Source organism: Podarcis pityusensis (genome assembly GCF_964106645.2).
Source record: "Podarcis pityusensis genome assembly, chromosome: 5".
Classification (NCBI taxonomy): Eukaryota; Metazoa; Chordata; class Lepidosauria; order Squamata; family Lacertidae; genus Podarcis; species Podarcis pityusensis.
The window spans coordinates 44,349,613-44,471,508 of record NC_138032.1 but is presented as its reverse complement, the minus strand read 5'-3'; the positions used below and the strand labels follow the sequence as shown (position 1 = coordinate 44,471,508).

Below are 121,896 nucleotides of genomic sequence, written 5' to 3'. Positions count from 1 at the left end.
AGTGTCAAAAGTGTTTCTCTCTGTGTGTCTAGGGCTAACAGGTGGGGCTGGGCAGGTGGTTTAGGTCAGATTCACAGCATACATTCAAAGCACATCTAACACATATATAAAGCACATTATTTCCCCCAAAGAATCCTGGGAACTATAGCTTTCCCCTCACAGAGCTATTCCCCAGCATTCTTAACTACAGTTCCCAGGATTCACTGGCGAAATTAATGTGTTTTAATTCATGGTGCTGACCTAGACTGGGAAAATTATTGGAGGAGTGGGAAGAGTTAAATGCCTCACTACAGAGTTGCACATAATTGGTTGCTATTGAAATAGCATGCAATAATAGCAACAGGCACTTCAGATTTCTTTCAGTTAATCCCTAAAATGATACTGAAGTATATTCATGTTATTAAAGCATATTCATATTCATGTTAGTAACCACTGATTGTTGCAGTGTGTTGTTAACTAACCTTTCAGCTAGTTATTACTCTGGTATCTTGGATTGCAGATGCAGGACACATTGATTTCAGTCAATTATCTGCTTTGCATGTGGTTGTACAATCACAGCTGTGCAGTGCCTGTAAAACAGGAGCAGGCAGCCAGGACACCAGGCGTGGAGAACCCTTTTCAGCCCGAGGGCCACATTCCCACATAGGCAACCTTCCAGGGCTTGCACTCCAATGGTGCTTGGGGCCAGAGACAAAAGCGGGTGGAGCAAAAGATGTGAGCCTCGCCTTTATATAATAGGCTTGCAATCCTGCCCCCCTTTTGTCTTCTTGTGTAATCTCCATTAAAGCTGGTATTGCGCCTTGGGATTTGGAACCATTAAAGCAATATAATTAGTAAAAAAAAGTTCAAGTAAATCTGGTCAGCTACTTTAATACCCTTTAAAGACAGGCACGCATTTGCTACTGGCTCCATCACTAGGGCAAATAATATTGGGGACAGGAGACACCTTTGTTTTGCACCCATTTATTGAAAACATTCCCAAATCCAAACTGTTGATTCTTAAGCAAGACTTCCACTCTATAAATAGGTTAATAAACAACTTTACAAGTTGGAAGCCCATTCTCATTTCTTTTTCTAAAACACCCAAGTTTACAATATTCAGTGTACAGGGGTCGCTCGTTAAAGATTTCCTGACCCACTTCCGGTTATCGTAGGAGGATGAAATTGCACATATATAATTATACATCTCTCCATAGGTAATGTGGTAATTTGTAGCTCTGAACAGGATAGAGAATTGGCATCTTTCTCCTTTGATGTACAGATGAAGTTCGGATAAGCCTACCTGGTTGGGCACACACAGTTCTAATTTATCAGTTCACACCTCTACAATGGTACCTCGGGTTAAGTACTTAATTCGTTCCGAAGGTCTGTTCTTAACCTGAAACTGTTCTTAACCTGAAGCACCACTTTAGCTAATGGGGCCTCCTGCTGTCGCCGCGCCACCGGAGCACGATTTCTGTTCTCATCCTGAAGCAAAGTTCTTAACCTGAAGCACTATTTCTGGGTTAGCGGAGTATGTAACCTGAAGCGTATGTAACCTGAAGCGTATGTAACCCGAGGTACCACTGTATATGGTTTTCTATTTCATTCTTAGTATAAGTGATTTTCTTTTTTTAAATCATGCTTTTACAAGTTGCACTGTGTTTAAAATCACCAGGTTTTCAATAATGAGCATATGCAAGCTTACTCATCTGGGAAGGGAAATTTACCTCTAGACCATAATTCCCTGCTCCCCACAGATGAATTAGTTAATTTGACTGATCCTAGAATTTGACCCCCATTGCAGGGCTATTAGGTGAAGGCTTGTCTGAGCAGAATCAAGGTTTCTTTGGTATTTTCCAAAGAACTGGAATCATCCTGTTCACTCATTGTCTTCACTATTTGGTTTCAGGCCCAGAAACAGCATTCGTTTGTTTGCTTCTTTGTGCGTAGAGAGACTAGGTAATCAAAGCTGACTATAAGTTTAAAGGGGAATTTCCAGTGGTGTCCTAGTCCTGCTTTTCTGTTGCTCAGTGTAGGGTTTACAGCTTTCTCTGCATTGTAGCACGTTTTGAATCCAATCCTGATAAAGACTTGTGTGCCTCCCAGTGGTTCCAAGCTTCTGGCTGCTGTTTTTTAAAGACTTATTTCTTCATCACATATTGTATAAAAAGCAACTATCAGATCCCCGGGCATCTTTCCTCCTCTTAGCTTGGGGTTAAGTATTCTACAGACTTGCTCTATATCTTGCAGTAATAAATGTAACCCAGGAAACAGTTCATTAAGCCATGCTATTAAGCTTTTTATGGTCTCCACAGTAACCTTCTTCCCAGGACCCAATGTCACCCTAAGAATATTGTGGAGATTACTGACCTCGAGGTCCACCAGTTTGCCACCTGGCTTCTTGCTTCTCCTTTGACAGGGCCCAAATAACAACTTTTGCTTCAAGCGTAGGGTCTTCACTTTGCAATCTTTTAATATGTCATTTCCTTTAAATTTATTCCAGTTTTGATGCTTTTGACCAGTCTTCCACTATATCGGTCCTGAATTTAACCAGTATATCAGCCGTAAATCCAACATAAATTTTCCTTTCAACACCATTGAAAAACCCACATTATTACTTCAAGGGCCTATTACTGAGGCAGCGTCCCATTTTTATATGATCTGTAATCCTTGATGCATCTTAGGTCAGGCATGCCTGAAACTGAAGCAAAACAAATTCTAGATAAAGGTAAAGGGGACCCCTGACCATTAGGTCCAGTCGTGACCAACTCTGGGGTTGCAGTGCTCATCTCACTTTATTGGCCGAGGGAGCCGGCGTAGAGCTTCCGGGTCATGTGGCCAGCATGACTAAGCCACTTCTGGCGAACCAGAGCAGCGCACGGAAACGCCGTTTACCTTCCCGCCGGAGCGGTACCTATTTATCTACAGTGGTACCTCAGGTTAAGTAGTTAATTCGTTCCGGAGGTCCATTCTTAACCTGAAACTGTTCTTAACCTGAAGCAACACTTTAGCTAATGGGGCCTCCTGCTGCTGCCGCGCCGCCGGAGCCCGATTTCTGTTCTTATCCTGAAGCAAAGTTCTTAACCTGAAGCACTATTTCTGGGTTAGCGGAGTGTGTAACCTGAAGCATATGTAACCTGAAGCGTATGTAACCCGAGGTACCACTGTACTTGCACTTTGACGTGCTTTCGAACTGCTAGGTTGGCAGGAGCAGGGACCAAGCAACAGGCGCTCACCCCGTCGCGGGGATTCGAACCACTGACCTTCTGATCGGCAAGTCCTAGGCACTGTGGTTTAACCCACAGTGCCACCCGCATCCCATAAATCAAATTCTAGGATCTGTCAAATTAACTGATTCATCTGTGGGGAGCAGGGAATTATGGTCTAAGCCACCATCTTGGGGGATTAATGTCACCATCCCCACTTGCTTTGATTTAAAACACATTTATAGGGACATACATCTATATAGCTATGCAAGACTAGTAATTCCACTCCCTGGTTCTTTAGAAGGGCATTGGGATTGAGAGGATTGCAAAGGATAGAGACACCTCCTCAACATGACTCGGTAGTTACACATTTATTCCTGCAGTTGATGCACAATTGAATTTGTCCTGCTTTAGCTTCCAGTTCTTGAGGAAACGTTCCTGTCATCTACAACTACTGACAATGAAACTAGTATTTGCCAAGTTTCTGTAAACAAGCTATCTGATCAGCGTCATGTAGCCCAGAGATTGGCACATCAGCTTGAAATACAATTGGCACACACTGTGTATGTTTCAAGTACTATCTTGTTAATGATAGGCTGTGCAGCTCTTTTGGATACGAGTACAGATACGGCTTGTATGCACAATGCCAGACTTGGTTTGGTTTGGCCTGGGTGTTTTTCCTACGGGAATCAGCACTATTTAAGAAACAAAAAACCTCTTGTGTTTGACTTGCAGGAAGCCAGAAAATAAAGGAAATGCTTTGTCTGTCAACTGATCTCCCTGCCCCCCCCCCCCACAGCCCAAGTGAAATGGAACCTGCTTGGTTTGTAAATCTAAAATGTACTCCAGAAGCAAAACTAAGGCTACAATTCCTCACCTTGCCCCAGTCTAGTGAGTGGAAAGTTCACTGTCCCTCAGACCATGTGGTGGGCCGGACTATACCGGTAATTTGGAAAAAATTGAATGAAATCCTATGCTCCACAAATAACCCAGAGATGCGTTTTAAATAAAAGCACACATTCTACTCATGTAAAAACACCAGGCAGGCCCCACAAATGACCCAGAGATGCATTTTAAATAAAAGGACACGTTCTACTCATGTAAAAACACGCTGATTCCCGGCCCGTCCATGGGCAAGATTGAGAAGGTGATTGGGCCACATCCAGCCCACGGGCCTTAGGTTGCCTACCCCTGTGGGTAGCCAACCTATACCTTTAAAGTGCATTTAAAGCACATTCGGCACTATTTTGCTAAGGATTCCTGGGAATTTTAACTCTGGGGGGTAAACTAGAATTTTGAGAGGGAAATGATGTGTTTTGGATGTGCTTTAAAAGGTACAGTGCACACATACAGAGCCTTAAAACAAAAGGACCTGAAGCACTTTCCAGGAGGAGGGGACAATGGGGCTGCTTCCCATACCCAACTTTGTCTGCTCTGAAAATTCTGAGGCAAAAGGAGTCTAAATTACTTCCTTTATCATTCAATCAATGGGACTCTGCAAGCTGCTTAGAAGCCCCTTAGATGCCGCTCCTTCCCAGGTAACAAAGCTATGTGTTTTAGACCCTGTACCATGAAACCAAGCTGTACACAATGCTGATTGCATGTAAGCAACCAATACGCGTTTCAAATATTATGAGATAGCCACAGTGAGGGCCTCTGAGCAAGATCAAAGTCACAGTGTACATGGAGGAGCATTTTACTTCCTCCCTGTTGGCTTCTATTTGTGTTTTGCTTAGTATGGATTTAAATTGATCTACTTCCACTTATCTGAAAAGGATCAGGGATAGAATACGATGAGGGTTTCTGTGCAATACCATGTGGGCATGCAGTGGTACTTATTCTTGCAGGGAAAGTGGTTTGGGGTGTGTCTTTTTTATGCCTGCCTCAAAATATGTTTAAGGGAGCACTCAAATAAAGGATAACCCATTTGAAAGATGGGCAGCAGGAGTAAACTTAACTCTTGAGCTACATATCAAACTTGAGGCAGTGAGGTCAGGTGGAATTTGAAACCTATCCAGGAAACCTGAGAGGGCGAACCAGCTCATTACAAAAAGGGGACAGGAAGAGAAGTGAGAAGCAGATAAGCAATTCAGCCATCAGGCTGGAGAGAGGTGGAGGTTGTTTACCAGAGTTAGGGAACATCAGCTCTTGCAACATTCAGCCAGAGTGGACCAATGGTCAAGCCAATGCAAGGTAAATATTGAGACTTGAGGTACAAGCTCTGTCTTCTAAAAATTGCTGATCTACAGCATATTTGGCAGGTAGAGCAGAAATACAAGCAGCTCCTCAGAAAACAATTGCAATGCTGCAAATGATGACCTCTGCTGTCAAGTGGTATATATGGCCTTTACCATCTAGTACACTGCAGTGTTGCAGCCATCTTGTTTGTCCTTTTCTGAGGTCTACAGGCTGCAGATTGCAGACCCTCTCATAATTAACCTTCTTATCCAACTGTATAGCTCAGTGGAGGGTCAGATAGATGGGGAGTACTTTTGTTTGAGTAAGGAAATCAGTTTGCACTTGGTCTGAGATCGGCTGACCTTGGAGTTTAGAACAGATGACAAACCAGTCTATCATCCCAGGCCTCCCTCAAACAGCAACAGAGATATCTAACAGACATCTGCACAAAGCTGGAGCAACAGTGAGTCCATAAAGCATCTGGAAAATAAGGCTGCATGAGGTGTAGCTGAAAATAAGGAAACTAAGTAAAGTAAAAGGGACGCAGGTGGCACTGTGGTCTAAACCACAGAGCCTAAGGCTTGCTGATCAGAAGGTTGGCGATTCAAATCCCTGCGACGGGGTCAGCTCCCGTTGTTCGGTCCCAGCTCCTGCCCACCTAGCAGTTTGAAAGCATGTCAAGTGCAAGTAGATAAATAGGTGCTGCTCCAGCAGGAAGGTAAACGGTGTTTCCGTGTGCTGCTCTGGTTCGCCAGAAGCGGCTTAGTCATGCCGGCCAAATGACCTGGAAGCTGTCTGCAGAAAAATGCCGGCTCCCTTGACCAATAGAGCGAGATGAGCACGCAACCCCAGAGTTGTTGGCGACTGGACCTAACGGTCAGGGGTACCTTTATCTTTACCTTTAAGTAAAGTAAAAATAAAATAAGGTTGCAGGAGATGCAGCTGGGAAATGTTCTGGAGTAGAGGCAGAAACACTCATCACCTCACCATCCTTCTGGAAATGCCTGCCACAACCCACTCACCTGTTTTACACAACCAGTTCAATCTATTCCATTCCAATATCACAAGCAGCCCAAGATAATGACTCTAATAATAGCCCTAGTAAAATCAATGGGGATTTCCATGTTGTCACTCAGCAGATTTCACTACTTGGGAAAGTGGAAGATTTCTCATGCTTTACAGAAAGCCCCAGCTATGGATCTACACAGGGTTCCCCAACATTTTTAAATCCCAATGCAGTAGAGTATTAAGCATGACTCAGAATATTGCATTGAAGATTCTGTGAATGTCACCAGTTCAAATCATGGAATGCCTGGGCTGTGTGTATCAAGGAAAGCAACAGCAGTTTAAGAATATTTGTTCTTATCACCAATGCTTAGATCAGGCTTTTGCCAATCCTATGGAGGATGGGAATTGTAGTCCAAGACATCTGAGGGACTCACAGTGGGCTGAATGGGTTTGTAGGTTCTACAGAAGCCTAAGCCACACAGCTGAATAAATACCACAAGCAGAAAGGACTCATAGCTCCAAATGTTTACAAGAGAAGAGCCAGGGACAATTTCTAAGTTTTATTCTGTTGTCTTTCCCGTACATGTAACAAAGCCTTTCCCTGGCAGGTTTAGTGGCGTGAGCTTTTCTTGACCCAATAAGCAACACTGAATGTCAGTTCATCCTGAACAATTCCAAGAATGGCAAAAAGCAAAAAATATTCCAATACTTTGCCATCCAATATGGCAGACTTTGGCTAGCACCAGCATAAACAAATATACATACACAATTGGGCAACATTTAACATAAAAATAATAAAACACATATAAAAATCAGTAAGCTCCTGGATTCAAACAGTCATTTTCAATGCAAGGCAAATCAGATCCTTAAAATAAATTGCTGCTTAAAATATCTACCAACAAGGGACAGACTCTCATCATAATTTGGCACATGTACCTTAAATGAATACCTTGCATGAGAGTCTTCCCGCCCATCAAGCATTCTAATTTCTGCATGCAATAACTTGATTTGCATAATGAAAGTATTTACTATTTAAAAAGAGCACATTTCAAGTGTTCAGAATACTTCACACACATTATCTCAATAATCATTACAACAGTTAACTTCAAGATTGGTTAGTATTATCACCTATGGGTTGGAGATGGGGTCTAAGGCTGAGATGCAGGACTAAGGCTCACCCAAAGCCACCTGGTGAGTATGTTGCTGACAGAAGATTTCAGTAAAGGACCTGCTCAACTTACACCTGAGTGAGTGGGAGCATCAGATGTGTGTTGTCTCCAGAACAGTGCAACACCCTGGTTTGGGAGAGGTAGAAAATATGCGCTATTTGCATCCTTAACCAGCTGCACGGACAGCATGTGTCTACACGTAGGCCCCATAGCTGCTTTTCTGTTAACCCCGGGTGCTGCCAAAGAATCAGCATGGGAAATGTCAACTATTTTAGAGTCAGTCTTAATACTAGCCTAAGCAAACTGGGCAACTTGCACTTCTCAATAAAGTGGCAAACCTGTGTTTGGAAATTACTTCAGAGCACAGGTGGGGGAACACACATAATGAATGTTCTTCTGGGGACCTTTCTAGCCTTACACTACTCATGTTATTTTTCTGTGCTGTATGTGGGTGTATCTGTGTTTTTTGTACAGAGAAGCATTCAGTTATGTGAACACTCACCTACACTCTAAAGTGGTACAGGCCAGACAAAGGGATGGACAACCTGAAGCCTAAGAGCCAAATGCAGCCCTCTGGATCTCTATCTGGTCTTTGAGAATCTTCCCAGGTCACACACCATCCCCTGCCCTGCTCCCCACCTTCTCTGAGTGTTTTTGCCTGTCTGGAATGTGTTCTTGAACTCTTACACTGCCTCTTGCATGCCTGGTTGGAGGGGGGAGGTTTGTGTGTGTGTAGACCCTAGCCTATAGTGAAAAGGTGTGCTTTACATTTGTTGCTCTGCCCACTTTCATCTCTGGCTCCATCCACCACTGGCCTGTGGGCCCCAGCAGGTTGACCAGAAGGGAATGTGGACAGCTCAGTTGGTTAGAGGTTGGTCCTGATAACACCAAGGTTGTAGGATTAAATCCACATATGGGACAGCTGCATATTCCAGCATTGATCGTCAGGGTCCCTCTTCCAACTCTACAATTCTATGATTCTAAGTGCTTGGGCTGAAAATAATTCACCACCCCTAGAAAGTACTCAGGGAGAACTAGGTTGCTACTGCATGAGCTGGTGGAATATTATTTTTCTCTGGAAAGGAATACTGGGGAGGCAGAACATATAGGCTCATCTTTCCAAATGAAAAAAGAAAACAGATTTCACATTCACCTCTCTCCCCAGTAGCCCATCTGTGCATGCATAGAAAATATATGTCCCACTGTGGTTCTTGAAAAGCAGTGGTGGCAGAAACATTATTCTAGTCCCATTCTCTTGATTGACTTGAGTTTGGGCCTATAGCCTTCCAGATGCTGGTGGACTATGACTCCCATCATCTCTGACAGCTGGTCATGCTGGCTACAGCTGATGGGAGCTGGAATCTAACAACACATGGAGGTCACAAGTTGACCACCTTTTGCAGGGTGTGCTTAAACGATAATTTCCTACACTGACCCCAAGTCACCTACCTTTACATGATTTATCTTAATGATTAAGCAGAGGAAATTGGTCCATCTGAAGGCACATGAGCAAATCAACACCATAGTGATACAGACCTATATTTTGATTTTGAGTCATCCAGTGTGAAGCCCACAGTAACTTCCCCATTTCACATCTATTTGGAGGTTTTGTACCCTTTAGGAACCAAGAAAGATTTTGACAAAGATAAGTTTGGCAGAGATTGCCTTGGAAAGACAAAATGCAGCACCCAGTTGGAAATCCCAAAGTTGCATAGAACACAGATAACGTATCAGAACGTAGCAGGAACTATATGGCCAGGAAGGTGGAGGAAAAATCCATAGTGAGGTTACAACACCTATCCCTGTGAGGAGTGCTGTACAGCTAAGAGCTTCATAACAGCCAGACTGGATCAGGCCAAAGGTCCAATTAGCCCAGCACCCCATTTCTCACAATGGCTAACAAGACGCTTCTCGGAAGCTCAAAGGCAGAGCACGAATGCAGGTCCAGGCAGCTCCCGAGATAGAGGCTTCATTCACAATCCCTTGTTAAAATAGACATAAGGCACATTGTCTCCATGTCTGGCCACAATCGATTGCCTGAGATCAGGCTCCAAATGTGAAAGGGCAATGGAGCTGGAAAGGAAAAGAAGAAAAGACTTGGTCCTCTATGTAGCTCAAGGCTGCCTAATATAAAGTGACATGGGAATGGGAGCCAATTAGGTGCAAAAAAAGTCACGTAAAATTTTGTACCCTGCCACGCACTACTTTTCTATAATTCTGGGCAAGTCACTTAATTTTGCCAGGTCTCCCCTAAAGGAATGGAGAGAGAACTGTAGTCTAGCAGGTGGGACAAGGACTGGCTACGCACCTGTTATGGGTAAAGAAACCATTCACAATCGGCTTTCCTGGTGCTAGCTGTAAATTTTAACTGAACAGTTTGATGAAGCAGAGGCTTGCTTAGGAGAGCCAGTCTGCAGCTGCACTTGCCAGGCTCTTTGTGTCACGTTTCTAGAGCACTGAGGAGAGTCTAGGCAACGTGGATTTCAAGCTGGCAGCAAAACTGCCCTTGCCTTTGTTCTCCCGAAGAGTAAGAACAGAAAAATGGAGGCAGATATCGAAATCAGCATTAAGTGAATCACTTAATACACTCCCTTGCAAACTCGGCCACATGGTAGATTCCATATTTATGTGTGTGCATCACAAGGCTTGTCTGCAAAACCCATCCTGAGTGGAACTGACACATAAGTCCCAGTCAAAGACAAAATGTTGTGGGTGCGTTTCTTTAGAAAATGTCTGGGAACCAGTGCCATAGTAAATGTTATAGTAAATCGTAAATATAGTAAATAGTAAATAGTTATGTACAGAGTCCACAGTTTTGCTTGTGTATGGAAGCGCAGAGGGAACACCCTGAATTAAAGAGCCACACACTTAGTGCCCCCCACTCCAAGCTAAGAGGCCAGAGAAGCTCTTTAGTTAGTCCAGAATCCTTCTGCTGGCTTCTTTCTCAAGGAAATTCAGTGTCACCAATTAGGAAGCCAGTCCTATTGAACTTGTGGGATTTCATTTTAGAGTAAACATGGCACAGGAGTGAATTGCAATTTTGGCTGCACACCAGCATGAATCATTCCTGTGTGGGAAAGATGAAGTAATTATTAAATTATACTATGCCTGCTCACAAAATGATGAGCAAATATCAATCAGCTGAAGGCACATGTGGTTGAAGACATGTGGCAATGCTGCCCTCCCAAGCCAGGAAGATACCAGAATTGTATAGGGAAGTCAACAGAGAGAATGTATAAAAAGAGAGAGGGCTAAGACTTGTACCTTCGTTGTGGGAAGAGTGCACAGGCAACCGGGACCATGAACACAAGGCTACAAGGCAAAGGCAGACGGTTAGAAATAAGGTTCAATTTTTTTTCTAGACAGCAAACCCAGCATTGCTATTCCACCTTCAAAACTGCTAAGAGAGAGGCCATACACATGGAAGAATTTTTCACACAGAAACGCTAGTATTGCATCTTGACTACTCCCCATTGCTTTTCCTCATCTGAAATCACCTGGTCACTCAACAGCTGTTGTGCTACAGAAGTAACCTGTAAAGTCTCTTGTGGGTATCCAAAGAGCTGTTTTATACCATACCCATTACCCACCACATTTAGTTTTGCCGTCTGTGCCTTAGGTTAGTACTCATGAAGGCAATATGACACACATAATACTTACAACCCTCCAACAAGTATCGTTTGCAATGGAGCATGGAGAACCTGGATTTTCTGCCAAGAAAGCAACAGATAAGAAAGTAAGAAACCAAACTTTCATACCAAAGTACAACGGTGGGAACCCATGGCCTTCCAGCTGAAGTTGGGTGCCAACTCCTATCAGCCCCAGCAAGCATGGCCAATGGTCACAGATGATGGGGACAATAGTACATCAAACATCTAGAGAGCCACATGTTCCCCATCCATGCCCTCTTCTCTGTTGGGATCTGACAATGCTGAACACATACTATGGAAGTCAGAAAGTGGCTAGGTTTTGCTTCAGTGTTTTGGCGGTCAGTCTGCCCTAGTGCTAAATTTACAGAGCTGTTCCAAGAGATAAAACCATGTAAAATTCAAACAGACAAGCTATAGGATAGAGGCTTGTGGGAAATCAGACATTGTTTAGGTTGAATGCGATAACCATAGACCCAATCTAGCATCCTGCACTGATTAAAGGTTCTCTAGCATCAATCAATCTGACACAGGTTACCCTACTTCACGCTAAAAGTGGGTAGGCAACTCCACCACATTACAGTGGAAACTTGTTCCACTGTCTGGTTGATCTCATGGTGAACAAGCTTTTTCTGCTATTCAACCTAATTCTCTGCTGCTACAACTAGATCCATTTTCTCTTGGCCCTTCCAAGACTTTCATTGCTTCCATATGCCACATCCAAGAGAGGGTTTCACTAAAGACTATACCCTGGTATATAAATGAGCAAGTTTGTTCTACAGTTTGCTGATCTAAGCACCATTTATACCTACAACTGTGTTTGCCAAAAATCATAATCTTGATCTTAGAGGAATTTATAGATAGGCTTTCCTGTTTATAGTATGAACACCTCCAAGAGATTTTTGAGGCCCAATCGAGAAAGAGAGAGGAGAACTAAATCATCTGCATACATCAATATTGAGAGCTTTCTATTTCTAATTACTGGAGAGAGGGAGTTTGCATTGGCTAAATATGGCAACTGATCATTATCATAAAAATTTAAAAGAGTGGAAGCCAGAATGCAACTTGCTTCACTCCTCAAGACATTTTAAAAGCACCGGTCATTTATACCATCTCTGATCCTCATTTCTGTATTGCTGTATAGTTCTTGGATCAATAGCAGAAGTCTGCAGTCAGGGTTAGCAATCTGAACTTTCTTCCACAGTCGGTTTCAATTAATAGAGTTGAATGCAGCAGAAAGCTCAATAAAGGTTACATAAAGATTATTCTTAATGTTCTTAGTTTATTTCCTTACAATATGGTTCAGAGTAAAACATTCATCAATGGTGCTGTGTCTTCCTCTGAATCCTGCTTGTTATTCATGAATAATGTTATTTTGCAACCAGTCTGATAATTTTTGAAGGTGATATTGTGCATATAGCTTTGAGAAGATGGCCAGCAAGCCAGTCAGCCAATAGTTTTGCAGATCCGTCCTATCCCCCTTTTAAATTGGGAAAATGGTACTCATTTTCATACAGAGGGCAGAAAATGGTGTTAAGGTATACTTCTAGAGCTACTTACCTTTATGAAAGGATATTTTTCTAGTCTCTCCATTATGATGGGCAACAAAACTGGAGAAAAAGAGAGCATTGGTTTATTCTAAGAAGAGATGTGGGATATTAAAGAGCCTTCCCTCCCCCGCTTCTCTGCCACTCCATGTATGCATGCTATGTAAACTTCAGCAGCGGAACAGCCTGACTTTAAGAAGCCACACAGACACAAAATATCTCTCCCTAGAGTCCACCCAGGAGGACTCTTCTTTCTTGATAATGCCCATGTATCCTGGCTCAAGGGAACTAATGGCATGCAAGATGCAAAAACCCAAAACAAATGAACAGTGGGCAATAGCTTCTTCACTGAGCAGCTCATCACCACATTTGCAGGTGCTCCTATTAACAGCACTTTAAATGGTTTATAATCAAAACACGTCCAAATGCTTATGAAGATATTTCAAGCACTCTGCAACAAACCTCTTCTGGTTTGAAGTGCTTTTATGCTGGGAGTCCAGGAGGACTTAGCCACATCAGAATGCCCAAACAGATAAAGATGGCAAGGTTCCTCCAGTGGCGACTTCTTAGCACACACCATCTATTAAAGTATGAGGAATAAATTTCCATGTACAACTAGTTTTAAAAGCTCTTCCTCAGCCTAGCCCTGCAGTGCAATAAGCAAACAGCGCACAGCCACATGCTCAGAAAGTATTCTCTTGCAGCTTTAGGCTTGTAAGATACAGATGAGGGGAATGGGGAAGGGGATTACTCAGACTTCCCGAGGTAGAGACAGGCCTTATTATAGAGACTTCATTGGGGGGGTGGAGGGGTCTTAGCATAATGACTCTCTTCCGCATTAGAGCAGCTTGCTTTCTGAATACCATAGTAAGAGCCAGATGAAATACAGTTTCAAAAGCCCACAATATTACTCACTAGAGCAGTGGTTCTCAATTTCGCTACTACCCACCCTCAAGGCCAATTGTGAATTGGGCAGTTCACTTTAATACCCCCCCCCCGAATCATTAACAAAACAAGTACCATATTATGAAAATCATTGGCCCCTGAACTGGTAAAATTATAGGGGAAAATTAGTACACTACACCAATGCAGTGTTATGAAAGTAAAACAAAATACAGTACAGGCTCTAGGGCTTGCCAGTCTGTTCAGTAAATATGGCCCCGATCAGCTGGATCAGAACAAATCAGCTGGGGTGGACAAAGAGGGAAGTTGAGTATAGGGCCAAGGTACAGGTATTCTCAAGTGTTCTACAATCTTCCTGAGTGGAGCTTGCAGACCATAGTTTGGTCTGCTTCTTAGGAGAGATCATTGACTGGAGGTAAAACTTCATACCTATCCTCCTCCTCCTCCTCCTCAGCTGAAGCTACCTTACATTAATAATCCATGTGTCATCTTTGGTGCCCATCCCATAATCTACTTGCCAAGCTATAGTTCAAAGGCTTTGCCTTACTCATGCCAGGAGCAGCCATGGCGACGCGGGAAACCACCACCTGAGTTATCCCCTTGATCGCAGCTCTCTGAAAGAAAGAGTCATGTTGTTCTTCAAATGATGACACACATAGAGGACCAATCATCTCAGAATGGCTGGCATCAGGCAAAGGGGGGAAATGCCTGGGCTGGAGACTTCTTGGTTTAAGTCTGTCTCCAACACTCAGATGGGCACTTTCATGGCTATTAAATTTTGAGAAAGGATACGTAAGGATGGGAAATGAAGGACTACTGAGAGAGCACAACCCTCTGACCGAAAATAGGGATACATTAAACATGGTTCCAACAGCAAGAGGATCAGCTACAAATGCTCCAGTGCATCTTGATGTTCCCATGGGACAGGAGGGCGGAACCTGTGGCCCTCCAGATGTTGTTGGACTGTAGCTCCTATCTGCCCCAGCCAGCATGACCAATGGTCAGGGATGACGGAAGATGTAGGCCAGCAACATCCACAGGTTCCCTACTCCTGCTACAATGGTGAGCCCATCTTCTGCTTTCCCTCTCTCTGTTGGTGCCCTACAGGACTCTGCTCTTGGCCCTCTGCTATTCTCGACACACGGCCTTTGGGTGACCTCATCAAATCCCACACTGCTGCCCAAGTCACTTATGTTTCTTTAGGGATCCATCATCGTCATCTCAAGCTCAACATGTGCAACACCAAACTTCTGATCTTTCATTCCAATCTGCTCTCTCTTTGGATCCACACCAACAGCAGCACTGTCTGTTCTGTTACACTGGGAGATAACGATGGGCACGTCTCTCTCTTTTGTTCCTCATATTCATTCTATAGCAAGCTCATGTCACTTCTCCCTTTTACAAGAGAGGTTGGGAAACTGCAGCCCTTGGTGGGAGAGAGAAGGAAGAAGCTCATACGGATGAAGCAATGGAAGCAAGTGATCTGACCCTGCTCCAGCAGCTTACTGCACAAGAAGGAAGAGAAAAAGGGGTTGGCAGAAAGAGAGGGAAGGAGAGAAGGACTACATTTGCCCCCTAACTGCACGTGACACCCCCACCCCCACTGATCTTCCCAGGGGAATGTGGCCCTTGGCAAAGGGGTGTTACCCACCCCTGATTTACAACACTGCAGAAACACAGCCTTTCCTCTCTGGCATCTCAGCAAAAACTGAACTATGCCCTGGTCATCTCTTGCCTGGGCTTACATTGTCTCACCAGAGTTCCAACTGAAGAATGCTGTCCGAATGCTGTAACTAACTGAAATAACTGCACGTCCTCCCCCTATTTACCCTTGTCTCCATTGTTTTCCCTGTGCCAGATTTCAGATTGCAAGTAGGGGCCTGTTCTCTAAGGATGTTTCTTTTAGAAAGTATTATCTGAAGGTCAACAAGCTTCGTGTTTCGGCAGAGCAAGAGATACAAAAATATGCCGCTTGGGCTTTATTTGTAGCAGAACTGGGAATAGCAAAGCGTCCAATGCTACCTACAAAGAATCTGCATAGCATCTGCATTCTGGGTTCTTTCTTTAGACATCTGTGTCATGAAGAATGCATGGTGTGTGCCAATGCAAGCTGAAACATATCTTGTTCCCTGCTAAAGCAATTTTTGAGTACGGCTCCAGCTCTCGGGGTCGGAAGGCAGATTAGAAGCGTAAAGCAAGAACCCTTAAAATCATAAGCAGGTAGTAGTGCAAGCCAGTGACCACCACCCCAACTCCACAAGATAGATAGGTTTGGTTCTCTTGGGATGCCAAAAGTCACTTATCTGAAGCAGCCATCACTTCCCCAAGAATATCATCTGATGAAAGGTTATGGCCTATGAAAGTTTATTGGACATGCGCACAAATAAATCTTTAAGGCAAGGATGGAGAACCTGTGGCCCTCCAGATGTAGCTGGACTACAGTTCCCATTATACCTGATAAATGGTCATGCTGGTTGGAGCTGATGAAGGTTGGGAATTCAGCAACATCCAGAGAGCTGCAGGTTCCCCCTGCCTACTCAAAGTCAGAGGTGGGGATCTGGATCCGGCTGGCAGGTCAGACTGTTCTCTCTTCCACCTCTTGCTGGCCATGATTGACATGTAGGCAAAGCCCCTTGCAAAAGTGCTATCTTGTGGAGCACTTTGAAAGGGGCACGGCAAGACCCAGCCATCAGCCAGCAGTCGGGTCTTGCAGAGTGCTTTGCAGGCACTAATAATTTTGGCTGAGCCAGGTCATTGGCTGCCCCACATCTGATGCCTTATATGACAACAGGTGTAGAACAGGTAGGCATGGCTTGGGTGCAGCGGCCTGAGAGGCAAAATGCAGCGGTCTGGCAGGCCTAATTAGGCCTGGGGCCGGAGGTTCCAAAAGCCCAGCTTTAAGACATAACAGTAGCTTTCATCTTTTCACAACTCCCTGTTGCCCTTTTTTCTCTCTCCCCCAAGTGCTGATATTGTGCCCGACTCCCAAATCCTCCCTAGGATGGTGAGATCACAAGTACACAAAAAGGGCAGCATTTTAAAACCTGAAGTGCCTGCATATCCAGGTCTCTCAATTCCTTTGGCTGTCAGCAAGACAAATTCCAAATGCTTTGTTCCTCCAAACACAGCAATGATGACTCGACATCTCCAAACTCCTGAGATGATGGTACTTACCTTGGACTTGCCCAGAGGGTTGTCGTTCTCATCAGTCACTGTGATCCCATTTATGAGTTCCCTAAATGCAAACACAAACACACCATCTTAGACATTGCAACTGACCATGCTGAACTTTAGAACATCCACACATTTGAGACCACCATGCTCAACATCTGAAGCATGCTTCTTCCTTCCCTCTGCACAACAAATACCCCTGCTTTGGTCAGGATATTCAGCCTTCATTCTCATGATCCTCACAGCAAACCACCGAAAGAGAGAGCCTTGAAGAGCGGCTCAAAGAGAACACAGGAGATAGAAACTATAGCAAGACTCTGCTACATGTGGATCCTCAGAACATCACATTTCACTTTTTTGTGTATGTGCAAACAATAGACACCGACTCTGTCTGACTCAGACATTGTCTGAGGCTCTCTAATTATGTCATGAAATTATGACATAATTATATATTGTTAGGCACCAGGCAAAAACATTCCTCTTCTCCCAGGCCATTGGCTAATTAAGCGAATTAATTTGGCTAATTTAAACATAGGGGGTTTTATTTTGTCTGCCATTATTTTACATATTTCCTGTTTTTATATTGTAAACGAGCCTGTGATCCGCAGTTGAAGGGTGGTATATCAATTTAATAAATACATAAAATAAATAAATGAAACATGAGGGGATGCCTAGAACAGCAAAAGGACCCAGATCCCCAATCCCAAGAAAACCCTAAGCCACCATTATCTTAAAATGACATAAGGGCAGTGGTGGGGAGCAGCGGCGGAGCATATGACTGCGCTGCCCAGGGTGGGCGCACTCCAGAGGGGTGCGGAGGGTGCCCTCCCAGGCATGGGATAGCCGCTTGGGTGCACGGAGCAGCATGCGTGCCCTGCAGCTGGGGGCGGAGCGAGCAGCTGACGGCAGACATTCAGCGCACTGCCTGCCCGTGACTCCCAAGCCTCCCCCAGCTGTCAAAACGAAGGAGGAATGAAGGAATGCCGCTGGCAAAGTAGAGCAGCTCCCCCCTTCCCCCGACGGCTGGGGGTAGGCTTGGGAGTCACAGGCGGGCAGTGCGCCAAATGTCACCCCCCCCAGCGAAGGCACCTAGGGTGATCCGCCCCCACCCCACCCCCTTCCTCTGTCCCTGGTGGGGAGGCATTAGAGTTGGCTATAGGACAGTCAGAATCGACTGGCACAGCTACAGTCAATTTGCAGCAGAGGCAGAAAGCTGTAACGGGTGTGTTTGTGTATGAAAGGAGTATGAGCTTAGCTCAGGTATCAAAAACAAATTCTTGAGCTGCACACATACCCAGAGGCACTCTGGTTCGTTAGTTCTGAGTGTACACACATCCCCCAAGCCTCCATTTGTAGCTCGCTCAAGTTCGTGGACCTTGGGGTTCTATATACAGTGGTACCTCTAGTTATGAACTTAATTCGTTCCGGAGGTCCTTTCTTAACTTGAAACTGTTCTTAACTGCTTTCACTAATGGGGCCTCTGGCTGTCGCTGCACCGCCGGCACACGATTTCCGTTCTCATCCTGGGGCAAAGTTCTCAACTCGAGGTAACTCTTCCAGGTTAGCGGAGTTTGTAACCTGAAGCGTTTGTAACCTGAGGCGTTTGTAACTCGAGGTACCACTGTAAAAGGCAAGGTAGGTCCTGCAACTTCCCTACCCTGCTGGGCAAAGAGAAAAGAGGGTGAGAGAAAGAGAAAGTGAAAGTGAAAAGGGATAGAGGCCTACCCACATTTGACTCCCCCACCCCCCACTCTCAGCATATTCCACACCCCAGAACTACTCCCAAACAACTGTGGCACTTAATGTGTGTTTGTGGAGTTACTTGATCCTCCTGATCTGAATCCTCACCTCATCTTCCTCCCAATCACATGGCTTGTTTTGTGCTGATATGCTCTCTCGTTTTGGAAACCCAAGGCTCCGTTTTTCACTAATGAATTAGGAAAAATCTGCTCACAGAACACTGGAGGGTCTCATGGTAATATACTCTAAAAACTCTTAAATCCCTTGCAGGCTACTGTGCTTCATCAGTATGAGGAGCATCCTATTGCTGAGATGGTGTATCTCACAAGACAACAAAGCATCTGAAACCAATTTGATGGTGCACTGCTGCCGCCTAGTGGCCCCCATTAACAAAAAAACCCTGCATACATATCTCCAAAGAGTCATGGGATTTCCGTAATAAAATTATTTATTCCAAATATTCATCTGAATATTTATATGGAAGACGGAACACATCTGGATAACTAAAGGAAGCATTTGTAGTACCCCCTCCAGCAAATTAAACGCCTGGACAAAGTGCTTATCCACTATGTTCATAGTTTCTTTTTTTAAAAAGTTGCCTCCATTTGAATGAAGCCTATCACTGCAACATTTTCCCTTGATTTAAGGGGGAAATCTATCAACAAAAGCCACGGAAAACATCTTGCAACTAGTTTCTGGCTCAATAAGAAGGTGACATCTCAAGCATTACTGTGAGCCCATTTCATTTTTGCAGACAGAGGCAGAATGGAGCTGGGGTATCAGAGTATTCTGGTGACACAGAGAGCCAAGAAGGAGCTCAGTGTTTGAAATGGATGCTTGATGGTTGTGGCTGTGAGCAGGAATAGATTACCCCTCTTTATAGCAAACTACACAGCCATTAAAAACCACACCACAACTGCGTAACCAGCAGTAAGCAGAGCAGAATTTTAACATATTTCTGTAATCTTAAGGTTTGACTTCTGTATGCATTCTACCTGGGGCCTACCACTTGTTTTAATGTCCATCATTGCATTTCTTTATTCTGGGCAGGTCGGGTCTGCATGCCCTGTGCTCTGTATTTCATGTGTCTAATTGTTTTTGCCCATGTCACTAAGGGTGGCTGCTGCAATCTCATTCACATGGAAATTAAGTTCATTGCAAGCCAAGTTATTTCCCTTTAACCATCACTGGTTGTACATAAAAGTAAAAAGGCAATCATGGGGAAAATTTGATTTATATTTTGTGTAATCAGAGTATAATGATTACCTCATCAAATCCAAAATAAAGAGCAATGAGAATTCAGCCTAGTAGAACTGATTTTTTCCCATTTGTCTCTGAATCACTGATGCCTCAATTACCCTGCTGACTTAGTCCTTAGGCAATATATTAAAATTGTATCCGACTCTGGTTTGTGCTCTCATTTTAACAACTGGTAAATAATACTAATTGACATTGTGTTTTAAACTATTCCAACTGTTTATTTTCTAAGTGAACAAAGAAAACAGAGTATTGTAGTATATGGGGTTATGGGCTGGGAAAATGTGAGAAGAGAGGTCAAAATGGCAGTAGGACTGATTTTCTATTGAATCGGTTAGAACCAACCAGCCAAATCCACATAATTAGCTGTCATTTTTCTGCATTTTGCTTTAAGGATGCATCTAGACAGCATTTATGTTGCATTTGTGTCTGGGTACCTAACCTCTGCACATGTTCTATATATGTGCATGCTTCTTCCTCCAGGGACTGTGGCTCATGTTTTGGGCTTGCTGTTGTTTTTTAATAAATGCTGAATTTGTGAAACTGCACCTATATAGAGAATTCATGAATCTAATTAATTTCCACACACACACACAAAAAGCAGGGCAGGGAGCAAGGGACCTTGGGATGCTGCTGCAAAGAAACTGGTTTGTAGGGTCATAACATATGCAAGTTCAGCTGAGGATAAGAGAAGTTATACAATATTAGCAAAATGTACAGGAAGTAAGTGGAATGATGCAAGTTTACTGTCCGGGGAGACAGGAAACCATTTCAACAGTGGAAGAGCAACAGTGCAAGACTACTGTCCACACCTATCATGCAAAAGCTTATAGCTCTTCATTGAGTATAAACTTGTGTCTGAAGGTTAAACACACACACACAACACACACACACACACACACACACACACGGAAATGTAGTGCAAATGGTGAAAAATAGTAGGATGTTGAAAGAACAACAAGGACTTATCACCCACATCTTAGGACATACTCCATGACACACTATATGAAATCAGTTTGCGTTTTCATCAACAAAAATGGTCCCACCCATTATGTTTTTGACTCAGCACTCAATGTGTCTGTGTTTAGATACCTAATGCCCAGGATTTTAAGACTAGTAGTTTAAATGGAGGCCCAATCACCTCCAGAGAAGTAAATACACTTTGGGAAGGAAATGGAGCTTCCTTTCTGGTTTGTTTACCCTGCTGCCTCTTCTGCTATCAGCAGTGACTTTGGAAAGCAGCTGTATGAGTGAGCAAGTGAGTTATTATTAGATACTGGAGGAGCGGGGAGAACTCAGGTGTCCTTATTCCCAGGCAAATGCCTTTACCGCTAGGTAAAGCAGAATTCCTTCTTTGAAGCAAAGGCCTGGGCTGTGGATGGCAAGCAGAGCACAGCATCATGACATTACAGCTCACCCCTTCACCCCTCCCGCCTTAGAAGGCCACTTGAGCTCTACCTAGAGACTTACTGCTGCCTCATCAAGGGGATGTTGACGCAGTTGGCAGCAGCTACCGCTGCAAAGGGGACCCAGCGTGCCACAAGGGATGGCGCTCTCTGCAAGGAGACAGGAGTGCAATTAGGAGGAGGACCAGATCTTCAGAACTCTGTGTGTGTTTTCAGGAAGGACACAGTGCCTATGCTATGGATACCATAGGCCCTGTATGCCTAATACCAAGATTTATTCCATTTCTCCCAAATTCTTATAATGAATATACATCTGTTTACAATAACATACAACAGTTGAAGCCAAGGAAGGAAGGGAGGAAGGAAGGGAGGAAGGAAGGAAGGAAGGAAGGAAGGAAGGAAGGAAGGAAGGGATGGGACACATCTCACAGCCAAAATAAGCTGCGTCCAGGATGGTGTGCCTTCCAATTATCCCTTTGTACCGTTCCCAAGGCTGATGCATAAGAAGCAGACAATCACACTTCCACAGCTCCGAAGACACTGGAGGAAGATTGCCTCCCTGCCTGCAGCCTTGCTGCCCCTTTGTGGTTAGAAGAACGAAGCATTTTCCTACGGTACCTTGGTGTAAAGGTTGAGTCCTACAGCAGTTGCCAAGGCAGTGCTGGTAGCAGTGAAATAAGCAACTCCAATTTGCCTGGAATCATCCAAAGGGTAAACAAGTTAGGTCCATAGACAGTCCATCTCAGTTCATGAATTGTGCAACAGAGGGACTCCTCCACACCACCAGTGTGGTCTTATTGTGGCAGGCTTATTCACTACCTGCCATCCCTACACTGTTGGCTCTCCAATAGACACAAGACATCCAAGAATCTTTCCAACTCTAGCTCTCTGATCCAATGGGAGGGGAAACAGAACCACCATGAAGTCTATTGCTGTAGACAGAGCATCAAGTTGCCTAACAACAGCCTCTTCCCCACTTCAGCTGGGTAAAAATCTACCATCATACAGTCTGAGGTTAAGCCATCCATGTGAATAAGCTATGAATATCACACATAGGGGCAATAAGAAATGAGGTCTTTGATTCTGCCACTCCAAAAGTACCACCAAGCTCTGTTCACTGGAGCCCGTTTCAGAAGTGCCAAGTACCCTATCAACTTGATAGGGTTACTATGACAAATGGATGCATAGCAATTTGTTTGCATCATCCGATTTCCCCAGAGGGCGCCTCCTGCCAATGTAGTCAAACTATTCCAGCTGATAGAGCAAATCCTAGCTTAAGCCAGACAACAAGCCTGACATGCTAAAAGACTGAGTGAAATTCAGTGTTGCTCACTTCCAGTTGTTCCACCTGCTCTCCAGATGGAATCATCCCCCTCCTTCCTTGCATGCTATTCTGGATATTCTCCTGTCCATTTCCCAGAGCCAATTCCAGGGGTTGTACAGGGGAAGAGAGAGGGGGGAAGCACCGCTGTGTGGAAGGCCTTCTGTTGATGGGGTTGGTTAGGTGAATCCTGCCTCATGCCATCAGGTAACCCTAAACAGGTACTCACTTGAGGGAGATGGGGCTGGCAGCATTCCGGTTGGTGTAGTTCACAATGGCATTGAAAGACTGATTCACCCACTGCCAGAAAACTACAGCTGGAACTGTCCTGTAGGGAAGGGAGTGAGAGAAAACAGATCCAGAAGCCAGAATAGGATTGTGCATCCATTTAAATAACCAAAAGTGACACCACTGTTATCATTTTTCTGGCCCAAGGTGTTCACCTTTGTCAGACTTGGCCTTTAGTTGCATGCAACACCAAGCTAAAGCAGGACTTACAGTGAACAAGCAAACGTGCAGGCTCCTGGTTGTTCAGCTGAGCTAAGCCATGGTGTTTTAAAAGCACTGGCTGCACACAGATATGACTTTGTGAGTGCACTGTCTGTCTGCTCAGCCCATGCATAGACTCTGCCTGTGTTCAAATCCTCTCGGAAGTCTCCTTTACAGTTTAATCCTACCTGTGTCTACTCAGAGGTAAATCTTATTTAATTCAATGGCTCCTGCTCACACCCAAGTGGGATTAGGATTGCAGCCTTAGTTACAATTAGTGTCTGCTACTAATTTCTGCAATAAAATAGCAGGTGCACAGTGCTAAGGATTAATTGCCTGAAAAACATTTCACTGTTAATGTAGCACCTCTTGAAGACCGATCTAGAACAGGAATAAAAATGGGAGAAAGTAGCGCAGGCACGATAAGGAACAGATTTCAAAATTCAGTTGAGATCACCAACGCTTGAAAGGAATAAACACCCAGTATTCCATGTCTCACAAAAGCAACTTCCTGAAACAACACTCCTCCCTTCGTACCTGTAAAACTGCAGCATGCAGCCTGTGATAGCCATTCCCCCGGGGACTTGAAAGGACATCCTCCCTATCAAATTCATCTTCTCACCAGAGTCAGGGTGGAAAGCGGAGTCATAAAGCTTCTTGGCATAGAACAGCTGCTCTTGGTTGGTTCCTGGAGGCACAATGCCTGCCCTGCAGGCATGAGAAAGAAGTAACTGTTCCAGCACCATTTTTCTAATACCTCGAGCCTCCAAACTGAATAGCAGCACCCTCCCTCTGCTACAAAGTTAAGCACTGGGAATCTGGGAGAAACACTCTCACAGAGCGCACAGACGCACAGGCACACACACACACACACATTCTTAAAAAGGTAAAGGTACCCCTGACGTTAGGTCTAGTCGCAGACGACTCTGGGGTTGTGGCGCTCATCTCACTTTACTGGCCGAGGGAGCCAGTGTTTGTCCGCAGACAGCTTCCGGGTCATGTGGCCAGCATGACTAAGCCGCTTCTGGCGAACCAGAGCAGCGCATGGAAACGCCGTTTACCTTCCCACTGGAGCAGTACCTATTAATCTACTTGCACTTTGACGTGCTTTCAAACTGCTAGGTGGGCAGGAGCTGGGACCAAACAACAGTGTCTAAATCCCTACATGTCCTTTATGGTATTTTTTCAACACCAGGTCCAGGATAGAGAAATTCTGTTAAAGTGTTGCCTCTCTCATCAGATCGAGGTTTGAAAATGTATTCAGGTATTCACGTTTTCTGTAATAGACTCTAGAGTAACATGGACACTGTGCCACCAGTTTTGTGAATAAACCTGAATATGATCTATGCTTGGATCATGCAAGAGTCCCAAATGATAGTTGCCCAGGCTACCTGCAGGTCTCCACCAATGCCTTTGCTGAATCCAGTTCATGTTCTGACACCAGCAGCGTCCTTGGGTCCGTGACGTTGAAAAAGTGCTTCACACGCCCCATAAAAGTGTTCTGGTCCCAGCGAGGTATGTCAATGTTAAATGTGGTGACACTGGCTGCCATTTTACTGCACAGTAGAAAAGGAATCCGCAGGTCAGTGCATGAGCTCCATGGTTTACCCAAATAAAACCAAGGATTATGGTTGGCACGTGTGTTCACCTGGAGATGGCGACTGCCCTTTTAAAAGCTACAAAGTTTTGAGAAAGGCTGCATCTGTGTTAACTCTTGCCCTGATGGTTTAGCTGTCCTGCCCATTCTCCTATGTGAAATAGAGGAAGCCCCGCCACCGCTGCAAGACACTGGTAGGAAATGCAACTTCTGCACACTTTCTTTTTAAATAAACAGGTGCTATTGCCATAGGAAAGGCAATAATGCATCCCATCAGCACAACCATATCCACTTGCACTAAAGAACTCTCCTGTGAACTCCTCAAAGCTGCTCCGGAGGACTGAGGGAAGCCCTAAAAGAGCTTGAGGGGGCACAGCGCTTAAATGGTGCGTGTCAGGCAACCAGAGTTTATCCAGCTATGGCTATTTTGCCACAAACACACAGAGGCCCAGGAAGGATAAAGATGTGCAGAATGAGTGGCACATGCCTGGCACATGAGTGATGGCCATGATGGCAAGGTAGAATTGTGGTGACTGATACCAGTTTTTGGTGTAAAACCTGGTGGTCTCCACAAGTTTTACAAATTAGAAACCTATAAATTGGTGATATATGCACGTGTGTGTGTGTTATACAGAGTCTCAAGGTGTGCCTGAAAAATGAAACTATTAGATTCAAAGGAATGCAACTAAGAAAAGAGGCTGGGAAATTCTGTGAAAATCCCACTCTCCAAAGAACAAGTTATTTATTTGTTCATGCTATGAACTTTGGCATGAACTGGATCACACTGTGACTTTTCAGCCACAGAAATACACAGAGGGGAGGGAGGACTTTATTACCTTGTTGTTCACATATCGTACACTCAGCATGTATGGAATCTACAGCATAATCTTTGCTAAGGTAATTGCTATACATTCCAAAGAAATTCTATGCATACTCTGTTAAAATATTAAACAGCAGCCCTCCTTAGTACCACTGAAAGGTTAGGACTATCCATAACCAAGAGAAATTTCTTATGCAAACAGCCCCTGGCCAGTGTCTTTATGAGGTATAAGGCATTACCAACTACAGTGGTACCTCGGGTTACATACACTTCAGGTTACATACGCTTCAGGTTACAGACTCCGCTAACCCAGAAATAGTACCTCGGGTTAAGAACTTTGCTTCAGGATGAGAACAGAAATCGTGCTCCGGCGGCACGGCGGCAGGAGGCCCCATTAGCTAAAGTGGTGCTTCAGGTTAAGAACAGTTTCAGGTTAAGAACAGACCTCCGGGATGAATTAAGTACTTAACCCGAGGTACCACTGTATCTGGAAGTCTTGGGAGCAACTACAGTTCCCATTTCAAATACAGTGGTACCTCGGGTTAAGAACTTAATTCATTCCAGAGGTCCGTTCTTAACCTGAAACTGTTCTTAACCTGAGGTACCACTTTCGCTAATGGGGCCTCCTACTGCCGTTGTGCTGCCACCACACGATTTTTGTTCTCATCCTGAAGCAAAGTTCTTAACCCGAGGTAATATTTCTGTGTTAGCGGCGTCTGTAACCTGAAGCACATGTAACCCGAGGTACCACTGTATTGTGACTCTGATCCCTAAATAATTAAATTGGGGAATTCTCCAAGAAATTAAATGTTGTTTAGTATTAATTACGTTTCTTCATACCTTTCCCTATGTTAAAATCCCATCCATTTTGATATTATATATGCAGATTTTGCTGAATTCCTTACCCAGAGTCAAAAACTTTCCAAAAGGATTCAAAGGATATACACAAATAGAGCTATAACTGGCACATAAGTTGTTTTTAAACTCCTCTTCATCTGCTTCAACCCCACTGTTTGCTTTAGTCAGAGCACAATACAGTACAGTTGTATCTCGGGTTACAGACGCTTCAGGTTACAGACTCCGCTAACCCAGAAATAGTACCTTGGGTTAAGAAATAGTACCTTGGGTTAAGAACAGAAATCGTGCAGTGGTGGCGCAGCGGCAGTAGGAGGCCCCATTAGCTAAAGTGGTGCTTCAGGTTAAGCACAGTTTCAGGTTAAGAACGGACCTCCGGAACGAATTAAGTTCTTAACCCAAGGTACCACTGTATATGTATTGAAAAATTAAATGAACATAGTAAAAAAGAATTACTGCAAGAAATGAATGGAGATTTAACAAGACAGGCAAGATTTAAAATATCTTGTCCAGGAAAAATATCAACCTCTCTGAGAGGTCACATCTGACAACAAGGTGATAGGTAGTGTGGCGAAGAACAAAAGATAGCCAAGATTTATAAAATTTCATTAACAGTCAAGATGTGTAGAATATTTTACTGGCAGTTTAAGTCAAGGTACCATACTCAGCAAGAGTATAGCTTACCCTTGTGGCTACAGAATAATTAGATCTCCAAAGGCATGACTAAGACAAAACAGAATTAAGTGTGTATAGGCACAAACTGCCCTTGACCTCTGGATAAATATTCAACTTGTTCTGTTAATGGGCAGCAGTCTCTGTCAAGTAGAGAATTCTCATCTAACCGGTGGCTGGAATAAACAGGAGGATATTGGTATAGTTAAATGGATTTATGCTGGGACTGTAAGTGGGAGAGCTGGGGGGAAACGAGGCTAGACATCAAAAGGAAAAACACACAAGTGCTGATTATCTTTTAGTTACCAGAAATTGAAAGAGACACACTATTAAGGGAGATAAGCCCTAGAAAAGGTAGAGAAGGCCTTCTACTGCAGGCAAAACTCTGGTTGTTTCAGATTCTGAACCCTAATTTTGTCTAAAGGAGAGGATTAGAAAATGGTGATCCTGGATCACCAACTCCAGTATTTAACTGTGAGTACTACCTCAGCAAACTATAGCTTTCTCCAGGTGTAGCTTCTCCCCACCTATAAGAAGACAACTGCACACACCAGTCACATGCTAGATAGTCTCACACTTTGCAGAGAAATTATCAGTCTGGTTTTCCTCACTGGAAGGTTTTGCATCACCAACCTTTTAGAATTCTTTGAGGTAGTCAATGAAGATGTAAGCAAGGCTGAAATGGTAGACAGTATATTCTTGGGCTGGACTTCTAGGAATACTCGGCAATCATGGGCAATCGTTTATAGAGCAGTAACTGGATTAAAAAACACACAAAGAGATAATAATAAACAGTTTTCACAGCTGAAGCAAATAAACCCTACTTTTCACTTAGCTCATATTTCTCTCAACTTCATGTCTCCAACATGTCTCCTCAGATTCCTGCTTTTCAGACACTGCTTACTTTGTCCCTGTTCCTTGAACCTCCTTAGTAGGTCCCTCTCCTTCCCTTTGTAGCATATAGTCCCTGCCCAAATCTTAAGTCACGTTCAAAATAAACCCCCTAGTTAAGCCCATTCCAGTTCTGCCATTCCCCTCGCCACATCCTCTTCAGGTCCCTCTCCCCAAGTATACTTTATAGGTAGGGCAGAGCTTTCCAAAGTTTTCATGTTGGTTTCACACTTTTTAGACATACATCATTTCACGACACAGTAATTCAGTTTTGCTAGCAAACTGGGGGTTAAACTAACCCCTTTCCAGACCTAGAAGAAGCATGGGGAGCGTTCGCACGACATACCTACTCACTGCAGCCAACACATTAACGTGTAGCGACACACAGTTTGGAAAGCTCTGGGATAAGGGGTTGTTTCCCTACATCACAGACATCTTGCCATTCTTTAGCCATCCCCTATGTGGCATTAAAACCCAGTCAAAACAATAGCCTTCTGTTCCATAGAAGTTGGACTGCAAACCATTTAGTTTCCTGAGCAGTTGAACACTGTTAATTGCCATTTGACTGAAGACAAATTGAGAGATTGGGTTGAGTCCTGTAATTGGGGTGCCACCACTGAGAAGGTCCTGTTTCGTACAGCGATTTCCTGGACAATACTCATCCAGGGTACCATAAGTAGGGTCTCCCCTGCAGATCTCAAAACTCAGTTTGGCTGATACTATGGAAAGTGTTAACTCAAATATTTGGGTTCTAAACCATTCAAGGGTTTATACATGAGTACCAGCACTTTGAATTGGGCCCAGTAACTCACTGACAGCCAGTCCACTGTTTTCAGGATTGGTGCAATAGGATCCCAACTTGCTTCTCCAGATAGCAAATGGCAGCCACATTCTGAACTAGCTGCAGGCTCTGGATTCTGCCCAAGAGCAACCCCTTGTAATGTACAGTCTAATTAGGAGGTTAACAGAGCGTTGATTACTGTAGCAAGGTTAACCTAGTCCGAGAATGGCTGTAGCCAATGAACCAATCGTAACTGAGTATACATACTCATTACTTCAGGTGCCGTGTGAGCCTTGCTTAACATTCACAAACACCAGCAGTTGGAAGGGTCAGCTATCATGATAGTCCAATACTGAAAGACTAGGGGGCGGGGGGCCTGAAGAATTGTACAGATAGTAAATATTTTGTGTCCCCTACTCCTCTGATAATCTCCACCTCCACCACAAACCCACAAACAGTGGCACTCTTAACTCCTCCTTATGCACACTACCCAGGCAATATCCCTCCAATCAACCAATCATTGCTCAACTACCACACACACAATCCTTTTGATATCAACTACCCTGACGATTGAAAGTGTGACAGGTAAAGGGCAGAGAAACTGACAAAGTACTGTACAAAAAGTTACTGTAAATACATAAGGTGCATGAAGAAGCAACCCAGTTGTTACATGATGCAGAACTGCTAAATTTCTACATAATCAACAGGGCCACAGATGGTTAAAGAACAATTACAACAATCTCATCAGGAGCAGCCAGCTGTTATTCACCACCTTAAAACATAACTTGGCAGTGACTTCTCACTCTACTACCCCTGCTCTGTGGAAATACTGTGTATCAAGTGTAGAACAAGCCTATTAACTACAACTCTGTTTATCTCTAATTACCAGATGAGAGCACAAACAACAGGGGATACCTATTCCCATTATGCACCACTTGTGGATCACGGTTTGTACACACACCGTACACTTAAAACACACAAGTCTTCTGGGAACTGCAGTTTGTGAAGGCTGCTGGGAACTGTAGTTCAGCTAGGGTGTGTGCGTCTGCTGTAACTAAATGGTGAGTACGCAGCCCCAAACATCTCCATCCTCTGTCCAATCTGCTCTTCTCTCATGCCACGGAAGTTGGCACGCCAGTGCCTACCTTCACTACTGAACTCTTCCGCTTCACACCCCGCAAAAATGAGCGACATTCTCACAGCTGCATGTATATGCATATGCATACACACACAAACGTATATATATAACAACAGGTTTTCCTTCTAACAGTGCAGAAACACTCAGTGTCACTAATACCCTAAGAGCGCAGCACCACACATGCCTCGCGTCTTGCCAAACTTCTCCCCTTCTGCTACATTACTTATTACTTATTATTATTACATGTTGTCCTTCCCTCCCCGGCGTGTCCTGCATTCCGCGGGAAAGCAAGCCAGGCCGCCTCTATGGTTTTCTCTTACTCTAACTCCTAACTCCTCGTGGCGCTTCCCGACTACCTCTCACTCCTACCTGCAGCTCGCCAAGCACCAATCAGCAATGCCGCCGCCTTCCTTTCTCGTGCACATGGGCACCGCTTCTAACCCCGCCCCGCCGAGGATGCGTGGCTCTCCTCAGCCAATGAAAGGCTGGCTTAGTCGCGTCGGTGCCTGCGTCGACGCAGGCCGCATGTATCTGACGAAGAAGGAGGCTGGGTTCTTTGGAGGGTTAGGGAGGGGAGAGACCAGGGTAGTGGGCGGAGCTTGTGCGTCGAACTCGGGACGGACGTTCTACGTGGGAGGAATGCAGTGCGCGCGCGCGCATGACGCAGTTGCCCATGGTAACCGGGAGCCGCGTAGAGGATGGTGAGTGAGAGATTAGGAGGGGGAGAAGGCCGAGGGGGGCCCGGGAGGGCGTTGTGGGAAGCGGGAGCGCAGAACCGGCCCTCCGCCCTGTGCTGGGTGCGGGGCAGGATCCGTCCTGTGGCGGCGGAGCGCTCCGTGTTGAGGGAGAGGGGATGCTGCTCTAAAGGGATGGATGAGGAGACGATGAATGGGCCTGGATGAAGGGAGGGGCGGGAGTCGTGTACCTGGAGCTAAAGGAACCGCTCAGGTGACGCGGGGAACGGAGAGGCTGAGATCGCCAGATTTCTATTTTTAATTTGTTTTTATTTATTTATTTAAAATCAGAAATAAGGACCCCTTCATCTGTTTTATTATTTCAAAACTGCGAGTTATTGGGTGTGCTCTGGGAAGCTGCGAGAATAGCATGTAAAGAATTGCAACACGGTTACCCACCCCACCCCCGTATTCCATGAGATACAGTACAATCTTCTGCGAGACTGAAAGGTTGCTGTTCAAGGGGCGATATCTTCGTTGTTGTTTTATAATGACACGTGGCAGCTGTAAGCAGGACAGGTTGAGATGGGATTTGCGGGATTCTCAGGGGGGGACCTTAGGGGGAGAAGAGAGTGGGTTGGGTTGTTGAAATAACTCATTTTCGAAGTGGAATTGGATCAAGAGGAATCCCGGGGTTTTCCCCACAGATGGTCAAAGAAAGATGTGAAATAGAAGTGAAATGCACCTTCTTACAGGGCTTTAAATATATGCAAGAACACATTGCAGTTTGTTTGTTTTTTTAATTCTGGTGTTACAGATCTTCTATGTGTTCATCTCCTTACTAGCTTACTTGATCTGCAACAAGCATTATCTGATAAGATGAGTCAAACTGGATCAGAGGAAAAACTCTTCTAGTTCAGCATTCTGTTCCCACAATGGCCAACCAAATGCCCATGGGGAACCTACAAGTGGAACATGAATGATATAGCACTTTCCTATTATCTTTCCCCTACAGCTAGTATTTAGAAGCACCTTGCCTCTGATTTTTCAGGTAGTAAATTGCCATTGCGGATAACAAGCAATGATAACTTTACTCGCCATGAATTTATATTCATTCATTTTTTAAAGCCAACCAGCTTGGCAGCAAATTCCAAAGTTTTAACTATGGTGTAAAGAAGTACTTCCTTTTGTCTTTTCTTAGTTTCCTACCACACATCTTTACTTGATGACCTTTGATTCTAGAATTATGAGGGAGTTCAGGAACCACTGCTTACCAGCTTTTGCACAATCTATGCACAATCTTATAAACCTGTATCCCCCTTACTCCCCTTTTTTTTGTAAATGAAAAAAGTCCTAAACATTGTAAGATGAAAGGGGTTTTGCTTCAGTCCCTTGATTTTTGTTGTTGTCTTTTTCTGAACCTTTTCCAGCATTACAATATTCTTTTTGAGGTGACTTAGAGGTGTACAAAGTGTTCCAACACCACCTCCTTCCCTATAAAGTGTGGAAATATAGCCTGCTAGACCTTTAAAATAGCCCCTTCTAAGTGAGTTACAAAGTTTCCCACTTCCCCCAGCAAAGATGAATACCACACACTTGGAAAATTAAAAATGGTTTATCTACAAACTCTCCAAAGGTCAGATTCATGTGCATTCAGAAAAAGTTTCACAGGCAGTAAAACTTAGCTTAGTTACAAAGTAATAAAAGTGCCTAGAGATTACAGTGGTACCTTGGGTTACAGATGCTTCAGGTTACAGACTCTGTTAACCCAGAAATAGTACCTCGGGTTAAGAACTTTGCTGCAGGATGAGAACAGAAATTGCGTGGCAGCAGCAGCGGGAGGCCCCATTAGCTAAAGTGGTACCTCAGGTTAAGAACAGTTTCAGGTTAAGAACGGACCTCCGGAACAAATTAAATTCTTAACCGGAGGTACCACTGTATTGGTATAGGAACTGAAGAGTGGCTGGTGAGAGCCATGCAATTTTGCTGGAGCAACCAACTCAAACCTTCACATGCTGAGCTTCTTGGGTACACTAAGTGGGATGGGTGGGTGTTTGTTTACCTCTTTCCTCCCAAGGTGAAGGGAAATGACATAGCTAAGCCTGACAGGGTAGCTTACTCTGTGGTATCAACCCCTTCATGCATTAATTAGACTTAAGCATGTTGGTTATATGAGACTGATTATCCCACACTCTTGGATTGTATATTTTTAGATTCCACACTGGTTTTGTGATTAAAAATTTGCTGTTAAGAAATGCAAACTATTTAAATTGTTGTAGCCTACCCTGGGACCTATGGGTGGATGGGTGGGTAGTAGTGATTATGATGATAATTTGAAGTTGTACCATAGATTTGCCTGAGGATGAATATTCAAAATCATTATTCATAATTTCTGTAGTATTTTTTCAGAAATATGGGGAAACTTCTGCACTTCATCAGTATTTTGAAAAATACTGTGGCTGTGTGATAATTGTTAGCCCTCACAGCTTGTTCATATAAAGTTATGCTACTAATGCTACCAGGGAGCATAGGATTTTGAGGATCTCCTCTGCCGGCAGGAAGGGGTATTTTCCCCAAGAAGTCCCCTGCCAGCTGCCTTTTAAAAGGCCACACTATTGCCCCTCTGCTGTTGGTGCAAAGACAAATAGCATTTTAGGGTGGGGCAGACTGAAAGGCTTGCACACATTACAGTTCAGCCTTAGCTGTGTTAGATTGATGTCATGTAGATTTCCTCCCTTCCTAATCCCACATTCCAAGACAGGACTCAGCCATATAGTTACTGTGCCACACACTTCTACCTTGCCTTACCACAGTTGCTGCTAAGGCTGATAGTTCTGGGACAAAGAGAAGATAGAATTCAATGAAATCTACTATTGGGGAAGCAACCTTAGTGACTATCTTACAGGACAGCTGTACTTGACTTGATCTTTAGAGAAATACCACATCAACTAAGTAAACATTTGCTGGTTACCAAAGGCAGATTTCTTTGTACTTGCACTCTAAATTCATTATCAAAGCTTTATGGCTAATCCAGATAAACGGCAGGTATTTACTTCTCTCCTCTAATGGGATTCCGCTCTCTGTTCTTTAGTGATTGGCAAGCCTCCCTACTACTAGCCAATAGCATGTGCGGCAATTCTCTCTATGGTATTTCTTATATGGGTCACTTCGGTAGAAAATAACAAGCATTTTTAAAATGTGTATATTTTTCCATGATGTTTTCCCCTTAGTACATATTTGAAATCTTCTGCATTTGTCCTATAAATACATTATTGATGTCAACAGCTATGTGACACGGATTACAACAAGAAAACTGATACAGTGTAGAGCAGGGGTCAGTAACCTTTTTCAGCCATGGGCCGATCCACTGTCCCTCAGACCATGTGGGGGGGCTGGAGTATTTTTTTTGGGGGGGGGGGAAATGAACGAATTCCTATGCTGCACAAATAACCCAGAGATGCATTTTAAATAAAAGCACACATTCTACTCATGTAAAAACACGCTGATTCCCAGACTGTCCGCGGGCCGGATTGAGAAGGTGATTGGGCCGCATCCGGCCCCCGGGCCTTAGGTTGCCTACCCCTGGTGTAGAGTTAAAAGAATAGCAAGTTTTAAAGAAGGAGAACTATAGCTATTTAATGCTATGCTTTAACATTGTACTAGCACGTGTAACTGTTCAAATAAACCGACAATCTGGTACTCCCTCTTTATGCTTTATATTTGGATATGGAGAGTATTTTGTGGAGCTCAAGGGACAGAGTGCTCTAGTAGTGGATAGATACTTGGCTCATGACATACCTAGATCATGACAACCTGAGTTCAAGGCCTTCTTTAACTTGTTTGCTGATCTTGGGCAGCTTAATTGCTCTCTACCCTAGTTTGTGTATTTGTCATAATAGCGTTGTTTTGAAATAAATATTTACTGTGAGGTTTTTTGCAGCTTTAAAAATGATACAGAAAGGGGACAAAACCCATCCCAAAATAAATATTTTCAAGTTCTACTGATTTCAACAGGATAACTAAATGCATGTTTATGTGCATGTCTTCAAAGTGCTGTTGAGTGTTGTTGTTGTTGTTAATTAGGTTTATAGACTTAATTTTCAGGCAATATGCCTACCAGAGTGATTTCCAACAACAATTAAAGCATTATGAACAAATTTAAATCATTCTGCACAGTTAAAATAAAGAGCACCTAGTACAAATAAAAATACAAATGCGGAGGAGGGGGGGAAATCAACCTGGGCCAAAAATATGAGTTCTTAACTACTGGTAAAAACTCATAATGGTTCTTGAAAATATTATTTGGAGAGGAAGGGAATTCCATGGTTGGATGGCCTGTATAAATGCAACACCTCTGTCTCAGATCTCAGTGTCTCAATATAAAAAATGTATGGCTGGATCATGTTCAAGATTAATATGTTAGTAGTTCCCTTTATGGCCCTTTATGTGAAATAACTGTTGCTTATCAAGTGTATGCTCAGAACAAAATAACTTACACCAGTGGTGTGTTTTCAGCCTAAAAAATTCCTTTTGCTTCAGCATAGTTTTTCCTGACAAAATGCCGGTAACGATGTTCAGTTATTGTATGTTTGGAATGTAAGATATGTTTGGTTTTTGCCCACACTCAAAATATTTAATTATTTAAAATTAAAATCAACAATGACCCCATGGAACTTATTATTAATACATGCATCCTTGATAGAAAAGAACATTTTTCCACAACTGATAAATTGAAATAATTGAGTTGTTATTGTGTACCGTCACGTTCACGTGTATACTGCTCTACACCTAGGCCGAAGGAACATATGCTAGTGTTTTTAAATGAGTCATGGTGAGCCGCAGAATACCTTTTCTAAATGCTATGGAGGGGATTAGCAATGAGACGAAGCTCAAGTACTATTTATTAGAAATATATATTATGTACCTAAAACAAAGAACAAAAACCAGAGTTTAGAGTTGATAGTTGGCTGTGATGTGACCAAGAGCACTTCTTATAATTTACTAAGCTATGCTGTTGGCTTTAAGAATGTTGCAGTCAGTCAAATGAAACTGGAGGAGAAACAAGCACAGGGAAAATACAAGCAATAACAGCAGATGTCACAGGTGACCTGTGACAGGTTGCTAGCAAAGCTAGAAGTAGAAAGCAGATCTTTTGGCTTTAATAATATTTTTGTCACCCAGTGGCCAATCTGGCTGATCTGCATCTTACATAGATGTAAGAAAGCAGCCCAGATACATTTACATATCAGTGCCCGACATGCCCTTCCAGCTGACACTTCTTTTAAAGTAGTACAGGTGTTTGAGTGCTGGCACCACCAATGCGCACAATTATTTCTAGCATTTTTGCAATGCAAATAAACTCACAGGGATCTTCTGTTCCCAAACCCTGAAAGCTACTCTCAGCTCAAGGATCTATCACTTAAATCTGCTCAACTTTCTTAGCTACACAATGCAGGCAATTGAGAGGTTTGCAATAGATACATCATGAAAACGCTGACATGTGAATGTATCATTTGCCTAGAATGGTTCAGAGAATAAATACAAGGGGCTGTGGATAAACTGAATCATTAGTAGGTAAGAATTCATGGCATGGCTAGTCGGAATGTAGAGGGAGGATTTGGATTATGGGATTTTGTATAACTGAAGATTGGCTGGTGGCAAAAGTAATAAAACCAATTCAGCAGCTTAACTGAAATTCTTTACTGCCCTAAATCTTGAGACCTAACACCCTGATATGAATGATTTAGTGCTCTGCTTTTTCAGATCTGCTGATACGATCTAATATTAATGGCAGTTCTTAACACTAGTGGGAGCTGCATGAGGGGGCAAAATGGCCTTCAAATGGGAAGAATGAGAAGGAGGTGATAAATCTTAGGACCCCCTTCTGAGCAGGTGCTATCATTTGTTGCTATAGGTTCATGGACACACCAAAATAAGGGTTAGGTCCATGCATGGAAAATCAAGTTAAGAGCTTGGGCATTCTTCTTTCTCAGCTTGTATTACTGTTCTAGTTAAGATTTCTTTCTGTATAATATATCTCTTAAAATCCACCCTAATTCTAGTAAAATCCTCATTTCAGACTCTCATTCTATCCTGCATGGGTTGTTGTCATGTTTTGCTTGTCAATCTCTTGTCTCTCAGCTTAAGCCTATTTTCTCTGTTCTCTTAATTTTTCTCCATTTGTGCTTTAATCATGTTACAGACATATATATTTCTATTTCCATTGTCTGTTGTCCCATGCAACATGGTTTTAGGACTTGTTACTTTTTTCCTTGTACAGCCTCCCACTTGGACATTCAATTCACTTATTTGGTTTGAATTGCCCTATTTATGCTCATAGCATTCACATTTATTTTTCTGCCTCAGTGCTATCTTTGGTTCTTAGGTACCTGATGAGATGAACTCTGGTCTATGAGAGTTTATGCCATCACTAACTTGTTAGTCTTTAAGTGTGCCACATGATAGTTGTTGCAACAAACTAACACTGATACCCTTCTGGAAATATTTTCTACCTCTTACTTGTTACGTACTATCTAGCTGCAATCTCATTCTGGATTCTACAACATAATTTTATTGTGGTTTATTTTAAAATATATATTTTGCAGCTGCTTCTTTTCATAGTGCTGGTGTGTTATGAGATTCTGACCTATATTTTTATTTATACGTTACTTCTGTTGCAAAGTTATTGCATAGATCCACCCACTTTGATTATTTTTCTTTCTTATTTTTCAACATCTTTATCTTATTCTCCCTTCTGCTGCTTGTATTCTTCTTTCATTGTTCTGGTCATGCTATCATCTCTTTATTTTCCTTTTCCTTTTCCCTTTCCTCTTTTTTGTTTTTTGTTTTCTTGCTACCTTTCAGTGCTAATAGCCACTTGTGGCCTTGCCACTTGTAATCTGCCTTTCTTGCTTTCTCCCTTTACTCTAGTCTCCTCTGCAGCCCCTTCATTCATCAAAAAAAATATTATTAAACTTCCATCTCCCTGTGCTCTTTCTTATTTTGATGTTTCCACTCTCCTAAATGTAAGGAACTCTTTTCCTTTATCTAGTCACTTGACCTCCTCATTATCCTACTTTAGGAAATTATTAAAACGTCTATATTTTCTTTTGCATTTTTTTCTTGATGTTCTTTTAAAAAAAATATATTTTAGTGCTATGTTAATTACCAAATAGTTCTGTGTTTACTCTCCTGCTTCCTTTTAATCTCACTCATTAAGTGGAAAATCCCTCTTTCAAATCCCCTTTCTTTTTGTCTCATGTATCACAGATCATCAACCTACAGGCAGCAACTTGTACATTTTGTTCATGTGTTATAAGGTTATTCAGGATCTCCTTTCTTTCTGTTTCTCGTTGATTTTTGGCAACGATGATAAAAATAACATCTAGCAAGTAACATCTCCTGCCCTTTCTCACTAACAGGGTTTGCTGTCAATTCTGCGCAAATTGAAGAGTGCACCAGACCAGGAGGTAAGAATCCTCCTCCTGGGATTGGATAATGCAGGCAAGACCACACTTTTGAAACAACTAGCATCTGAAGACATCACCCACATTACTCCCACACAGGTAAGGAACGAGGCTTTTGGTGCTCTGCTAAATCTTGAAATTTGGAGGATAGAGAGGGAAGGGTGGCTGCAAACAGAATCTGTCTTGCAACCAAAAGTAAAATATAATATTTTTTATTAAAAAAATTAAAAATAAAGCTGCTACAGATGCCACAACACCTATGTACTTTCCCCCCTTCATTTTCCTTTATTCCAATAGTAGTATACCCACAGTTCTGGGACTCATATAGCTTTTACCTCATACAGCCACTTCCTAAGGCCATAGAAAGCTGCCTTAGACTACTACTACTACTACTACTACTAATAATAATAATAATTTATTATTATTACCCTGCCCATCTGGTTTCCCCAGCCACTCTGGGTGGCTCCCAACAGAATATTAATAATAATTTTAAAAAAGCGATAAAACATCAAACATTAAAAACTTCCCTAAACAGGGCTGCCTTCAGGTGTCTTCTAAAAGTCAAATAGTTGTTTATTTCCTTGACGTCTGATGGGAGGGCATTCCGCAGGGCGGGTGCCACCACCGAGAAGGCCCTCTGCCTGGTTCCCTGTAACCTTACTTCTCACAGGGAGGGAACTACCAGAAGGCCCTCGGAGCTGTACCTCAGTGTCCGGGCAGAACGATGGGGGTGGAGATGCTCGTTCAGGTATACTGGTCCGAGGCCATTTAGGGCTTTAAAGGTCAGCATCAACACTTTGAAGCTCGGAAACGTACTGGGAGCCAATGTAGGTCTTTCAGGACTGGTGTTATATGGTCTTGGTGGCCACTCCCAGGAACCAGCCTAGCTGCTGCATTCTAGGTCACCTTCAAAGGTAGCCCCACGTATTCTGAGTCAGGCTATTTCTCCATCTCGCACATTGTGGTCCAGACTTGCTGGCAGCGGCTCTCTAGGGGTTTCAGGCAGGACCCTTTCCCAGCCTTACCTAGAGATCACAGGGATTCAACCTGGGACCTTTAGCACACAGAGCATGTGCTTTCTAAGTGAACTATGACTCTTTTCCTCACATGTTAATATAGTGATGTGCAGATTGAAGGGGTGTGCATGTGCCCAATGGAATGGTAACAGTTGTAGAGTGTATGCATTTCTTGCTTTAAAACTTCTCATACTATGAACACACACTAGAGAATCAGAAGATTAAACCAAGCTGCATGTTGTTACGTCCTTCAGTGTTGCAGTTCAGCACATACATGGTGCAGATATTTCACATGTATACTTCAAAACTGCAACACACACAGTGTCCCTCTGTCCTCTCTACATGCACCAACTCTCCAGAGCTTTTTTTAAGGGCTAAAGTACGGTATCTTTCATTAGTTGCTCAACTGACACCATCCCAATGTTGGCCAGTGGATGGTGCTAGAGATTGTACAAGGTTGGATCTCCTTCCCCCAGTCCTCAAGATGGAGCACATTGCCTATGAGATGCTCCCACGCCTTAGAGAAAGAGCCCACCCTCAGATTCCAAGCTTAAAGCCAATCCCCTGTATTGTGTGGCAGCTCATTGCCAGCCTGCACCACATCCTGTTTTTCCGGTTGCACTCCCCTTTCAGTTGGAGCTTTAATTGATGAAATGGGCCCTTCAAAAGTGCAGCTGTTGCTTCTAGTTTTCTCATATCAACTCACATACAGACTTCTGCTTCTCGTTAGCCTGCACATTGGCCTCAGCTTTCAGTAGCTGAGGCTTACTCCTTCCTTGCAAGGCTATGTGATTACTTCTTATCTGCATTGTTCTCTCACCTCCCACTGCACCTTCCTTTCTTGTTATGAGCTGCAACATACATCTTTATAGCTTTGACAGAAACAGACCCTGATCCATGCAAGGCTGCTATAGCCTTCACCTTGCCCACAGCCAATCCATCTGAATAGCAGCACGGGGTTTATTTTGTTAGGGTTTCCAGAGTTGTGATATATAAACTGTGACTGATGTGTGCCTGTGAATCTGAAGCCAGGCATCACGTTAACACCAGTTATACTTTATCTCTGCTTGTCACAGGGTTTTAACATCAAAAGCGTGCAAGCACAAGGTTTCAAGCTGAATGTGTGGGACATTGGTGGACAGAGGAAGATCAGGCCATACTGGAGGAATTATTTTGAGAACACTGATATCCTGGTAAGCATTGGCCACTGCTGAATGCTACATTGAATATCATAGTGACTTTAACAGCTAAGAAATACTGCAATCAAAGTCATTTGTTTTGCAGCAGTCAGCCGGTCTGAACATTCTTGCAGAGCCAGTGTGTGCACGTGAATTATGAAATCTGCAGAAACATTTATTTTTAACTGGCCTCTCAACAGTGTGCTATGTGACAGTTCCATTTGGTTTTGCCTTCCCTTTGAAGTAGCTCTGTGTTCCAGGCTGAAAAATATGAACCAAATTACTAGGTGCAATTCTCAAGTGCTTTTCTTCTTCTTCAGTACTCTACAAAACACACAGTAAGGGTGCCACCAAAGTACAACCACATTGCACAATTAAAACAACATTTTATGGAGCTCTTCCTTCCATGGCATCCTTTGAAGGACACTTATATGACTCCCAGATGCCATTTCCTTTTTGAATGTTCAAAAGTCTTCACATTCATTATGTTAGTAATATTTATGACAACAGTCATGTAAGAGAAATCAGTATTATCTCCATATTGCAGGTGGTGAACTGATGCTAAGAGATTGCCTAACTGGACAATTCAACTATCCTGCTGTGCCAGATCTGTCACCAGTGTGACATAGCAGCAATGCTGCTCTCAGCAGCAGAGGCAATGCTAGAACAGTAGGTGGAGAAACAAACAGCAGTACACCAACATGTACAGGTCGCCCATAGTATCCCTGGAAATTCATTAATGACTCTCTAATGATAAGTTTCTACAAACAAGCAAATTTTTTCAAGGGCTACACACAGAAAAAGGAATGTCAGTTATAACACCATGCCAGCTCCATACCTCAGTGGAGAAGAATCCATGCTCCCTCCACAATAGGTAAAACCTATTATGAGTACAGTGCTTCTGCACAGGAACTCATCAAAACACTCCAGAGAATACAGTCACACTAGGGCGATTCAGATGCAGAAAAGGGAGCAGTATAGTTCCCTGTCTAAACAGCCACAGAAGCAGACGAGTGGCATTGTGCCGCCCTGCCCCAGGTTTGTTCCACATAGTAGCAGTGTTCTATCAACATAAAGATTCTTCTGGCAGTAATCCTGCTCACATTGGGGCTTATTGCTGGTGTATTCCCCCTGCCCAATTGGAATTTGGGATTGTAGCAATCACAGCCTTTCCATTGGGTGAAATTTGAACTGGGAACACATAGCCCCTTCCCTGAGGTGTTATCCTATACCAGCTCATTCAGTTGGCTTTTTGAAGCACAGTTGAAGAAGCATTTAGAAGGCCTGCTAACCAGAGGATCAAGGAAGACAAGTCCCTTGATGACATTTTGCTCTTTGGCAAGGTCTGCTTGGCCGACAGCTTGCCATATTGTTATCATGGCTTCATCAGTGAGGCAGTAGTGCACTGTTGGATGCAGAAAGGACTGGTGATGGGCAAAAGTCAGAACTGCAAAGGGCAGACTGAATACTTGGGTTTCTCCTGCAGACAGCCACGAACCAATTTCTATGGGTTGTATCCAGACTTTGTGTAAGCCTAGCACCCCGTGGAAAGGCCTGTTCTATAGTATGGAGGGTGGCAGTAGTGGGGAGAGGGGAATCATCAAGAGTTGATCAGAGGCTGCCTACTTCAGTGGGGAGAAGAGGACAGAAGGCACTCTGTAGTGTGAGCAGTCTTTTAAACATGCAGAGCCTGAAAAATCCTATATATTGATTTATATATTTATTTTCTATATAACTATATCAAAAGCATCTTGCAAAAACAAAATGTCCAGTTGAAACAATAAAAATGTACAGATAAAAAGCCGAAGGGCAGTTGTGACAGCAAAAATGAAATAAATCAAAGAAAGGCAGGAAGTATATAGATTGCTTAGTTAAAAGCCCTGGAGAAAATAAAAGATTTGGACACCCAAAGGACACCAGTGTTGGTGCCTCACAAACCTGCCTGGGGAAGGGGATTAACAGGCAGGGCACTAGAAACAAGTGGTGGAGCGACATGGGTGGGGCACCATTGCTCTCTCGGCTTCCCAACACAGCAGGTCACTGGTGCTTATTGAGAGGGTAGGGGCAAGGTGTGGGAAGCTTGGCCCAGTGTAGGGTGTGGCAGTGGGAGCATTGGATTGGCGGCTGCTGCAGGGCAGCATCACTGAAAAGGTGCACTCTCTTGTTGGCACCTGTCTTAACATCTTCCAGCAAGGGAATCTTGAGGAGAACTTCCAAAGTAGATCTTAACAACATACTCCAGTCTGGTAAAGAAGTGTATCACTGACATCACCGGGGAGATTCTATGGAAGTTAACTGCAGGCTTCAGGACTCTGCACCTTTCTTTGATAGCAGCAATTAACTGAACATGTTCCCAGTGCAGTACTGCAGGCACATCCATTCAAAAAGCAGAGTATCTGTTATAGCTAGGATAAAGGATTGTGGGATGGGGAACTTGGCTGCTAAGTGATTAAGATCATTTTACCAGTCCCCCTGCCTCCTCTTCTATTGAGGGGAGGTAGCATATGCTACCGAATATCTGTAAATCCTGTATCTTGGCAGGTTTAGCTAAGTCATGAAGATTTCGAACAGTTAATCAACTATTCAACTCATATATCTATGCAGTTCTTGTATAGAGACAAAGATGGAAGGTGCTTTTTAAACTTCTGTATTTTTCAGTTTCTAAAAATACATATAACAATCCCCATAAAGCCCCACTGAGTAGTGTATGTTTAAACTAAGACCAAATGGACACTTAGGAACCCCCATCATCTGCAGTCTAGGAATCTCAACAAGAAAACCTTGACGTTTGCAAACACAAGAGTAGGCAAATTAATGTAAAATAAATTTTATCACTTCAATCCATTTTATAATTTATGCCATCATTTGCCCAGATTTCCTTTATATCTGATTCACTTTGATTGCCTATGGGCATTCTTTCTTTTTAAAAAAACAAACCTAAATCCATGAGCAGGGGCATTCCCCCTTTCTGATCTATCATTTACAAAAATGTTTTGAAGGAAATGCTGGAACACAGAACCCAAACTAGCCCTGTGTGCCTTGGAAACAAGACAGCTTGCTAACTAAGATGCCTGTCTCCACTCTAAACTGAAGAGTATTACACAAGTGAGAGGCCCCTCCAAGAATATTTTTAACACATGAAGTGATTGCACATTCATAAACATGCAGGTGTTCTTGAATGGGAGATACTCCAGCTACCCACACCTGTGCTATTTGGAAGCTATGCACAGTCAAATAAAGGTGTGTATATTTGAATGATTGCATATTCAGACACACACCTGCAGCTATTTGGCATCGAGCCTTCTAGTTATGGGAAGTAGGCAATTGACGTGTATCTACCTTGGTTGGTGCAGTGCTGTTCACTGTGGCATTGCCACAAGGTCTGCAGTCTCGAGTTGTGAATGAGATGCTTTTCACAAGTTACGCTTAGATAAGAGGTCCTTGGGGAACAGCCAGATGCTGTAGGGATCTGGTGGATGCTTCTGTAAGTGCAGCCTAAGTGAGGACTAAACCAGTGTTTCACCCTCACAACAAAAGTGCCCTATTACTATAAACATTGTCTTCTTTGGGGTAATATACCATTTTGCCCCATGGCTGGTTCTGTAACTACTAACAATCCTAAGGATCAAAGTTGTTGAGGCTGGTTGCCAGGCCATATGCCCAAGTATTACAGTGACCCAGTTTTGATGAGCATATCTTGGCTTAATAAAGCTGAGATGTGAGTGAGCCTTTTGCCTAAGGTCATGGCCCCTTTCCTCCCTACCATTTTGACACAATTTCCCATACTTTCCTGTTTTTTTCCAAACCTGGAAATTATGGTTACTATCTTTGGAAAAACCCGGAATTCTAAACCAACTTCAATATGTGGTCTACATTCCTGGATTGTTACAAAGATGGTAACCATCATTGCTCAGTCTGGACAAAATAAGAAGACACAATTCATTAGAAAAGGGGAGCCAACATGGTGTCTTCCAGATGTTGTTGGACTGCAGCTTCCATCATTCCTGACATTTAGCTGGCTGAGACAGATGGGAGCTGTAGCCCCACAATGTCTGGAGGGTACCACATCGCCTACCCTGGAATTAAAGATTCTTTTTTTAAAAAAAAATTTTAAGAATAATTTTTTATTAACCGACCAATCACATCAAATCAAACCAAATTACATAAATTCCAAATTACAGAGCCGAATTTTAAGTTCCGAAGGGATCCAATCAACTTCTTGCTTCTTACTGCTGTTTTAATGTCCACAAATCTAACCTTATGATGTTCACAGGACTATCCAGTCCTTTCTTATTATTTTTCCACATCTCTTGTTGTTATTTTCATATATTTTTCCTTTCTCTTTGTGACCTCCGATAGTCTCCGCAAGCTGGTTAGAACAGTTTGTAATCCTGCATGGATATTATTTTTTTTATCCAGTAGCCATATCCAGACGTTTTCCATATAACATCACTTCCATACATCAAAACAGTCTTAGCGTCATTAATCTTCACCAATCTGCCTCCTTTCTCAAAACCTCTGAGGAGATTCACTAGGAATGCAGTCTGAAAAGAAATCCGTTCTTCCTCCCGGCTGTAAATCCTTTGGCAAGATGGCGACTCCGAACTAATTGCTGCGCCATTCCCAAAAACTCTTATTGGTTCTCGGTCTCCATAAAGCATCCATAAACAATTTTTCAAGACCCCCTGCTTCCCCTTCTGCTGAGGTGTGGAAGTGCAGTAAGTCCCCCCCCCGTCCCCCCCCACTGATTATGTAATTATAGACACATTTTAGTAACTTATCACTTGGTAAATGGATGTTTGTATTCACACACGCCAAAATAAATATCTGTGCCGAATCTTGCCAAGGTACAACCATCCACTATCAGAATAATGGGAATTTTCAGACATGATATATAGGTGAATAAAAGTTTTCCTGACTGCAGGTTCCTTAAAAAGGAAGTAATGCCAAGTCAATGTGATTGGAAATGGGCTATTATTATTTCCTGGCTAATGTTGCATTCTATTTTGCCTTTTTTAAAGATTTATGTCATTGATAGTGCAGATAGAAAGAGATTTGAAGAAACGGGTCAGGTAAGTAATGCACACCTTCATGAAATCGCTTTACGCCTTTTTCTATAATGTATATATAATGTATAAATACATAGAACACTGTCAGACATTTGAAAAGGGACTGATGTACAGTTTGCCGTTTTAAAAGCAAACTAAGCCTTGTTAAGTTTAAATTATTGTTTTCTGCCAAATGAATTAATGAACGTTTAGGCTACTCTTCTGAGTTTTTAAGCTCTTTTCTGTTTTCCTCAAGTAAAACCCACAGAAATAGGATTGTTCTGCGGGGACAGTTAAGACTGGTACAGCTATATCCATTTCTAGCTATCTGGCTACCATAATTAAGACTACAGAGATTTGTATAGCATACAGGGACGTAGTGCTCAATTACAGAATACACAGCATGGATGTGCTTCTATAATAATGTGCTAGTGGTAGTGGACTACAAAGTGCATCAGAAATAATCGTGCATTGATAATCTTCAACAACATCTGTAAAGGACTTGCTAACCACCCATCTATGAATTCTGTTCTACCTCTGCCAGTATTGTTCCTTCTGGTACCTTTCACCGCAAGTTTAGGACTGAAGGGTTTAACATTCCCAGGCACCTGCCCATTATTTTAGGCCTGTTTCCTTACAGTTCTAAGGCCATCTTACAACAAGTTTAGAATGAGATTTAGCAGGCTCCATTCCCCATTTTCTTTAACTATCTAATCCCTAACGCATTCATTGATATTATCAACAAATGATGTCTGTATGAGCACTTTGCATCCCTTTTAGTAGCCAGAACAGCTGCCTTTTATGAAGATGAGCTTGTTTCTGGATAGAGATTTTATCAGTGATGTCCTATGCATGAATTACAGTTGATTAAACTGGAACAAAGTTCAAAGCTTGCTCTTAGCATTCCTGCAGAATTTGAAGCGTATGTAGGATAAAACCACCTGTTTTCAAGGGCCGCTCCATTCTACTAGCAAGTCAAGTTATAACTGTGCCAGCATGTATTTTTGCTGCGTCATCAGTGCTGATCTCTAGAGGGTTGGGATTGACAGTGCCTTGAAAACAACTGGTAATATTGGACTGAGCTAAAACTTTCTCCGTTCCATAGACAGAGGGATTTGCTTTTAAATCTTTGTCTCAGTAATTGTATGTACCAGTTGCTTGTTTTACTATAACATCTGTGTTTTGTTGAAACATTAGCATTTACTATTTGCCCTATATGTTACTAAAACATGTACAACTACTTAGATACAACAGTCAGCCTCCCATTGCCAAAGGCTTTTTAAAAACACTGGCTGCATCTTTATGATTCTTACAGGAGCTAGCGGAACTCTTAGATGAAGAGAAGCTAAGTGGTGTTCCTGTGCTCATCTTTGCGAACAAACAAGATTTGCTGACGGCAGCCCCTGCTGCAGAGATTGTAGAGGGTCTGAACTTGCACACGATCCGTGACAGAGTCTGGCAGATTCAGTCTTGTTCGGCCCTCACAGGAGAGGGTGTGTCGGTGAGGAGGCAATGTTTATTCTGGCAGAATAGCCTTTCCACTGGTCTGAATGAGAAATGCACACACACCCCCCTATTCTGGATCGTAATGTATGATGTATTTATTGCAAAACTGGAAACTCAACAAAACAAAGCAAAAAATGTGTAGCTTGGTGTGTGGAGGGAGGTAAAGACTTCTAACACAGACTGAGGCTCTCTCATGAGATTCTCCCTCCTCCTTAAACTTAGAGTCTCCATTACATCATTAGGGTCTCATGATGCTGTTTCAACATTGCTTGCCTGATCTATATACATATACTGTAGGGTGGTATTCAACTAAGTTTTATTCAGAGTAAATCAAAATTAATAGTCTTAACTTGGCCATTTTCATTTACTTCAATGGGTCTTCTCTGAGTAAAACGTTCGGTAGTTGACTACCACCCATAGTCAGGCTGGCTTGTCAACTACAACTTTCAGTGAATTTTCTATTTCCAGTGGCCACTTCCCACCAGGCAGCATTCTGTCTTTCATTCTCTCCCCCTGCCCCCCCTCTCACACACACATACACACTTTAAGGAAGGAGACAAACACTTCATTTTGGGAAACTCTTCTATAAAAAAAAAATTGTTTGGCAAAATACCTTGCATTATATTAATATTAAATGTATCATGGGCCCAATGGAACATTCTTCCAGTTGAGGTTAGACAGGCCCCCTCACTGTGGAACTTCTGGCACCTACTGAAGACTTTTTTTTTTTTGTTGTTCCAACAGGCATTTTGGTTGTAGTCTGATTTTAGAATTTTAACTGAATTTTACCTTTCCTTTGCATTGTAGTTCGTCTACATCACTTGGAGACAATTGTATCTAAGCAGTATATAAATTGATAAATTTGCAGTGTGCAAAGCCCTCAGTGCAGTGTGTAAAGAACATATCAAAATAAAAATAGTTGAGCATTAGCTGCTCAACATAAATTACACATACACATGCACATACATCACTAGATACAGAATAAGAAAGTGGCCACTCTGATCTCATATTAGATTAGTAAATTGGATTTTGCTAGCTTTGTGTATCTTGTGGTGGTAGCAATGGAGAGCAGTATCCTATAAGCTATTTTAATTGGTCTCTGTTTTTGAATGTGACAGCTTTTCATTTCTTTGAAAACTGGACACCGACAGTGAGCCAGTCATACAAACTGCCCACAGATGGTAGAATGAAACATTGCCTATGCTGCAGATACGACACTTAAACACTATGGCCCCCATCCAGGTTGATTCATAGGCAATTAACTATACAGTGGTGCCCCGCAAGACGAATGCCTCGCAAGACGGAAAACCCGCTAGACGAAAGGGTTTTCCGTTTTTGAGTTGCTTCGCAGGACGAATTTCCCTATGGGCTTGCTTCGCAAGACGAAAATGTCTTGCGAGTCTAGAGATTTTTTTTTCGCTTTTCCCCCCCTTTATCTAATCTGCTAAGCCTTTAATAGCCTTTAATAGCCTTTTAGCAGCTAATCCGCTAAGCCTTTAAGCCTTTAATAGCCGCTAAACCGCTAATAGCGCTAATCCGTTAAGCCGCTAATAGGGTTGCTTCGCAAGACGAAAAAACCGCTAGACGAAGACTCTCGCGGAACGGATTAATTTCGTCTTGCGAGGCACCACTGTAAATTCTGGTGGCTTTGTAAGGATGAGGATGCACAACTGCATACAGATCTATACACAGATCGCAACAGATCATTGAGGCCTGGTTGAGCACCACAGTGTGGATGGGGAGACCAGTGAGCATCTGTCATGCATGTGGAAGGTTATTTCTGCACACAAAATATCCCTTGCTAGATTGGTACACATCTGTCCACTCAGATATCTGGGGCCTCTCTTTGAACTTTCGTTGGTTTAGGAAACAACTTATACAAAGGAAGCTGAGTTACAACTGTTGGTTGGCATCCATCTGTCTAGGGAGACAATGGAAAAAGTGCTCCTTCGGATGTTAAGTCAAACCATTGGAGAGTTAAAGCGCCTGCTGTGGCTGTAGAGAATGATACGGGAGAGACGTGTTTTGTTGCAGTTGGGTCAGATGGAGGCATCTTGTTGTACTGATACAGGTGTACCATGGCGTTTCTTCTTTATGTGCTCCTTCCAGCGGTCATTCCTCCTCTGTTCACTGCTGTGAATACATGACCTGATTGTCCACAGGCACAGCAATAATCTGCAAGGGATTCCCATGCAGCATGGTTAATGTTTCCAACCTAATGGATCCTGCCATCTTTCATTCTGTGGACAGGACGAATCCAGTGTAGACATCACTGAGACAGGAATGTGAACACATTGGGAATGAGGGCTTGGGAGAGCACAAGCTGTCCTGCCATGTAATGCCCCAAATCTTCCTGATGCAGTCCATGTAGAAGGCATTGAGACATCGTTGCTCCTGGCGGTTGTAAGTTGCCCATGACTCGCTTCCATAAAGCAGTGTGGCTCAACACGCAAATCTGATAGACCTTCATCTTGGTACTGGTCATTAGCATCACATTCTCCCATACTCTTGTGGAGTGGTAAGCCACTGACGTAGCTGCCTTGCCAATAAGCTTGACCTGCTCACAGGAGAAGTAGCTTGTTATGCTAGACCCCAGGTAGACAAAATCATCTACCACCTCAAGCATGCGCTCACCAATGCTGATGCATGGAGTGTTGGCGACACCTGGAGAAGGTGCATGGAGAAGGTGACACATCCTGACTCAGGATGTTGTTCTTTGTCAGGCTAACGATAAGACTGCACTCCATGCAAGCTTAGGCAAAACAGTTGATGAGACTCTGTAGAGCTTCCTCTGAGTGCTCTGTCAAGGCTGCATCATCTGCAAACAACATCTCTTGGATAAAGACCTGTTGCACTTTTGTCTTGGCATGGAGATTTGCCGGGTTGACCAGACCCCCGTTGCTCCTTGAATGGATTACACGCTGTCTTTAGTCAAGCTGAAGGCATATGAGAGCAACAGGGAGAAGAAGTTGGGGCAAGAACACAGCCCTGTTTCACACCATTCTTTATAGGGGAGATGTCCGAGGATGAGCCATCATACTGGACAGTGCTGCACATGTTCTCATGAAAGGACATGATCATCTTGTGTAGCCTAGGTTGGGGTCCTATCTTACTGAGCAGTGTAAAGAATTGTTTTTGGCTGATGTGGTCAAAGGCCTTTGACAGGTCTGTGAAGGTGACACAAAAGGGACACCTCTGCTCTCAGCAGCTGATGCAATGAAAAAATCATGTTGAGTCTTAACTTCTGAGCTCTAAAGCTGCATTGCGACTTGGGATAGACCCTGTAGTGAGTGACTTTAATCTGTTGAGATCTGGGCAAAGGCTTTCCTTCCAGTAATCATCAGGAAGATTCCTTGGTAGTTGTTACAATCATGGCTGTCAACTTTGTTCTTGTCGAGGGTCATAGTGCTGGAGCAGTGCATGTCTTGTGGCGCAGATCCTGTTTCCCAACACTGCAAGAGAAGGCTATGGAGGTGCATCACGTCCTGTCCTGGGGCTTTACCACATGCCTGAGAGTTGATGGTGTTCTTCAGCTTGTCAAGGGGAGGGACATCCCGCTCTTCCAAGACAGAGAGAGTCTGGATGCTGTCAACTGCTGTGCTAGCAACCATGTTTTCTTGCCAGTACAGTTTTTGTAGTGTTCTGCCCATTGCTGCATCTGCTTGCTGCGGTCTGTGATAATCTCTCCAGATAAGATTTTTAGTGGTGCAGTTTCCTATTAGTCCAAAGGCTTTCTTGATGTCTCCGTATACTTTTCAAGTATTGCCACTATTAGCAGTGAGTTGAATGTTCTGACATGGCTTTCGCCAGTAATCATTGGCACATCTTTGCCCAGTGGCCTGGCAATCAAGAGATTCCAGTGTGCCCTAAATGTGACGTTTAAAGAATAGTTAATTTGTGCATTGAAGCTGAGGTAAATATAGAAGAATTGTTGCTTCAGCTCTTCAGGAAAAAGGAGATGTAGTGTTTCAGTCCTAGTTCACAGCATTAAAGAACCACCCTAGAGGCTGGTGACAGAACATGGAAGTGTTATCAGATATTTATTTAGAAGGCTATAAAGAGAAAGTAAATATGCCAGCTGGGAGGAGGGAAGGTACCCAGGAGGCTGTTGCATGAATAACAAGAGTGCATGTTGGCAACAGTGGATTTGAAAAGAAAATAGGACTTTCTGTGGAACAGAAACGTACAGAGAATGAGTTAATAGGGAACGGTTTGTGACAGCCCCAGGGCAGAGTATCAAAAAAAGAATAAATAATGACAGCAAACGAAGGAGAAATGGTTTGAAGGTCATTTTAATTAGTTTCGTAGATTAAGCTATAGTCTGCAGAACTCAGTAGTTAAGGCTGGGGATTTCAAGGTTAATGAGATTACATTATGGTTAATAAATTATATACATTTAGAGAATTTAACTATTATTTGAAATGGGTTTCTTTAAATAAAAATGTTAATTAAGAAAGGAATCCGCTGCGAGCTTGCCCTGTATCTATTTGATACCAGTGAAAGGTTCTGATCAAGAGGCTTTGAATGTAAAGAGTGCCCCCGGTTTATTTCCATGAGCAGTAATGTAGAGCAGCCCCATTGTTTATAATTGACTCTCACTCTCCTTCAATGCACCAGTCAGGCTTCCTGCCATTGTTCAGAGAAGATAATTTTTTACCATACCCAGATTTGTACCAGGCCTTTTGTTCTTCTCATTTAACAAGCTAAAGAGAGACAGGAGCAGGCTGGCTAGAAATATCCCTCATACTACAGAATAAGGGATCAGTCAGCTCAGCGCTTCTGTTTGCCAGTACACAACTCAGGTTTATAAGCTGACATGTGAATTGCCACAAAAGAGACTTGTGGCATTTATGCTTCTCCACCCCCGCATCCACATGTGCATTTAGCACACAGACACCCACACACACTGTGAGCACTTGTGAAAATACCAGACACCATTCTCTAGAAAATGTGTTTGCAGGCACATGATGGGAAAGCCCAGAACAGAAGCCAGTCTTCAGAGTGAAGCTACTGTAGTTTTCCTCCAAGCAATAAGGGCCACAAGCAACTGGAGCTGACAGTACTCAGCTGAATAAATGCCAATACCTTTTAAATCTAAGTCCTTCATAATTAGGATAGAATTTGAAGTATATTTGGCTCTGGAGTTTTATTTAAACAGAAATAAGAGGGGAATAGAGTTGCTGTAAAAGACTGCCCTTTTTCTTTTTCAGAAAAGGACGCCACAATATATTTTATTATTTATTAATTATACTACCAATGTGTTTTCATTTCAACATTCATTTCGTTGTTTTCATTCATGTACTAAATCAAACTAAATGGCAATGGGAGCAATGACTTCACCGTGATGTATAGGTTTATATTTTTGTATTATAATCTTACAAAATTTGTAAACCTTGAACGGCGTCAGGTCGTTTTCTGAAAAGAAGTCTTCCACATCACCAGCCGATTACTGGTGCAGATATCCTGGTTTGGAGGCTTTACTGTAAAAAAGAATATTCTGTATTTCCTTTTTAGTACTACTCTTACTGCAGTGACCTTTTATTACAGCCAATGATAGTTGGGGGAGGGAAATACCTTTTCACCTCTTTTTATCCCCTAGCCATTGTCTTTCCTTTCCCCACTACTCTGTGCGTACTACGTTGCAATTCACTCATCGTTGTTTTTAATAAGTTATTGGGAAGTCTGTTCACTTGTCTTGACACATTTGCAAATATTGTATAAAGGCCTTGAAGAGTCTATGATCATGGGAGACTGCTTGATTGCTTGATTCCAGGAGACAAAGGAATGTGCAAGCAGGTAAGAAATTAGTGGGTTTTAAATATTAACAGAGGCAGAGAAAGGCCAGTAGAGATGTCCATGCCATCAGGTGTCCAAGACAGGACTGTGATCATACAAAGAGGCACAAAAGGAGATGGCTGGATTTTCTAACTATTTTTAACTCATCTAGCCTAGTTGGTAATGGCAGATTCCAGCCAATGAGAAACACACACACTGACACCTGGAGTCATTTGATCTTTATGCACTATCATTATTGGGAGACAACTGCCTCTTGCTATGTAAGTTAAATAAGGTTAATCAGATGATTGAAATAGGGGCTGTACTTAAAACATTGCCAATCCTATTCCCTTACTTCTGGTTTCATTTTTTCTGTCAGTTTGTAACTGCACTTGTGATGTTGTGTTTAGCCATGTATAAAATACACTTATGCTGGCATTGTGGTATATTGAGTATAGGCACAAAAATATAAATGCTATGGTATAAACATTATTTGAAATTATCTATTTATATAGTTACAATGGATCAAAACACACACACACACACACACACAGAGAGAGAGAGAGAGAACAAGAACAAAAAAAAAGAACACCCTAATCATACATATACTGGCTGTGACTATCCAGCATTGTTCTTGGCATCTTTATGAATAGTTCTATGAGAACATCAACTTGGTGTACATCAGCAATGACAATCTCAAATTTCAGATTGATTTTTTAAAAAGAGAATAAAAATAAACTGCTACCATAATAACTATATATTAAGTAGTGTGGTCACATTTGGTATACTGTATACAATTATGACCAAGTCATCTCAAAAAGAGTAAGGTAAAGAAGGAAAGGGTAGGAAAAAAGCAACTCAAATGACCAAGCAGTGGGAGCTTCTTCCGTTAGGAAGGTTAAAACATTTGGGGGTTTTTTTAGGGGTTTTTTTTAAACAGTATCCCTGGAAGGACATAATACAGGTTCACAAAGTATGTATGTTGTGGAAAGTGTGGACACTCTGTCTCGTAACACTACCACTTAGGGCTACCTAAATGACATTGATTGGTGGTAGATTGAGAAGAAACAAAAGGGGCATTTGTGAGACTTCCGGGAGAAAAGATGGCTGACTAGTCGTCTACTACCAACACGCCATCAACAGAGATAATTACATGGTGATTAATGATAGCCAAGATGTAAATCTTGGTTATCACATTCTCTCTTTGAAAATAGGGGGATCAAAGGCATTAACCTCTAATGCTCTGAAGAAAGCTGCTCTTCCCTCCAGAGATCAGGAGGTTTTCAGATGCAGTGAGTAACTTGGAGTGAGGAACCACCACCATGCCCAGACACCACATAGTAGCCCTATCCCTCAGGGCATTAGGTCAATTAAACCTCCCTTCTTTTAATTACCTCTGAGACTATGATGAATTACTACTGGGGTGATCTATCTGCCAATTAAACTTTCACGCGGAATGTGAACTGACTGCTGGCATAAGAAGAGGCATTAATTAACAGGCTGAAAATAAAACAAAAAGCATATTTTAACTGTTTGCGACTAAGAAAGATTATAAACAGATAAGAGAGCTGTGGTTGTTAAAATTTTTCATTTATATTACCTTTATCTCTCTGTACCTTTTGTGGAGTATTGACTGCAAAAGTGAAACTTAATCCCTTAACCGTGGGAAAGGAATGTGCTTTGGTAAAGAGAGAGACACAAGTTTTCAAGGCAGAGACTAGGTAAAAGTACTGTTGAACATGCCACTGACTTATAGTGTCATGAGTCAATTATTGGGTGAGGAATTAAAAGAGCTCAGAGCTGAGATGCATAAAATGTTGAATGAAAATGGAACAGAGAAAGATCAGACAGAGCCTGGGGCGGGGGGGGGGAATACTGCCAGAACATGAGAGTGGGATGGTAAAGTTGGAGGCAGTAAATGATGAAATGGAGAGGACCGCCACATAAGTGCCTGGAGGTGTAGAATGGACAAACGATGGAGGTGTGATGCTGGAGAAGTGGAACAAAACCATTGACCAAGACATTAAGAAACCTCTTGAGATGGCAGAGATAGGGCTGACAGAGAAAGTATTCTGTGTACAATTTGGAGTGAATTTAAAGGAAAGATCTACCAAACTTCTGGCGATGCAGTTGGAAAAAGAATGGAAGAAATGGAAATAGAAGGAGCCCCCCCCCCTTATTTTTCTTTCATTAAATTAGGATGGAAAATCACAGCCAACAGGAAACAAGATTAGAATATATGGAAGTGGGTATGAATCAATGAATATACTACAAGTAAATAACTATGGATTATTATTTTAATAATGGAAGTTGGAATTTTATGGAGATAAAGTTGTCATACCATACTGGAGGAAAATTATTATTAACATTTAGTGATAGTAACAATTGGAGAGCCCCTTTTAGACTTTTTGTGTGAAAAGGAAAAGGAATAAACTTAAGATATGTGTGGCTGAAGATTGGAAAAACATTGCCTAGCAGATCGAGAAACAGCTGGATATTTTCCTAGAATACAGCTGGATACCATCCTGGAGTGAACACTTTGGATATTTTGAATAATCTTTATAGATATAATTGACAGACGGAGAATCTGAAGTCGTTTTATTTCTATCCTCTCCCCTCTCTTTTTCTTTTTCTTTTCTTTTCCTTCCTGCCTTTTTTCTTTTTCTTCCTCCATCTACTTTGCTTTTGCTTATGTTTTATTTTGTTTGTCGATGTCCTCTACTCTGAGGGTATGCACAGGAAGGTGATGGATGACTGGCGAAAGACCCTGTGTGAGAGGCAGGGAAGGGAAGAACTCCCAAGGTGGGAGGCTGGGAGAAGAAAGGGAAGCTTTCAGGGAGGGGTCCACCCTCTTCTGTGTGAGACAAGGAAAGGGCCTCTCTTCTTTGTTTTCTTCTTTATTCTTACTTAGATTAGTTTGTTTTTCATTATATTGTATGGTGAAAAGTTGCAATTAAAAATTATGCAAAAAAAGAAGAAACAAAAGGAAATACTATTCCACATAAAACATTATGAACCTCTATAAAGGGTGGTGACAGCCATTGGGTTAGGTGTCTTCAAAAGGGACCAGACAAATTCAGGGAGGATAGGGAGTTAAATGGAACCATCACATGCAGAGGCAGTACACTTGTGAATATCTGGTGCTGGGGACATACAACAAGGGAAGTGTAGTTGTCTTTCGTGCCCTGTTTGTGGGCTTTCTGAACGCATCTGGTTCTCCGCTGTTGGAAATAAGATGTTGCTCTAGAAGGGTTTTTTAGTCTTATCTAGCTAAGCTCGTCTTACTGTTAAATAAAATAAAATTGTAATGCAGATGTAACAACAGCCTTACTGATTTTATTTTCAAATTTCTGCTTCTCTAATTACTAGCTTCCTGTTTCTTTCCCTGCTGGCAAATAGCCACCAATTCTTTACCAGAATTTGATCCCATTAAGCTGATCTCTGCATTTTAGCTATCTGATGAGAACATTTATTTCCCATCATTGAACTTGATACTGACAATTATTTGTGTGGAGTATGGGAAACGGTTTACCTGCAGATTAAAAAAAAAAGTGTGTGTTTTATCCTCTTTGATCCAGGGAAATTGATCCTTTTCCCCTTGTAGTCTCTGTGTTAATTTCACACACTCATTCCCCACAAACCAATTAGGGACAGTCAGAATTCTCTTTGAACCAGCTCTTGCTATGAAAGTGATTTTTGGATGAGTTCCTGCCTTCAAAGTAAAGTGACCCAGATATGAATTGAAAAGCCATTTGGAGTTCACCTTTCCTCCTGCATAGTGCCTTGTCATTCTTTTGCCCTTGTTATACAGTCAGGCTCACAGCCACAGTAAATCCCATCATAAACTCAGCTTTATGAGTCTCTGCTGTGCAGTGTTCAGGTAGCTGAGTTTCCCTTTGGCTGAGTTCCTTTGTGGCATTGGGCAGTGTTAGAGTCCCTCTGTATGGGTAAGTTCTGGTCTGCTTCTACCCGGGAGATGGGGTGCCTGGTGGTTGTTTTGCAGGGATGTATCATTTATGGGATTGTTGTGCTGAATATCAAAGGAGTGTCAGCAGATATTTATGACTTTAAGCTGTCTCAGCTCTTCTGCTTCAGCATATAAACCTACATTCAAAATGAATGAGGAGTGCTGCTTGCCTTGTATTCCATGATGTGTGCAAACACGATTACTGCTTTAGAGGCAACAGGAGCAGCAAAAACTGTTGCAGAAAGCTCTGTTATTTTTTTAAAAACTGCTCTATGCAAACATTTACTTCCAGCATTTTGACTGATGTATGTAAGGCTCTTTCAGCATTTAGAATTTCTTCACAAGGTCTTGGGTAGCAAGGGAGCATGTGTCCTTGGTGCTGTAAGGGCAAACAAGCAGCTGTAGGGAGGAGCAGGCAACTTGTTGAGTTCTGAAACATTCTACCATTACTTTTGGGAACCCCACCCAAACCTTTTTTCTGGGGTATTTTCTACAATGAACATGAGTCAACTGTACTGGAACTTGCTGTGCATGCATGTCCTTTAACAAATTAATCCACACGTGCTTTTATATTTTTTTTAAAAGGAACCTGAAATCTGCAGGCCTTCCAGTTATGCTGAAGACATTACAGTATACACAGCAACATGCTCAGCTCCGACCATTCATTCTTGCTGACACAAAACTGTGGGCTATTAAGATTAAATCAGAGAGGGCTGGGGACTTGGGTAAAGGTGCATGAAAACCAGCATTCTTTGTATGTCATTTCCTAGGCTTTCTCCTTTATTCAAAATCTTGTACGTCATTGGAGAGATTTGTGATTGGACTAGACTGGCCAATCTCCAAGCTCTCCAATGAAATGGATGTCAGCAAGGCTAGAAGGACCTCAGCCTGAGACTTGGGAGGACCACTAATAGATGGGCCAGCTTTCTGAGTTGCTATATGCTCTTGGTAGTTCTACATCCCTGCCTCCTTTGTTATTAGTGCATTTCTAAGTGCAGTTCCTTTTGCTAATACTTTATACCTTTGCAGCTGTGCATTTTGCCACCTACACTGCCATAATAATAATAATTAATAATAATAATTTTATTATTTATACCCTGCCCATCTGGCTGGGTTTCCCCAACCTTGTTAATTTCATCTATTAAAAATTATTTATTGGAAGCTATTTTGTGATCTCATCTGTGGGTATCTCTCTATCTTTTCTCCATTTTTTGGCAACTGCAGAATATTTATCAGGGTGTGTATGGATGCAGCTGAGCAAATTTAGCATTTCATAAATGGGAGGAGACGATGAAAATCTCAAAGCTGCAGTCCCAGGACTAGGAAGCACACATGTATGGTGCAAAAGTTAAATTGAACGTGACAAAGGTTTCTGTGTGGTTACATCCTAAGATTGTATACTGCTGAGTTAGCAAAGGATCCTTGATATTCCTTTGAATTTAGATTTACAGTCCATCCTCTTCAAAATAAAGCAGGATAATAACAAACACACAGTTGTAAGTGGGTGGATCCATGTTACAATTGAAGCTAAAGAGGGTCATGTTGACAGAAAAGCCTGATAAAAAGGCAGTAATTCATAGTCCCATAACTTTACCAACAAGACAAGGGATGTAAGATTAAGAAGGGCCATTTGTAGATCAGGTTTCCTAACCATGGTTGCACTAAGCGAAACTTGAATGTGTGTTTGCAAAATGAGAGTTTATTGTGAGCTGGGCAAAAGCTGACCCTTTCCTCTCATCTAATGTTCCATTTCTTTGTTGTCTTGTTTTTGAAGGATGGCATGAACTGGGTCTGCAGAAATGTCATTGCAAAGAAGAAGTAAATGAACTGCGTTGCATGGAATTGGAGGGGCTGCAGGAGCCAAACACGCTAGCTGGCTGCTAGCATCTGACCAAATATTTTTCCATCTGTGTGCAGCTATAGCTGTTAGAAATGGGAACAGCAGCTAAGCCTACTGCCCAAATTCGAACTTTACCTTCTCTCTAGTATCATTTCCCTCCACATATGCATTTCTTCCCCCCACCCCTACCCCTTTTGGCATAAATAGTATTGAGAGTCTCCACATTCATCTGACTAAAGAATAAGAACTGAAAACAGGAGCAGATTGAAGTCTGCCATAAAGACTTCCAATGGGTTCCGCAGAGTGTAGGATGATCATAGCAACGTGTACGGGAGCCTGCTTCAGTTCTGAAGTCACTCAGGATGCTCACCTGGTGCCACTCAAAGCTTTTCTCATCAGCAAATGAGCTGATGTATTATTAGCATCTGTGCTTCAGTTTTAAAACAATACATTACTTTGTAGAATGCTGGCAAGACACTCCTATGGCCTCATGAAGAGCCTTTATTATAGCGAGATACCCAGGTGTCTGCCCTTCCTTTCACAGAGACCTGCGTTGTAACTCAAGTTCTTAACAGTCTGAATGTTAGAAGCATCAGAGTGCTAGAGATGCTGTCATTATCAAATAAAACAGTGTCAGACTGCAGTGCAGTGTTGCCTTTTTGGTTGGTGTAAACAGACCAAGAGCTCTTTGACATTCAGTCTCGTCGCACTGTAAAAAGCCCTCCATGAGGGTGGAGTTTAACAGCATATAGTGGTAGTCAGTTTAGTGCTCTTTCAGTCTTAACTGCAGTGAACTGGTTAATTTAGGGGGGCGTGTTTTGAGAAGAGCTTTTGGTAGGCTGCACCTGCCTCCTATAAGCCATGTAGCAAATGTGCTTCTCCCAAGTAGTCCAGACAGTAATAGACTGAGATTAACAGGTTCAATGTCATATCCAAATGAGTTGTTGTGGGTGTATAGTCTGGGATTGCTTTTTTGTGAGTCTGCACTGCTTCCTGCACTGTTAGTTTAGAACTACATTTCAGAACTATCTGTGCAGGAAGTAACAGTCTGGATGTGTTCAAAAAGAGATGTCCCTCACTTCAGGAAATACCCAACCAATTTAAGTTGCAGTTTAGAGCAAAAGGTATAGATAAATCCCTGGCAAGAGAAGCATTCCTCTATCAGTCCTAAGAAGAAAAGCCCAGAGTCTATAACTTCTTAAATACAGAATATTCGTTAGGAAAATGCATGAAGGATGCACTCTCTCCTTTGAGGGAATAGTCATATATAGTATGATTGCGAAATCTCAGCATATCGCTACAACACCAGGAAATGACATAGGAGTCTGCTTCTCGCCTCTGGGTCATCTGCTAGATTTGTCCAAGTTCAAAGTAATTTGGCGAGGGCAGTCTTGCATGCAATGAATTTAGCACGCAGCATGCAGATTATAACCAGAGTATAGGGCAGAAAATGCCATGGCAACTATAATGCCCTTTCTCATTCCTAGTGGGAGGGAGTAAACTTGCTTGCTAAACCTTGGGCAATGTGTATACATTGTGGAGAGCCAGAGCACAATAGCTGCTTTCAGACATTTCTTGACCATATTATCCACTGTCACTATATTGTCTTTTTTTTTTTTCCTTATTCCTTATTAATCTGAAGAGCGTAATGGCAATAATTTCTAGTCCACCTCAACTTGGATTCTGTCTTGCTCTTAATTTGTGGTTGCAACAGACATAAATTCTAGATTAGATAAATTAAGTCTATATCCCACCTACTTCAATGGATTTGTAAGGGTAATAAATCCATAAGCAAACATTACAACAATGAGCAAGAATAAAATAAGGTACAGACAACAATCCAAATCAATCCATTGAGCGTGACAGCTAAAATACATATTTGCACCAACTGCTAAAACATCACTAAGAGCAGATACTTCCTATTGCTTGCTTTCTATGGGGAAGCTGGTGACATGTTGCAAATACAGATTTGCGTTTTAGAAAAGGCTTTCACTCTCTAGAGGTCCAGTGTGCAAAAGTGGCAGCAGATTTTTATTAATTTTTTTGCACTTGTAGCCCAATTTTAAAAGAAATGAAATATGTCTGCAACTATTCAGTCCAAATGTTAGAGAGAGGCCTGTCTGCTCATGCCATAATGTCTGGAAGCATCTCCCTTAAAATTCAACAAACCTAAGTCAGCCTGTTCAGTTCAGGAAGAAGTACATTTCCTTCAGTGTGCAGCAAGCTAACAAAGCGCCCCCAATACTTCCTACCCAGTTGACAAACTGTGAAGCAAACTGACCATGCTGCCTTCTCTGCTTCTATCTTTGAGCACAAAATACAGCTTTCTGTTATCTCAGACAGTGAATGCAGATTGCCCAAGGGCTGTCCTGTTTCTGTTTCTTTCTCATCTCTTGCTAAGCATATTTTTTTGTGGAAAATGGGATCTCACTGGTACTAGTGCAGCTCACTGAGCCAAAAGGAACTACCATGGTCCATCGACTTCAACAAGCAGCTGTCATACCTGCATCAAGTTTGAATCATTTTGACCTAACTAGATCTTCTAAGAACTAGAAGACAGGGCTGACCCAGTGACCCCCAGAGGCCAATATCCTGGTTCTGAAAATGACCTCTGCCAGATGGATGCTTCGCAAATAAGTTGCAAAACATAGGACAGTTACAGAACAATCTCCCTCTGTTATTTCTAACAAATAGAAAAGACTGCCCTGAGCAGGCAAATTTGCAACTTCTAACTGTTCAGTTCACAGTTCTTAAAACCAATCTTCATGGTTTTATCTAATCCTTTTTTAAAAATAATTTTATTCCAGCTCTGCTATTGGCTTTCACAATATCCCGGGTTCAGTTAGTTCTGCACTGAATGTAGTGTGTGAAAGGGTTTTTCTTTCATTTAAGTACAACAGCCACACTGACTCTTTACAAGTTGTTTCGCTATATATATGGTACATGTTTCCTATCTGAATACTGTGCTACATTTACAGGTAAGCCAGAATGGATGAAGTATAGCCTTGAGAGACCAGAGTAGTATTGTTCATGTAACATACTAGAATGAAGAAGGCATGTTTCAGATGTGGTTTAATTACTTGTTTCTTTGATTAAATATAGCAGGGTTTGCTCTCTTTCTTACATACCAGATGATGTTCAGTTGCTATAAAAAGCCATAGCTGCAAATGTTATCCATTACACCTTTTCTGTTCTCTCAATAGGGTACATCTGATTTTTTTGATTTTTTTTTTAGTTCTTAGTTTTATTCTCTCTTTTTGACGTTCATGAAAAGGGTGTGTGTGATGATAAGTTGGTGATGCTAAGCCTTGGTGTATATGTTTAGATGTTTGGCAAACTTGAATAAAATTTAGTAGAAATGATGCCTTTACAATTTTGTTTTATTTCAGAATGAAGTCTTGATTTTCTTTTAAGGAACTCCATTTGAATAGTCTGTTTGTAACGGCTGTACATATAATTCCTCCAGGATGCTGTGATGTTCTGTCTCTATACAGTTCATTTGAACATTTAACACTGTTTGTTGTTTCTGTATGCTTATGATTTTATAACCTAATGGCTCTCCTGTTGAATATATGTGATCTCTGGAAACTTGCTTCCCATGGATCCCTAGGTACTGAGAGTCACAAGATTTTTACCTGTAGCAGGGATAGACAATGCAGTGCTTTCTAGATTTTATTGTACTATAACTCCCATGATCCCTAACCATTGGCCATGATAGCTGGGGCTGATGGGAGTTGTAGTCCAAGAACATATGGAGAGTACCAAATTGGTTTCTCCTGTTCTTCAGGTATCAGGTATCATATAATGCAAAGTGTAGGTAAGAAGTAAATCCCACTAAATCAGATATACTTGTTTTTCAGGATAAATGTTTAGTGTGTGCTACTGGGGGAGCCCAATCTCCAGGAGGCGATTGTGCCCCCCTTTCACTTGTCACTGTGTTGATTTCTTAGAACCTCATCTTTTGACAATCTGATATAGCGTTGTACGTGGGAGGCCAGGGAACACAGAAAGAGGCCTTATACAGAGGCAAACCTAGCTCAGTGTTGTCTATGCTGACTGGCAGCAGCTCTATGGTTTGAGGCAAGAAGCATTCCCAGTTCTACCTGGTGATACCAGGGATTGAATCTGGGACTTTTTGCATACAAAGCCAGTGCTCTACCACTGAGCTATGGTTTGCTGTACAAGAACTACATGCAAGAAGACATGAATTTTTAAAACCATGGCTGGGTTTCAGATTGGGCCACTGGTGACATATATGCTATCCTATTATATGGAAGGACAGATCCTGAAGCTGAGGCTCCAATACTTTGGCCACCTCCTAAGAAGAGAAGACTCCCTCGAAAAGACCCTGATGTTGGGAAAGATGGAGGGCACAAGGAGAAGGGGACGACAGAGGACGAGATGGTTGGACAGTGTTCTCGAAGCTACCAGCATGAGTTTGACTAAACTGCAGGAGGCAGTGGAAGACAGGAGTGCCTGGCGTGCTCTGGTCCATGGGGTCATGACACAACTAAACGACTAAACAACAACGTTATGCTATAGGAAATTTGCATCTCTTCTGTTATGATCCACCATTTAAAAATGGTGTTTTGTGAATGACTACTTGTGCCACAATGTGGACAGTGATGCACATTTGAAGGTCTATATTCTCCCCCCCCCCCCAGTGAATTTATCATTATTATTTATTAAATTTATATACTGCCCTTCATCATAATATCTCAGGGCGGTTCACAGAATAAAATACAAGATAAAAACCCAAGTAAATAATTGCAACAAAGCAATAACCCTCCCTTCCCACAGACACAGGCTGTAGAATATTAATTGGTCAAAGGCCTGGTTGAAGAGGAACATTTTCGCCTGATGCCTAAAAATATATAATGAAGGCACCAAGCAAACCTCCCTAGGGAGAGCATTGCACAAATGGGGAGCCACTACAGAAAAGGCCTGTTCTCTTGTTGCCACCTTCTGGATCTCAAGTGGAGGAGGCACGTGAAGATGGGCCTCAGATGATGAACAGAGTCCAGGACAGTTTATATGGAGAGAGGCGGTCCTTGAGGTCTTGCAGTCCTGAGCCGTTTAAGGCTTTATAGATCAAAACCAGCACTTTGGAATTGGGCCTGAAAGCTAATCGGCAGCCGGTGCTGTCAGGCCAGGATCAGTGTTATGTGCTCCAACTGTCTTGTCCCAGTGAGCAACCTGGCCTCTGAATTCTGCACCAGCAGGAGCTTCCGAACCACCTTCAGAGACAGCCCCGCATATGACACGTTGCACTGTGAACAGATGATCTTCACGCTTACATGCGTATTTGGATGTGTGTTCAATGTACACATGTAGTGCTTTTTCCAGCATGTGATACACACGACAGCTTTCTTGTACATACAGGCTCTCTCTAATTAGACTGGAGCACAGGTATGTCACAAGTTGCAGAGTTGGCAAACTGCAGCTAAGGATGTCGTCTTCAAATCTCACCTCAGCCATAAATGGCTTGGTTTCCACCAGGTGCCTCACTGCTGCTTTCTCAGTGTGGGGGACAATAGTATTGACTGAGGTAAAGTATACGAAGCACTTCAAACACTTCAAAATGTAACATAAATGTTAACTATCACTAAGCTTTCCTCCTATTTTTCTCAGTTGTTTAAAATGTTTTTTATTATAACCACTCAGGGAAAAACACACACAAGTTTCACAAATTCCCATAAACCCTATTTAGCATGGGCTTTTATCAGGGAGGTACAAGAATTTGCATTATTTTACAGGAAAACATGCAGGGCAAGAAGTGAAGAACAGTAAACTGAGCTATAAAAATATATCAGGACCATCTCCTTCACACATTCAACATCTGGCATGATGTCAAATCACTGGGGAAAATATTAGATGGCTCTACTTAATTTTGGGGGGGAGCGGGGTGGTATTTCTTCAATGTTTTTAAGTCAAACTAGCACATTCTTTCACTTCTAATTTTCCTAATGGATTGGATATGGAAAATGACCCTTTGGCAAACAAATGCCCTGGGAGTAGTTTAACTTGTCTCGGTGTTATTTATTGTTTGCTTCCAGGTTTCTGCATTTTCTTTTCCTGTTGCTTTTTCCCGCAGAATACTGTGTAATTTACGAGGGGTTTGCTGTGTGACCTTGTTTGTGTGTCAGGTAGGGAGAATTACACCCAGAAGCTTTTACATTTACATGATAAATTGGGTGCTCTTAAAATGACAAGGATTTGGTATGGCCCTGTATGTTCAAACTCAGGATTGAGGAAGAACCGAAGGCATGTTTTATTGCTGTGGTTGCTGATGCATCTCTATTGTTTGGACTGAAAAATTCTTGTACCCTTGACTAAGCCCTTCAATACAACATAAGACTGCATTACTGTCAGTTTCCATCCTTGCAAATCCACCTCCTAGCTGCTAGATAGTCATTGCTGCAGTCTCGTTTCCCACATAGCTGCTTACTGCAAGCCACATAGCCAGGGACATTCTCTTGCAATGAATGGCCAAGCCTCCTTGACGGCTAAGTTACTGAACCAACCAAGTGAATGCTGCTGAGTAATGATTCCTCCACCCCCTGCCTTCCAGAGTGGAAACAATTGCATCTAAGACTTGATTTGGCTTGTAGTAAAATCACTCATTGACTGGACTTTGGGGGTGGGAGGGGGGAGTGAGAGAATATGAAGCCGTTAAGTGGTTTCCAGCACTATCAGGAAATCAAATTGTTGTAGATATACCATATATGCTACAGTTTAGTATAGAGTTCCCAAGGTGCAAACCAGAGAACACACAGATAATGTCTATGAAGCAACAGGAGAAAAAGCATCTCCCCCCGCGCACCGTATGCTGTTGGGTGCTCCACTGCCCTACCTGCTGCAATGGTCTCCTAGGGCTCCAGGTACGCTGTGTAGCAAGCAGCTGGTGGTAATGGACAATAGGACGGGGGCGGGGAGTGCCAAGAAGCCACGGCTGCCGCTTCTCTTGTTCATTAAGGAATTTAAAGTTACATGTTCTCAAAGTTGCAAACTGGCATCCCTTTCAACCATGAGCGCTAGTGCACATGTTTGTACTAGGTGGAGATTATCTCTGTACAATTTTTAAAATGCAAAGTGCTTCTCAGTATTATTTTATCTTAGGCTTACAAAGTATAAAGAGTAACACACAATTTTGAGGTCTGACCCGTAAATGATGTGCTCATGTTTTGTTTGTTTGATTGTTTGTTATTAAATTTGTAAATCACCCTTCATCCAAAGATCACAGGGTGGTTCACAACCATAAAAAAAACAAAATGGAAACACTGAGTACATAATAAAACAAAAACAAACCAATAACCCCCTCCCACAAACACACTTAAGAGGCCATCGAATGTTAATAAGCCAAAGGCCACTTTGCACTTCTTGAACCTGCATACATACCGTACTTCCTCATCTCACTGCATTCCCTTTTTTGCTGTTGAACAATGGGATGACCATGTTGCACAATAATGGCCAAGAGAAAATGTAGTTACACTCAGTCAACACGACCCAGAGCCTCATCACAGTATCACCTTAGCATCCATCCTTTCCAGCCCTGAGGTTGCTAAATGGACGCATTGTCTAGTTCAAAATGCTCACTTTTTCCCAAGTCAAAATTGTTGTCATTTCCAATGCCAATAATAATAATAATAATAAACCCTGCCAAAGTTATTGTGCCAGTTTAATAGCTATGTGACTCACAAAAGTTTGCCTGCTGAACTCTTCTAGTAGATGCAGAGCTGGAGAAAGTTTTACCAATTGAATGTTTTGTGTGTTGTGCACATGTTAAAAGGCACGGCAGCTCAGGAACAGTGCTGGCAACCTTTATCTCTGGTGGCAACCAGCTTAGTTCTCATGGACAAAAAAAGCCACTGGGTTACCATTGAGCAAAATCGACCATTGATTGGAATCCAGTGAATGTTAGTGCCTTGGCAAGGATATGGCATGGTGTGCGCACTGGTGTTGATTGGATCAGCAGATGAGCATTTTATGGGGAGACAATTGCATACTGGACCAAACCTCTGAACATGCTGGAAGATAGCTCAACAACAGTAGCGGTCAACAACTGCCATCTCTTCACAACTCCTTTCAAGATGCAGCAGGAGTGTTGAAGGACAGGGAAGCACCGAACGTGGGTAAGTTTCTCCCTCCTCTTGCCCTCTGATATGGCTGCCTCCAAACAGGTGCAGGCTATGGGGAATTTAAGTTATGCCCAGCAGAGTGAGCATCTCCGCAGCTGGGCAAACAGGGCCAAAGCTGTCTAGCCCCACAGCAGCTGTTTTGTTTTATACTCCCAACTGTAAATTTCAAAAAGTCACACCCACCATCTGTGAAGCAGAAGACAGCTGAGTGATAACTTAAAGTGCTGCAAGATGGAGGGGGATTAGCCAGAAAGCAAGTGAGGGGGAAATAGTGAATACTTTTATAAGTGGTGGTGTGGGGAGCAGAAGGAAGGAAGGGCTGGTGTTCCTTTGATCTGTTTTGAAGCAAAAATTGCTACAGGCAGGATAATATTAGTTTAAATGCTTTTTAAGCAAAGCTATGGGACAGTACCAGCTTGAGCTGTCAGCTGTGCACCCCAGAAGCCATTCCTATCTTTTTTTTTTTTTTAAAAAAGAAAAGGTCTGGAAAGTAATGAGAAAGGAGGCAGTGGCTCTTTCCCCACCTGCTCCAGTGGTCCCTTTGTTCATTCTCCTCTCCAGCCTGTTGTAGCAAGCAGCACTTTGCTTTTGCAGCACAGTAACAGAGGAAAAGGGACAAGGGAGAGAACAGAATTCGAATTAAAAGTTATAGGCATGAACTTCAGTTGACAGACTGTAGGCCAAATACAAGCACTGGTTTCTTCTCCTCTTAGGATTTCAAATAATTAAGTGCTGGGGTGCATCTTGATTTTTTCTTGCCTTGATGCGTTACTCAAATAAAGACAATGGTGATGAAGACAGCAATTTCTAATTAGAAGTGTCATGAAGATATTCTAGCTGAGCCTCCTGCCACTGTAAATTGGGGCCACTTATGGACTGTCACTGATTTGTGTGTGCAATTTGATTGCATACTGGGAAATGCAGGTTGCTGCGCAATTAAAATGGGATTTGGTCTCTTGCGCAACAAACCCACCTTCAAAAATTAAATTGGCCTTTTGGCAGAAAGGAACGCGATGGGAAGATGCACTGGAAAGTGTGAGGTAATTGCTTGATGTGATGTCATATAACCCCTCCCCGATCAAATCTGAATGATGCTTAATAAATGGTGTTCTATAATCTCCCTGCAAACCTTGTCTAAACAAATGAGGGTGGATGCCGAATAATCTGAAAGAGGCTAGGATCCCCCACATGCAATATTTTCAATAAATTAGCCCACACAATACGAAGGCGGAGAGCAGGCCCCAGCTAGGTGCCAGAATTACTTGCAGGACAAGTTTAATAAAATAAGATTCCTCAAGAAGGGAGCAGTCCCAAATGCCATAGGAGGAGGAGAAGAAAAGAGGCCCCCACCAATCTGATCTGGGGGGAATTTCTCTCCAATCCCAAATACAGTAATATGAACCTTTCCTAAGCATAAAAGCAAAACCTGTTGGCTGAGCCTCTGCCAACATTTTCTTAGCTGTTTAACATGTCCGCCCTACCCAATACCTCACCTCAAATTCCTGGCTTCAAGTGGTCATTACTTAGGCATCAGATTAAAACTCACCATGCAACCAGCTCACTTTAGAAACAACCCCCTCCCCTCAAAAAAATGTTTTTTCTACCACAGATTTGGGAAAGTATTTAAAAGGTTTGTTCCTGTTCTTCCTTCGTGAGGATGGACTGTGCCTTCTCTCTTGGCATTAAATTACTGGCTGATTAACCAAACCATTTTTGAGACCACAAAAGGCACACCCACGCCATACATTTAACACACATTTAAAGCGTATGACTTCCCCCAAAGAATCCTGGGAACTGTAGTCTACCCCTCACAGAGCTACAATTCCCAGCATCTTTAAACAACTACAGGTCCTAGGATTCTTTCAAGGAATCCTTTAAATGTACAGTGGTACCTCTGGTTACGTACTTAATTTGTTCCAGAGGTCCGTTCTTAACCTAGAATCATAGAATCATAGAGTTGGAAGAGACCACAAGCGCCATCGAGTCCAACCCCCTGCCAAGCAGGAAACACCATCAGAGCACTCCTGACATATGGTTGTCAAGCCTCTGCTTAAAGACCTCCAAAGAAGGAGACTCCACCACACTCCTTGGCAGCAAATTCCACTGTCGAACAGCTCTTACTGTCAGGAAGTTCTTCCTAATGTTTAGGTGGAATCTTCTTTCTTGTAGTTTGGATCCATTGCTCCGTGTCCGCTTCTCTGGAGCAGCAGAAAACAACCTTTCTCCCTCCTCTATGGGACATCCTTTTATATATTTGAACATGGCTATCATATCACCCCTTAACCTCCTCTTCTCCAGGCTAAACATGCCCAGCTCCCTTAGCCGTTCCTCATAAGGCATCGTTTCCAGGCCTTTGACCATTTTGGTTGCCCTCCTCTGGACACGTTCCAGTTTGTCAGTGTCCTTCTTGAACTGTGGTGCCCAGAACCGGACACAGTACTCCAGGTGAGGTCTGACCAGAGCAGAATACAGTGGCACTATTACTTCCCTTGATCTAGATGCTATACTCCTATTGATGCAGCCCAGAATTGCATTGGCTTTTTTAGCTGCCGTGTCACACTGTTGGCTCATGTCAAGTTTGTGGTCAACCAAGACTCCTAGATCCTTTTCACATGTACTGCTCTCAAGCCAGGTGTCACCCATCTTGTATTTGTGCCTCTCATTTTTTTTGCCCAAGTGCAATACTTTACATTTCTCCCTGTTAAAATTCATCTTGTTTGTTTTTGCCCAGTTCTCTTATCTGTCAAGGTCGTTTTGAAGTGTGATCCTGTCCTCTGGGGTGTTAGCCACCCCTCCCAGTTTGGTGTCATCTGCAAATTTGATCAGGATGCCCTTGAGTCCATCATCCAAGTCGTTGATAAAGATGTTGAATAAGACTGGGCCCAAGACAGAACCCTGTGGCACCCCACTAGTCACTCTTCTCCAGGATGAAGAGGAACCATTGATGAGCACCCTTTGGGTTCGGTCAGTCAGCCAGTTACAAATCCACTGAGTGGTAGCATAGTCAAGACCGCATTTTACCAGCTTCTTTACAAGAATATCATGGGGCACCTTGTCAAATGCCTTGCTGAAATCAAGGTAGGCTACATCCACTGCGTTCCCTTCATCTACCAGGGTTGTAATTCTGTCAAAAAACGAGATCAGGTTAGTCTGACATGACTTATTTTTCAGAAATCCATGCTGACTATTGGTGATCACAGCATTCCTTTCTAGGTGCTCACAGACTGTTTGCTTAATGATCTGCTCCAGAATCTTCCCTGGTATTGATGTCAGACTGACTGGGCGGTAATTATAAACCTGAAACTGTTCTTAACCTGAAGCACCACTTTAGCTGAAGCAAAGTTCTTAACGCGAGGTACTATTTCTGGGTTAGCGGAGTCTGTAACCTGAAGCGTATGTAACCCGAGGTACCACTGTATGGTACTTTGGGGGAGAAACAAAAGAGGATGCCTTCACCTCGGTGTGGCTCCCCTTTGTTGCATACACAGCCCAACAAGACAACAAGACAACACACACACCCTGACAGCCTATGATTTGCTATGGCTAATTTGAGCCAACAACACACACACCCTGCCATGTCACACACACAAATAAAACTCACTGTAGTCACGGCAATGCAATCAATCTCACCCTGGGCTCCCCAATCTCTCTCACTGCCAAAGAAAACTAATAAACGAATAGATGAAGAACCTATCCACATGACACTAACATAACTATGCAGAAGAAGGAAAAATCATTACCCCCCCTTTCCCCCACTTCTCTTTCCCCACATCTTTCTCCCCTCTCCAACTTCACAATGCCTATGATAGCAACGTCTCACACCAAATGTAACTGACCTGTAGATAGGACTCTGAACTGAAAACAGAGGTGCTATAGGTACCTTTGTAATCCATGAACATCTTTCAATAGAAACTTTTTTTAAAAAGTGTATGGTGCTTTAGATGTATGGTGTGGGTATATCACAGTACGACAGCAGCTCTCTGGGATCAAAGGCACAAAAAAGCCTTTCCCATCACCTGCTGTTTGATACTTCATCCTGGAGACACCAGAGATCAAACCTGAATCACCCTCCTACACACAAAGAGCATATCCCTCCCTATGTAGTTTCCCCCTCCAATACTAAAATGATAGAATAGTTTTGGCAAAGCGCATTCGTGGTCAGATTACAAATCACCACATCTCAGACAAGGAACTAGCAACAGGACCCTGTAAGTTGCTAGTTCACATCTTCCTGGGACATCTTTCTCCACAGTCTTGATTGCACTGGGGTTTTCTCTGTAAGCTGAAAGCTGTACTCGGGACAGTTGCATGGTGAGATGTGAGGACCTTTAGAATTCCTGTTCTGAAACATATTGGGCACTAGGAAATGCAAGGAAAAACGTGCTCCTCATGTCAAAGACACACCAACCCTTATGCTAGAGAAATTGAGTGAGTTCAGTAGATCTACTCCTACAGCTGCAAAAGAAATGACAACCTGCTTATCATGTGCCTATGGAGCCTTAAAGTGCTTTGCAATTTCTCTCTCTCTTTTTCCAAATCCAACCAAATAACTTTCATTTAATACAATTTCTAACAATCAGGTTTCTTGCTCCTGTTGCAAACATAAGTCAACTGTTTCCTCCCGTAGCTGCATCATTTCTTATTTAGTGTCCAGTTGTCATCCGTCTGAAGTGCTTTGCAATCTCAGTCTTGTTGTCCTCACAACACTGTGGTGAAGTAGGACATTGTGATTAATGTTAAACAGATGAGAGCTGATTATTATTATTTATGTTGTTATTATTTATTAAATTTGAATACCACTCTTCATCCAAAGATCACAGGGCGGTTCGGAACATAAAAATACAAAATGAGAACACAAAATACTTAATAAAACAAGAATGAAAACAAATCAATAATCCTGCTCCTATAAGCAAATAGAATGTTCAATCAGCCAAAGGGCAAGCTATAGAGAAACATTTTTGTCTGGTGCCTAAAGATATGTAATGAAGGCACCAAATGGGCTCTCCTGGGGACAGCACTCCACAAATGAGGAGTAACTGCAGAAAAGGCCCATTATCATGTTGCCACCCTCCTGGAATTTTGTGGAGGGGCACATGAGGAAGGACCTCAGACAGTGATGTTTTCCCAAATGCACCAAACAGGTTTAGGCCTTGAACCATGCCCAGACAAGTGCCATAGTCCATTGGAACACAATTTTCTTCAGCAACCAACAAACGTGCACACACTCAATGATATTCTCATGTGAGGGCTTCCCCAAATAATTTTATCACATGGTGAGACGTAGATTGACTGAACAGAAGCCAGAAATTGCCCACGGCTACAGGGTCTCAGAAGGGGGGGAGTAAAACTGGTCATCAGGAAAGAAACACAAACTTGAATTCAAAGATGGATATGGAGCTGAAATAAATTATTTACAAATATCTGAAATCACTAATGTTTCCAATTTTGCCATACACATTTTTGAAGGAGAAATCTCAAAGCAAAATTCATATTCACATTTTGACTGTGAAATTTTTAACAAAAAAAAATCTAATGCTTTAGTAGGCATCTCCTTGATTATTTTGGTTTTGGCAGACTTAAACTAAGATGTGAAAATATGTTTAAAATATTACTTTAGAATATAAGTTGCGGATTCTTAAATACTATTTACAGAATATTCAACTCAAATTTTCAAGGAAGAATTTTTGAGAGAAAATTAATTTCTGCTAAATTTAGATGTCTTATGAGAGAGACAATAATCCTCTCATGATCAGTCCTGCTGCAGGAGTGTGGTGGGAAGATCAGACTTGAATATCATAGAATTATAGAACTGCAAAGTTAGAAGGGTTCCCAGGGATCATCTAGTCCAGCCCCCTGAAATGCAGGAATTTCAGCTAAACCATCTATGACAGATGGCCATCTATAGCCATCCAACCTCTGCTTAAAAACCTCCAGTGAAGGAGAGTCCACCACCTTCCGATAGAGCCTGTTCTGCTGTCAAACAGCTCTTATTGTCAGAAAATTCTTCCTGATGTTTAGTCAGAATCTCCTTTATTGCAAATTGAATCCAATGATTCAGGTCCTACCCTCCAGAGCAGGTGAAAACTAGCTTGCTCCATCTTCCATGTGACAACCCTTCAGATAGTTGGAGATGGTTATCATATCTCCTCTCAGTCTCCTCTTTTCCAACCTAAACATATCCAACTCCCTCAACCATTCCTCATATCATCATCACCGCTAATTTCTGACATCTCCAGAGAAGCTATGCCCTTGTTTACATCCAACTCTTCTCACACATCACATCACAGCCACCAGTGACACTGCAGAGTCTTTCTTCAAGGTCACCATGTTCAAGTTTTGTATCATAAGCTGCACAAACTAGTGCAGGCTTTGAAGGACACTGTAATGGCACCAGGCCATTTCCAAGGGTATGTCCACGAGTCTCTTGTCTCCACCACAAGCAGAACACAACTTTCCTGGCACAGTCAGCCAAGTGGCTCATTTGTGATGCTAATTGCCCTTGATGCCTGTGTGAAGGGGAATGGTGGGGGCTAACGGTTTTTTATCATCCATTTTATTGGCGTCCGTTCCGAGTTGCAATTTCATTTGTTGGACAAGGCCTGGCATGATGCTCAGAACTCCCCGTTACGAAAGCAGCTAGGCTGTTGGGAACAGGCACACAATGAAGGTCAAAGTCCCAGGTGTTCTCCCCAGCATGGATATGATTCTCAGGTGCTGATCAGTCAGCTCTGGTACCACAAAGCACAAACTTGACTATTTGCAGCTCAGATAGATTGCTACAGAAGTGGGCAAGCATGAGCACAAGAATCAGACCCTCATTCCTGCAACATTTGGTTGGAAAAAGCTGGACTGTCCACAGATTAAATAATTATTTATCACTTTTCAGCCAATTCATTAAACTTTAATCCTCTTGTACTGCAAGTTCAATATAGCTATATTTTGCAGTACTGAAGAAAATGTGAGATAACTCGCAAAACCAAAAGCCACTATTCTGTTAAAAGAAATATGTGTGCCCTTCATTGACACTTAGTCCAAACCATTAAAATTTGCCCTTACTAATGGCTGGTTTTGTTGATTAAGGCTGAAATCCTAATTGCTTAGAAATAAGCCCCATTAAATACAACATGACTTTCTAAATCAATATTCTTAGGATTGCACTCTCATTTACCAAGTGAGTTTATACAGTTCCAGTTAATTTGCCAGTTTTGCCTTATTTAATGAGTAGGGGCCCAGGTCATCTTTGTCCACACCAGCATTAGTCATACACAGAGTATAAAATTAATGAAAATGCTTAACTTGGGTCAATCAATTTCCACGGCTCTATTCTGAGTAGAATGTCATTGGATAGTTGCCCTATAAAAAACAGAACCAAGAAGAAGCCCAACATTATTTTATTGATCACAACCCCACTTGATGAAAACACAGATTTAGGTATCCCTGTTCTCGAAACGTTGTGAACAACATACAAGTAAGGTGTATCAACTTAGATTAGCCTTAAAGAAATAGCTTGAGTTGCTCACAAGCTTCTGTGAAGACAGCCTTGATGACATCTCAACAGGGAAAGACAACACTAAAAGAAAGACCATCTTGTAGCAGAGGGTGTGTGTGTGGCAGTGACAAGGACAACGCCAAGGATGAGGTCGTCAGCTGGAATGACTTGGAGGCAGGCAGAAGCTGCTGAATCAAGAGCAATCAACAGCACCACAGCTGCTGCGGGTGGAAGGAGGGGAGAGGGCTGCAGTTGCTGGTGGCACTTTTGTCTCTGAATAAGCCAACAAACTCTCCTGTGTTCATCTCTACCATTCCCTCTGGCTCCCAAACAGTTGGCCCTAATCAGCAGAAGGCCTGACAGCTGCAAATGGCTATACATATGCATGCATCTATATTATACCCACAAATATATATATATATATATATATATATATATATATATATATATGGAAAATGCAGCTGCTGCAATTCTTCCGCTGCCAGCGTGGCTCAGGCATGTGCTCCCCTCTCTCTTTGGAGGGTTACTTGACCTAGTTTGGAGGAGCAAGTTGTTTGTGCAATGATGAGTTCACCCAGTTGGTGCTTTTGATTTAGGCTGAATCACCTTGATTGAACAATGGCAACTCCTTGAGCTTGGTGGCTTTGCTGACAGGGCAGAAAATGGGCTGAGATGATGGAATGTGCATGAGTAGAGGAAGTGGTAAGTGAAGGTAGATGGAGAGCTTTGCAAAATAATGTCCTACCACTGGTTCACTGCTCTAAAGAGACACATGCTGACCCTGAAACTTTCTCCATAATCCTAGGTGTGGGGGAGCTGACTATGGGTACTCTTGGGTATACACCCTATACTGAGTCAGCCAGACCATTGGTCCATCTTCATTATTTCCCAAACTTTGGGTCTCCATTTGTTTTTGGACTACAATTATCCATGACCACTGGTCTTGCTAGCTAGGGATGATGGGAGTTGTAGTTCAAAAACAGCTGGAGACCCAAGTTTGGGAAACACTGATCTATCTCCATACCCTCTACACCAGTAGGAGCCATCCTGGTACCATCCAGGTGCTCTGGGCTGCAACGCCGCTCATGCCTAGCCCTTGGTGGCTGAGCTTGATGGGAGTCCAGAACATCTGGAAGGACCAGGTTGACCATCCATTTTCTACAGTCACTGGCAGTGGCTCTCCAATATTTCAGACAGGGGTCTTTCCTAGCCCTACCTGGAGATGTCAGGGACTGAAGCTGGGACTTTCTGAATGCAAAACAGGTGCTCTACCACTGAACACGGTTGAGGAATCCAGATGTTATTTGTCCCATTAGTCCCAGCCTGCACTGTGAATGGATAGGGATGCTGGAAGATGTCCAGCAACATCTGGAAGGTCATAGGTTTCCCATCCCAGCCATATAATATTCTAGGAGGACATTGTGCCCATCATGTGTTTACTCTTGCTCCATATACTCCATGCCTGAGCCTTTAGGCTTGGCACTGTAAACACCTGGATGGCAAGACCCATGGAAAACACAGACTGCCTCTCCCGATGACTAACTTTTGCTTTCTTTTCCAAAGAGCAATCTTTGTAACTTTTTTTTTTTTGTATTTTAAATGAATGTCTGAAGGGACTGAGGCATGACTAACAAGGAAGGCGATTTCCTGAGCTCAGCTCACATGACCTTCTGCGATTAAGCCCTGGCGGAAAGTAAGCCCTTCTACACCCTTGTTTTTAAAAGGTTGTCCCTTATATAAGCACCTTGTCTCCTGTTTAACAACATCACAGCTCTGCACCACATCCCTTCTCTCATGTCACTGAGAGCATCACCGCAATGTGAAGCAACCCATTAATTTTGAAACAGATCTGACATCTCTATGTGCATTCATATGGATCTTAATTATTACCAGGGAGATTGAGCAGGCAGCAATAGAGCTTAATGGGTGCTAAAGCTTGCTCAGCCCCAGCTCCAATTTTTAATGCCAGGGCCTAACCCAAGAACACATTAAGAAAGCAAAGATGAAAGGGATACAAAGTAGGCACAGATTCCATTTCTTTCTAAGTGCTAAGTACCTATCAGAAGTCCCCACACACCAGGGATTGGGTCAAATAAATTTCAGATCAGACTGAGGTGTTTCCATATAGGTTTTTAATCTCTGCTATCTCTTTTCCTATAAATTTAAGACCTGGAGATGTGTGTTTATAATCTCCCTTGATGGTAAATCTCAAAGGCAAGTAGGTCTCCAAAGCTTCAACCTGGCTGCAGGGTGGTGGGGAGAATCAGATCAGTGGGTCAAATCAGGTCCACCAGGCCATTTTGGCCAAGTCAAACCCATTTGCACTACACTTGGGCCGAAGAAAGAGGGTTGCAAGGTAATTTGAAGCCCTGGCTTTCAGCTGATGGTCAGCACTTGAAGAGAAAGCCTTGTAGAGTCAAAGCCCCAACCATCAGCTTGGATTGTATATTTAGGATTTGGGGGGTGGGGCGGGGCGGGGGGGGGGGAGAGAGAGAGAAGCAGGCCACTCCATTGGCTCTGCTGAGAGACCAGCTCCTTTTGGCTTCTCCTGTCTGTTTCCATGCTGGCTGGTTGTTCTTAAAACTTTAACTAGTAGCGTTTGAGTTAGGCCCCCCCCACCTTCCTCCTTCTCTATCCCATTTTCCTTTTGTGCTGTGTTTCAGATTGTAAGCCTGTGGGCAGCCACTACCTTGCTTTGTGGATCTTAGGGTAAGTTGCTCTAAGAGTCTTTTTGGCTGGAAAGCAGGCTTAAAAAGTGCTTTGAATGAATGAAAGAACAAATAAATGCAGTTTTCATAAGTTCTGTCCAACCAGAGCAGGGTTTCTTTCTTCTACTTTGCACCAATTTTCCAAATGCTGAGCACAGATTGGATGTATTGAAAAACCTGGCAGTAAGAAATGCACTACAGTGTTCTATGTCACGGCTAAAATGGCCGCTGTTTCTTTAATGCGAATAAAGCTGGGTCAGCATGACTCAGCGGCCTGCAGCAGGTTGTATATATAAGTGAGAAATGTTAGTTTGTGCTGAGGCTGGTGTTTGGGTTGGTTGGTTGGTTAGTTAGTGTTGGTGTGTATAGTTATTCAGTCGTGTTTTGCACAAAGACTTTTAAGAATAAAACTCTGCAAGGATATTCTCGTGGACTCTTTTTGTGCTGACAAGGGTCCGAGGACCAGGCTGAGGAGACAAAGGGAGGTCAGAACCCTTTCCTCCTTTTTTTTTGCTTTTTACAAACACTGACATTCTAAACAGTAGTAATACATCAGCTCAAATGGTGCAATTGGAGGATAAGCAATGCCACCGAACCCAGTCCGTGGCGTTAGCCAAGGGAGTTTGCAGGTACCAAAGCAACCACCAGAGGGCCCCCATCTGATACCATCAGTTCTACCGTGGGGGTGGAAGAAGGCTTGCATTTGTTTTAAAATGGAGCTCCAGTAAGCAGTCCAACCAATAAGCTCCATACATGCAAATGAGTTGTGAGATGAAGAAACCTTATTTATTGTGCAGCTGTGAGATATAATGTTTTTTAAAAGAAGTGTGAGGTGGGTGCCCTTATTATGCACCCCACCCCCCCGCTTTCAATGTATTATGGGGCATCCTTCCCAATTTGAGTTAGGGTGCACCATTAAGCGGTCCCAGAACAAGTATCAGCAGTTTTTCAAGTGATGTAACAAAAAAGTTATTCGAAGTATGTGATGTGACAGACACCTTCAACTATCTAAAGGGCTGCCACATGGAAGCTTGTTTTCTGCTGCTCCAGAGGGAAGGACCCAAACCAATGGAGTCAAACGACGAGAAGAAAGGAGATTCCGACTAAATATTAGGAAGAACTTTCTGAGGGTAAGAGCCATTCGACAGCGCAGAGGCGGATTTAGAGGAGAGCAACCGGTTCAGTCACACTGGCCACGGACCCTCAGGAGACACCGCAACAATTATTTAGAATGGAGAGCCAGAGGCGGGGAACCACTTGCCTTCCAGATGTTCGTGGACCACAACTCCCATTGTCCCTGACCACTGACCACACAGGCTGGGGCTGATGGGAGTTGAAGTCCCACAGGTTCCCTATCCCTGGACCAGGTGACATAAAAGGTCCCACCCAACTCTATGATTTTAGAACTGGCATGGGAACTTCCCCCATGGTCCACCACCCACATTTCAATGTGTGCAAAGCAAGAGGCTGTAGCCACAGGGGAGGAGCTCCCCCTCACTTCTCTGGTAATGTAAGAAGCAGCCCAGGATATTGTCGTTTCCCAAAGGCTCACAATATACTGCAGGCATAAGCACAAGGTGCAAACAAACAAGGGAGGAGGAAAGATGGCGGGGGGGGGGGGGATGACATCCATCTGCTTCCATTACCAGAGTTTTCAGTGGCAAGCAAAGAGGCTCGAATCTTTTCTGCAGGAAGTCTGGTTCCCTACCAGCACCTTTAGGGCAGGGTGCATGCCTGTATTTAGGTTCATGGAGAGCACGCATTTCCCATGAAATCCAAACAAATGTTTGAAAGCAGGGGAGAAACACAACCATGCCATTATGTGTTTAACACATAAACCTCAATAGCAAAACCTGCAGGCTGTGGATTTCTAGGGTTAAATCTTCTCTCCTGTCCTGGAAACAAGGGGGTCCCACTCAATTTGTCTACCTCGAGAGAGCATTGAAAACTCACTGAAGGGAATGTTTGTTCAGGCGGACTGCAGTCGCCGTCATGGAACTCAGGAATCAGGATGCTGCCGAGGGGGACAAACACTGAGCTGGCTTCACAGATGCAACGCAGGAACCCAAGTTGGAACCAAAAGACAAAGAAATGAATGTTTGGCATGCCCCTGCATTTCACCCCACACAGACACGCAAAGCAAACTCCCCCATAATTTTAAAAAATGGTACATTCACCATTAAGGTCTAAATTACACAGTTTGGGAGCGCAAGGGGGCAGCTGAAGATTAACCACATTCCAGAGGGATGGCCAGACCTCTTCCTTTCCACAATTAGTTGGAATCTCAGCTTTCATTTTTTAAAATGGGGGTAAACAATTTCCCCAGCTGTCAAACAAAAGCGAGAGGAAGGCCTTGCGGGAGCAAAGGAGATGGAAAGATTCAGAGGCTGAAGGGGGTTTCAAGCTGCCTGTCAGCAGAGCGCTGCCCTTTAACAAATCTAGATCAAGAGGGAATCATGTGCTGGCTGGTGTCTCATCAGGCAAAACTCTGGTCTTTTATCTTTTCTGGACAGAATGGCTCCAATATTGCCACATCGTCAGTATCTGCTGAACGAGTCATGCGGCATCCTCGGTATCTGTGTAACAAGTCCCTTTCCCTTGGGGAGCTGGAACAGGCCCCTCCTGTCATTTGCAGGGGCTACATTCCTAAATGAAGAGGCATCTGGGAAAGCTCAGCCCAGGCCTTGCATGTCCATACTGCACAAGGCTGCAAGGCAAGCAGCCTCTGCGTTTGGATGCATGTGGACTCGTGCACCGTTTATATAGCTGTGAGGACTGCTTCACACACAATGCTGCCCAAGCACACACACACACACACACACACACACGCAAACGGAGAATCAACAAAGATTTGGGATGAGGTTATTAAAGCAAACAAAATACAGTGGTACCTCGGGTTAAGTACTTAATTCGTTCTAGAGGTCTGTTCTTAACCTGAAACTGTTCTTAACCTGAGGCACCACTTTAGCTAATGGGGCCTCTGCTGCTGCTGCTGCGCCGCCGCACGATTTCTGTTCTCATCCTGAAGCAAAGTTCTTAAACCGAGGTACTATTTTTGGGTTAGCGGAGTCTGTAACCTGAAACGTATGTAACCTGAAGCGTATGTAACCCGAGGTACCACTGTAGTAGCAGGGATAAATGGAGACCTACTAGTCAGATTTCAGAGAAAGAGGGTAAGCTTGAGGTGGGGAAACAAAAACAAAAACCATGCAAAAAAAATTTCAAAACTGAGAAAAACCAAAATGAATAGACTTGTCCATCCCTATTTTCTCAGATGCTATATTTCATATGCAGGCACCTGCTAGCATTATCCATAGGGGAGCAAAAAAGAGGCAAGTCATACTTTCAGGGGAGACAATTCTCCTCCCAGAGCTACAGTTTCCAGAGTGGTTAGACAATCAGTCCCTTTTCATAGGAATTTTGAGAACTGTAGGTCTGTGGTGGGAACGGGGGGGCTCCTAACCACTCTCAGTACTCTTAACAAGCTACAGCTTTCATGATTCTGTAGGATAAGTCATGATTGTTTAAAGTGGTATCATAGTGATTTACATGTATTGTGTGAATGTGGCCAGAATGGGAAGGGCTTCCTCTTTGTACCTTGGAGATGCTGTGTGCACACACGCAGTCATTCACAGAGCTGGTCTTCTAGGCTACCCAGCAGATGCATCACATCTGGGCCCCTCACAGCACTTGATTCCCATTATGCTTAAGGACTGTCAGTTGCCATAACTTTAAAACAAAATAATCTTGCTGCAGAAAACCCAGCCAAGAGGTACCTTTGATCTTCCGATAGAAATTAGTTCAGGAGGCATGGACTTAATGGAGGCTCTTTAGCCCTGGGTGCCAGATGTTATCATAGTATGGATTTTGTCTGTAATTAAAATAACCGCGTTTCATTTAAGGTTAGCTTACTTGGTGTATGAGTGTATTTAAAAAACCAACAATAGCCCACTCTGTTTCTTTTTTAATCATATTTATTTTATAATGGATAGGTTCTGCATAGCTGGGGTTTTAATGTTACATAGCGGAAATATAATAATCATTATCACTTGGTATAGATCAGGCATAGGCAAACTGTGGCCCTCCAGATGTTTGGGACTACAATACCCATCATCCCTAGCTAACAGGATCAGTGGTCAGGAATTGTAGTCCCAAACATCTGGAGGGCCGGGGTTTGCCTGTGCCTGGAGTATAGATCATGTGGCTCATGTGCTAGTGGTACTCCAATCACGGGCTCCATGCATCTGCTCCAGCCCTAACTGAACACATCTGCCTACCCTGGCCTCAGGTTTCCTCTACCATAGCTATTTCAAAAAAAACGCATTGCAAATAAATATAAAAGTATCAATTAAATTGCTTCTCTGACTGTACTCATACATATCCAGAACAATGACAGAAAGTCAATAGCATCCAGGCACTTATCCACAGTCTCAGAAACTTGTGAGTCCACAGAGAGAACTAACCTAAGCCCTTCCCAAACAGTATGCAAAGCTTCCATTGAAGACTGGGCCTTAGAACTATCAGAGAATCTAAATGGCAGTCTCAGGTTTTCAGCACATTCCCTCTCAAAGACATATTTGATATCTATGTGTAATGTTATTGTATTGTTATATTGCGATACCTCATGGTTGCTTCCAACGGTACCATTCTACAATTCTATGAAATGGGGAGCTAAGGCTGAGAACAAGTAACTTGGCCAAGGCCAATGGCAGAAAATCAGTAAACACACATTTCACCCATTATCCTAAGAGTGCAGTTCCAAAGGTGATAAGGGGCACCATCCATACAAAATGGGTGGAAGGTTACAAAACCTTGTATATTATGGGCTACTAATAGGCACTGTGCTTGTGAGCCACACATCTGGACAGTATGCATATTTGAAAGAAATAACTATCAAATCAGCTATCGCTGCCCTGGTCCACAGTGTATACTTTAAAATTTGTAAACTTTGTCAGTGAAATAGCACACATTCAACAGTTTGTATTTGAAACACAAATACAGTACTGTAAGTACATGGCCATAGTTATCCATGTTCTGGAAATATCTTGCTTAGGTTACCCTAATGTCATGTTATTAGAGCTGCCTTTGAAACATGCTTAGAAATTTCTGACAGCATAAAATCTAACAGTCAGATTACTGTCTGGGACTAGTCAAATCTTCCTAGTTCTGAAACAATTGCCCCAGCTGCAACTCCATTTCTGAGAACAGTTCAAAGTGTTGGCACTTACCTAAACAACTGAGGATCTGCGTCCATGAAGGACTGCCTTCTCCCCTGCCCAAGTATTAAGATATTATTTGCAGGCCTTTCTCCAAGTCCCCCACCACTTCTGAAGTGAGGTGCGTGATGACCAAGTCAAACCTCTGGTTATCTCCTGCTTGGACTACTGCAATGCGCTCTACGTGGGGCTACCTTTGAAGGTGACCCGGAAACTACAACTAATCCAGAATGCTGCAGCTAGACTGGTGACTGGGAGTGGCCACCGAGACCATACAACACCAGTCCTGAAAGACCTACATTGGCTCCCAGTACGTTTCCAAGCACAATTCGAAGTGTTGGTGCTGACCTTTAAAGCCCTAAACGGCCTCGGTCCAGTATACCTGAAGAAGCATCTCCATGCCCATCATTCAGTCCAGACACTGAGATCCAGCTCTGAGGGCCTTCTGGAGGTTCCCTCACTGTGAGAAGTGAAGTTACAGGGAACCAGGCAGAGGGCCTTCTCCGTAGTAGCGCCCACCCTGTGGAACGCCCTTCCATCAGATGCCAAGGAAATAAACAACTACCTGACTTTTAGAAGGCATCTGAAGGCAGCCCTGTTTAGGGAAGTTTTTAATGTTTGATGTATTTATTGTGTTTTTAATATTCTATTGGGAGCCACCCAGAGTGGCTGGGGAAACCCAGCCAGATGGGTGGAGTATAAATATATCCTTCTCCTTCTCCTCTGTTGTGGCACCTCAGTTCTGCATTATTTGGGGAGTATTTATACTACCTTTCAGGGCCAAAGGCGGTTCACAATTTAAAACATAAAACAGCAGCAGTTATATTATACATATACATGGCAATATTCCATTAAAAACAAATTAGAAAAGTGAAGGTGTTAAGGCCCATTTTGAAAGAGCCAGAAGGGGAATCAAACATACATCCTGCCGGTAGGACTTCCAGAGGGACCCATGTCCTTTTGGCATCAGGCATTTTAGATCTCCTGATTTTTAGACCTTGATTTCTCATTGTGTTTTATGCTGCTAGTGTTCAATCATTCTCTTTACTGTGTCTGGAGTGTTTTCAATATGCAAGCTGCTTTCAAGGTCTTTTAGACTAGCTCACCCAAATCTGGTACCTCTGGGCAGGGGAAAGGCTGTTATAGACTGTAGGAAAAAAAATACGTACGTAATAAATAAATAGACAGCTATCTCTTTAAAGATGCATGGTTTCTCCACCCCCACCCCTGCACATACTTTCCACCTCCTACACAGGTCCCAAAATTAGTGCTTCCCTTGAAATGCAAATAGCAGCTTCTGAGAGGTTTCTACTGGGATCTTGGCAGGGAGAAAAAGAGGGAGTGAGTTAAATATCTCCTCCCCACTTGCATGGCTCAGAAACTGCTTGGGTTCTTCTTCCCCCCACTTTTACAATACAAAAACATGTTAATTGCCTATACAGAATTACATCTTGCTTCACCTTCCAGTGGCTTTTAGCTCTTCATCTCTTCTGACATATCAACACAAAAGTATTTGAAGCCCAGTGGGTGTAAAAGCTACTGAATAGAAAAATTGCTTTGTAGCTAGTTGGACCATTGGTCAATCTAGTCAGCATTGTCTACTTGTGGGATGTAAAACTGCAGTCAAGTACAACATTCCTACAGTGGACATGTTAGGGGGTGTTTTGTACCACTCAGGAGAAGACTTCCTGTTTCCTTCTGAACTGGGACAGACTTCCACAACATATGACTTGAAGAGGGTCTGTTGTACTAGCATGGAGGAGCACACGGCCTCCATGTTCTGATAAGTGTGTGTTTTCCATTTTGTATGTTGTTGTGTGTTTGGAGAAGTAACTGCATAGTTGCAGTCACTTGGGACTAACTTTATGGAATAGTTCTAGTTGTTATGTAACCTAAGCCTGCCTTCAGGGGTATGTCTGTGAACCTGAATGAATCTGTGAGTAAACTACTTTTATATTAACATTAATCAGATTCTTGTGTTTATTCTTTTTAAGAGGGATTAGAAGGGATTTTACCAGGAAGGAATCTTTAATAGTAAGACTCAGATGAGTCAGCAACAAGCTGCGTAATTTAAAAAGGGGGGTGTTTGGAACTCTGCTAGAATATGGAACTTGCTAGCGCAAGTTAGGAAGGATATGATTAAATAATATATCCTCTCCTGCCTCCCTAATTATCCCCACACTACTGTGTTGTCTGGAAGGAGCTGGGGCTCTTTAGTTTCTGACAGGGGTGTTTGTCTTCCCTACGTGCAGCTAGAATCAAAGAATCATGGAATTGTAGGCCTAGAAGGGACCACAAGGGTCATCTAGTCCACCCCCTTCAATGCAGGAATCTTTTGCCCAACATGGGCCTTGAACCCCCAACCCTGAGATTAAGGAGTCTCATGCTCTACCAACTGAGCTATGTCAAAATTAGGTATACACATGATGGAAAACTGAGCGTGGACTAGCATTATAAAACACTGGCAGCGTTGCCATTTTCGTTCCCAACCTTCAAGTCTGTTTTCCGATTTACTTAAGGACTCCTATAAATCCAGATGGCTCCAACTCATACACAGCAAAATTAGATCTATTGGTATTGGCTTGGAATTATTGTATAATTCTAGTGAGCAATATATTTATCGCAATATCCAAATTAGATTAAGGGATATTGAAAAACAAAACATTGAGTCAGCTATAAATTAAATCTGCTCCCCCAAGTTCTATGGTTTAAATACAACTGATAACAGTATCACTTATATCTCAAAGTTAATAATTCCAGCCCAACACAGGGCATTTATGTTAGCCCGACTGAATGTTTTCCCCTCAGCTTTTGTTAAGGGCAGATATTTAAACATCCCTAGAAATGATAGACATTGCGGATGTTATTTGAATGTGCTGTACACTGTAGAACATATTCTTTTCTACTGTCCACTGTACAACCAGCTACGTAAATGCGTGTTATCCCCCATTTTGGGTAGTTTAACATCATGGCACAATGAAAATATCAGATTCCACTTGTCTGATATTAACCCAGAGGTAACTGCAAGGGTGGCTGAGGTTCTGTCAATAGTATCTCTTAGAGTGGTGAATGGCATGGTTTAGCGGAAGACATTCCAGTGAAAATTTCTGTTACTATATATCTTATATGGCTGCTTCTTTGTATATATTTTTAAAATTTTGTATATGGATGTTTTTAGATGGTCTATATCTGTAATGCCTAATAAAGGTTTGGAGACAGAAAGAAAAGAAAGAAAGCTATGTCAGAGATTAAAGCCAGGACCCTTCTGTATGCAAAGCAGATACTCTGCCACTGAGCTACAACCACCCCAGAGGTAAAGGACCCCTGGATGGTTAAGTCCAGTCAAAGGCGACTATGGGGTGCGGCGCTAATCTCGCTTTTCAGGCCAAGGGAGCCAGCGTTTGTCCACAGACAGCTTTCTGGGTCTTCTGGCCAGCATGACTAAACCGCTTCTGGCACAACAGGACACCGTGACAGAAGCCAGAGTGCACAGAAACGCTGTTTACCTCCCCACCACAGTGGTACCTATTTATCTACTTGCACTGATGTGCTTTCGAACTGCTAGACTGGCAGGAGCTGGAACAGAGCAACGGGAGCTCACCCTGTGGCACGGATTTGACCCAACCGTTGACCTTCTGATCAGCAAGCCCAAGAGCCTCAGTGGTTTAGACCACAGCGCCACCCATCCCAGAGGTAAACAAAGAAATTGTTAAATAAAAGTTTGATTTATATGGGGGTGGGGACAAGCATTAAAAAACAATAATTTAACTAATCAGCTTTGTTGTTGGCATTCGTCTGTCTCCAAAGGAGAACCAAAGTTGGACAAAATACCCCAGAAGGAACACAACACGTTCCCACCAGGGGTACCACCCCTCTGCTAACACCTCTTACACCCCACTAGTCAACTACTTTAGGTTTTCACTGCTGTAGGACACAGTCTAAAGACGTAAAAGTTACAAAAAGCCTTGCTTGGAGCATCTGTTTTGAATATCTCACTCTGCTTGCAGTATTTATTTTGAAGATCTCACTCAGGAACCTTGATCAGCTAAGACAGCAAAAAAACAACTCAGAGCTGTTAGAAAACCCTATTCCTTTCCTAGGAACGGAATTATTTGATTCAAAGTGATGTCACTTCTGCCCATATGGGGCACTGTAAATCACAAGCACTAAGCACTATCCTTAGGTCTATATGAGAAGAGCATCTCTACTAAAATCCTTTTTCCTCAGTAGATCAGAAAGCTACCTTGGCATAGTGGGTTTTCGCTGGCATTGAAATACCGTTGTGTCACTGTTTCATTACACTAGCATATGCACTCTGCTGGCACCACACCACCAGTCAGAACAGAAAAAAAGAACGGTGTTTGGGGCATGGCAGGGGAAGAACAGAGCTTAGTTGATATCCTATGCTTGTTCAGGTCGGTTTGAAATCAAGTTCCAGAATAATGCCAAACAGGAGGTTAAATGAATTATGCCCATTGAAAACAATGCAGGGCTACAGACAGCTCCCCTGCTCTCTTGCCGTGGCCACAATGGAGGAGAACAAACAATCCTACTGAATCGTCAACAAATCATAGGACACCATCAGCATTAGCTGGTGGATCAGCTGCTAAGAGTTTCTATCCCTGGCCATGAACTTCTGGGCAAAAGAACTGAGAAGAAACCCATGCACACACAAAGTTATTAGATTGTGTACATTGCATGTACATTTGCATGCAGTGGCAATACATACGGATAGGAGACAATGGCGCATCACTGGCAAATACAGGTGCTGCTGATTTCTGCTGCCATTTTACCAGCACCAGGCAACGCGCATGGGTGCATGCAGGAGCGCATGTCACAGCAAAATAGAGACAAGGTGGTCTAAAGGAAGGGATGCAGAGAAACAGCTGACAGCTGATGAAATGCTTTCATAAAAGTACCCTTCTCCTTCCCCACTTTTCCCCTATGATTATGCCTTAATGATCCCAAACATTGTGATTGAAATCGGTGAAATCCTTTAAAAAGAGAGGAAGAAAAAAAGGGGGTGGGGAACAAAACATTAAAATCTTGCATTTTTAACTCTTTTAAAAGCAATGTATAGTGTGTTGTTGCTTCTTCATAACCTACACAGCTAATAGCATGATTACCTAGCTACATTTCCCTGAGGCATCCCCTGCAACTGCTTGCTACCAACTGTCAGCCTCTTTCATGAAGATTCCATCTGACTCTTCACACACACACACACACACACACACACACACACACACAGAGCTAATCCGCCAAAAGGCGGGAGGGAATTACTTGGATGGCGGAGCTTGCTCAGCCACCAACAAAGAGGCACTTTTTGGTTGGCTTTGTCTGAATCTGGCCTTCATCTCTGTTTCTAGGGCAACCAGGAAGTTCACCTCCTGGCCCGGATGTAGCAAAGGATGCAGCCGGAGAGCAGGGGAGGGGGAATGGCAGAGAGAGAAACTGTTCAGCCAGCCTCCAGCTGAATAGTGTTGGGGGGGGGGGAGCTGTGGGTTAAATTGTCATAAGAGGACTCTGATGGGTTTTAAGAAATCTCTCTTCACACTCAAAATCTCCCTCCCCACCTCGTTAAATTCCTTGAAGACTCTCAAACCAACTTCCTCCAGCTTGCCTTTGCTTCACATTTGCGCCCAAATTGGACTTATCCAAACTTGCCTTGTGGATATATGTGTGTGTGCATGCGTGCCTGACATGGAACAAACAGGCCTTTGTTCGGCAGAGATCCACTGGCTTTGTCAGTTATCTCAAAAGGCGAGGCTGTCCCTTTAATAATCATCTCCACCCAGACCTTAGGAAGGAAGTTCCAGACATGTTCATTGCAGAGAGCCAGCCAGTCACTGTGCCAAACTAGAGCCACATGCGCATCAGCGAGGAAAAGGAGAGCAGGATGCGATGTGAATGGGAACCAGGAAAAATCAGCCTCACTGGCTGAATAGTTAGTTACACAAGGCACTGGCACACTTTTTTTTTTCATCTGCTGAATTCTGAATAAATTACTGTGAAAATGTTTAGGCTGACAAGAGATCAAGAAAAGTAGGAGAGGCACAATGTTCTCAGTAGCTAAGAACGGATCCATAACCAAGAGTAGAGGATAAGGAGGAGGAACCATGGGGAGGAAGAACAAACAATCTGGATATGAATGCCTTGACTCCACACACCCAGGATCTTTGAGCTGTGTTCCCTTTGGTTTCTCGCTTTCGCCAAAACACTTCCAAAGTTTCTAACTGAATGATGAGTGTTAGGGACATTCTCCGTGCCGTTGCTGCTGTTCAAATAAAGCCAGTGCTCTAGCACGCAGTAGATTTTGGATTCAGGTAGTCCAGCCTTTCTCAGGCATGCGAGACATAACACAGACCTGCCTGCAGTGCGCACTGAAGGATTCTGGTCTCTGCACATGGTAAGCAGCAGCACATTACAGCCAAAGATGGTTTCTCTGGGCCTTGGCCATTCCAGTTCGTGTCATGATCTTACATGTGGTTTACAGATGTTAGATAGCATTGTTGTGGAGTATGGAACACTGTTAGAAACTGCTCTGGCTTGCTCCAGAGGCAGCCACATCTACACTTGCATAATCTCTGGAGATACTCTTTTTTTGTTTGTTCTAAGTCTAAGAGTTGGTGTAGCATACTGGAGCCAGTCAGTCTCTGGTTCAAATCTCACCAACACCACGAATTCACCAGCAGAGCAATCCTACACTTGACTTGCACATTCTGGGCTGGGACAGGGCCACAACTAAATCCAATTGCTCTGGTAAAGCAAAATGTTATATAGTACTGCTACTTTTGTGCTGATAGGAAACTGCCACTTGACATGAGCAAAAAGGGATTGAGCTTGGGGGAGGACTTCAGGGGAGGATCAGAGTGCCACTCCCTACATATTACTGGAATTATTCCATGACCTAAGCTTAAAGCTGGATCTCTAATTGTACACATCAGGAGTGGCCCTTAAGTGGCTCAGGAACGCAATAGCTCAAGGATCACCTCTCCCCATATAAACCGCCCTGGACTCTGCATTCATCATCTGAGGCCCATCTTCATGTCTCCTCCACATGACATCCAGAAGGTGTCAACATGAGAATGGGCCTTTTCTGCAGTGGCTCCTCACTTGTGGAATGCTCTCCCCACGGAGGCTCGCCTGGCGCCTTCCTTATATATATATTAGGTGCTAGGCAAAAATGTCCCTTTTCAACCAGGCCTTGGGCTGATTAATATTCTATAACCTTTCAAATGTGTTTGTGGGAGGGGTGGTTATTGTTTTGCTGTCTCTGTTTTAACTACTCATTTGTGCTTTTGTCTTGCATTTCTAGCTTGTGAACTGCCCTGAGATCTTTTGATGAAGGGTGGTATAGAAATAAATAAATGTCAACCAATTGGGGGGGTCTAGGAAGCTAGGCTGAGGGGTGCAGACCAAAAGAGCACTTGACACCCTCTCAAGTGCTCACCAGCAAACTTGGAGTGAGCAGCAAAGCAGCCACAGGAACCACCTGTTGTGATGACTCATTAACACCCCAGCATTTCACTTTGTCTTCCCACAGCAGTTCAGAATGTGCAGAGGTGGGTTATTCCCCACCCCTAGTGCCATGTGAGACCTAAAAGACCAGCAGCAGTGGAAAAGCAACTGCTCCTGTGTAGGATTGCCTCCTGCTTTCTGTTCTTTCATTTTTAAACCCAGGCTCCCTAGTCCCTCCAACAGATGGTCATGTTAAGTAGTCCAGCAGGACCTCCAGGTCCTATGCATGTAGTTCTTCCTCAAGCATAGGAGGGCAAGTACAAGGGCGGGAAACCTTTTGCTGCCTTATGCTGTGTCCATTGCTCCATCTAGCTCAGTCTGGTCCAGGACTGGCTGGTGCCCATTGGGGCTGATGGAATTGACGGCAGGGAGGCCAACACTAGGTGGAAGCAAAGCCAATGACTGGTGGAATTCTACTTTCCCCCTGCTCCTCTCCCCAGCTGATTTCTACTAGGCCAACGCTGAGACTAAGGAGAAGGAAGCAGATAACAAGGGCATCCTTTTGGAAGGCTGGTAGGCTTGAAATAATCAAGGTGGTGAGGCAATGCCCCATTTGCCCTAGTAGATCAGTCTTCACTGGTCTTGTCTACACAGATTGGCAGCGATTCTCCAGGATTTCAGACAGGGGGATCTACTTAGGACTCAGATATACAGCTGCAAATATAATGTCTTAAGTGTGCTTTATGTGCATTATACAAATGTGACACTAGATGGGGCTGATGAGGTAATGGCAAATTCCATATATATTTTACAACTTTTTAAAAAGCATTTTCACAGTGTGGTTTTTTATATCTGTGTAGATTCAGCCCTAGAAAGGCTAGAGATTGAACACAAAACCTTCTGCATACAAAGCAGATGCTTTATCACTGACTTACAGTCCTGCCCTTGGCTAGCTGGGCAGGGCCAGAGGCAAAAGTGGGGGGGGTAAGAGCTGTGACTCCTACCGTTGTGCTGTGGGCTACATTCCAGTCATGCACAAGTCAGAGGTTTCTACAAACACACACTTATCTCTTCATCCTCCACGCAAGCAAGCAAGAGGCATTATCACAGTTCGAAGACAAATTCAGGTTGAACAGCTAAGGTGGATTTGGTACATTTGTATATCAAAGGGCTGCCAAAAGAAATTGCACTGGATAGCAATTGCTTGACCCAGTGTAATGGCATGGTGGGGCTATACCACTCACCTGACCTCCTTCCGGCTGGGTTGCTATTGTATCCTGGGATGGGGAGGGGAGGGGTGAGGTGGTGGTAAGATGCAAACATGCTTTCAGGAGCATCAAGTTTGTTCCACCAGCGCGCTTGCACCATGCTGAGTTTGCCACAGCCTTGCCCCTCCCTGTGCCAGTATGTGCAGCGATTCAGCCAGAGGGAGGTCAGGTCAGTGGCATAGCCCCACCCTGTTGTCTGCTACTGCGTATAACCTCACTGCAAACAAATCAAAACGAATGTTCTGTAAGCAGCTGATAGCCTATAACCACCCCACAAACTTTATGCAAACAAATCAGGATAAATACTCCTCTGGAATCCACTTCTGTATAGCTCAATCTGTAGAACATGAGTCTCTTAATCTCAGGGTTGCGGGTTCGAGTCCCACACTGGGCAAAAAGATTCCTGCATTGCAAGGGGCTTGGATTAGACAACCCTCGTGATCCCTTCCAACTCTACAATGCTATGATTCTATTATTCTGGCTGATTCTGTTTAACGTGTCTTTATGCGTTTAAGCAATAGGTGAGGCAAACTAGTTTGTTGAATTTACTATAGTTTCTAAATTCCAGTTCAATGCCTGGAAGCCCTGCTTAGACTAGATAATCTCCTAGTTGACAACAAGAAGAGTCAAACTAGCCATGATGTTAATTGCATGAATGTCATTAAGGTGCGCTTTGATATACATAGCAGCTGCAGGGAGGCCTGGGAAGGCTCCAGACCCTGTGGGTGGGTGTAGAGGGGAAGCTTAACTCTTTCTCTGCCTGCCACAGTCCTTACAGGGAAAGGCCATAGCTCAGTGGAGACCATGTGCTTTGAGGGCAGATGGTCTCTGGTTCAATTCCCAGTATCACCAGTTAGGGCTAGGAATGTTCCCTACCTGAAACCCTGCAGAACTGCAGCCAGTCAGTGTAGACAATACATGGGTCAATGGGCCAATTCAGTGTAAGGCAGTTTCCTATGACAAAATGACCCCTCCCAATTTGTGACTAAAATTTCAAGGGATGGTCTCATTTGCAGCACTGGGACCCCCACCCCTGCAACAAAAGCCCCCCCCCAAAACCCCATGTTAATTATGTTCATGCATTTAATGTCAAATCTTGTTTGACTCTGAGACTGTAATCATATGCACACTTACATTGGAAGCGTAATTAAACACAGTGAAACTTCCATGCATAGGTTTGTGCTGTTCCATGCACACTTACCAGGGAGTAAGTCCGATCGAAATCAATAGGACGTGTTTCTGAAAGCATGTTCAGTGTCATGCATTTGTGCTGCCTTCCTAGTTTCCAACAGAGGCATAGAAGCCTTGCAGTGAATTGCAGACTCAGTCTAGCGTATCCTAGGATAACACCATCAGAAACTGTGTTCTAAGAAAAGCAAATGAAGCAAAGAACATTCATTGCCAGATAGGTGCTAATTAATATTCCTGTGTATTTTTTCCAAGAGCTGATGAGGTATCTTGAAAAGCTCCCTGAAACGGTGTTCCATATTTATAAGCTTGCAAGTATCTGAGTTGATGGCATCTAAATATACTTCTTGTAATTAAAGCTCTGTGCTTAATTTCCCAACAAACCATGAACATTTCCCTGTAATATATACATATCCCAAGAGCTTTAAGGAGAGATGAACCAATACAGCCTGCTGGAATCTGGGAACTTTTGTGGAACTCAACTCGTTTCACATTTTAGGAGGACAAGCATTGCCCAGGCTGCAGCTGTTGGGAAAGCATGATGTGTGCTTAGAATGAGCAGAAGGAAGAAGACAGAGAAACGCTCTGATCCAGTGAAGGTAATGCAAATACAGAAGGTGGCTAGTGGAAAAAGATTCGCAGCTCCCAGCACCAAATCTCAGCATACAGTAGTGGGAATGAAGGACGAGAAGTTTTTAACATTGGGTTGGGCACTGTACATGCAGCGGCAAACATGTGGCTGGGGGCAGTATCTGCTTTGACTGCACCAAGTTCCTGTCTAGGGAGGAAAACTAAATCTGGGATACATTCTTTATTCCCACCCTATTAAATGGGTGGGGAGAATTCAGCCTTCTTTCACCTTCAGATAGCTGATCGGTTCTGTTACAGCAAACAATAGGGACGGCCCAATACATTTTGCTGTCTGAAATGAAGGACAAGATGGCACCCTGCCTTCTGCCATAACTGTCCCATGTATAGAACCTAACTGGACTGGCAGTTGAATCTTACATCGGCCCTGACAACTGGATAGACTCCTCCACCCCACCCAATGGTGCCGGGTGCATGCTGGGATCGGTGAGGCAAAAAGCAAGAAGGCCAATAGTAGGAGTAGCCAGAGCCAAGGACAGACAGAACCAAGTAATTCTGATTTTGTCCCCGTCTTCCTCCCTAATACATGGGCAAAACTGAGACTAAGGAGGAGAAAGCAATCCGCAAGGGCCACCCCTTTGGTTAAGGAGGCAGGAGGGCTTGGAGGAATGAAGACTGAAGTTGATGCCACACTGCCCCATCTGCCCTATTGGACCAGCCTGCGTTGACCACAGCTGAGGCCAGCAGCCTGGCTTTAAGAGTGTAGGACACACCACATAGCACAATGTGGCCACCAGTGTGCCACTGCCACATCTCACTCTCAGGAACAGGAGAGGTGGCTGCCGGCCCTGGAACTGAACAACAGCATTCAAAGGCAGCCCACTTCTGCACATGTGTATTGCTGAATGGGGACAAAGGGATTAAGGAAAGAAACATGTGTAAGTATATGAGGTGTAGTATGAGGACTGAAAGGGAATTTACATGATTCAAAGAAAAGGCGTGGATCTGGGATCATAGCCTTATTATTATTAAACTTTTTATTATTTTAAACTGACTATTATTATTATTATTATTATTATTAACTGTTCTAATACTTAGTGCCTCTAAGAATGATTACCACAGATGCCAAGCACCAATTATACTTTTAAGAAGTTCACAGAGGTGATTGAGGCAACCCTGAAGATTTATTAGTATTAAATTATTGTTATTTCATTATTTTTGCTCATTTATTCATTGCTTGTTACATCAAAAGAGTCACAGTGTGACTTAAAAGCTTAAAATAAAAAAGACAAACACACAAAAATTAATCAGTTAAAATAATAAATGAACACAGAAAGTGTTCACCCATGGTAAAAAAGGTAAAGGTACCCCTGCCCGTACGGGCCAGTCTTGACAGACTCTAGGGTTGTGCGCTCATCTCACTCTAGAGGCCGGGGGCCAGCGCTGTCCGCAGACACTTCCGGGTCGCGTGGCCAGCGTGACAAGCTGCATCTGGCGAGCCAGCGCAGCACACGGAACGCCGTTTACCTTCCCACTGGTAAGTGGTCCCTATTTATCTACTTGCACCCAGAGGTGCTTTCGAACTGCTAGGTTGGCAGGCGCTGGGACCGAACGACGGGAGCGCACCCCGCCGTGGGGATTCGAACCGCCGACCATGCGATCGGCAAGTCCTAGGCGCTGAGGTTTTACCCACAGCGCCACCCGCGTCCCTCACCCATGGTAGCCAGTTGATAAGTGTTTTTTCTTCCCCACCCAACCAGGGTGTGCAGCCGGGGAGCTGAACATCAATGCTTAATTATATTAGGAGCTGGGAAACTCACTCCTGCCATTGGTATGTAATACCCACCAGAATTTAGAAAGGCGGTAACCCTCAGAGGTAAGAAGAACATTAGAGAAAGAGACTGGATTACATTTTGCAGTTTTAATTTGTGAGAGGGTCAGAGACAAACAAAAATAAAGAAGAAACCAGTCTCTGAGCCCCTCACATCCTTCCTCCCACCTCATTCCCCCTTTCCAGTGCTACTCTCTGCCCAGACCCAGCTGTTCTTTATCAGGCTTTCCCAAACAGTGTCACCAGCTTTGTGTATCTCTCTTCCACCAGGCCTTATGTCCTTCATCAGATGCCCATTTTTCTTCAGGCAGCTGTTCATTTTTCTTCTTGCATTCTGACACATTTTCAACCAGCTCCTAATCCATCTCCTGCCATTTACTTGAGCTGTATATTAATGCTTTCCTCCAAGCCTTCTCCTTCCCCCGGCCCCACCCCCAACCCCACTAGCCCTCACCCATCAGGAAAAAGTACGCCATCAATAAAACATGAAATGTCAGCCTTCCATCATACCCTCCAAGTCCTCCTTCCCCTCTGCCAACATGTTGAGAAATCATTATACACTAGTTGAGGAACACATGGGCAAAGGGCAATTGTGAGTAACTGGGCTGCCAGGTTTGTTTGGTTTTAATAAGACCCTCACCACTGAAAAGGTGGAATTGGGTGCAGACCCAAGTGGGTGGGGAGGGGTACACTTTACTGAGATCAAGGGAAGACCATTACCATGAGGGGAGAAACTGAAGCGGAATTGTAGGTTATGGCAACTTATTTTGCTGCCAAGATCTTGTGAGATTTGCTGGAGCCATTCAGAAGCAGAATTAGCAGGCCATTCTGAACAGCAGGTTGCTGGTCCAAGCCCTTTTCTAGAAGAGAAAGAGTGTGCTTGTGCTACTAGGATGTGTGGTTTGAGCAGCACAGAGATTTCTGCTTCCGCATAGGACATGCTCTGTCAAGAACTAGCAGTCCCAGAGTTCCTTACACATAGGCAAGTGGGATGGACCAAGGTCATAACAAACAGGGATATTAGGAATAGTAGGAGCCATTGCTTTGGGTAGGGTTAGGGTTATACGTTTACTTCATACATAAATTTTCAATTAAGCGCGAATATGCTTACAGGTTTTTGCTCGTTCCATGTGAACTGTGGCAGAAGCCAAAAGAAGGTTCAGCAATCTAGCTGGTACTTGTCAAAAACTGCAGGAATTCTACTATGAGGCAAGAATGGTTAAGCCCAGTGCTATTTTTCTAGAAAAAAAGGTGCCAAAACTCATCATGAAGGCCTCCCTTGTTCTCTTCTAGTGACACCCACCTGAGAGGTGCTGGAACTGAGTTCCGGTGAGTTCCAGCTAAAAAAAAGCCCTGGTTAAGCCACCTAACTATTTTGTGTATCCGTGTGGGTGGACTTGCAAGTAAAACTGACTTTTTGGGGAGATCATGGTTTTGTAGTTTATTCAGTTCATAGCTGTCAACTTTTCCCTTTTCTTGTGAGGAATCCTATTCGGAATAAGGGAATTTCCCTTTTAAAAAAGGGAAATATTGACAGCTATGATTCAGTTATGATTAACACCAGTTTTGAATGGCTTTGAAAGAGGATTGGACAAATTCATGGACGATACAGCTATTACCAGCTACTAGCTGTGATGCTTATGCTCGGCCTCCACAGTTGGAGGCAGTTATGCTTCTGAATACCAGGTGCAGGAAGCCACAGAAGGGGAGAGGGCTCTTGGGCTCAGGGCCTGCTTGCCGGTTTCCCATGGGCATCTGGTTGGCCACTGTGAGAACAGGATGCTGGACTGAATGGGCCATTGGCCTGATCCAGCAGGCTCTTTTTATGTTATTAGGTTATATTCTTATGTTCTCATTTATTTTGTGCTATAATTATGTGTGCTGTTATAATAATAATAATAATAATAATAATAATAATAATAATAAATAAAGTAAAAAATAAAAGAAAGTAAAGTAAAAAAGAATAGATTTCAGAGCATGGCAGGCAAGGGGTTTCTAAACAAGTGCTTAAAAAGAGCAGATTTAATAACTCGGCAGATCTCAGATGGTAAAACTTTCCCATCATTAGGAACAGTGATAGGGAGGTGGAAATTGGAATACAGCAAGGATCCAGAATATATAAATTGCACAAGAATACTGATCAATTTGCTTGTGATCCTTAAATATTGTGTTAAATGAATGAACAGTTCAGCGGGATGTGAAACCTGTAGCCCTCCAGATGTTGTTGACACCATCAGCCGCACTTCCCATGTCGATTAATTTCAATGCATGCACTGGGGATTAGATAGAACTGGAAGGCAACATGCCTGCACTTAATGGGAACACAACATTCCCTTGTCCTAAACTTGGAGTAGTAAGTAGCACCAGAAGGAACAGTCTGAAGGAGACACAGTACAAAATGGCAGTGAACAAGGCCTGCTCTGAGGATGTTGTAGAACTATCTCAGCACTGTTATTCCTGAGACCTTTTGTAGCCACCGCCCACCCATTATTCTGGAACTATTTAGTCTACATTCATGCGCCAAGTCCTGCAATTACATGCTATGTGATTCTAAACCTCTCTCTTCTTCTTCATGGTGACCAGATATTTGGAGGTAAATAAAGTTGTACCGGTGTTTCCATTCTCTACAGGAGAGTTGGGGATCTTTTTTTCAGCCTGAGGGCCACATTTCCTTCTGGAACCTTCTGGGGGCCACATTTGTACAGTAGGCTCGTTTCAGCGCACCTGGGCACTGCTCTCTAACCTCCCCCCAGACAAGCCAGAGTTATTATCTGAGTTCAAAGACACATTCCCACCAGCCAAAAACACTCAAGGAGCGTGGCCTGGTGAGAGTCTCAAGGGCCAAAGAGAGGTGGGGTGATTCGGCCCAGAGGCCTGAGGTTTCCTACCCTTTCTCTTATATTGCAGTACTAATAGCATCACTGTTAGCTACTTGAGAGATTGCTCAATTGTACATTTTCTTGTAGTGTTGACACTCGGGTCTTACCTGTCCTTGATGACAACTTTCTGTTGACTAGTGTGTGTGCATATGATATATGGAGTGTATGAGGTGTTAGGGGAGGGGTAGTACCTCTCATGGGAGACATGTCATGGTCTTTCTGGGATAGTTTGTCCACCTTTGGTCCTCACCCTGCATTCAGCTCTCATCTGTGGCTCCTAGAAGCTGTCAGCAAGTGACAGAGGCCACACCCCAGGGAACGGCTTCAACTGGCCAGCTAAACCAAGTGAGGGCAACTGATGGGTTTTAAACCCGCAGTGAATTAAGGACTTCCCCTGCATGTGAGGACAGGCAACAGTGGATTGAGGAGACAAGATCAATCGTAGGTCCAACGGTCAAGAAGGCAGTTTCTGCACATGCTGTAGAGGGAAGTGAGGGGCAGATGGGGCTTGTCAACCTGGGAAGGTAGTCCATCTAGGATTCTAGGAGAAGGAAAACTCTAATCCTCAACCTCCGCTGCCTTGTGGGACATCTTCAGGAAAGGAAAAGGCTAAAGAATAAACCCTACACCAATTCGGAGTGGAGTCCTTAAGAGGGTTAGATGGTGCTTTGTACCTCCTTCCAGCAACACCTGCAGCCAAGCTAAAGCCAAACATATCGCTCTGCATATTTTTGGACCACACCAGTGAGGCCGGGGGGGGGGGTCTTGTCATCTGGGCAGCCCAGGACCTTCATATTCTCTGCCCAGGTTTGTTCCCCAGGGAGGTCACATCGGTGCTGCTAATACAGCCATTTGTCTTCACCCCTGAAGGTGCACTCCACTGTCTCTCGAGATTGGTGGACACCAACAATATGATATATGCATTATATACAATGTACTATCTGGTGATGTAGTACAGTAAATGATCCACCCAGTGTACTAGCTTTCCCAGGGACCTGTTAGAACAAGCTGTACAGGGAAACTATATAGTGTGGAAAACTTGGGCTGCAACACACACGTATGAGATGAAGTGACAACTTCTATCTGTGAAGGAAACATTACCAATCCATTGCTACAGGGGTACCTTTATTATTGCATCACACAGCACCTCAAGCAAAATGTTTTTCAGCGGTGCCACTTTATGCATTAAGCATTATGCATTAAGCAGCCAATCGTCAAGTGCAATCAAGTAGATAGAAATCAAGTTATCTGCTTATGAAGCAATCCTCAGGTATCATAAATCCAGTCCCTGTTAGACCCCCCTCCCTTAAACACAGATATACAAGTTCAAGGGTGGGGCTGCTGAGCACATAGTTCCAGGTGATTAATCTCAGAAACAATCCCTCAGTGCTGCAAATGTACTTGTTACCAGTGCTTTTTTTCCTAAAAAGAAATGTTTAGGGGTACTCTCATTTTCCTATTCATATTGAAATACTTCCCCTCAATGAGGCCAAACTTAGATTCACAAAATGTTTAGGGGTCTGCATACCCCCGTGTACCCCCAGAAAAAAAACACACGGCTTGTTACAATGGGGGAAAGGTGGAGATTGGAGGGAGAAAAGGAGGGCTGGATTTGAGCCACCTCTCCCTTCCAAACAGGTGAGCAGTGTTGTGAAAGCAGGAACTGAGTACAGGGGGAAACCAAGTCATCTGCAATAGAAGCACTCCTTTGGAAAGAGGCATCTGAATACCACACCACAAATATAATAACTACATGTACTGCACGAAAGCAGAATTGTGTGGAAAGGCAAATGGCGCTGCCTTCGTTTTTCTCCTCATCCATCACAGTTCCTCCAGACAAGAGTCTTGGCTCTTGTTTGTTTCTCTCTTTCCTGAAACTGAATCCTGCGCACCAGCCCAAATAAAATGATCTGCCTCTGGAAGCAGGGCTTGCACATGCAGGTCTTCTCTAGATCAGGAACCCAGATGGAGAGCAGAGGCACTTTCAGATTTCAGTTAGAGTGAAAATCTTCTGTTATGCATCTCCTTCAGCAAGATACACACCAACATTCTGGCTCAGTTAGAGCTGAACTATATGTATATATATTCATATCTATAAAAACTGTTAAAACAATTGCATATAATAAAATACAATTAAAAAATACATATATAAAAGTCCATTTCAAATCCAAAACATACATCTCCACTTAAGTGGCTTATGGAAAGTCTTTAACAGGAACAATAGAATAGAGACAGCACCTTTAAAAGATGGATAGAATAGAATAGAATAGAATAGAATAGAATAGAATAGAGACAGCACCTGTCCATTATACTATGGCAAGCTGTTCCAAAAGCGTACATCTCACTAGCCTAAAAACCCAGTTCCGGCATTATGCCGAAGGACCTCCTGATAAGATGCTATCTGTAGGATGCTCTCTCCGGCAGAATGCAGGGATTAGCTGGGTATGCACAAGAGAAGATGGTACTTTAGGTTAGAATCCCACCCATTCTGTGCTACTGTGGTCCCCATGAAAATTGCTCCTGAGCAAGCTGCTCTTTGCAGTGAGAGAGAATCTTCTGTTAATGCCAATGCTGGCGGTGGGTATTTTTATCCAGACCTGCTGCCTGTGGTCCCAGGGCTGGTCAGGATTCCCAGGGCTGCTGTTTACATAATAGAAGACATTTGCATTAATTGCTTTCATGTCCAGTTTTGAGTCACCTCCAGTTTGGCTAGCTGCCCTTTTAGATTTTGTTCATTAATCTCTTCTGCCTCTCATATACGTACTTACACCCATCATTCCTTCCCATCAGCTTCGTCAGCATTCTCATGTTAAACTTTCAGCTGCCTTTCATCACCCTCCCTGAAACTGCTGATTGTGAAAACTGAAATACTAATAAACAACCCACCATGACCCCCCACCCACCCCAAATCCAGATGAAGCAGGATGTTTGTATGAATCTGCTCTGCTGCAGCTTGTGCTGGATGTGGGAAGTAGTTATGGAAACCGCTGTTTATGAGTTGGAGACATTCTTTCACTCTATAAATAGTTAACCAAACTTAAGACAGGCAAAAGAGATCAGAAACTGCCAAAGGGTCAAAATCCTTTCATTCACTTTGGCGATTATCGAGACTTCTTCCTTTTTAAAAAACTTTCTGCTGGTTTACATTACATCTCCATTTTGGGATCTATGCAACAGCCTCTTCCACCCAGTCTCCTGCCTCTAGTGGTGGTCTGCATCAGATGCTGCGGAAATGTGCGAAGCACCCCACGCCACGCTTTTGACTGGCAGGTGAGCCCAAGGCAAGACCACCCTGGCTAGGGGAAACACTTTTTGTGAGGCATGGTCTCTGCCTGATTAACCTGCTTTTATCATTTGTGACTTGAGAAAGAAGATATCCCTTTTGTGGGCTTTCCAAGTGGCAATATTGCTGTCATAAAAATGCAGCCTCCTGGGGACAAATCTGTCTCTCTTGCAGTTTCTTTTAAAGATTTAGCTATAAAAGAGGCCCCAGAGGAAGAATCAGGAAACCAAAGGCGTTTGGTTTGGTGTCTGGTCTCATGCCAACTTCGAGGGATGAAAAACAGCTACAGATACCATAGAAGGAACTGTCTGGATGGGGAGTGGGGTAATTGTTAGAACTGTTGCTCAGGAAGATGAGACTCTTTGGGCCACAACTAGACCTCATCAAGCAGAATGATGTAGGCACTAAGCTTATTCTATTTAAGTCATATTTTAGGGGCTACTGTTTTTAAATTTTTTAAAGAGCTGAGTTTTCTTTTCTTTACCACAATCTGTCCTTTATGGAACACAAACAAAACAAATCCCAGCTCTACAATTCTATGTTACTAAGTGTTTTACAGACAAGTTTTCATACATAACTTCCCCCAAGTGTCACATAGGATTATGGTCCCTGTTCTGGTAAAAGGGCACAGATACTTCTCATGCCATTCCTAAGATCCCATCCTATCCCTCACCTTACTAAGTATAGGATGCAATGCTTGTTTGACTGTCATCATATAAATACACTGAGGGATAGCCAACATCAATCACATCCCGAGTAGGCCCACTGAAATCAATGGACTTTTAAGTCCAGGCATTTCAGTGGGTCTGCTCTTTCACCCTGTGTCTTTTCCTGTAGCTGACCTGGAGTTATAGAAACAGCCTCTTAAGTCTTCTCTGCCCCTTTCAGGTTACAAAAATACATGGTTCTAAAACATGGGAGGAAAGGGTATAAGATTATTTAAAATAATCTAAAAAAGGAAAAGTGAGCTCAATGAAAAACAATAAATTTAACATACATCTGGGTATTTGGTAATTGCAACTGGCTGTGTTAGCACAGAATGATGTGCCATCTTTGTTAGACCATCACAGAGTGAGTGGGATAATGGTGCGGGGGCGGGATGTAGCTCAGTGGCAGTGGCTCTCAAGCTCAATCCTCAGCATATCTAGGTGGGGCTGGGAAAGGCTTCCTGCCTGAATGTGAGGGATATTTACTTTGTCCCATGGAACCCAATAGGAAGCCTTTTAAAACTGAACCAGCTGCTCTCTCAGCCCTCTCGCATGCATATTCCTGCCCTGGGTTCTATTTCTTGGTGTGATGCTGGAATGTGATAAAGGCGATGATAATACATCTTGTTTGATGTGCAAAATTTTACCATAGGCAATCATCTACCTGTAGTAACTTGGATTTTTAAGCTCGGATCTTGATTTAGTGATCTTTCCATTCTTGCCAAAAGTAAGTTTTGAGTAGCTCAACCCTTGCATGTTTTTCTTTGAGACATTGTTGTAATTTTGGTATCCTGTGAATCCTTTCTAGCGATTTACCGATTATGCAACATGCTGCAGATCTTCACTCTGGAAGTGCACTGACCAGGGTCTGTTTAAACAAACAATTAATTCACCCCCAAGGTTGAACTGAGTTCTGCTAGTTAGCAACCAATGTCAACGGTGCATAGTTCTGATTGGCTGGTGACAGTAGCCCTGTTGAAGAATTCAAAGAATGTTTTGGGAATGAAGTGAGGAGGAGGCCCACTCCCAACTTCCAGGAGCCCTGATTGCAAAGATTCTAAGCACTTTCACCCAAATGCACGAAGAACTCAGCTTCAGACTTTTAATGTCAACATGAGGAGGGGGAGGGGGTAAAGCTGGTCCAGATGCAGACATTGGGGGCCATGGCCAGTGAACATGCTACCTCCTCTTTTTATTCTCATGTGCATCCTTTTAACATCTGGCTATGGCTTCTGAATCGCAAATTCATGTCTATCTCTGGAACGAGCTTTCAACTATGAACTTTAACTGTAAAGTGGCACTGTAGACAAACAAACAAACAGCAAAATGACAGTCTGCCTAAAAACAGTTGGGGAGGGGGCTAATAGCTAAATCAACATTACAGTGGTACCTCAGGTTAAGTACTTAATTCGTTCCGGAGGTCCATACTTAACCTGAAACTGTTCTTAACCTGAAGCACCACTTTAGCTAATGGGGCCTCCTGCTGCCACCGCGCTGCTAGAATACAATTTCTGTTCTCATCCTGAAACAAAGTTCTTAACCTGAAGCACTATTTCTGGGTTAGTGGAGTCTGTAACCTGAAGCATATGCAACCTGAAGCGTATGTAACCCGAGGTACCACTATACACCTATCTATTGCATTGTGAGGACAAAAGTGGCTAGGTTCCCTCATGGGGTTGGGGAGGAGCAGAACAAATGTATCAAGTCCAGGCAGAAATAGTGCAACGCCTTGAGAGATTTGACTCCTTTTAAGCTATGCTGACCTGTGTCATGGTTACATAGGAAACCTATTTTGTGCTCAGCGTAATTCTTCCATCAGCCTCTGCCTCCAACATTTGCACTGGAGTTGGTAGAATGGCAGAAGGAGGTGTGGGGAAACTGTGGCCCTCTAGGTGTTGTTGAACTCCAACTCCTTTCAGCCCCAGACCAGTATGACCAGTGGGAAGGGATGATGAGAGCTGTAATTGAACAGCATCTGAAGAGCTGTCTTCACCACTCAGCTGGAGACATATTTATCCTTCTATGGTCACTCCTTTTGTTTTCTTTTCTTTTTAAAACCATCCTTTAGAAGCCATGGAGTTCTTTTAGCACAGCAGCTCTTACCCTTCCTCTTTACAAGGGGGTAACACCAACAAATTTATCCTCAGCATCCTTCGTTAACATTCAACTAATTTGAAGCCATGCTCTTCTCCCACTGTGGGGCTGGAAGGCCCATGTTACCAGATTTTTTATTATTTAAAAAAGGTTCAAAAGGCAGCAATGCACTTATCCCATACTCCATTCCCAGCAAGTCTCTTCTCCCCTCAGTTATGTGGGGGGTGGATCCTGCTGTTGAAAGGGGACTTGCAGGTGCAGTACACAAATGCTAGAATGCAGTTTGGGCCTACAAAATTACAGTGCAGAATGACCCTACCGATCCACAGGCCACTCAAGTGTGCCAGAAACAATATGAATTTACACTTATCATCTGTGCAAGACCAGAGTCCAATGTAAGGCAAGGCTAGGCTTGGAAAGATAATTAACTTCTTATGAAAAAATGCACTTAGTAACAATGATTAACTATCGTGCCATAAGAATGACATCTTTTCAAAGCAAAGTACTGGCCACAGGTTGTGAAGCAAACAGTAAGAGATGAGTGCCTTCCCACTATTTAATCTGTTATTCACTATATGTAACCATGCAGATCATCATCTTCATCATCATCATCATCATCATCATCACAACAGCACAGCTTTATTTTTAGACAGGACAGGCTTCTATCCATTTCTGTTCCAGCCCTCCAGGCCCTATTTCAGAATTATTTATCAAAGCAGATTTCACTTTCTGGGAATGAAAACAAGTTAGGCATGAAGTCCCACTATTTTCAATGGGAACTAAGTGCAACCAATTTACTCTGGTTCCAAGCTCTTTACCTGTGTGGGAAATTCAGCATGCGTCCATGCTAACGTATTTGCTAACATATTTGCTTTGCTTCTCTCAGAGATAGAGGGATCTACATCACAGGCAGTAAATGCTATGGTAATACAACTGCAAGGCTTTTGTCCTGTTCTGTAGCTTGTTGCCATTGGGAGTAGGACAATGTTAATCAGCATGCACTTTTGTGTATATTTTCTTATATGTCAGAGCTTACTTGATTTACCAAAAACCAGAAGCTTTCCTCTGAGAAAATTACTGAGTTTTGCTTTGGGGTTTCAGTATAAAGGTAAAGGGACCCCTGAGACCATTAGGTCCAGTCGTGATTGACTTTGGGGTTGCGACACTCATCTCTCTTTATTGGCCGAGGGAGCCGGTGTACAGCTTCCGGGTCATGTGGACAGCATGACTAAGCCGCTTCTGGCGAACCAGAGCAGCGCACGGAAACGCCATGTACCTTCCCTCCGGAGCGGTACCTATTTATCTATTTGCACTTTGACGTGCTTCCAAACTGCTAGGTGGGCAGGAGCAGGGACCGAGCAACGGGAGCTCACCCCGTCACAGGGATTTGAACCGCTGACCTTCTGATCAGCAAATCCTAGGCTCAGTGGTTTAACCCACAGTGCCACCCGCGTTTCAGTATACTCTGACCTAAAACTAATATTTTTTTTGTCACTGGCTTGTGGTCCATAAATGTTGATAAGGTTGGAAAGCGCCAATAGATCAAGCAAGGAATATTAACTGTATGCAAGATCTAAGTACTCCTCATCTGGCTTCGGCTATGGTTACTTACCTGGGTTGAAAACTTGCAAATTATGTGGTGTCAAAAAACCACCATGTTTAGATGTCAGTGTTGAAATGTTGGAGAGCCGATTCCTGTCTTGTGACCTAAGAGTATCACCTCAGGACTGGGCCTTAGTGAAGGAAACAAGTTGGCTTGACTAACCCGTCTCTCATCCTTGACAGGGCTGATGGTCCACTGCCTCCAGTGCTGCCACAGGACAGCTGCCTTTTCCTGCTATGAAGCCGATTCTGTTCCCAGGGGAAAGTGTCACATCTGTTCATGTGATGTACTGAATTGTACAGTTCTGCCCGCTCACAATGAACCAGAAGGCAAATGAAAAGTTGTCACTGCAGTATTTTTAAATCTTGTGATTTTAAAGTCAACCACAAGCTTTTAGACAGCAATGTTTCAGTGCAAATGCAGTTCAAGTGCTTTGCAATTTGGCATGTTTGCAGCTAGATTTGGGGGGTGGGGTGGAGAGAAAAGGTCCATTGAAGATGCTGTGTGCAGTGCAAGGACTAAGAGTATGCATTCTGAGCCAGGAATGGCCTTTCAAGTATACACAATTTCACTTAAAGGCACAGTGCCTTTGAACATAATCACCTCATAAATTGGGAATTTTCTGTGCGTGGGAAGCCTTATGCAAATGCAGAAGCAATAATGCTGATTCATAGTACAAGGCCATTGTAGAAGTTACAGTGGAACCTCGGTTTTCAAGCGTCTTGGAAGCTGAATGATTCAGAACCCAAACGCCGAAAACCCGGAAGTGAATTACAGTTGGAGTTTCATCTTAGCTCTGGTCAATTTAGGGTGGCCACTTTTGGACTTCCTAAATCAATAAGTAATGCCTCACTCAAGAAAAAAAAGACCAAAGAAGGCACAGATTTGCTTTACATTTGCACTTATCTGTGTTGGTGCAGATTTGGAAAAGCTTGCTAGAATGTAACTAGAACTACAATCCATTGCATCATCATGAGGAAGACTGACCAGGTAACCTGACCAGGTGCCAACTCTTGATGCGCAATTTCAAGGCTTCTCTTCACCTTTCAACAGAATCTGCTCTTCAAATAGAGGACTGCTGTCTGACAGCCCTTCAAATTGAGTATAGTGTACCTTGGTTCTCAAATGCCTTGGTACTCAAACAAATTGGAACCCAAACACTGCAAACCTGGAAGTAAGTGTGAACATTTTTCAGAAGCTCAACATGCTCTGTTTTGAGTGCCACACTTCCGTTTTGAGTGTTACACCGAGGTCTGGCTTTTTTGCTATTTATTTTGCATTTTTGTTTTTGCGGCTCTTTTTGTTTTGTTTTTGTGACTGTGTGGAACCCAGTTCAGCTACTGATTGATTGTGTTGCTGCAGCACATCGTTTATTGCTTTCATTTTATGGATCAGTGGTCTCGTTAGATAGTAAAATTCATGTTAAATTGCTGTTTTAGGGGTTGTTTTTAAAAGTCTGGAATGGATTAATCCATTTTGCATTACTTTCTATGGAAAAGCGTGTCTTCGTTTTGGAACGCTTTGGTTTTAGAGCGGACTTCCAGAATGGATTAAGTTTGAGAACCAAGGTACCACTGTACTGTTCTTTGTTTAGGACACCCTAATCAACAGTGAAGGAAGAGCAAGAAAATGTTTAGCAAAAATAAAATATACTCTTTATTGCACATGGCAAGGACACAGTGAGGGAGAAGCAGAGTCAAACTGACTCTGAACAGATGCACAAACCCATGGGCCTGCCTAACACTGACTGCATACTGATGCAAAACCTGATTTTCCTATAGTCTGCTATGCCATGGGTTGATTATAGATTGGTTACAAGTCAGCACACACCCAAGCCAAGGGATTTCATGGCATCCACTGTTGTGAACATGATGCTGGCATCTGTGTTGAGCTCCAAAGTGGCATTAGTACTGGACATCTAGCATTGTACTGTTTCGATTTTAGAGGCAAGAGCATCCTGAGTCTCTCTTTCTGTGTCAGTGGCAATGAATGGAAAGTTCAGGCATGACTTCAGTGTTCTCTTATTTATGCACCTCTTCTTTTAGATGCCAAACCTGAGAAACTGCAAGAAGCTTGATCCTTCCAAGGTGCTGGGAATATCACTTTCCTTAACTGAGATGTTTCCACAAGAGAAATGTCACCGTGACTTTTTCTGTTGTGAGCCACCCTGGGGTCTTCAGATGAAGAGCGATATGCAAATATTTAAAAAGAAAAAAAGAAGAAGGGAAAGAAACAATGACTTACTCAAAAGTCACCCTGGGGCACAGAGGGCCCAATATTATAGGCAAAGTAATTGGGAAAGCACTTGCGCAGTGCAGCTATCATTGGTATATTTTTTAGGCAGGAGTGCTGCCAGATAATATATTGCTAATATACTTTGTCTGGAGGCTCCTTCCCACAGTCATTCCTAAACAAAACACATGGAGGTGAGTCCCTTGAAGTGAATCTGTGGACTGTGACTTCTTCCCAATTTGTATTTGTGCTTTACCCTTCCCAGACTGCATAGCCATGCTTAACACATGCAAGTGCCTGTCCATCCGCTCATAACTGCATGAGGCAACCATAAGAAAGCCCTGTAGGCCAGAGACTGTTCCCTACCCAACAGCATGGGAGGATGACAGATTACATTGTGTTGCCTAATAATTAGAGCCCATAAGGTATTGCAGTCTACTGTTCTTTGATGTTGTGGATATGAATATATGTTATATAAATGTATCAGATTTATAAGGGGGAGGGGACCAGAAATGGCACAAGAGCATGGGCATGACAAAGGCCAGAATAAAGGAGTTTGCAAAAATGCTTCACCAAATCAACAAGTTCGGAGACCATCATTGTATACTTAGTACCGTTTTGAGATATGGATGTAACAGATTTGGAACAGAAGCACAGTGCTGCTTCAGGTAGGACAAGCTAGTAGTTGTGGGCGACACAAACATGTTCCTCACAATATACACTTGGTCCTGGATAAATCAGTCCTAAACTTGCTGGTTACTGTAGGTGAACCTTAGGCTTGCTAAAGAGGAAGGGCTATTCCTGCCCATCCTATTAAACACAGCTGCTATGTTTTGAAGGTCAACACTGGAGTGAAGCCTCTGTATCTGTATGTGCTCAGACCAAGGCCAGCCTGGAAAACGCCAACTGTCTGATGGAGCAACTGACCAAGCAAAGAGCTGCCCTCTCCTACCCAGCATACCTTATTCTTGTTTTCAGTGCTGTTATGTCACAAACTTTATTGAAAGGTATGGCATATTCTTGTTTTAAAAAAGGAGAGGGAGAGAAGGAGAGAGGGAGGGAGGGAGAGAAAATATTCACCTTGCCACCTAGTAACTCCTTGTTCAGTCATGTATGTTCTAGCCTAATGCCTTTTTCCCAAGAATATTGTACAAACATTTCTTATTCCTTACAGAGTTCCAAATACTTAAGCCTTCCCTAATCCTGACATAGTACGTCAATCGTTACGGCATATGTCAAAATCTTTGAGAGCTATCATCTAATGGAGAAGACATTAGGTCCCTGCTTTTGCCCACAAGGAATTCTTCAAGGGAGAAGCTTAGACATCCCAAGGCTTGGCCTAAACAAACTCCCTGGAGGAGTGCGCAAGGCTTCCCTGCCCCTTCCCTTAGTAACAGAGAGAAAGGGAAAGCTGGCAGAGAATCAGCATTTGTTCACAAGTAGATGTGCGTATGAGCAAGTTACAGAGATTATCTAATTGACATACTTTTCACCTGGGATTTCAAAGGGCAGGCAGGAGGATGGGAACAGAGGGGAGGAGGCCAGTGAGGAGATGATGACAGGAGAGAGGTTGAGGTTAGATGAGTGTTTCAGTGCAGGAGTGGGGAACCTGTGGCCTTCCAGATTTGTTGGATTCCAACTCCCAGCAGCCCCTGCCAACATGGCCAACAGACAGACCACATGTTCCCCCGCCCTGTTCTTATGCCATCTCTGCTCACAGTCCACAATGATAAATCACAGTCCTGTTCAGAGTGGACAAAGCCAAAGGAGGGGGCATTTTAGGTCACATTTGCAGAAGTCAAAGAGATTCCACTAGTTTCACAGAACGATTTAAAACCTAATTTCACCTATACAGTGGTACCTCAGGTTAAGTATTTAATTCGTTCCGGAGGTCCGTTCTTAACCTGAAACTGTTCTTAACCTGAAGCACCACTTTCTCTAATGGGGCCTCTTGCTGCCGCTGCGCGGCCAGAGCACGATTTCTGTTCTCATCCTGAAGCAAAGTTCTTAACCCGAGGCACTATTTCTGGGTTAGCGGAGTCTGTAACCTGAAGCATATGTAACCTGAAGCATATGTAACCCGAGGGACCACTGTATTGAGGTTTGATTTGAAACAACAACAACAAAAGCATTTTCAGAGCATTTGTTGTAGGCACTTATATACCTCATTATAGTCAGAAATGAAGGCGCTTATCTGGCTTAAAATCCTATGGGCAGATGTGGTTCCCATCACAACTACCACCACCAGTGTTCTTAACCAAAAATCCCTCTCTGGCAAAGTATCCTGGAGCCTCTCCTTTGCTCTCTCTCACAAATACCAAAGCCCTTTCACATGGTCCCTCCTGATATTGCTGCTGCTGCTCCCAACCTGGTCAATTCATTTGCCTCTTAGCTCTGCCTGCTTTCCCTCCTCTTCATTGACAGTTCTTCTTTTTACCACATTTCAAGGAATCAAATGAACATTGTGTGCCTCTCTTCTCTCCCAAACTGTCAAAGTAGAGTCTTTTGCTTGCCGTTGTTACCCGCTTTAACTGCAGTGACTGCACTGCCTCCCCAACATCAGTATTTCAGGATATAATCAGTTTCTCTTAAAAAATTAATATGGTGCCTTATTGAGCAACGCTCTCCCAATATGATTCCTTTGGAACACTTGATTCTACATGCTGAGTAGCTATTGGTACAGTACCTAAAAAAGTTAAGTGGGCCTCGATGCTTGTTGAATGTGACTCACATTCTCAGTGAAATCTGAAATGGCTACTCTGTCTTTTATCATCAGCTTGGCACTTCAGTTTCCCCACACAAGCTGGCCTGTATCCTTTGGCAGTCCTTTGCTGCTTGAATCCCACTCCTCAACACAACCAACCTGTTCTTGGATGCCATGGCATGTCCTCCTCCTTTTTTTGTGTGTGTGTGTGTGTCAGATATAGGATCAGAACTAATTGGGGAATCCTCTCTCCTGCTCTGTTTCCTGGGTGGCAGTTATACCGCTAGAGTCAAGTAGGAGATGGCTGAAGTATATTGTCCCCTGAGGAACTAAGAGCTCCTGTTATAAGCACTTGCGTATATCTGAGCTAGGATCAGGCATGTTGGGAGGTGTTTTACGGGCACATTTTATGGGGCTGTTATGAGCCTTGCAGATGTTCAGCAGCTGTTACTGGGATGGGGCTTAATTAATGTCTAGGTGGCTGGCAGACATGGAGCAAAATCAAAACCAGCTCTTCTGTCCTTTGATTAACATCTTCTGCAGCATCAGTTGATATATTCTGCACGTAGAAGCTCAAACACACTCCCCACCTTGGATGCGGGTGGCGCTGTGGTCTAAACCACTGAGCCTCTTGGGTTTGCCGATCAGAAGGTTGGTGCTTCAAATCTGCATAACAGGCTGAGTTCCCGTTGCTCTGTCCCAGCTCCTGCCTTGCTAGCAGTTCAAAAGCACACCAGTGCAAGTAGATAAATAGGTACCGGAAGGTAAACGGCGTTTCCGTGCGCTCTGGTTTCCGTCAAAGTGTTCCGTAGCGCCAGAAGCGGATTAGTCATGCTGACCACATGACCTGGAAAGCTGTCTATGGACAAACGCCGGCTCCCTTGGCTTGAAAGCAAGATGAGCGCCGCAACTCCATAGTCACTTTTGACTGGACTTAACCATCCAGGAGTCCTTTACCTTTACCTTTACTCCCCACCTCTATGGCTGTTATAGGCTACTGTTGAGGTAAAAGGGTCATGAGCCAGATATGGGTAAATGACAGAGAGCTTTCCTTTTCAAGTGGCAATAGTTCAGTCTTCACTAAGATGGCCTGGAGAATAGTATGGAGCCTTTCTGATGATTAATGTAGGTGTGAACACATGGCTGGTGAAAAAGTGCACCCGATCATGATCAGAAGTATCTTGTGACTAAAGCCAACATCCAGGTGAACTGTAGGAGCAGTACTGGTGGCTTCTGTTCTGTTGTTTCTCCAATCGAAAGCTAATGTTATTCTAGGTTGCATCAACAGAAGTATAGTGTTCAGATCAAAGGAAGTAATAGTACCACTCTATTCTGCCTTGGTCAGATCACACCTGGAATACTGTGTCCAATTTTGGGCACCACAATTGAAGAAGCATGTTGACAAGCTGGAACATATGCAGAGGAGGGTGACCAAGTTGATCAAAGGTTTGGAAACCAAGCCTTATGAGGAACAATTGAAGGATCTGGGTATGTTTAGCTTGGAAAAGAGGAGACTGAGAGGAGATATATAGCTATCTTCAAATATCTCAAGGGCTGTCTCATGGAAGAGGGAACAAGCCTGTTTTCTCCTGCTCTGGGGGGTAGGAATTGAACCAATGGCTTCAAGTTACATTAAGAAGATTCCAGATAAACATCAGGAAGAACTTTCTAACAGTAAGGGCTGTTCGGGTCCCTTCCAACTCTACAATTCTATGATTTCATGGGCCCCTCTGGCAGATGGTACTTTGCCTCCTGGCTTCACTTGGCACACTCAAGCATCTGTGGTATGGAGGTGGCCTTACCCTGTTGAGTTTAGTTCTTGGATAAATGTTAAGCCACTTGATTCACAGGATCCACTTTAGCCCCCACCTGCCATCTTGACTGAGCTGATCACAATTGGAAGGGAGTTGATGGGGACAGAGACAGATTAACATAACAAACTGAGCCAAATTCTAAAAGATGAGCCTAAAGCAAGGGACAGAAAAACACCATGGCAGTGGCCTGTGCTCTAAATGTAATGGAGTTTGAAATCAGTTTATAATGTTACTGGCCTTTTCCCAAGGACCCACTGGGAATTTTCATTCTACGATAAAACAGGGCATTTCACAAAATTCTCTTTGACCTCCCTTTCAAATCTATCTAAATTTGTAGTGTAACTGTGCCTTAGAAGGGTTATTTTATAAACAAAAGTTTACCTCACCAGAAAGTTGAGGGATTAATAAAACAATTTATTTTGCAAATTGCCACAGCACTATTTATCTTCTCAGTAACAATACGCTATAGCCTTATTGCTTCTAAAAAAAACCCCTACACATGTCAGAATAAGTCGTTATTAGCCCACAATGGTAGGATAGTGTCTGAATGCAAAAATTGAAAAAAGGTGTGTAGGTTCTGAAATGCAAATGAAGATTTAAAATCCAACGTTTTAGCACCCATGATTTTAAGCTAGTTTTTTTTAAGGCAACTGTGTATCTGTGCGCGTGCACACACACTCTCTCTTAATTTTTCTGAAACAGCATGGACAACACATCGGTTTTGATTCTGCCCCTCCTGTGGCCCCCATTTCTAAAACAGCAGGAAATACTGCATGCTGCAGAGAGTCTTTGGCCGCTGATAGTGTGTTATTTTGGCTGGGACTGGTGCTGGGGGAGGAGAAGGAAGAAGCTGGAAGCATGCTGCCTCACAAAGACAGCAAGAAAATACTGATGAAACACAAAGCCTCTCATTCTCAGCTCTGCATCCTCAATGTGCACAGCTGTATGTTTTGGCACATCTGCACCTCCTGAGAAAAACAAGCAGCATCCCACGCACCCTTCTCTAGGGAGGCACACTCGGCTTCAAGCTACTTCGGGGCCTTAACTGTTTCTTGCATGGAGTCATTCTAGGGCGCTGCATTCCCTGGGCCGCTCACTACCTGGCCTGACATACTTAAAATGTTCCCACTGAGAACAGAGACTTTTCTCCCACATAATATAGCAATTTCCATCCTTTTTGTTACTCCAGGGGCATGCCATTCAATTACAATACTGTTGAAACCAGGATCTGTTCCAGCAACCTCTTCCCATGGACACCCAACCCAAGGAAGGAACGGCCCTCTTTTCCCTTCGCTACATGCCTGATACTCATGGACCTAGTGCTAGATCAGGGAAAATCAATTCCTGCTTGTTCTTCATATGAGGGAGGAACTGCTTGCTTACAACAATAAAAACCATGTCCAATTCCCTACTCAAAAGGAAGAATTGATTGCTGGAGGGGGAAAAGAGAATCAATTTATCTAGCGCAGTCTCTAGCCCATCAATTGAAAACTAATATTTTAAGACAGACTAATAAAGGTGCTGTCAAACATCCCCCTGCAGTCCCCCCTTTTGTCATTTTACCTCCTCAACACAGGAATGTACGCCTGGAACTCTCACTTCATATTTGTTTTCCTCTCTGACCTCTGTGCTTGCTCCAGGTTTTCAGACGCCAGTGGCCTTAAGAGCTAGCTCAGCCTTTGCTAATGACTTGGAGCACAGTCCTCTTATGTTTGCTGGGAAGTTTGCCCCACTGTGTTCCATGGGTCTTACTCACAGCACAAGGCAGTAGGCACAGGACTTCAGCATTAAAATATTAGCCATGTTCAGTGTACATTAACCATGCACGTACAATGTGTACATTTGTATACAGTACAGCTTTCTAATAATTGAAGTGCAGAGTATTTGAGGACCGGGACATTCGTAGGGAAATCAAAATGCTTGTTTACAAAGCTATTGTACTACCAACCTTACTTGTGAAACATGGACCACTTACAAACGCCATCTCCAACTCCTCGAAAGATCAACGGTGTCGCTGAAAAATTTTACACATTATTTGGGAAGACAGGCGAACTAATACCAGTGTACTGGAAGAAGCAAAGATCACCAGTGTTGAAGCAATGATTCTTCAACATCAGCTTCGTTGGACTAGTCATGTTGTGCGGATGCCTGATTAACGTCTTCCAAAGCAACTATTCCAAACTTAAAAATGGTGGTCTACAAAAGAGGTTTAAAGACCATCTCAAGGCAAATTTTAAAAAATGTAGTATAAACACCAACAACTGAGAAACACTTGCCTGCGAGCGCTCCAATTGGAGAACAACCTTTACCAAAGGTGTCATGGGCTTTGAACACACACAAACTCAGGACGCAAGGGAGAAACATGCTAAAAGGAAGGCACGCTTGACAAATCCACACCGTGATCAACTCCCACCCAGAAACCAATGTCCCCACTGTGGAAGGACATGTGGATCCAGAATTGGCCTCCACAGTCACTTACGGACTCAGTGTTAAAATCGTGTTTATGGAAGACAATCTTACTCGGCTATGAGTGATTGCCAAAGAAGAAAGAAGACTGTAAGCAAGATCCTGACAGTATCACGGTAGGTATGAGGCAAGAAATAGCTATGGAGGAAATGCTACAAAACACAAATTCAACAACATATATAAGGTAGTAGACAAATTGCATCATTCTACATTGCTAGCTCAGTAGTTTAGAGAACAATTGCATAGATGTATATGAAGCTGCCAAATCATTAACAGTTTACATAACTGTACACATGCACAATGGGTGTACAGTGCTTAGAAACAACAGAAAATTGGGCCTCCTTGAGATTGGTGCCTGGCTTATGGAATGCCTTCTCCTCTGAGATATGCTTGGCACCTGCTGCCTTTGCTTTTCAGTGCCAACTTAAAATGCACCTGTTTTCCCAGGCATTGATGTGATATAAGTTTTATCGGAACGATCTGCTTTGTGTACGATGGAGTATGAATCTTATAATTGCTGTCTTACCTGATATGTTCTTATATGTTGCTGTTTCATTGCATTATGATCAGATTATCATGTTATGTTTTGTAACTCATCCTGGGATCAGCAACACCAAAAGGTAGGGCAGTATATTTTCAAACAAACAAAACAAAACAAAAGTGCAGTCATGCTCATTAATTTATTTAAATTCTTCCATACACGTGTGAGCATGTATGCACCAATTCTTTTGATTACTTGCGCATGTCCACACATCACGTAAACAAATGGGTGTGTATCATGTCAAACAGTCAAATTTCTGCAAGAGGGTGAATTTCTGTAAGCAGTACTGCAATTTTGACTTCCTGACTATATAGTTAAATCAATAATCAAACCACAGAGGGTGAATTAGGTAAAGATTGCAAGGTGTCCTAAAGTCATTCAGAAGGGCATTATGAGGGAACTGTCCACCAAGTATGGCACCCTCTCAAAGCCCTTTAAATAAATTGTAACACCCCTCCCCCTCAAGTCACATTCCCCCTGCCGCCCCATTATAGTCAGGAGAAAATAGGGCTCATAGACTCACAGAATCATAGAGTTGCAAGGAATCTTTTGCCCCAGGTGGCCGTCGAACCCATGACCCAGAGATTAAGAATCTCATGTTTTACCAAATGAGCTATCCCAGCTGAAATGAAATGGGTTTCAAATTTTGCAGGCATTTTTATTCCCTAAGACTGCAATGTTCAGGGGAGAGTACAGTGCAGCTGTGGGGTTCACATGCAACCCCATCCCTCCTCAAGGGCTCTCCTTATCTGTACTGTTGACATGCAGGCCAAGGTACTCCACTGTGAGCTCTTCTGAGCCCTGTCAGCAGCTGCTTCAGCACCATGCTTTCTCCTCATCAATACATACACCCACATTTCCTACCTTATTATTTAAACCCCAATTGGTTGCCAACAACTACCCAATCAGATTTAGCTATTTATGACATTACTGAAAGCAAGCAAAGGTAACGCAGTGAGCCTGAAAGCAAGCAGAACCAACTCATTCAGATGTATTTATTTCATATATTTATATGTTGCTTAATATCCAGCATTTCTAAGCAGTGAATTAAGGTTTGGTGACACCATCAGTGACGACATCACTGTTCCATTCAATTTAAAAAATGGGAGCAAGGAAACTGCCTATTAGGCCTGCTGTCAAACTGAAGACACACAAACAAGATGATAGTGTGTGTGTGTGTGTGTGTGTGTGCGCGCGCGCGCTTGTGTGTGTAAAAAACATCCTCAACTCTTCTTTCCATGCCAAAAACGCTTGCAAATATTCACCACAGCTTTAATGCTCAATAGTTCCATGGTCATCACATGGCTACTCTCCTCCCTCCTTATACGTTCTGAGTGTTCTGACAGTGATGAGTAACACAGTGGAATCATGAGCCAGGGTTTTCCATTACTTTTTGAATATAGGGTTGCTTCTTTCTGTCAGGTGTACACAAGAGCTGTGTTCATTGCTTTTTGTCAGATCTATAGTGGCTTAAATAATGCAGATTCCATTCCCTGATCTGAAGCCATGAAACTAATTAAAAGACAGACTCTTCAACTGCCACTTCCCCTGAGTTCTCAACTTACATACCTTAATTTTATTTCTAGTTTATGTTGACTTTTTATTTCAGCATTACACAACCTCATTTCCTAATGTGGGTATGCAAGTTGCCACTCACTGGGTATCCTTTTCCCATTACTTGGAAGAGAACCACCCTTGGCACCTTCTTCCGCCATCTTGCCTGAGCCTTGTTGGTCAAACTAGGCACTACCAATATATTGCCAAAGTTAGTGCTTCTAAATCAGGCAGAGTAGGCCTCTCTTGATGGATCAATATCCCCAGGAGATTCCAGGTTCACTTCTTCCCCAGCTCAAAACAGGATGTTTTAAATTTGACATTTTTTCTTTAAGTTCACATGACGACAGAAAGAAAAGAACGGTTCACATGTTGTACTCTTTAAAAAGGTAGACTCTAGCAAAGACAAAGCTTAATCTCTTTCTCCAAAGCTTTTGCTTCCATCTCTATACCAGCTAGACCTGGTAAAGAAACTCATCTAGCCGAAAATAAGAAATTGTTGCTGAAAGTTTGGGATATGGATTTCCTACTACTGGTCCAATTTCAAGTCCCTGGAATGTCATCTTTAAAATCATTAAGGCTGAATGAGAAGAGCTCCTATCAGTTACAAACACCACCAACTTTCCCATCAACAGGCCCTCTTTCCCATTTCAGTGGGGGCAAGAGATACCAGCTGCCTCTAAGGTTGTTCATTTGTTTCTTGCCTGTGTGCATGTTAAGCTTTGGGTCAATTACAACAGGTTACATAAAATTACAAACATGGCAAGTTCACTGAAAAAAGCTAGGACCATATTTGTTCAGCCAGGACCATATTTGGAAACTACACACAACTTCAGTTCTTCAGACATATTTATGTGAGAAAGAAATCACTGGGTGCTCTAAACCACAAATCCAGGAAGAGCCAGTTGCTTGAGGCACAGTAAACAAATGCCTTCTTCTAGTAGCCAAACTCCATCCTATTTCTTTATTCAGATAATCCTGTACTTTTCCCCACTCCCCACACACTTCACATGCTTTACTTCAGATACAGAAGAAATGGATGAAGAGTCCTTAATCTTGGGATGAGGGCCTGTATGGATGACCAACAGAAGAGCATTCTTTCATTTTGTTCAGCCTGGACACTGAGGTCCAGCGCCGAGGGCCTTCTGGCAGTTCTCTCACTGTGAAAAATGAGGTTACAGGGAATCAGGCAGAGGGCCTTCTCGGTGGCGCCCGCCCTATGGAACGCCCTCTCATCAGATGTCAAGGAAATAAACTATCTGACTTTTAGAAAACATCTGAGGGCAGCCCTGTTTAAGTTTTTAATGTTTGAAGTTTTATTCTGTTTTTAATGTTTTGTTGAAAACCGCCAAAGTGGCTGGGGAAACCCAGCCAGATGAGCAGGGTAGAAATAATAAATTATTGTTATTATTATTCAAGTTTTCAGTGCACAATTCTGTTGCTGTTTCTATAAGAATTTCCTATTGATTGTTGCATTGGAGCAGGATCTCCCAAACTTGGGTCTCAAGCTGTTCCCATCATCCTGACCACTGGTTTTGCTAGCTAGGGATGATGAGAGTTGTGGTCCAACAACAACTGGAGACCCAGGTTTGGGAAACCCCTGCATTAATATAGTATACTGTTTTTAATATGTTAGTTTTGTAATTGCTTACACCGTCAGCAAAAGAGCAGGCTAGAAAACTTTTAAATAAATAAATAAACACTTGCCCAGTACCTCTGCTGTGAATTTGGGAGAGAAGAGTATCAGCTTTGGTTGAGAACAACAACTCATGTATGAAGAGCTCTAGGCTCAGCTAGCTCAGCCTTTTTTGTCATGTACTGTACTGCTAAATTAGAGCTATAAGACCATTTGCACCCTGGTTTAGATGGTTGCAGCACTGCACTGCCTCTAAATCTAAAACATGCTATCAAACTGCTTCTGAAAGTCAAACAGAGAATACTTAAAAGATGTCCAACACTTTGCCCCTGCACCCCCCCCCCCCATTTTGCTATGTAGAAAACGATCAACTTAGAACCGTTTTAGAAACTGAGATATGAAAGCTGGGAGCTAAATGCACCTTAAGCCGAGGTTAAGGGTGCAACAATGGAACGTCCAGGTGTGCTTTTTTAATAACAAGAATACAAAGCTGAAAATGAATGAACTGCAGTTAAAATATTATGTTCATTTTTCACATGGTCTAGTCCTTCCCCTGCCCACCCCCTAATATTTTTAAGAGGGTCTCTTCTCCAGTCTTCAGAGTAGTTGGAAGTGGGGAGGCAGAAAAAGGTCCTCCTTTCCTTCCACTCTGCAGTTTTAATCTGAAATCTTAGTACTGCACCCACAACTCAGAAACTGCTCACACTAATGAAATTCCCTGTTGCAAAATGCGCCTAGAACAATGGGAGTTTTGAATGCTGACTTAGAAATAAAACCGTATCACTCACCAATCAGGAGCCTCAGGATCTTGCTGGAAATTATCCTAGTTTTAGGGAGGTCATTAGCTACTGGCTGTAGAAAGGGCTTCCTACTTCCTCTCTCACACTCCCTTAACCCTTTAATGTTTCTGTCAAGATCATATTCACTTTTTCTCTTCCTGGCTACTTAGTCCATCCCTAAAAAACAGACCTTTTTCAGCTGGGGTCTCTGTAAAGCCTCTCCTGTTTGACATTGCAATCAATTAACAGATTCAGACACTCTTCCCAGTTCCAGCAATTGAATAAACTTCCTCAGAACTGTTTTTAACTTGAGTTTCTGGGTCTAGACCTTGAGAAGGTTCCTGTACCTTTAACAGGTGCATAGCAGGCTAAACTGTACCAGATGCAGCTTCTTTCATATTCACAGGTCTGGTTAACAGAGTTGCACCTGGGAAAATTCTGTTTTCTGTGTTTATTATTTGTTTACAAATGTTTATAGCACTATCAGTGCACAAGCTGCCTTACAAGAGCAGAGGTCCCTGCTCCAAAGAGCTTAATATCTAAAATTTGACAACCGAAGATGTAAATAAGAAGGGGAAGAAAATGCAACTGTTTTGAGTTACAGGGGCTTAGGCTGTGTACACAAAATACATTTAAAGTGGATTTGAAGCACATTACTTCCCTCAAAGAATTCTGCACACTGTAGTTTGTGAAGGGTTTAAGGGAATTGTGACACAGTGGCCAGAATTCTTTGAGGGAAATAATGCACTTCAGATCCACTTTAAACGTATATTGTGTACACAGCCTTAGTTACAGGATGAGTTACAAGCACGGAATGGGCACTAGAAAGTTGTGCAAAGACTTAAGTGCAAAGGTGAATTGTGAATGAAGAAATGTGGCACCATACAGAATTATATACTCCTTAAAAGGTGCCAGAATGCTCTAGGTCTGCAGCTGGCAACCCTACCTGTTAACAACTGAAACTACACAGAGACACACAGTCCTGTGGTTTGTCATGTCTAGCTTCTACGATAGCCACTCAAGAGACTCTCGCCTGCCTTTAACAGACACCTTAGTGAGAAGTCTCATTTTTCTCAAAGGGAGGTAGCGGTGAAGAGGGAAGGAAGCTGCTTTGGAATTTGTCACAACCTGGCAGTTGTCCAAGACAAAGGGGAGTTGGCAACACTATATGGGGCCTATGATTTTGGAATCATACCAAGATCCATTCATTCCCTGATTTCTTGATCAGGGAAAGAGCTTGGAAAATTCAGAGTACTGTTATGTGGTTTTCTAACCACTGCACCACAGCAGAGGCAGCAATAAAGCACATAATCTGGAAAGAAACTAGCGCTTGGGTCAGATTCAAACCAGCCCTTGGATTAATAGAGAGCTGGAGGTCGGGCCTTTTCCATTAAGTTTTGGAAAAGGGAGTAACTCCTGTTCCCTTTGAAATGGCATTACATGCTTAAATACATGCTTACAGAATCTCCTGCTTGTCCCATCACTTGTGATTCCATCAACTAGACTTCAGTGGCATATTTCCTCTGACGAGGGAATTAGAACGTAGCCATCGTGACTAAGCTATTCCCTCTGTTCAGTGTTTAGAAGTGGCTTACACTACTTTTCTTCCTTAGAAAGGTCAGTATTAAAAAACAAATGGCTGTTTTTATTGTTGTGCTTTGGACACATACATTGCCATTATTATACACAGTAACGTGCTCAAAGCAGAACCTTGTGTTCAATTTCTATGCTTGTGATGCACAAATCTGCTCCCAACTATCCCATTACAATACAGCAGCAGGATCTTATATACCTCTCTGTAGACTAAGGTTACCAGACGTCCCCATTTCCCGGGGACAGTCCCTGGATTTACAAATCAGTCCCCTACCATTTCCACTATCATTCCGACTGAACTTGGAAAGTATCCCTGGATTCATTGAAAAAAATCTGATAACCTTACTCTAGACTGCATTATGTGATGTAACATGTGAAGGCCCTGACATCATCATCTCAGAAGCAGAAGCAATCCTATACGCTTCCTTGGAAATGAGCTCCATTGAACTCCATGTATACAATTGCACTTTGAAAGCAGGAGCTGCAACAGCAGCAGACTTCCTTCTAAAATGGCAACCTTAAGACTCAAGTTACTGTGATGAGCTCTATGTGGGACTGCCCTTAAGGCTGATCCAGAAGCTGCAGCAAGTTGGCATGGCCGGCAGTCAGCTAGGCAACACCTTTGTTGACACACCTGCGCAGGCTGGCAATATGCTACAAGGCCACATTTAGGATTTTGGTGCTAGCATTTAAAGTGATTAATAACTTGGGATTAGGATACTTGAGAGATACTTGCCTCATTCCCCATACCCTGGGTCAGTCACCGCTGTCATCAGGGTAGGTAGGCTCTTCTGATGGTGTCACACTTACTGAAAATATTTTTCTTTGGAGGGGCTAGGTGTGGTGAACTTTCGGCCCTCCAGATGTTGCTGAACTACATTTCTAGCAAGCAGGGATGTTGGGCGAAGTTCAGCAACATCTGGAGGTACAAAGGTTCACCACACTTGAGACAAGTTTTGCCTTCCCAGAGGGTGGATCCCAGCCATGCCTACTGCAATTTGAGAGAAAGAGAGAGTGAGAGAGAGAGAAAATGAATGTGTGTATTTCTTATGTGTTGATCTTGTAGTATTTCTGCTGTACATGCATTTAGATTAAACAAATGAAATAAATCTACACAAAAAGTCCTTTTGTGTGCCAATTATTCCCAACACTGTTCTCTCAGAGGCCTTTTCTCCAGCCAGGTCCAGCTGAGGGAAAAATGGTGTTGGAGGAGGGAAACTTTGTGTATTTGGTGCAGACTTGCATTTGAAACAAGAGAGACAACCTGCTGTTTTATCTAGTTCCTCCCCTGATTTTCACTTGTCCCATTTCCCTTTAAATTTCCCAGTGGATCAGGAGATAAGGAAGGTGCATATCCTTCACCGGTTAACTATCTGGTCCTGTCATCCCCCTTCTCTCCCACATATGCCAGAGAAAGCAGGTCTCTAGCTGTGCCATTTGGGAGTAATCATGGCTGCCTTTTTCCCTGCCGGATCAAGAAAGATAGAAACTTATGTAAGAGGCCACAGCCCAAACTCATCCCATATACCTGACTGGTCACATTCCTTATTCCGACTAATTGCACTGCATCAAGTGAAGGATGGAAGCTCTGTAACTGCAAGCCACTACTCAGCACCATCACCACCCTAGCAATTTGGAAAGCCAAATCTGATCAAAGTTGACAAAAAGTAATGGATCAAATAGAACCACTTCTCTAGAACAGATCTTGAGATGGTTAGTCCAGCCATGTGCACATAAATGGCTGCGGAGAGGGGCAGAAGCGGGATATTACATTACTGATGAAAAGCCACTATCCACAAGTCTCTTAAGATATTAATGGGATGAACTTCAGGGGATTAGGAATCATGACCAAAGAAAGCTAAACCACAGATTGCTGGAA

The 121,896-nt window shown here is 43.1% G+C and overlaps 2 protein-coding genes across 6 annotated transcripts; one reads left to right on the top strand and one right to left on the bottom strand.

Annotated features, from left to right (window-relative positions):
• Positions 1 to 6,921: 6,921 nt before the first annotated feature.
• Positions 6,922 to 30,245, bottom strand: SFXN2 (sideroflexin 2). Of its 4 annotated transcripts, none has more exons than XM_081006223.1 (13): positions 30,148 to 30,245; positions 27,602 to 27,725; positions 24,416 to 24,580; positions 23,562 to 23,732; positions 22,765 to 22,863; positions 21,833 to 21,908; positions 21,279 to 21,364; positions 16,815 to 16,875; positions 14,188 to 14,254; positions 12,751 to 12,800; positions 11,204 to 11,253; positions 10,808 to 10,855; positions 6,922 to 9,616 (listed from the first exon to the last, which is right to left on the bottom strand). In XM_081006223.1, exons 3-13 carry the CDS (start codon positions 24,574 to 24,576, stop codon positions 9,517 to 9,519), a joined length of 969 nt encoding a protein of 322 aa, XP_080862349.1. In that variant the 5' UTR covers positions 24,577 to 24,580; positions 27,602 to 27,725; positions 30,148 to 30,245; the 3' UTR covers positions 6,922 to 9,516. The 4 variants fall into 4 exon arrangements, with proteins under 4 accessions (XP_080862349.1, XP_080862352.1, XP_080862350.1 ...); XM_081006226.1 differs by having other exon boundaries at positions 23,562 to 23,712; positions 30,148 to 30,240; XM_081006224.1 differs by having other exon boundaries at positions 30,022 to 30,151.
• A 92-nt stretch (positions 30,246 to 30,337) lies between these two features.
• On the top strand, positions 30,338 to 61,610 carry ARL3 (ARF like GTPase 3). Of its 2 annotated transcripts, none has more exons than XM_081006231.1 (6): positions 30,338 to 30,479; positions 37,874 to 38,017; positions 40,011 to 40,127; positions 45,134 to 45,184; positions 46,476 to 46,661; positions 58,183 to 61,610. In XM_081006231.1, the coding sequence occupies exons 1-6, from the start codon at positions 30,477 to 30,479 to the stop codon at positions 58,228 to 58,230; spliced, it is 549 nt and encodes a 182-aa protein (XP_080862357.1). In that variant the 5' UTR covers positions 30,338 to 30,476; the 3' UTR covers positions 58,231 to 61,610. The 2 variants fall into 2 exon arrangements, with proteins under 2 accessions (XP_080862357.1, XP_080862356.1); XM_081006230.1 differs by lacking the exon at positions 30,338 to 30,479 and adding an exon at positions 30,567 to 30,726.
• Positions 61,611 to 121,896: the final 60,286 nt, after the last annotated feature.

What these genes read in the sequence shown, in the direction of transcription:
- ARL3 (XM_081006230.1), top strand. Translation starts at nt 30,667, where the DNA reads ATGGGCCTGGATGAAGGGAGGGGCGGGAGTCGTGTACCTGGAGCTAAA. An exon ending in GAGCTAAAGGAACCGCTCAG is followed by an intron (nt 30,727 to 37,873) that starts GTGACGCGGGGA and finishes TCTCACTAACAG; the next exon opens with GGTTTGCTGTCAATTCTGCG. An exon ending in TCACAGGAGAGGGTGTGTCG is followed by an intron (nt 46,662 to 58,182) that starts GTGAGGAGGCAA and finishes TTGTTTTTGAAG; the next exon opens with GATGGCATGAACTGGGTCTG.
- SFXN2 (XM_081006223.1), bottom strand. Translation starts at nt 24,576, where the DNA reads ATGGCAGCCAGTGTCACCACATTTAACATTGACATACCTCGCTGGGAC. An exon ending in ATCCCCTTGATGAGGCAGCA is followed by an intron (nt 16,876 to 21,278) that starts GTAAGTCTCTAG and finishes GTTTGCATTTAG; the next exon opens with GGAACTCATAAATGGGATCA. An exon ending in CATGGCTGCTCCTGGCATGA is followed by an intron (nt 12,801 to 14,187) that starts GTAAGGCAAAGC and finishes CTTTTTCTCCAG; the next exon opens with TTTTGTTGCCCATCATAATG.